This window comes from Budorcas taxicolor, chromosome 15 (assembly GCF_023091745.1).
Source record: "Budorcas taxicolor isolate Tak-1 chromosome 15, Takin1.1, whole genome shotgun sequence".
NCBI classification, from domain to species: domain Eukaryota; kingdom Metazoa; phylum Chordata; class Mammalia; order Artiodactyla; family Bovidae; genus Budorcas; species Budorcas taxicolor.
The window spans coordinates 24,540,810-24,684,988 of record NC_068924.1 but is presented as its reverse complement, the minus strand read 5'-3'; the positions used below and the strand labels follow the sequence as shown (position 1 = coordinate 24,684,988).

At 39.8% G+C, this 144,179-nt stretch overlaps 2 protein-coding genes and 1 non-coding gene across 3 annotated transcripts; 2 read left to right on the top strand and 1 right to left on the bottom strand.

Annotated features, from left to right (window-relative positions):
• Nucleotides 1–24,074: 24,074 nt before the first annotated feature.
• On the bottom strand, nt 24,075–59,592 carry LOC128060851 (NXPE family member 2-like). The gene is made up of 6 exons (XM_052653216.1): nt 59,567–59,592; nt 58,456–58,561; nt 30,980–31,713; nt 27,634–27,695; nt 24,989–25,204; nt 24,075–24,610 (listed from the first exon to the last, which is right to left on the bottom strand). Exons 1-6 carry the CDS (start codon nt 59,590–59,592, stop codon nt 24,075–24,077), a joined length of 1,680 nt encoding a protein of 559 aa, XP_052509176.1.
• A 2,379-nt stretch (nt 59,593–61,971) lies between these two features.
• Nucleotides 61,972–122,448, top strand: NXPE4 (neurexophilin and PC-esterase domain family member 4). The gene is made up of 7 exons (XM_052652858.1): nt 61,972–61,998; nt 108,149–108,244; nt 109,186–109,291; nt 115,293–116,023; nt 116,542–116,603; nt 118,601–118,810; nt 121,658–122,448. The coding sequence occupies exons 3-7, from the start codon at nt 109,196–109,198 to the stop codon at nt 122,191–122,193; spliced, it is 1,635 nt and encodes a 544-aa protein (XP_052508818.1). The 5' UTR covers nt 61,972–61,998; nt 108,149–108,244; nt 109,186–109,195; the 3' UTR covers nt 122,194–122,448.
• On the top strand, nt 120,880–120,951 carry TRNAC-GCA (transfer RNA cysteine (anticodon GCA)). Its single transcript has one exon. It is a non-coding gene; the product is annotated as a tRNA-Cys (tRNA).
• Nucleotides 122,449–144,179: the final 21,731 nt, after the last annotated feature.

Sequence of the window (144,179 nt, the reverse complement as noted above, 5' to 3'; positions counted from 1 at the left end):
TGCTTTACAGAATTTTTCTGTTTTCTTCCAAGGAGGTTTTAAGGAGTCTTACAGTAATGGTTCAGGGAGCAGTTTTGCTGATAAGGATCAGGGCACACGCAAGGCAAGACCTGCATTCTTTTCATCTAGAAATCAACTGGAGACCAGCAGTGCTGGCACCAGGTGGTCTTGTGATGGGCTTCTGTGGTTCTGGAGGCTACTGAACTAGGATCTCTCAGGAATGAAGAATACTTACAAAGAAGGGTGTGTAAAAGGGAGAGTTCTTAAAAGAGAAAAATTCCAGGTATGGATATGCAACTAAGCAAAAAGCTCTGTGAAAAGCAAGTCAGAGTGAAAGTATACTAACACATATATATGGAATTTAGAAAGATGGCAATGATGACCCTATTGCAAGACAGCAAAAAAGACACAGATGTGTATAGCAGACTTTTGGACTCAGAGGGAGAGGGAGAGGGTGGGATGATTTAGGAGAATGGCATTGAAACATGTATACTATCATGTAAGAATCGAATCGCCAGTCTATGTCTGATGCAGGATACAGCATGCTTGGGGCTGGTGCACGGGGATGACCCAGAGGGAGGTTGTGGGGAGGGAGGGTGGGAGAGGGGTTCATGTTTGGGATCGCATGTACACCCGTGGTGGATTCATGTCAATGTATGGCAAAACCAATACAGTATTGTAAGGTAAAATAAAGTAAAAATAAAAATTTAAAAAAAAATGAAATAAATAAAAAAAAAATAAAATAAAAGAGATCAGAGCATGATGGGGGCTGTTTCAACTAAACTTTATAAATTCATCTGGAACAAAATGTGTAACGTTCATGAAGACATCAGCACAATCACCATAATAAACATATCTACTGCTGCTGCTAAGTCATTTCAGTCGTGTCCGACTCTGTGCGACCCCATAGACGGCAGCCCACCAGGCTCCCCCGTCCCTGGGATTCTCCAGGCAAGAACACTGGAGTGGGTTGCCATTTCTTTCTCCAGTGCATGAAAGTGAAAAGTGAGAGTGAAGTTGCTCAGTTGTGTCGGACTCTTAGAGACCCCATGGACTGCAGCCTACCAGGCTCCTCTATCTATGGGATTTTCCAGGCAAGAGTACTGGAGTGAATAAACATATCTAATCACTTCTAAAAGTTTCCTTGTACAACTTGGCTATTTTTGTTTAGTTTGTGCGTGTGCTAACATGAGATCTGCTCTCTCAATTTTTTTTAACTGTACGTTGTAGCATTAGCTATAGGCATGATATTGTACAGAAGTTCTCTGGAATTCATCTAGTATAATTGAAACTTTATACCCACTGAAGAGCTCCATGTTGCTGCTGACAACCACCATTCTACTTCATAAATCTCTTTCAGTCTGGAACAGTCATCTCACAACTCCCTTTGTTTTTTTGACATTGACTTGTTGAAAATTGAGACAGTTGTTCTACAGAATAACCCATCTTTTGAATGTTCTTTTTGTTTCCTCAATATGTTAGTTATTTTGTTCTATTACCCTTCTAGAAATAGATCTGAAGGCTCCATTAGATTCTAGTTCAACATTTTGGACAAAAACAGTTCAGATTGAATCACCTCAGAAGGCATGTAGTTGCTGACTCTCCCACTTGTAGTGATTCTGAGTGGGTTCAGATGGTGGTAGTCTGACTTCCCCACTATGTAGCTGCACTTTCCTCTTACATCCAGGAGGTAATCTGTAGGGCAATGTTTGAACACTTTGTGAATATCTGTAATTATATTAGCATCTATTAATGATTATTATCTAGATAGACAAATTCACTAGGAGTGTTAAAACTGGTAATTTTTTTCTAATTATTTCCACACTTATTTTCTGAAACACTTCTGCTAAGAAGAGGTTTCCTTCATCAGTTCAAGCTGTTTGATTTCCCTGAATATAATTCACACAGGACAAGAAAGGTGAATGCAAATTCTTTAACTTTAATTATCAACATTTAGAGTAACGTGTTTCTGCACTTCTGCCTCCAATAATGATAAATGAGATTTCTTTTCTCTCTCACTCCCTTGCCTTCTCTCCCATAAGTTTAGAGACTTTTATGTATTCAACATGTTTCAAACAATTGCAGTCTTTTTTTCAGTGTTCACATTGCCCCATATTTGACCAGTAAGAGCACCTTTGAGTTTCTTTTCACACCCCTAAAAGGAAGGGGATCTCAGTTTACATTCCACAATTTCAGTTTATAAAAAAAGTTAAGTATTACATGTGAAATTTTATCCATGGCTGCTAGAAGCCTGAAAAAAAAAAAAAAAAAACTACCAGGACACAAGTGAATTCAGAATTACCTTCCACTGTAAAAAGAAAAGTATGTGATATAGAGTGTAGGGGTCTCGGGGAAAAAATGTTAAGACATTTCAGACATTGCAGGGATGGAAAAGTATTAGATGTAAGTAAATAAAAAAGCAACCACAAATAGCCTCTGGACCATTTTCAGATTGCAGATGAAATTTTGATGCAGTTATTCTTAAGCTACATTTTGCTATTTACATATCCCTGTCCACCAAAAGGGAGCAGAGAGTCAGAGAGATGGAGAGAGACAAAGAAAGGGAAAAGGGAGGGAGGGAAAAATGGGGAGGGAGAAAGAGTAACAGAGGCAGACTAGCTTGGTTCTTCCAAAAGCTTTTCGATATGAGTAAAATTGCCACCAAGTCCATCCATCACCTTTACCCCAGCTACAAGTCCCGCCTCTGCAAGTTACTTTGTCTTTATTTTATTCCATGTCTGACTCTTAATTCCTTTGTTTTGAAAAGGCCTTTGATTTTTTAAAATGTTTTTTTCTACCAATGACATCAGCAAGGATTATTTCTTCTATTTGCAAGGATAAAAATTTGAAGGATTATGACACATTCCCCAAATATTGTCTACCATTTTACTAATGGAGCAAGACAATTATCCCAAGGCAAAGTGATTCAAAGGGCTTCTCTGGTGACTCAGTCAGTAAAGAATCCATCTGCAATGCAGGGGATCTGGGTTTGATCCCTGAGTCAGGAAGATATCCTGGAGAAGGGAATGGCAACCCAGTCCAGTATTCTAGCCTTGAGAATCCCATAAGCAAAGGAGGGATTTGAAGGAGCCTGGAAGGCTACAGTCCGTGGGGTCACAAGAGTCAGACACGACTTAGCAACTAAACCGCAACAGCCCAAAAGTGATTCAAGACACAGGGTATTTTAATGTTGATTGTTGTTACATAAGGTACAGCTCAACTCAAAAGCAAGAAAGCCAAAAATTTAAGCCCCAATCTAAATCTGGCTACTTAATTTGAAACCAAAGATTAGTTGAAGGATTTAACAGCAAGTTGTCCACAATAAAGTTGATACTAGTAAAATATTTGGACTACAGGTCAGGAATGAGATTATTTCCAGGGGTGGGGCAAGGCTGGCCATCATGGGAGAAGATTCATTTTTCACATTAGTTACTTACTAAAAAAAAATAATAATAAAGGCTAAAAAGTGAATGCTACCCATACCACTGCTTCCACAAAGCATCATTACAGGAAAACATTCAATTTCTTAACTGTCATCACCCCTATACCTTATCCAAGGTATAAAATCTAAGAATTAGCCATAGCGACATAGATGAGATAGGAGTGGACATTTCTGTGAGGCAGAGAACATTTCAGAGGCAAGAGGGAACAATAGTACTTAACATCTTTTGCTGATGTAATTTAGACTTGTTTTGATTTCATTGCAGCATTTGCTTCTTTAATCTGATGAGCATGGGAGACCTAAAGAACAGAAATATTCGGCTATGATAAATTTGGTTTATTAAAACCAAGCATCTTATGAATGGAGAGAGTAACGTGGAAGCATATACACTACCATATGTAAAATAGATAGCAAGTGGGAATTTGCTGTATGGCTCAAGGAGCTCAAACCAAGGCTCTGTGACAACCTAGAGGGGTGGAATGGAGTGGGAAGGAGCTTCAAGAGGGAGGGGATCTGTGTATACCTATGGCTGATGCATGTTGATGTATGGCAGACACTAGCACAATATTGTAAAGCAATTATCCTTCAATTAAAAATAAGTCCATTAAAAAAATAAAACATTACACAAGTATAAAAAATTTTTTAAAAATAAAATTAAGCATCTTGCCATATTAGAGTGGTACTATTGTATTTTGACTTCCTTTCCTTGAGATGTTACGCCACTAATATCTTAAAACAACAGCATGAGGCATAGTTGGTATCAGTGAGTGTTAGTTGTTAACAATGATTTTGATGAAAAATATAATAGGTATTAATAATAAATAAAAATAACAAATAAAAAACATTGTTGCATACTTATATTGTTCCAGACTTATTTTACTAAATACTTTAATAAATCAGTCCTAGAAAGTAGATCAGTTCAGTTCAGTTCAGTTGCTCAGTCGTGTCCGATTCTCTGTGACCCCATGAACTGCAGCACGCCAGGCCTCCCTGTCTATCACCAACTCCCAGAGTTCACTCAGATTCACATCCATCGAGTCAGTGATGCCATCCAGCTATCTCATCCTCTGTCTTCCCCTTCTCCTCCTGCCCCCAATACCTCCCAGCATCAGAGTCTTTTCCAATGAGTCAACTCTTCACATGAGGTGGCCAAAGTACTGGAGTTTCAGCTTTAGCATCATTCCTTCCGAAGAAATCTCAGGGTTGATCTCCTTCAGAGTGGACTGGTTGGATCTCCTTGCAGTCCAAGGGACTCTCAAGAGTCTTCTCCAACACCGCAGTTCAAAAGCATTAATTCTTTGGTGCTCAGCTTTCTTCACAGTCCAACTCTCACATCCATACATGACCACTGGAAAAACCATAGCCTTGACTAGATGGACATTTGTTGCCAAAGTAATGTCTCTGCTTTTCAACATGGTATCTAGGTTGGTCATAACTTTTCTCCCAAGGAGTAAGCATCTTTTAATTTCATGGCTGCAATCACCGTCTGCAGTGATTTTGGAGCCCCCAAAAATAAAGTCTGACACTGTTTCCACTGTTTCCCCATCTATTTCCCAAGAAGTAATGGGACCAGATGCCATGATCTTCATTTTCTGAATGTTGAGCTTTAAGCCAACTTTTTTCACTCTCCTCTTTCACTTTCATCATGAGGCTTTTTAGTTCTTCTTCACTTTCTGCCATAAGGGTGGTGTCATCTGCATATCTGAGGTTATTGATATTTCTCCCAGCAATCTTGATTCCAGCTTGTGCTTCTTCCAGCCCAGTGTTTCTCATGATGTACTCTGCATACAAGTTAAATAAGCAGGGTGCAATATACAGCCTTAACGTACTTCTTTTCCTATTTGGAACCAGTCTGTTGTTCCATGTCCAGTTCTAACTGTTGCTTCCTGACCTGCATATAGGTTTCTCAAGAGGTAGGTCAGGTGGTCTGGTATTCCCATCTCTTCAAGAATTTTCCACAGTTTCTTGTGATCCACACAGTCAAAGGCTTTGGCATAGTCAATAAAGCAGAAATAGATGTTTTTTTTGGAACTCTCTTGCTTTTTCCATGATCCAGTGATATTGGCAATTTGATCTCTGGTTCCTCTGCCTTTTCTAAAACCAGCTTGAACATCTGGAAGTTCACAGTTCACATATTGCTGAAGCCTGGCTTGGAGAATTTTGAGCATTACTTTACCAGCATGTGGGATGTATGCTATTGTGCAGTAGTTCGAGCATTCTTTGGCATTGCCTTTGGAATTGGAATGAAAACGGACCTTTTCCAGTCCTGTGGCCACTGCTGAGTTTTCCAAATTTGCTGGCATATTGAATGCAGAACTTTCACAGCATCATCTTTCAGGATTTTAAATACTCAACTGGGATTCCATCACCTCCACTAGCTTTGTTCGTAGTGATGCTTTCTAAGGCCCACTTGACTTCACATTCCAGGATGTCTGGCTCTAGGTGAGTGAGCACACCATCGTGATTATCTGGGTCGTGAAGATCTTTTTTGTACAGTTCTTCTGTGTATTCTTGCCACTTCTTCTTAATATCTTCTGTTTCCGTTAGGTCCATACAATTCCTTTCCTTTATCAAGCACATCTTTCCATGAAATGTTCCCTCAGTAACTCTAACTTTCTTGAAGAGATCTCTAGTCTTTCCCATTCTGTTGTTTTCCTCTATTTGTTTGCGCTGATTGCTAAGGAAGGCTTTCTTATCTCTCCTTGCTATTCTTTGGAACTCTGCATTCAGATGCTTATATCTTTCCTTTTCTTCTTTGCTTTTTGCTTCTCTTCTTTTCACAGCTATTTGTAAGGACTCCTCAGACAGCCATTTTGCTTTTTTGCATTTCTTTTCTATGGGGATGGTCTTGATCCCTGTCTCCTGTACAATGTCACAAAACTCCATCCATAGTTCATCAGGCACTCTATCAGATCTAGTCCCTTAAATCTATTTCTCACTTCCACTGTATAATCATAAGGGATTTGATTTGGGTCATACCTGAATGGTCTAGTGGTTTTAGCTACTTTCTTCAATTAAAGTCTGAATTTGGTAATAAGGAGTTCATGATCTGAGCCACAGTCAGCTCCCAGTCTTGTTTTTGCTGACTGTATAGAGCTTCTCCATCTTTGGCTGCAAAGAATATAATCAATCTGATTTTGGTGTTGACCATCTAGTGATGTCCACGTGTAGAGTCTCCACTTGTGTTGTTGGAAAAGGGTGTTTGCTATGACCAGTGTGTTTTCTTGGCAAAACTCTATTAGCCTTTGCCCTGCTTCATTCCATATTCCAAGGCCAAATTTGCCTGCTACCCCTGGTGCTTCTTGACTTCCTACTTTTGCATTCCAGTCGCCTATAATGAAAAGAACATCTTTTTTGGGTGTGAGTTCTAAAAGGTCTTAGAGGTCTTCTACTATTATCTATTTCACATACTATGAAACTGAAGTCCAAAGAGGTTAAGTAAGTTATTCAAAGACATAGAGCTGATAAGGGACAAAGCTGGGATTCAAATTCTTAATCAATATTTGATCACAATTGCATCCATTTATAGATAGATACAATCATCATTCATTCACTCATCCAGCAATTATACACCGAATGGCTCCTATTTCCATACAATTGTGTCAGGCATAGTAGATACAGAGCAAAATAAGACCAGAACTCAGTTCTTAAACTGGAATCCAGTGACTATCTTCTCCTTTGACAAACATCCTCAGAGAAACCCACCCCAAGTTCTGTGTTTGTCCTGCTTGTAAGATCCCAGCCAACTCTCTCAGACCTCAGGCTTTTCCTGAGGTCCAAATACCTCAAACAGACCCAGAAGGTGGATCCCCTGGACTCCAGTCCTGACTTAAGCAGAGAGGGCAGCAGGGAAGATGGAGGAGAAAAGAGGAAGCCTGCACCCTGCCTGCCATAGGGCCAGCAGAGAAAAAGTAGGGAAGGGGTGTCCTAAGCACTGTGTGGTTTGTTTGCTTCTACCTGATCTCAGTCTTCCCAGATCCTTTTCTTGAGATAATCAGTTCAGTCGCTCAGTTGTGTCTGACTCTTTGCGATCCCATGAACCGCAGCACACCAGGCCTCCCTGTCCATCACCAACTCCTGGTGTTCACCCAAACCCACGTCCATCGAGTCGTTGCTGCCATCCAACCATTTCATTCTCTGTCATCCCCTTCTCCTCCTGCCCCCAATCCCTCCCAGTATCAGGGTCTTTTCAAATGTATCAGCTCTTCACATCAGGTGGCCAAAATATTGGAGTTTCAGTTTCAGCATCAGTCCTTCCAATGAACACCCAGGACTGATCTCCTTTAGGATGGACTGGTTGGATCTCCTTGCAGTCCAAGGGACTCTCAAGAGTCCTCTCCAACACCACAGTTCAAAAGCATCAATTCTTTGGCCCTCAGCTTTCTTTATAGTCCAACTCTCACATCCATACAGGACCGAGGAATATTGAGATAATAATGTAGCATTATTTCAAGTTTATACATGAAAAACCAAGATCATTGACATTAAGTGCTGCATTCAATATGCTAGCAAATTTGGAAAATCCAGCAGTGGCCCCAGGACTGGAAAAGGTCAGTTTTCATTCTAATCCCAAAGAAGGGTAATGTCAAAGAATGTTCAAACTACTGAACAATTGCACTCATTTCACATGCTAGCAAGGTAATGCTCAAAATTCTTAAAGCTATGCTTCAACAGTACATGAACCAAGAACTTCTGGATGTATAAGCTGGAGTTAGAAGAGGCAGAGGAACCAGAGATCAAATTGCCAACATCCATTGGATCATAGAAAAAGCAAGGGAATTCCAGAAAAATATCTATGTTTGCTTCACTGATTATGCTAAAGCCTTTGACTATGTGGATCACAACAAACTGGGGAAATTTTTAAAGAGATAGAATACCAAACATGGAACAATGGACTGGTTCCAAATTGGGAAAGGAGTACATCAAGGCTGTACATTGACACTCTGCTTATTTCACTTACATGACTTATTTCACTTATTTCGAAGAGTACATCATGTGAAGTGCCAGGCTGGATGAAGTTCAAGCTGGAATCAAGACTGCTGGGAAATATATCAATAACCTCAGATATGCAGATGATACCACCCTAATGGCATAAAGTGAAGAGGAACCAAAGAGCTTCTTGATGAAAGTGAAAGAGGAGAGTGAGAAAGTTGGCTTAAAACTCAACATTCAAAAAACTAATCATGGCATCCAGTCCCATCACTTCCTGCCAAATAGATGGGGAAAAAAATGGAAACAGTGACAGATTTTATTTTCTTGAACTCCAAAATCACTGTGGACAATGGCTACAGTGCTGAAATTAAAAGAAACTTTCTCCTTGAAAGAAAACCTATGATAAACATAAACAGCATATTAAAAAGGAGAGACATCACTTTGCCAACAAAGGTCCATATAGTCAAAGCTATGGTTTTTCCAGTAGTCATGTACAAACATGAGAGTTGGACCATAAAGAAGGCTGAGCACTGAAGAATTGGTGCTTTGGAACTGTGATGCTGGAGAAGACTCTTGAGAGTCCCTTGAACAGCAAGGAGATCAGACCAGTCAATCCTAAAGGAAATCAACCCTAAATATTTATTGGAAGAACTGATACTGAAGCTGAAGGTCCAATACTTCGGCCATGTGATGTAAAGAGCTGGCTCATTAGAAAAGACCTTGATGCTGAGAAAGATTGAGGGCAGGAGGAGAAGGGGGTGATAGTGGATGAGATGGTTGGATGGCATCATAGACTCAATAGACGTGAGTTTGGGCCAACTCCATGGGATAGTGAAGGACAGGGAAGCCTGCAGTCCATGGGGTCACAAAGAGTCAGACATGACTGAGTGACTGTACAACAGCAACATCCTAAGAAGTAATGATTTAATTTGAATTTAAGAATATTTAACCAGAGAATGATTCTCTTTCCACTATGCCAGCTGCCTCACACTTCTCAAGATTGGGCAGTGGTTGCAGGAGTTAACTCCTACCATCTAGCAAGATCTGATTGTGTGCATTGCTCCCCAATTTTGTGTTCAGTAACATCATTGTTACAGCTTGAAATTGTTGGCAGCTTGAAATCAGCTGTGGAGGGGAGTATTTACACCACAGAAATTGGCAAATGCTACAAATCAGGGCTCTTTTGTTCCAATTGCTGGTTGTTGAACACTTCAGTTCAGTTCAGTCGCTCAGTCACGTCTGACTCTTTGCGACCCCATGAATCACAGCACACCAGGCCTCCCTGTCCATCACCAACTCCCGGAGTTCACTCAGACTCACGTCCATCGAGTCCGTGATGCCATCCAGCCATCTCATCCTCTGTCATCCCCTTCTCCTCCTGCCCCCACTCCCTCCCAGCATCAGAGTCTTTTCCAATGAGTCAACTCTTCACATGAGGTGCCAAAGTACTGGAGTTTCAGCTTCAGCATCATTCCCTCCAAAGAAATCCCAGGGCTGATCTCCTTCAGAATGGACTGGTTGGATCTCCTTGCAGTCCAAGGGACTCTCAAGAGTCTTCTCCAACACCACACTTACCCAAACACACATGGGACTGGGTGAACTGAGGACAGGTACATGAACTCAGTCAGAAAAAACCCTTAGTTGGTCTTCATGATGCAGCCAGAAAGAGTATAATTATGAGGAGAGCCAGACAGGAAGTTACCAGGTACACGAATCTAAAAGGACTCTAAGCCAAATATCAGCAAAGTTTTCTGTAAAAGGCCAGATGGTAACTATCTTAGGTTTGCTGGTCACATATTCTTCTTTGTTTTGTTTTTACAAACCTAAAAAGGCGAAAACCATACTTAGGCCCCACCCCTCAGGCTGTATGAAGGCAGGCTGCAGTCTGGGTGTGGCTGGTAGCCATTCATTTGTTGACTCCTAAACTAGCAACAGATCTGCACAAAAGCAGAATCTGTTTATTTATTTCCAGTCTCCTTACAGAAAGTGCTCTTTGCAAGTGGAATGAATACCTTCACCAACTGCTTCAAGTATGGAATACCGAAACACCACCTGCCTCCTCCCTACAGTGTATAACTAAGTGACAATGGCCTGATACCAAATAACTTTCTGAGTAGGGAAGGCCTTTTCAATCACAGAGTTCTCATTTGGCTCAGTGGGATATGCAGCTTGGGGATCAGAGCTGAATTACTCAAGACAATGTAAGCAGCACTGATCATTCACTGCTTTGCCCTCAGCTTGCATCTCAATATATGCTGGCCAAATCCTTAAAAAGAGCCACACACTTATTTCTCTGCCCAGGTCATAGTTTGCAGGAAGAACATATTGTGTAATACATCCAAGACCCAGATAATGGAGACAGAAATAAATAGAGACAAGAAACATACCAACGTGCATTTCAGAGCGTTTTTATTTCATCCCTTATCATGCCTCCCCTATTCCTAGGGTAACTTCTATGCCATAAGTGGAGTGACCTTCCTTGAGCACTGGAATTCCTTTTTTCATGAAGTAGAGTAGAAGTAGAGATGTAGACACTGAGCTTTATTGGACCCAGAGCAGGTGAGGATAGAGACAAACTGCCTGGTAATCAGGTCCCATGAAGGCTGCTTTTCCTTGCCCTACCTGCTGATGAAACTTCCACAGGGATTATGAGTTACCTGTCTTGGGAGCTGCTTCCCATAGTATCTGGTGGTGAGGACTCAGCCATGTGATAGGTTTAGATGAGAACTGCTGCTGCTGCTGCTGCTGCTGCTGCTGCTGCTGCTGCTGCTAAGTCGCTTCAGTTGTGTCCAACTCTGTGCGACCCCATAGACGGCAGCCCACCAGGCTCTCCCGTCCCTGGGATTCTCCAGGCAAGAACATTGAAGTGGGTTGCCATTTCCTTCTCCAATGCATGAAAGTGAAAAGTGAAAGTGAAGTCATTCAGTCATGTCCAACTCTTAGCGACCCCATAGACCGCAGCCTACCAGGCTCCTCTGCCCATGGGATCTTCCAGGCAAGAGTACTGGAGTGGGGTGCCATTGCCTTCTCCGATGAGAACTGAGGAGGGATATAAACAGGGAAAATGGACAAGTGTAAGATGCTTGACCTCAGGAAATAGAGTAGAGAGAGAATACTGTAGAATATGATTCCTAAATTGATCTTATTGCAAGATGCCAGGATGGGTATGTTAGAGGTACACTGGAAGACCATTTAAAATAGATTTCTGAGCATCACACAGGGAAGGTCTTATCTGGCTGGCCAGAAGTTGGACATGTCAGTCAATGTCTTTTATAAGCTTCAGAAGTAACTGTGGTAGCCAGTCTCTTAGAGGAGCTGACTTTGAAAATACTCTTGCAGACACAGAGAATGGACTTGTGGAAATAACTGGGGAGCGAGAGGATGGGACAAACTGGGAGTAGCATGGAAACATATACCTTACCATGTGGAAAACAGACAGCCAGTGGGGATTTGCTGGATGACTCAGGGAGTTCAAACTGGTTGGTATTGTTCAGTTGCTCAGCCGTGTCCAACTCTTTGAAACCCCATAGACTGCAGTGTGCCAGCCTTCCCTGTCCTTCACTATCTCTCAGAGTTTGCTCAGACTCAGGCCCATTGAATCGGTGATGCCATCCAACCATCTCATCCTCTGTTGTCTGTTTCTCGTTTTGTCCTCAATCTTTCTCAGCATCAGGGTCTTTTCTAATGAGTCAGCTCTTTGCATCAGGTGGCCAAAGTATTGGAGCTTCAGTTTCAGCATCAGTTATTCCAGTAAATATTCAGGGTTGATTTCCTTTAGGACTGATTGGTTTGATGTCCTTGCTGTTCAAGGGACTCTCAAGAGTCTTCTCCAGCACCACAATTTGAAAGCATCAGTTCTTTGGCACTCAACCTTCTTATGGTCCAACTCTCACATCTGTACATGACTACTGAAAAAAGACCATAGCTATGACAATATAGACCTTTGTTGGCAAAGTGACGTCTCTGCTTTTCAATATGCTGTCTAGGTTTGTTATAGCTTTTCTTCCAAGAAGCAAGCATCTTTTAATTGCAAGGCTACAGTCACTGTCCGCAATGATTTTGGAGCCCAAGAAAATAAAATCTGTCACTGTTTTCATTTTTTCCTCATCTATTTGAAGTGAAGTGAAGGGACCAGATGCCATGACCTTAGTTTTTTGAATGTTGAGATGATGTTAAGCCAGCTTTGTCACTCTTCTCTTTCACTTTCATCAAGAGGCTCTTTAGTTCCTCATCACTTCCTGCCATTAGGGTGGTGTCATCTGCATATCTGAGGTTATTGATATTTGTCCCAGCAATCTTGATTCCAGCTTGAACTTCATCCAGCCTGGCATTTTGCATGATGTACTCTGCATATAAGTGAAATAAGTGGGGTGATGATATACAGCCTTGATGTACTCCTTTGCCAGTTTGGAACCAGTTCATTGTTCCTTATCTGGTTCTAACTGTTGCTTCTTGACCTGCATACAGAAGGTCTGGTATTCACATCTCTTTAAGAATTTTCCACAGTTTGTTATGATCCACACAGTCAAAGGCTTTAGCATACTCAATGAAGCAGAAGTAGATGTTTTTTTCTGGAATTCTCTTGCTTTTTCTATCATCCAACAGATGTTGGCAATTTGATCTCTGGTTCCTCTGCCTCTTCTTGCTCCAGCTTGTAAGTCTGGAAGTTCTTGGTTCACATACTGTTGAAGACTAGCTTAAAGGATTTTGAATATTACCCTGCTAGCATGTGACATGAGTGCAATTGTGTGGTAATTTGAACATTCTTTGACATTGCTTGTCTTTGGGATTGGAATGGAAACTGACATTTTCCAGTCCTGTGGTCTGGAAAACAAGTACTCTGTGACAGCCTAGGGGAATGGAATGGAGTTGGAGGTGGGAGGGAGGATTAGGAGGGAAAGGACATATGTATACCTATGACTGATTCATGTTGATGTGTGGCAGAAGCTATCACAATACTGTAAAGAAATCATCCTCCAATTAAAAATAAATAAATTTTTTACTTTTTTTTTTTTTTAAAGAAAATACCCTTTTAGGAGAAAGCACTAACCCTCAGAGTGTGGCCTACAATAGTTTATCAAGGAGTCAGGAGGTATTTGGGTAGTTCTCAAAGAAAAACACGTAAATATTTTGTACTTATATTTCATAGAGTTGAAATGTATTTCATCGTACCCCTTCTTAGGTTAGTTTGATGTTGATTTCTATCACCTGCTAAAAACAGTCTCATCTAATACGGAGGACTACAGCCATCAAAGATTTTATGTAATTGTCAGAGAAAGCACAGTAACCTCTCTGCTAGAGCAATCTACTCTTTTTTCAGAGCAGGAACGAAAGATTTCCTTCTAGTACAAGCTTGATGAGTTCTATCAGTAAAGTCAAAAGAAAGATTAGAATTACTACGGTATCACTCAGCATTGCACTCCTGATAATGAAAAAAGGTACATGTCAAACCACAAAGCCAAACACAAGTTAATGACAAATATGGTTACTGCTAAATCAGAAGGAACTGTTGGTAAAATTCCTTTATCAGATGACACTGTTGTGCAAACACAACGTCAATAACATGGAACGTGACCTGAAAGGTGCGTGTTAGACTACACTTCGCTTTAGAGTAGGTTGAAGTGATTGATATGTAGGGTATAAATAAGCTCTTCGCATCTGCGCAGCATTTATAAGAAGCTGAAGCACTTGATTTTTTGCTTCTGGTTGTCACTGAAAACTCATGCTGTAGAGGAAGAGTTTTCATATAAGTTACCTTGTGTGCTATGGTGTAGAATGGAAAGGAGTGCTGGGATTACTCCCATTAGGACAGCAGCTATGTGTGCAGCAAGATTTATACCTGAAGCCAATTCACATGCTGCTTACTAACAGAGGACAGTTAGGGTTTTTAAACAACAACAACAACAATATGCCTCCTAATGCTGACTCATTATGAAAGAAAATTAAGAATTCAAGACACTAACAGCTACTGGGCAACTGAGGCTGTTTCATTTTAACATGCTGAGCAAAAAAATGAACTGCTTTGGATTTCAACACTGATGTTTATTTGCCATAATATGGAAAGAACACACATCATGTAAAAAACACATAATATTAAATTTACCACCTTAACTACTTTTAATGCTCATTTCAGTAGCATTAAGTATATTCACATTGCTCTCCAACAGATCTCTAGAACTTTTGTCTTGCAATATCGAAACTCTACACCCACTAAATACTTGTTACCCTTCCCCCACATTGATAACCACGTTTGTACTTCTTGTTTCTATGATTTTAACTACTTTAGATATTTCATATTAGTGGAATCATAACACTGTTTGTCCTTTTGTGACTGACTTATTTTGCTTAGCATAATTTCCTTGAGGTTCATCATGTTATAACATGTGACAGGATATCCTTTTTTCCCTAAGACTTCCATTGTGTTCCATTACATGTATATACCACATGTTCTTCATTTATTCATTTTTCAGTGGGCATTTGGGTTGTTTCGATATCTTGGTTATTGTGAATCATGCTGCAATGAACAGGGGAGTGCACATAACTCTTTGAGATTCTGATTTTAGTTCTGAATATACCTAGAAGCAGAATCAGTGGGTTACATGGTAATGTTATTTTTAACTTTTTGAGTAACCTCCATACTTTTTTCCACAATAATGGCACCATTTTACATTCCCACTAACAGTGCACAGGCGTTCCAACTTCTCTGCACTCTCACCAACATTGTTTTGATTGTGGCCCTTCTGCTAGGCATGAAGTGATGCCTTATTTTGGTTTTGATTTACTTTTCCCTAATGATCAGTGATGATGAACATCTTTTCATGTGCTTATTGGCCATTTGTGTATGTTCTTTGGAGAGAATCTAAGCAATTCCTTCGCTCAGTTTTTCCTCTGTTGCATGTCACTAGCCTGGTGACTGGCTACACCACAGCCAGTGAATAAGGTCAGCAGTTACTCTTCAAGGACGCTAGCACGCTAAATCAATAGCTGATATCCAGGTGGCTCAGATGGTAAAGAATCTACCTGCAAGGCAAGAGACCTGGGTTTGACCCGTGGGTCAGGGGAGAAGGGAATGGCTACCCACTCCAGCATTCTTGCCTTGAGAATTCCACTAAAACTGACTCTAGCCTCAATCCTTTGCCCATTTTTTCAATCAGGTTGTTGTGTTATTGTTGTTGAGTTGTAGCTTTTCCTTATATATTGTGGATATTAAGCTTTACCAGATGTACAATTTACAATTATTTTATCCCATTCTGTAGGCTGTCTTTTCGTGCATTTTCCCCTTTGACATGCAAAAGTTTTTGAGTTCATGGTATAGTCCCATTTGTGTTTATTTTGTTACTTGTGCTTTTGGTGTCATATCAAAGAAGTCATTGACAAATCTATTGTCTTAAAGACTTTGCCCTATGTTTTCTTCTAGAAGTTTAGCAGTTTTAGGTCTTTTGTTTAGTTATTTCATAAATTTTGAGTGAGTTTTTATATACGTATAAGGTAAGGGTCCAACTTCATTGTGTTGTATGTGCAAACCCAGTTTTCCTGACACCATTTGTTGAAAAGACTGTTCTTTCCCCATTGATTAGGCTTAGCACCCTTGTTAAAAAATCATTTGACCATATATGCAAGGGGTTATTTCTATACTCATTATCCTGTTCCATTGGCTTATATATCTGTCTTTATGCCTGTACCATATCACATTAATTGGGCTTCCTAGGTGGCTCAGTGATAAAGAATCCACCTGCCAATGCAGGAAACATAGGAGATGCAGGAAATGTGGGTTCAATCCCTGGGTAGCGAAGATCCCCTGGAGAAGGAAATGGCAACACATTCCAGTATTCTTGGCTGGAAAATCCCATGGGCAGAGGAGCCTGGCAGGTGACAGTCCACGGGGTTGCAAAGAGCTGCAGACAACTGCCTGACTAAACAATGAGACCACTGCCTTAATTACTGTTACTTTGTAGTATCATTTTGAAATTAGAAGTCTGACCCTTCCAATTTTGTTCTTTTTCAAGATTGTTTTGGATATTCAGGTTCCCTTGAGAGTTCATATGAATTTTAGAATTTTTTTCTATTTTCACACACACACAAAAAAAAACCACTGGAATTTTTATAAGTATCGCATTGAGTCCATAGATTGCTTTATTTGGTATGTATGAACATTCTGATAATATTAAGTCTTCCAGTCTACAAGTATGTGAATGTCTTTCCATTTATTTGTAACCTCTTTGATTTTAAAAGCATTTTTTATATCATTTAGTGTTCAAGTTTATAATCTACTTCATTAAGCTTATTCCAAAATATTTTATCCTTTTTGAGGCATAGTAAATAGGACTGCCTTCTTAATTTCTTTTTCAGGTTGGTCATTGTAAGTGTATAAAAATGCAACTGAATTTTTTTAAATCAAAGTACAGTTGATGTACAATACAGTGTAAGTTTCACATGTGTAGTATAGTGATTCAGTTATTTTTTTCTTATTATATTCCCTATAGTTTATTATAAGATGTAGAATATAATTCTCTGTGCTATACAATAAAGTCTTGTGGCCTACCTATTTATGTATAGTGGTTTTTATCTGTTAATCCCACACTCCTAATTTTTCCCTTCTTCCCTTCCTCCCTCTCCCCTTTGGTAACCATAAGTTTGTTTTCTGTCTGTTTCTGTTTTGTATACAAATTTATTTGTATTATATTTTAGATTCCACATTTAAGTGAAATCACAGAGTATTTCTCTTTCTCTGTCTGACTTACTTCAGTAAGTATAGTATTCTCTAGGATTATCAATGCTATTGCAAATGGTGTTATTTCATTCCGTTTTTACTGCTGACTAATAGTCCATTGTATATGTAACCACATCTTCTTAATGCAATTATCTGTTGTTCCATGCCTTGGCCACTATAAACAATGTGGCTATAGACTTTGGGAGGCATGTATCTGTTTGAATTAGAAGCTTTTTTGCTGAGTGTATATCTAGGAGTGGGGTTGCCAGATCATACAGGAGGTCTATTTTTAGTTTTTTAAGGAAAGAAACTAAACATGTTTTCCATGGTAGCAGAACCAATTTTCATACCTATCAGCAGTGTACAAAGGTTCCCATTTCTCCACACCCACGGAAGCATTTATTATATGTAGATTTTTTTTAATAATAGCCATTCTGACCATTGTGAGGTGACACCTCATTGTGTTTTTTATTTAAAAATGCAACTGATTTTTAAACGTTGATTTTTGTCTTCTGCAAATTTGCTGAATTTATTAGTTCAAACCGGTATTTTTGTAACATCCTTAGGATTTTCTGAATATAAGATCATGTCATCTGGAAACGGAAATAATTTTATTTCTTCTTTTTCAATTTCCATGCCTTTTGTTAATTTTTCTTATCTAATTGCATTGGCTAGAATATTTAGTACTATGTTGAATCTTTGCCTTGTTCCTGATTCTAGAAGCTAAGTTTTTAGTCTTTCTATGCTGACTAAAATGTTAGCTGTGGGCTTTTCAAATGGAAGTAAGTATTGTACTGTCAGCACAGTGCCTCTAGCAACATGTGGCCTCTGAACACAAAATGTGATTAGTGCAACCAAGTCAATGATTTTTATTTTAATTTAATTTTAAGTTAAACAGTGACATGTGACTGCTACTGCTACTGCTAAGCCACTTCAGTCGTGTCCGACTGTGCGACCCCATACGGCAGCCCACCAGGCTCTCCCGTCCCTGGGATTCTCCAGGCAAGAGCACTGGAGTGGGTTGCCATTTCCTTCTCCAATGCATGCAAGTGAAAAGTGAAAGTGAAGTCACTCAGTAGTGTCCGACTCTTAGCGACCACATGGACTATAGCCTACCAGACTCCTCCATCTGTGGGATTTTCCAGGCAAGAGTACTGGAGTGGGGTGCCATTGCCTTCTCCAGACATGTGACTAACAGCTATAATACTTACAGTGCAGCTTTAGAACAAGTGAACAGATCCTTATTATTCACTGCTGATTAATCACATTTAATTTAGAGCATTGACTTTGTTGAAGTGAGAGATGGGGTAGCACACATATTGTAGAATGACACAGACACAGTTCAGTGCAATCCGAGAAGGGTAATCATAATAAAAGTGCAAACTCTATCACCTAAGAATTAGGTTAAAGGGACTTAAGATAACTATGATTGGTAGGACAATGATAACTCATATAAGCATTTAAGAGTGCAGTGATTGGAAGAACAGATAGATTTATTTTGAAAGCTTTCTATGTGAAGATTTAGAACCAAAGGAAAAGACTTCTAATATGTTTCTCTTATTTAGAGAAGCCTGATTCTAAGCTGTATGGATTGACATTCATACTGATGTTACAGCACTATAATTTCACTTCCTCTCCCTAAGAAACATAGTACAAAAAAGAAATCACCCTGGAGTAACAACATTTCCACTCTTGTAACTTCAAGTGGTCTTCATAGAACCATTCGATTCGTTTCTTCAGCATTACTGGTTGGGGCATAGACTTGGATTACTGTGATATTGAATGGTTTGCCTTGGGAATGAACAGAGATCATTCTGTCATTTTTGAGATTGCACCCAAATACTGCAGTTTGTACTCTTTTGTTGACTATGAGGGCTACTCCATTTATTCTAAGGGATTCTTGCCCACAGGAGTAGATATAATGGTCATCTGAATTAAATCCGCCCATTCCAGTCCATTTTAGTTCACTGATTCCTAAAATGTCAGTGTTCACTCTTGCCATCTCCTGTTTGACCACTTCTAATTTACCTTCATTCATGGACCTAACATTCTGGGTTCCTAAGCAATATTGCTCTTTACAACATCGGACTTTACTTCCATCACCTGTCACATCCACACCTGGGTGTTGTTTTTGCTTTGGCTCCATCTCTTCATTCCTTCTGGAGTTATTTCTCCAATCTTTTCCAGTAGCCTATTGGGCAACTACCAGCCTGGGGAATTCATCTTTCAGTGTCCTTTTTGATTTTTCATACTCTTCATGGGATTCTCAAAGCAAGACTACTGAAGTGTTTTGCCATTCCCTTCTCCAGTGGACCACGTTTTGTCAGAACTCTCCACCATGACCCGTCCATCTTGGGTGGCCCTACATGGCATGGCTCATGGTTTCATTGAGCTAGACAAGGCTGTGGTCCATGTGATCAGTTTGGTTAGTTTTCTATTATTGTGGTTTTCATTCTGTCTTCCCTCTGAAGGATAAGGATAAGAGGCTTATGGAAGCTTCCTGATGGGAGAGACTGACTGTGGGGGAAACTGGGTCTTGTTCTGATGGGTGGGGCCATGCTCAGTAACTCTTTAATCCAATTTTCTGTTGATGGGCAGGGCTGTGTTCCCTCCCTGTTGTTTGACCTGAGACCAAACTATGGCAGAGGTAATGAAGATAATGGTGACCTCCTTCAGAAGGTCCCATGCATGCACTGCTGCATTCATTGCCCTCGACCCTGCAGCAGGCCACCACTGGCCCATGCCTCTGCTGGAGACTCCTGGACACTCACAGGCAAATCTGGGTCAGTCTCTTGTGGGGGTCACAGCTCCTTTCCCCTTGGTCCCAGTGCACGCAAGGTTTTGTTTGTGCCCTGCAAGAGTCTGTTTCCCCAGTCCTGTGTAAGTTCTGTAATCAAATCCCACTGGCCTCCAAAGTTAAATACCCTGGGGGTTCTCAGTCCCTTTGCCAGATCCTAAGGTTGGTAAATCTGTTGTGGGTCCTAGAACTTTCTTAACAGTGCAATGATTTCTTTGGTATAATTGTTCTGCAGTTTGTGGGTCATCAGCTCTGCAGCTGTGTGGTGGGGTTAATGGCGACCTCCAAGAGGGATTATGCCACAGGCTGTGTGACCAGGTAGCTGAACCCAGAGCCCCTGCCCCTGTGGCAGGCCACTGCTGACCCATACCTCCACAGGAGACTCAAACACAGGTCTGACTCAGTCTTTTGTGAATGATGTCCTTTTCATCATAGAGGAATAAAATGCAAAAGTAGGAAGTCAAGAGACATCTGGAGTAACAGGCAAATTTGGCCTTGGAGTACAAAATGAAGCAGGGCAAAGTCTAATAGAGTTTTCCTAAGAGAGAACACACTGGTCATAGAAACACCCTCTTCCAACAACACAAGAGAAGACTCTACACATGGACATCACCAGATAGTCAACACCAAAATCAGATTGATTATATTCTTTGCAGTCAAAGATGGAGAAGTTCTATACAGTCAGCAAAAACAAGACCAGGAGCTGACTGTGGCTCAGATCATGAACTTGTTATTGCCAAATTCAGACTTAAATTGAAGAAAGTAGGGAAAACCACTAGGCCATTCAGGTATGACCTAAGTCAAATCCCTTATGATTATACAATGGCGGTGACAAATAGACTCAAGGGATTAAATCTGATAGACAGAGTGCCTGAAGAACTATGGATGGAGGTTCGTGACATTGTACAGGAGACAGGGATCAAGACAATCCCCAAGAAAAAGAAATGCAAAAAGGCAAAATGGTTGTCTGACAAAGCCTTACAAATAGCTGAGAAAAGAAGAGATGCTAAAGGCAAAGGAGAAAAGGAAAGATATACCCATTTGAATGCAGAGTTCCAAAGAATAGCAAGCAGAGATAAGAAAGCCTTCCTCAGTGGTCAATGAAAGAAATAGAGGATAACAGTAGAATGGGAAAGACTAGAGATCTCTTCAAGAAAATTAGATTAAAGGGAACGTTTCATGCAAAGATCAACACGATAAAGGACAGAAATGGCATAGACCTAACAGAAGAGGAACATATTAAGACGAGGTGGCAAGAATACACAGAAGAACTGTACAAAAAAGATCTTCACAACCCAGATAATCACGATGATGTGATCACCAACCTAGAGGCAGACATCCTGGAATGTGAAGTCAAGTGGGCCTTAGAAAGCATCACTACGAACAAAGCTAGTAGAGGTAATGGAATTTCAGTTGAGCTATTTCAAATCCTAAAAGATGATGCTATGAAAGTGTTGCACTCAATATACCAGCAAGCCTGGAAAACTCAGCAGTGGTCACAGGACTGGAAAAGTCAATTTTCACTCCAATCCCAAAGAAGGACAATGCCAAAGAATGTTAAAACTACTGCACAATTACATTCATTTCACATGCTCGCGAAGTAATGCTCAAAATTCTCCAAGCCAGGCTTCAACAGTATGTGAACCAAGAACTTCCAGACATTGAAGCTGGTTTTAGAAAAGGCAGAGGAACCAGAGATCAAATTGCCGATGTCTGTTGGATCATCAAAAAAGCAAGAGAGTTCCAGAAAAATATCTACTTCTGCTTTGTTGATTACACCAAAGGCTTTGACTGTGTAGATCACAACAAACTGTGGAAAATTCTTAAAGAGATGGGAATACCAGACCATCTTACCTGCTTCCTGAGAAATCTGTATTCAGGTCAAGAAGCAACAGTTAGAACCAGACATGGAACAACAGACTGGCTTAAAATCAGGAAAGGAGTATGTCAAGGCTCTATATTGTCAATCTGCTTATTTAACTTCTATGCAGAGTACATCATGCAAAATGCCAGGTTGGATGAAGTTCAAGCTGAAATCAAGACTGCTGGGAGAAATATCAATAACCTCAGATATGCAGATGACACCACCCCTACAGCAGAAAGTGTAGAACTAAAGAGCCTTTTGATGAAAGTGAGAGAGGAGCGTGAAAAAGTTGGCTTAAAATTCAACATTAAAATAATTAAGATCATGTCATCTGGTCCCATCACTCCATGACAAGTAGATGGAGAAAGACTGGAAACAGTGACAGACTTCATTTTCTTGGGCCCCAAAATCACTGCAGATGTTGACTGCAGCCATGAAATTAAAAGATCCCTGCTCCTTGGAAGAAAAGCTGTGACCAACCTAGACAGCATATTAAAAGCAGAGACACTACTTTGCTGACAAAGGTCCATCTAGTCAAAGCTATGATTTTTCCAGTAGTCATATATGGATGTGAGTGCTGGACCATAAAGAAAGCTGAGTGCTGAAGAATTGATGCTTTTGAACTGTGGTGTTGCAGAAGACTCTTGAGAGTCCCTTGGACTACAAGGAGATCCCACCAGTTCATCCTAAAGAAAATCAGTCCTGAATATTCATTGGAAGGACTGAAGTTGAGACTCCAATACATTGGCCACCTGATGCAAAGAACTGACACCTCATTGGAAAAGACCCTGATGCTGGGAAAGATTGAAGGCAGGAGGAGAAGGGGATGACAGAGGATGAGATGGTGGGATGACAGAGGATGAGATGTTCAGATGGCATCACTGACTCTAAGAATGTGAGTTTGAGTAAACTCCAGGAGTTGGTGATGGATGGGAGGCCTGGTGTGCTGCAGTCCATGGGGTCCACTCAGTCCACAACTGAGTGATTGAACTGACTGAACCTCAAGTATATTAATAGAAAGGGAGGATAATTTTATTTTGAGAGGATAATCTGGAGAAAATCTTATAAAGTCATTTGAAGTCGTCTCAAGGAGACCTCCTCTCATGCTTTTATGATCAGCAAGAACCAGGATTGTAGGGTCTGTACATTGACATAATAATAGTAGCTGGTTTTCTCAACATGTTTGCAGGTTTGGGCTGATTCCTGACTCTTCCTGAAATCTAGAGAACAACCGGTTAACAAATTTCAAATAATTATCTTAAGTACAAAGACTGCTATTACGATTCCACTAGGTTTTCTTCTATATTTCACATTTTCTCTAAACTTCTCTAAACTTTAATCATTTGGACTGCTCATTTCCAGGCCTTATATTTCCTAAAATTAAACTATGAATGATGACCTTTTGCTGTTCTGTCATCACACTCAGCACTAGAAACAATCCTTTAAATTTTATTTCCTCTTCACAGCAGAATTATTCACAATATCCAAAAGATGGAAACAACCCAAATATCCCCACCAACAGATGCCTGGAAAGACAAAATGTGTATTGACATAATACAATGGAATTTTTCATATGCAAAAATGGAAGGAAATTCTGACACATGCTACAACATGTATGAAACTCAAAAAACATTATACTAAAAGAAATAAGCTAGTACAATGGAAAAATACTATATAATTCCACTTATATGAGTTACCTGCTGCTGCTAAGTTACTTCAGTCGTGTCCGACTCTGTGTGACCCCATAACCAGCAGCCCACCAGGCTCCCCCGTCCCTGGGATTCTCCAGGCAAGAACACCGGAGTGGGTTGCCATTTCCTTCTCCAGTGCATGAAAGTGAAAAGTGAAAGTGAAGTCGCTCAGTCATGTTGGACTCTTAGCGACCCCATGGACTGCAGCCTACCAGGCTCCTCCACCCATGGGATTTTCCAGGCAAGAGTATTGGAGTGGGGTGCCATTTCCTTCTCTGATATGCACTACCTAGAATGGTTTAATTCATAGAGACAGAAAGTAGAATGATTGTTATCTGGGGGTAAGAGCAGTTGGGGAATTATTAATCAATAGATACAAAGTTTCTGTTTGGGGTGATAAAAAATATCTGGGGATCATGATGGTGGTTGCACAATATTGTGAATGTAATTAATGCCATGGAATTGTACACATAAAATGGCTTAGGTTGTAAATTTTATGTTATGTTTATTTTAACAGTAACTTTTCAATTTTGTTTTCTCCTACCTTGGATTGTATTAAACTACCCTTGCAGTATAAGTGAGGTCATCTATATAGAATGGCTACAACTGGGTATTTTTGTTATTGCTCTATTTTTCCTCTAGCAAATGTAGTTTAAGAACATGTTAATCTGATTTTCAATCACATAATCAGGTGGATGGATATTATTGGTGCTATCAGCAATAGTCATGTCCCAGGCATCAATAATACCCACATTGAGATCCATGAAAATGTCCCTCATGATAAGATTCTGAATATAACCGTGAAAATCACTAAACATCTCTGCATTATCAAACAGCCTCCTAGTGTTTTCAGTTTTCAGGATCACCTTGGTTTCTGGGCTTCGCAAGAATAGTCGTTCTATGGCCTTTTGAACATTGATGGCCCTACGGATAAAAATTTTTATGGGGAAGGGTCTCAAGTGCTGACCAAGAGTGATAACAATGGCAGTGTCCTTGTCTCCAGCTATCCGGTCAATTTCCCGTGGGATATAATTATCATCCTTTACCGAGAACAGACTTTGGGTAATAAATGGATGACCATGCTTTTTCCACTGAATCAAAGTATGTCTTTCAGCATCCAGAAGCACATGTGTTTTAAAGGGCCCAACTCCATGAAGATCAAAATATTTTAAGGCTGATGGGGGAAAAAAAATCAATAACTCTTTTAACAAAAGGAAAATAATGATATAATTTTTAGATGCACTTATTTATAATCTGACCAAGATCACTTCTAACTATAAAAACATTGCTGCCTATGGGAAGAAGAGAACTTTACCAAATGCATTAAAATCTTAACAAAATTGTGAAATTATTACCACCATAGAGAAAGAGAAAGAAAATGTTAATATTTGAGAGTGAAAAGATAAAATTTAACTTTTGATTCAAAGCCCAAATCCAAATATTTGACACATTTTATAAAATAATTAACATCAGAAAAGGAAAATGAAGACTTCTATTATAAAAATAGCCTCTGAAGGCAACTATAATTTCAAAATAAAAATAAGACACATACTTTTTACCATTTTTGGTAAATATTGAATCCACTGACGCAGTGTTGAATCTCCCATTAGATAAATAAGTTTTCTCTTCAAGCAGTCATTTATAGTTTTCATTTCATTTAATTCTATCTGTTTACAAAATGCTGCAATCCACTTTCTTTTCACAGTATAACCACTGGGGAAAGGACTCTTCATGCCGAGCCGACATTTGGTTTCTATGTTCTTATTCTCTGGTGATAAAAATTCCCACAATTAGCAATTTTTATTATCACAAATTATTTCAAAGACAGTTTCCTCATTTTCTTCCTCTTTTTCCCCTTTTCCCTCCACCCTTCTCTATTGCTTTGTCTTCTTCCCAAATATTGACTAAACAAGATCATGTTAAAGGGATGACTTAAAACTTATCACTTTTGAATAATCTCAGTAATGAATGGTATTCCCTAGAATGGGGTTGAGGTTTCCCAGGTAGCTTAGTGGTAAAGAATCTGCCTGCAAGTGCAGGAGATACTAGAGATGCAGGTTTGACCCCTGGGTTGGGAAGATCCTCTTGAGTAGAAAATGGCAATCCACTCCAATATTCTTGCCTGGAAAATCCCATGGAGAGAAGCCTTGAGGGCTACAATCCATAGGGTTGCAAACAGTTAGACACGACTGGATGACTGAGCGTGCAGATACACAGAGTGAGGTTAGATTTTTCCCTTGTGAATTTTCATTGTTTCCCAGGGCTTCATGTTGTTCCTAAGGCCATGCAGTTGTGAGACAGCTAGCCAAAACTGAGGGAGAAACACGTGGTGGTTAAAAGCAGGAATCAGTAGCCCAGCTGAATATCATTTCCATGACCCTGGCCAGGCAGGACTGGACATCTCTTCATGGAGAAAGTTTGAACACATTTACGAAATGATTACTGCTTGTTATTCTATATATACCAGAACCATGTTTTCTAGTTCACAGGAAAACTCCTTCCATGTTTCTTCCTTGTGCCCAGAACTGAACTTAATATTCTGTGTGGTCTGATTAGTGCAGAAAAAGAGAAGAACAATATCTGCTTTTTCTGAATATTCCGCTTTGCAGTGCTTAGTCACTCAGTCATGTTCGACTCTGTCCTGTGTCAGGCTCCTCTGTCCATGGACGTTTTCCAGGCAAGGATACTGGTGTGGGTTGCCATGCCCTCCTCCAGGGGATCTTCCCAACCCAGAGACTGAACCCAGGTCTCCTGCATTGCTGGTGGATTCTTTATCATCTGAGCCACCAGAGAAGCCCGAATATTCCACTTAAAAAGTGGCCTAAGCTGAACTCACTGACTCATATCAAAATCTTTCCATCCATGAGTAACTGAGCCATTTTTATCTTTTGCTGCTTTAAAACCAATCTTGGCATACATCAACATGAATCAGCCGAATCACAATATTGTAATTATCCTCCAACTAAAATAAATAAATAAGTTACAAAAAAAAATCTTCTCTGGTGGTACAGTAGTTAAGAATCCACCTGCCAATGCAGGTGAAAGTAGTTCAGTCTCTGGCCTGAGAAGATGCCACATGCCATGGAGCACTAAGCCCAAGAGCCACAGCTACTGATTTCTTGGGCCTGTAGACTGTACTCTACAACAAGAGCAGCCACCGCAGTGAGAAGCCCACACACTACAAGGAAGAGTAGCTCCTGTTCACCACAGCTAGAGAAAGCCCACGCGCAGCAATGCAGACCCAGTGCAGCCAATAAATAAAGAAATACACAATCTTTTTAAAGCCACATCTTTTAGTTATCTACCTACATTGCTCGGATTTGGGATATATGTTTAGGAACACACCATCTCATAAGACTTTACTAGAAATTACTATCTAGGCAAGAGGGAAACCAAACAGGGGTGTGACAAATTAATTGGCCTCAAGAGTCAAAGAACTTTCATTGATGTAAAAGTTATGTATGGATGATGGTTGCCGTGGGAGGGAAGCAATCTATCTTTCACCCATAGCCCGTGAGCTTTAGATCTGGGTTTCTTGTTTATTTATATCCCCACAGGGTTTAGCAAAGTTCCTTGCCTATAGTAGGTCCTCAATAAACATTTTCTGAATACATGAGAAAAGGGCAGTAGATAGATGTATACCCTATTGACTGTTAAAATGGAAGTAATTTGCTTCTTTGAAGTTCACTTTAATTTCAGTATAGCAGAAACATCACTTTGATAACTGAGATGGCTTTGAATTGACCACCGAAGTTTATGTGATAAAACTGAAAGAAATCCACAGGAATTTTCATTTATAGAACTTTAACTGAGATGGTTTGGCTGAAAGAGAGATTAGAAACCATCAGAGAAATTTCCAAGCTCTGTAGTTCATTTGAGACATTTTCACCAGTACCCAATTATTGGTTTTTCAGGAACAAATCCCAAGTTGAAATACAAATACAAATAACCTGTACATTTTGAGAGAAGGCAGCTGAAATGAAGGGTTGCCTAGCCTTTTATAGCTGACTCAAGATGAAAATTGGTTTAAATTTATATGAAAATAATTTCCAAGAATAAAACACCTTCTGCAAAGCCCAAGATGATTAATACTATTTACCCCAGGAAATGAAAGATTGAAATGGTCAATGTTTAATAAGTATCTCTTACAGTAAGGATGTCCATTAAATGGATAAATTTTGAACACAATAGACTTACTGCCACATGCTGAGACCTTGATGGAGGCAAAATTCTTCATTATTTCAACCCCCACGTTGGACCTTCAAGAAACGAGAAAATAAATTAGCCTGATAACTGTTGAGACATTAAAGAAAGAACGAATCATGGGGGACTTAGAACGATCAAACCACTCTCAACTCTCTGTAAATACATTTTTTCTTTATTTTGATATACATTTAGATATTATACAGAAAGGAAACAGGCCAGGATTCTGTAAAACTGTTCTTCTGCTAATGATAGGAATCCAGAGATCCAGAGAGTCACTCACCTTGTATGTGCAATTAATCAAGTATAAATCTCTTCGATTTCACCATCCAAATTATTTTTGACCACATTCTACCACATTTAGCACGCATAGTAATTTAGTCCTTCATGGATATATATTTTCCTAGGCGAGTACTTCTCTAATACGAGTTTGCATCAGAATCATCTAGAGTGCTTGTTATAACTCAGATCACTGGGCTTCATCTTCAGAGCTTCTGATATAAGAGTTCTGCAAACTTGAAGAGATATCTGTAGTTCTGTGGTCATAGCAGCATTATTGGCAATAGCCATGATATGGGAACAACCTAAGTGTCTATCAATGGGTAAATAGATAAAGAAAAATATGCTTTATATGTACAGTGGAATATTGCTCAGCCTTAAGAAAGTCCTGCCATTTGCAACAATATGGATGACTCTAGAGACCAGTTTGCCAAATAAACTAAGCCAGATATGGAGAAGGAAATGGCAGCCCACTCCAGTATTCTTGCCTGGGAAATCTCATGGACAGAGGAGCCTGGTGGGCTATAGTCTATGGGGTCGCACAGAGTTGGACATGACTGAAGGGACTTAGCAGCAGCAGCATGAACTCAGCTACACCTGTGAGCAGATTCATATCTCTACTTCCATGCATTGATGGGCAGGGGAGCGGGGAGGGGTGTGGGGTGAGGGAGGAAGGGATAAATGGTTTGAATAGAGCAGGGTATGGAGGAAATAAATGTGTCTTTTGGGGAGTAAAATGGAGTCAGGGAGATTATTGCATGAACATAGCTCACTTGAGAAGTATGATTAGACCCAAAATACAGATCTGCAGACCTGCCAGACCCAGAACTTAGCATTCCTGAGAGCAGACAGGAGAATGTGCAAGGAGAGCTCCTCCATCCCAAACTGCAAGGAGGACCATTTTCTCAAGAGGGAGCAGATGTAGCGAGTGGGAAATATGGAATCAGTACAGGTAATCTTTGTGCATAGAGTTGAGATGCGGTTTTGAGACCTTCAAGACAGGAAGGTCTCTATGCTTTTGTGATTATTTAGGCCTTTATGTCTCCATGATTTTGTATCCTTTAGTTATTAGCAAGATATTTATTTGAAAAATCCAGCCTTTTTTGGCTGAGCTATAAGATCAATGGATTTTTTTCACACCTTGACCAGGAAAACAAAAAGAAGTAAAGGCGGCCTAAGTGTGGAAGGGAAATCTTATAGCCAGGTAGGGTCTGTTGTATCCTGCCCCTCCCCTTGTGTCATCATAATATTTGAATTGGATTTGAAGTTGAATTTCCAGGATATTATGCTATCCAACTTGCTTTTCTGAACATGTTTCAGAAAACCAAGGCCATTCTGCAGCAGCATTTACTATAGAACCACAACCCCTTAAAATAATCCATTAAATAGGTGGTCTGTAGTCAAATAATTTTGGGAAGTGTTTTGTGTTCTATCTGGCTTGAAGGAATAGATACTAAAGTTAATAGATATTCCAAGGCTCCACCTACTTGCTGGAACTCCTTTTTCCTTCATTCACTGCATTCCAGCCTCAATGGTCCCCTTCATGTTCCTGGAAGATTCCAGCACGCTGTTGCTTCAGGTTCTAGTCCCCTTCTTGAAACAGTGTTCCCCTTAAACACACGTGGCTCACTTCCTCACTTCATTCAGGTTGCTGTTCAAGTAACCCATTCTCAGGTTGCTGCTCAAGATACTTACCTGACCATACTTTTAAAATAACATTCACTATCACATTCAGATCTTATTCTGATGATTTTATGTTACAAATATCTTTGTTGTCTTTCTACCCCAGCTCAGAATGTTAAATTCTCAACACCTAGAGCTATGTCTGGAGTATAGAAAGTGAGAACTATTTACAAGTTGAATGAATGAATGTTGAAAAAAATTTGATTGGCCAAAAGGTTAGTTTGGGTTTTTCCATACGATGTTACAGAAAAACCCAAATGAACGTTTTAGCCAACCCAATAGTCACAGTTATTGGGTCACAGAGCTTACAGCTTGGCAGAGGATATAAAATGTTAATCTGAAATTTAATAGTGTAATGAGTATTTTGATTGGGGGAGAATAGAATACAATGGAAGAATATGGGACTAGCAGTTTACCCAAACAAAGTGAAAATGATGTTTAGATGCAGGCTTGTGAAATGCCAGAGCTGAGAGAGAGCAGCCCACCAGGCTCCTCCATCCATGCGATTTTCCAGGCAGGAGTACTGGAGTAGGGTGCCACTGCTTCTCCATTTGTATAATTAAAGGAGCTCAATTTGAGTGACAGAGAGCAAGGTAGCTGAAAGGTGAGATAAGGGGCTTCAGAGAGAGACAAGCCCTTGTAAACATACTAAAGAGGTAAGATTTAGTCCTTCAAGGAATGGGATCATATTAAGGATTTTAGGCAAGGAAAAGTAAAACACTGGTCTGAATGCAGTATGGATAGGAAGGAAAGCAGGCTGTGAGCAAGGAAACATCTCTGCAGATCATTGCAATAATCTGGGGGCAGGATGATAGTTTATACAAGGACAGAGGGAACAGCAATGGAATGAAATGGCTGGGTTCAGGGACTATTTGGAAGGTACAATTCATGGGATTTCGTGATTCATTTGATGTAAAGGGTGAGATAGACCAAATAATGATAACATTCACTCCCTGTGGGTTTTTTGTTGGTTTGTTTGGGGTGTTTTTTTGGTCATTGTTGTTCTATTTTTGGTTTTGCATAGCATCTATTAACACTCTGTAGGATTGGCATCCCACGGAATACATTATAGAAAATGCTGGTCTCCAGAAAATTACTGAATCTAAAAGTGTGACAAGACATGGAGAACTATAGACCTATAGAAATTGTTTCATGGGTTATACTCATTTTACAAATAGTCAGGATGACTAAAAGCACAGTTGAGAAGGTGACCTGTATGGGGCTCTGCTAATATATTACCATGCCAACTGACTCTGATTATAACCTAGTCAACATTATTGACTTAAGGGAGCTTGATAATGAAAAGTTATTAAGCAGAGCTGGTCTGAACCTAAGTCTCCCTCTTTGTATCAATAATAGTATTTGAAGGCCTATTTACCTGTGGAAAAGGGCCCATTCTTTCTGTCTAATATAGGAAATGTCTGCATTCCTGGTAGTCACGTGGGTCAGCGCCTCACAGGGAACACGGGGAGGCTTCAAGCAGTAGAAGGCTTCCTGGTCGCGATAGTCCAGGTACTCGCACAGTTCAGCAGTGGTGTGAAGGGTCAGGCCACATTTAGAGAAGACTGGGGAGGTGCCATTAGCAAACTGGCCTGTGAAGTTCACCCTGTCGTAGCCTTGGTTCCTGGCCCTCCAGAGAGCCGACACCCCTTCACTGGGGTGGATGAGCAGGACAGACAGGGACACCTGGCCCTCCCAGAACAGGGTGAAGCTCACAAGGTAGGTGCCATTGTTGAAGTCTGTCACCTTTCCAGAAGCACCTGCTTTCAGGGCTGGGGAAAATATCCTGGCCCTGAGGAAATCTCCGCCATATTCCTTCCTGCGTCCGAGGTGGTCTCTCATCTCCAGCAGGACATCCAGCTGGTCCCCCGTGCAGTATGTGTCTCGAGGGCGGAGGAGGGTGGCTCTGCTGTGTGTGGCACTGGTGGTGGAGCTCACGTTGGTGAAGGGTCTGGGTGGGATCAGCTGGTCTAGTTTCTCCATGATGCTCTCTATCCTCAGCTCAGTCTCAGTTGGTGAAATTTCTGGATTTGGTGGGGCTTCCAGGTAGGTGGAATTTCTGAATGTGTTCCAATGATTCAGAGAAATAGAATTTCTCAAGCTGAACAAGAACTAAAGTATTGAGAGAAAAAGGATATATTATCAGCAAATAATATGGCTTACTTTTCAAAATAAACTATTATGGGTTAGTTAAGGCAATGGCACCCCACTCCAGTACTCTTACCTGGAAAACCCCATGGACGGAGGAGCCTGGTGGGCTGCAGTCCATGGAGTTGCTGGGAATCGGACACGACTGAGTGACTTCCCTTTCACTTTTCACTTTCATGCATTGGAGAAGGAAATGGCAACCCACTCCAGTGTTCTTGCCTGGAGAATCCCAGGGACAGGGCAGCCTGTTGGGCTGCTGTCTATGGGGTCACATAGAGTCGGACACGACTGAAGTGACTTAGCAGCAGCAGCAGTAGCAGTTATATACATTTCAATTGATATAATCACACAGATAAAAAATGTATTCTAACTAGTTTTCAGTTTTGGAATTGCAGGACTAATTTCCATGAAATGTGACTTCCTTAGCTACCAGCTTATGATTTCTGTTAGAAGTCATTGGCTTAAAAATTAAATATATGAAATAATTTTACACTACCAAATGACTGGCTGTTTAAGTGTTTCCCTTCATCAGTCCTTCTCTTGGCCTACTTTTCTTTATGAAAATCTTATAGCCAGATTATAGGCAATATGGAAAACACCATGTTTTTAAAAATATGATCTGGCCTACTTTTCTTTACGAAAATCATATAGCCAGATTATAGGCAATATGGAAAACACCATGTTTTTAAAAATATAATCTGGCCTACTTTGCTTTATGAAAATCATATAGCCATATATATTATAGGCAATATGGAAAACACCATGTTTTTAAAAATATGATCTTACCTAAGCTTCGCTCTTTATGGTGATTTTGAGTTATTATGTCCACCTTTCCTTTTCCTTCCATGCATATAATTCATTTAGTAGTTATCATACTAAATATAGAGTACTAACACATATTTGCAGATAAGACCATTCAGGTATGATCTAAATCAAATCCCTTATGATTATACAGTGGAAGTGAGAAATAGATTTAAGGGCCTATATCTGATAGATAGAGTGCCTGATGAACTATGGAATGAGGTTCATGACATTGTACAGGAGACAGGGATCAAGACCCTCCCCATGGAAAAGAAATGCAAAAAAGCAACATGGCTGTCTGGGGAGGCCTTACAAATAGCTGTGAAAAGAAGAGAGGCAAAAAGCAAAGAAGAAAAGGAAAGATATAAGCATCTGAATGCAGAGTTCCGAAGAATAGCAACAAGAGGTAAGAAAGCCTTCTTCAGCGATCAATGCAAAGAAATAGAGGAAAACAACAGAATGGGAAAGACTAGAGATCTCTTCAAGAAAATTAGAGATCCCAAGGGAACATTTCATGCAAAGATGGGCTCGATAAAGGGCAGAAATGGTATGGACCTAATAGAAGCAGAAGATATTAAGAAGAGGTGGCAAGAATACATGGAAGAACTGTACAAAAAAGATCTTCACGACCCAGATAATCATGATGATGTGATCACTAATCTAGAGCCAGACATCTTGGACTGTGAAGTCAAGTGGGCCTTAGAAAGCATCACTACAAACAAAGCTAGTGGAGGTGATGGAATTCCAGTGGAACTGTTTCAAATCCTGAAAGATGATTCTGTGAAAGTGCTGCACGCAATATGCCAGCAAATTTGGAAAACTCAGCAGTGGCCACAGGACTGGAAAAGGTCCGTTTTCATTCCAATCCCAAAGAAAGGCAATGCCAAAGAATGCTCAAACTACTGCACAATTGCACTCATCTCACATGCTAGTAAAGTAATGCTCAAAATTCTCCAAGCCAGGCTTCAGCAATACGTGAACCGTGAACTCCCTGATGTTCAAGCTGGTTTTAGAAAAGGCAGAGGAACCAGAGATCAAATTGCCAACATCACTGGATCATGGAAAAAGCAAGAGAGTTCCAGAAAAACATCTATTTCTGCTTTATTGACTATGCCAAAGCCTTTGACTGTGTGATCACAAGAAACTGTGGAAAATTCTGAAAGAGATGGGAATACCAGACCACCTGACCTGCCTCATGAGAAATCTGTATGCAGGTCAGGAAGCATCAGTTAGAATTGGACGTGGAACAAAAGACTGGTTCCAAATAGGAAAAGGAGTATGTCAAGGCTGTATATTGTCACCCTGCTTATTTAACTTCTATGCAGAGTACATCATGAGAAATGCTGGACTGGAAGAAACACAAGCTGGAATCAAGATTGCCAGGAGAAATATCAGTAACCTCAGATATGCAGATGACACCACCCTTATGGCAGAAAGTGAAGAGGAGCTAAAGAGCCTCTTGATGAAAGTGAAAGAGGAGAGCGAAAAAGTTGGCTTAAAGCTCAACATTCAGAAAATGAAGATCATGGCATCTGGTCCCATCACTTCATGGGAAATACATGTGGAAACAGTAGAAACAGTGTCAGACTTTATTTGGGGGGGCTCCAAAATCACTGCAGATGGTGACTGCAGCCATGAAATTAAAAGACGCTTACTCCTTGGAAGAAAAGTTATGACCAACCTAGATAATATATTGAAAAGCAGAGACATTACTTTGCCGACTAAGGTCCATCTAGTCAAGGCTATGGTTTTTCCTGTGGTCATGTATGGATGTGAGAGTTGGACTGTGAAGAAGGCTGAGCACCGAAAAATTGATGCTTTTGAACTGTGGTGTTGGAGACGACTCTTGAGAGTCCCTTGGACTGCAAGGAAACCCAGCCAGTCCATTCTGAAGGAGATCCGCCCTGGGAGTTCTTTGGAAGGAATGATGCTAAAGCTGAAGCTCCAGTACTTTGGCCATTTCATGTGAAGAGTTGACTCATTGGAAAAGACTCTGATGCTGGGAGGGATTGGGGGCAGGAGGAGAAGGGGACCACCAAGGATGAGATGGCTGGATGGCATCATGGACTCGATGGACGTGAGTCTGAGTGAACTCCAGGAGATGGTGATGGGCAGGGAGGCCTGGCGTACTGCGATTCATGGGGTCGCAAAGAGTCAGACACGACTGAGCGACTGAACTGAAACTGAACTGAACTGACCATGGGTTATAAACATTTTAATATTGTTAGATAATTTTCATGATCAATTTTAGTGGTTGCATGATACTCTGTCAAGAGGATGCAAAATAAATTCTGTGGCCAGTGACACTAGACAATTGGATTATAGCTATTCACTTCCATTTGATATTACATTTGGATAGTTTCCAACTTTTCAAACATAGGATACTTCTTTGAAGGATTCCTAGGAATGGGCATATCAGATCATATATTATTGAATTATCTGTCAACCAAAGAATATAAACATTTCTATTCTTAACTGTCAAATATATATCCTCAAGATTCAAGAGTTTTCATTGCTACAGCAATATGTCAGACTAGCTGGCATGCCACATTGCAGCAAAGTATGAGTTAAGTACAATGCTCCATTACAAGAGTACTGAAAGACATATTTAATCAGATCAGAAGTTTGTTTGGCTGACAATGAATGCATGGTTTCTGCGGGACAATGAGGTAATTGGAGGAAATCACCACCAGTTTAAAGTCTGTTCAGGTCCCAGGAATCTCTGAGGCCTCAAGGAAGTATATTTAGCTGTAGCCTAAAACAACATGGGTAAAGCCAGGGTTGAAAACAACTCCTGTTTGTTTCTTAACTGGCTTGTTTGTGTTTTGTTTTACGTTGTTTTGCTTTTTAAGTCAACCGCTGTTTAATATTTATACAAAAAGGCTTGAAGCTCAGATGTCTTATTTCCTCTGTCATAAAGATGCAATGCAGGATATGCAAGAGACGCAGGTTCGATTGTGGGGTCAGAAAACCCCCCTGGAGTAAGAAATGGCAACCTGCTCCAGTATTCTTGCTTGGAAAATTCCACAGAGGATCCTGTCAGGCTACAGTCCATGGGGCTGCAAAGAATCAGACACGATTGAGTGACTAAGCAGCACTGCAACTATAGTCAAAGATTTTTCTGGAACAAGATATTTAGTTATGCCAAAACAATATATAACATCACATGTATCATACTCTGCCTCCCAGGTGGCGCTAGTGGTAAAGAACCTGCCTGCCCATGCAGGAGGCATAAGAGATGTGGGTTTAATCCCTGGGTTGGGAAGAACTCCTAAATGAGGGGCATGGCAACTCCATTCTCCTGGCAAGAATACTGGAGAATCCCATGGACAAAGGAGTCTGGTGGGCTATAGCCCATGGGGTTACAAAAAGTCAGATACGAATGAAGCAGCTTAGCATGCATGCATGCATTTCATATTCTAATAATTGGATTGTGGACTGAATAAAAGAGTCATACAAAATCTATCTTCTGACTGAGGAGTTTGGACAGCTGTCTGCTCACCAAGAGAAAGGAATTGGATATCTCAGTTAATTAAGTTTCCCTTACAAAACCCATCAATTTAAATATTGTTGGTGAAATTATAAAACGTTGTCATTAAAACTATTTCAAAGTTGACAGGTGAAAATGGAAACTTACTATTGTTTTAAATTAAATTTATTTTAATACTAGTGTGTTTCAACTTTATTTTCTCTCAAATATTGTATAAAAAATAAAGTGTTCTCTTCCATATAGTTTATTTCCTTTGTTCAATTTTTTATTTTGATTTCATTGATTTCAATGTTTTTTAATTTCCTGGTACATCAATTCTTTATATAACAAACATTTTAACATTTAGTCTCTCAGTTTTGCAGAAAAAAGTTTTTATCTGCAAATGTCACTTCTTGACATTTTTAGAAGTATTTAGTGTTTACTGTAAAAGCACTGAAAAATTCCTTTGTGATATACTTCTATTGCTTCTAATCTTAGACTGTTCTCCACACTTCCATTTTCTAAATATTCAATTCTATTTTTTAAACAAAATAAAATTTTTATTTAGTGAATAAAAATACCTGCTCAGCAGAGAGCAAAATCTTGAAAAAGTATTTGTTCTACAGGAATTAGCACTATTGGAAAATCATGAAAAATATGTCATTTCAAATTACAAACAAGTACCTTTGTACTAGGTCTATCAGGTACTAAGTCAAAGAAAAAGATCAACTATTTTGTTAAGGAAAAACCTAGTTAGCCGAACTAGATCACTTAGACTACCCATAATCATTCTAATTAGATTTAGTTAAATTAGCAGGATTATTACCTGTTTTGAATTTATTTTACATTTTACTGCCTTTTTTTCATCCTTTTTATTACCATATATGATCATAATTTTACTATCTGGTAAATAATCACTCCCCCCAATTTTTAATCTTAAATTGGATAACAACTTTATTGCTTCTTATTAAGATTATAGCATTTTAAAATATTTATTTTGTTTATTTATTTATTTGGCTACCTTGGATCTTATTTGCAGCACACAGGATCTAGTTTCCTGGCCAGGGATTGAACTCATGTCCCCTGCATTGGGAGCTGTAGTCTTAGCCACTGGACCACCAAGGGAGTCTCAATTATAGCACATTTTAAAAAAAGAAATTTTTTTATTTTGTACTGGGGTCTAGTCAATTAATGTTGTGATAGTTTCGGTGAACAGCGAAGGAACTCAGCCATACATAAACATGTATCCATTCTCCCCCAAACAGCCCTCCTATCCAAGCTGCCATGTAACAAATAGCACCTTCAAATCAACAAATTTAACACCTAATGGCTTGGTCAATATCTACCCATGGAAGAAAAATTTTTAATAGCTGGGTTGCCAATGTCTTTGATGAACTGAGTGACTTCAGGGCTGATGAAGTAGATGTGGTCAGAGCAGTCATGAAATTGGCTGTTGACAAAGTGGTCAAAGGCAGACCAAGTAATGTGATCATTGAGCCAGCTTGGAGGATCCAGTAGTGAGACATCTGACAGCCTCAGTAGACTGTACATATAACTCAAGACTATTGGAACTATCTTGTACTGACTAGAGCCACTCAGAAATTCTAGAAGCTGCCTTGGGCCTCACCACCCCTCACCTCTACCAACCTGAAAGCTGAAGATGGGTCTCAAGGTAAATAAGTCTAAAAGCTAAACTTCAAATTAGCCTGTGTACATGAATTTATGCTTCATTCTGTGTTTTCCCTCATACCTTTCAGTGTATATGTATAAACCAAATGGGTTAAATGCTTTAAAATATTTGGATACATTTTTTAGTTTTTGGAGGACAATTGCTCTACAATATTGCATTGGCCTCTGCCACACATCAACATAAATGAGTCACAGGTGAAAACAGATCTATAATGTATTCAAACAACTGTGATTATATATATATATATCAAAAGTATTAAATAAATAGATTTAGATGAAGAACAATCAAGTTACCTGTGAGATTATTAAGAGAGTTTTACTCTAAATCATGAAACCATGCTGTATTATTATTGGTTTTCTACTCCTGACTAAACATTCTCACTTCTTTTACTCCTTATTTTCTCTCCTTTCCTCTCTTCTCCCACCTCTCTTCTCTCCTCTCCTCCCCTCCTCCTTTTCCCTCCTTCCCTTTCTCCCTACTTCATTTCTCTTTTTTCCTTCCCTCCCCTTCCTTCTTCCATAAAATACGTAGTGAGTCCATGCCATGCACCAACCCTATGTTAACCATGGAGACATGTGGAAACATAAGCAAGACGCACCTGATCTCCCCTGAATTTTTAAGTTGGAAGACTTAGATGGAAAATTAGAAAACAAAGTGAGAAATTACAACAGTATTAAATAACATTAATAATAATAATAAGCAAATGTCTTCTGTGTGTTGATGTTGTTCTAATTGTTTTAATTGGATTTTCTAATTTAGCCTCATGACAGTACTTTGAAGCTAGTAGAACTGCTTCCCCTCTTCTACAGAAAGTGAAACTGAGGCCCTGAGAAAGTTAGATAACTTGGCCAGAGATGCAGAGCTTGTAAGTGATGGGAAGTATGATTCAAATGCAGGAAGGCAGACTCTAGAACCTGTAGTCCTAACCACTAAATTGTACTACACGCTGGAGAAATTCTTTGGTTGACAAGAAGGGAATAAATTAAAAAGCTTAGTTGGTTTATTTTTTACCATAAGGTCTTTTTTTAATATATATGTATTTTGTGCTTTTATAAACAATTTTGACCTACTTTAGCGGTGAACATTTCAACTTGATGTGGTTACTGCGAGTTGTCTTACTAAGCTTTAGTTCACATTTATCTTTTAGGGTATAGAATCTGGTTCTGCTTGAAAATATGCTCCAAATTTTGATTACAGGACTAGGAGATATTTTGGCTACAAACTAAATTGATCAAATAAATGTTCCAAATAAATGGCTTTTCAAATGGGTTTGGCAAAGGATATGTGTGTAGTGAAGATAAATTTCATGTTTAAGCAATGGTAGTGTTCCCCTTAGGAAAAGATGTTTAATATTGCACAACTAGCATTTCCTGTGGCAATTTTGAGATAAATAAGAGGATCTTTCAGTTTGGAAACTGATGTGCTATCTACAGCTACAGCTCTTTCTAAGGTTCATATTTCAAATTCTAAAGATGATGCTTCAGTTACTCTGTGTGTGTATTATATGTTTCAAGTGGTTTCTAGTTTTTTTCACATGTAAATGTCCCAAATAATCCTAGAGGGGAAAAAAGGATTCTTTGTGTATATGGATAACATTTATTTATCAGATGTGTCTTATGCAAATATTTTCTCTGCAGCTTGTCTTCTCACTCTCTTGCCTTTCATAGGGCACAAGTTTACTTTTAAAGAAGTTCAGTTTATGAATTATTTCCTTTATAGATTGTGCCTTTGGTATGATATCTGAAACATCACCTCCATACCCAAAGTCAGTATCATTTTCTCCTGTTATCTCTTGAAATTTTATAGTTTTACATTTTACATTTAGGTCACTGATTCATTTTTAGAAAAGTTGTCTAGGTTTTTTGTTTTTTTTTTTTAACATGTTCCAGTACCATTTATTGAAAAGACTGTCTTTACTCCATTGTCAACTGTTAGTTGACTTTATTTATGTAGCTCTGTTTTTGGAGTCTCTACTCTTTTCCACTGATTTGTTCATCATTCTTTCACTAATATCATTCTGTCTTGATCACCGTACTATTTATAGTAAGTATAGTAAGCTTTATAGGAAGTATTAAGGTCAGGTAGTGTCAGTCTTCTGACTCTGTTCTTTACTCTTGATTTGGCTACCCTGGGGGTTTTGCCTCTTCCACACAAACTTTAGAATCAGTTTTTTCATATTTTGTATGACTGGATTTTTAAATTCTTTTGTCTATCTAGAATTCAAATAAGTGGATAGAAAGATCTACTCCACTGGCTCTTTTTTCAATTGGAAGATAATTTCTTTACAATATTGTGTTGATTTCTGTCTACTGGTTCTTATGGTGTAGATATTCTTTGCCTTTATTGATCTTAATAATAATAATTTTAATTTAAGTTATTTCTAATTATGAGAGGATATGATTCTGAAGGAGATCAGCCCTGGGATTTCTTTGGAAGGAATGATGCTAAAGCTGAAACTCCAGTACTTTGGCCACCTCATGCAAGAAGTTGACTCATTGGAAAAGACTCTGATGCTGGGAGGGATTGGGGGCAGGAGGAGAAGGGGATGACAGAGGATGAGATGGCTGGATGGCATCACTGACTTGATAGACATGAGTCTGAGTGAACTCCAGGAGTTGGTGATAGACAGGGAGGCCTGGCGTGCTGTGATGCATGGGGTCGCAAAGAGTTGGACACGACTGAGCAACTGAACTGAACCGAACTGAACTGATGATTGTATATCCAGAAAAACCGACCTACTGAAAAGAATGAATATATAAACTTATTATTACAAAAGAATAATTTGAAAGACATGTAAATAGAGCTGCAAGGGCATTTCAGAGATTGTTGCAAACTTGGCCCCAGACTGTTAAAAATGGCTTCCTGTCTTGATGACTGTGGCTTTGTAGTAGAGCCTGAAGTCAGGCAGGTTAATTCCTCCAGTTCCATTCTTCTTTCTCAAGATTGCTTTGGCTATTCGAGGTTTTTTGTATTTCCATACAAATTGTGAAATTATTTGTTCTAGCTCTGTGAAAAATACCGCTGGTAGCTTGATAGGGATTGCATTAAATCTGTAGATTGCTTTGGGTAGTATACTCATTTTCACTATATTGATTCTTCTGATCCATGTACATGGTATATTTCTCCATCTATTAGTGTCTTCTTTGATTTCTTTCATCAGTGTTTTATAGTTTTCTATATATAGGTCTTTAGTATCTTTAGGTCAATATATTTCTAAATATTTTATTCTTTTCGTTGCAATGCTGAATGGAATTGTTTCCTTAATTTCTTTTTCTACTTTCTCATTATTAGTGTATAGGAATGCAAAGGATAAGCCACAGTCATCAAGACAGTATGGTACTGGCACAAAGACAGAAATATAGATCAATGGAACAAAATAGAAAGCCCAGAGATAAATCCACACACCTATGGACACCTTATCTTCGACAAAGGAGGCAAGAATATACAATGGATTAAAGACAATCTCTTTAACAAGTGGTGCTGGGAAAACTGGTCAACCACTTGTAAAAGAATGAAACTAGAACAATTTCTAACACCATTCACAAAAATAAACTCAAAATGGATTAAAGATCTAAACATAAGACCAGAAACTATAAAACTCCTAGAGGAGAACATAGGCAAAATACTCTCTGACATAAATCACAGCAGGATCCTCTATGATCCACCTCCCAGAATACTGGAGATAAAAGCACAAATAAACAAATGGGATCTAATTAAAATTAAAAGCTTGTGTACAACAAAGGAAACTATAAGCAAGGTGAAAAGACAGCCTTCAGAATGGGAGAAAATAATAGCAAATGAAGCAACTGACAAACAACTAATCTCAAAAATATACAAGCAACTTATGCATCTCAATTCCAGAAAAATAAATGACCCAATCAAAAAATGGGCCAAAGAACTAAATAGACATTTTTCCAAAGAAGACATATGGATGGCTAACAAACACATGAAAAGATGCTCAACATCACTCATTATCAGAGAAATGCAAATCAAGACCACAATGAGGTACCATTTCACACCAGTCAGAATGGCTGCGATCCAAAAGTCTACAAGCAATAAGTGCTGGAGAGGGTGTGGAGAAAAGGGAACCCTCTTACATTGTTGGTGGGAATGCAAACTAGTACAGTCACTATGGAGAACAATGTGGAGATTCCTTAAAAAACTGGAAATAGAACTGCCTTATGACCCAGCAATCCCACTGCTGGACATACACACTGAGGAAACCAGAACTGAAAGAGACATGTGTACCCCAGTGTTCATCGCAGCACTGTTTATAATAGCCAGGACATGGAAGCAACCTAGATGTCCATCAGCAGATGAATGGATAAGAAAGCTGTGGTACATATATACAATGGAGTATTACTCAGCCATTAAAAAGAGTACATTTGAATCAGTTCTAATGAGGTGGATGAAACTGGAGCTGATTATACAGAGTGAAGCAAGCCAGAAAGAAAAACACCAATACAGTATACTAACACATATATATGGAATTTAGAAAGATGGTAATGATAACCCTGTATGCGAGACAGCAAAAGAGACACAGATGTATAGAACAGACTTTTGGACTCTGTGGGAGAGGGAGAGGGTGGGATGATTTGGGAGAATGGCATTGAAACATGTATACTATCATGTAAGAAACGATAGGTTCGATACAGGATGCAGGATGCTTGGGGCTGGTGCACTGGGATGACCCAGAGAGATGATATGGGGAGGGTGGTGGGAGGAGGGTTCAGGATTGGGAACTCATGTACACCCGTGGTGGATTCATGTCAATGTAAGGCAAAACCAATACAGTATTGTAAAGTAAAAAAAATAAATAAATAAAGAGCAAAAATAAAAAAGGCTTCCTGCAGGGGAAATGGGAATTGGGGTTTAGTGGTCACAGAGTTTCTATTTGGAGCAATAAAAATGTTTTAGAAATAGACAGTGGTGATGGTTGCATAATATTATAAATGTTATTAATGCCATCGTGTTATACACATTAAAATTGTTAAAATGTTAAATTGTTAAAGTTTCATGTTATATTTGATCACAGTTTTTACAATTAATAATTTTAAAACCAATTGTAACCCCAAATCATTGAATTATCTATTTTAAATGAGTGAGTAGTATGTTATATGAGTTATACCCCAATAAAAATTTTCCCCCTTGAAGAATGAATGGCTTCACAGAGCTGATGACATATAGTTCTCAAAAGATAAGAGGAGGATTACCAGATAGAGAGGAGAAAAAAAGGCTTTTTAGGGAGAGCTCTTTCTTGCACTGAGATTTTTATCTTTGCAGAAAAGGACTATCTTTACTACATATCTAAACTGTGGCCATAGGTCCAGAACCATTAACCTTTCATCAAGAACAATCCTTTGAGTCAAGAAGGCAATTAGTGTCAAAAAAGAAAAGAAAAAAGAACAAAAAGTCTAACCTAAACATTTAAAGGACTTGGAGGAGCTCTGCTGCTAAGTCGCTTCAGTCGTGTTCGAATCTGTGCGATTCCATGACGGCAGCCCACCAGGCTCCCCCATCCCTGGGATTCTCTAGGCAAGAATACTGGAGTGGGTTGCCATTTCCTTCTCCAGTGCATGAAAGTGAAAAGTCAAAGTGAAAAGTCGTGTCCGACTCTTCGCAACCCCATGGACTGCAGCCTACCAGGCTCCTCCATCCATGGGATTTTCCAGGCAAGAGTACTGGAGTGGGGTGCCATTGCCCTCTCCGGAGGAGCTCAGGGGAACAAACTAATAAGGAGAATCAGCCATCTTGGTTTCCTTCTTTCTGACAATGGTCTTCATTAATTTTAACTATTCAATCATGCTTCCTGATTTCTTTACAAAAACAAATATCCAATAGTTCTTATGATATAAAGATCCCATAACAACTAAATAAAAGAAGAGTCTAGGCTAATAAATGATAAAGGTATTGTGGAAGATTTTGAAGAATTGGAACTAACTCTTCTTGGGACTTCCAGAGTGGACTTTCTATTGATTACTCAGGGTCAAAGTGTGTTTATTCACGGTTTTATTGGTGATGGCCTTTCTGATCAGTGTGGGGTAATAACTCATTGTAGTTCTGATTTGCATTTCTCAGATAATTAGTGATGTTGATCATCTTTTCCATGGTGCTTTTCTGAATGTCTCTGAGGGACACTGTCACAACTGAAGCAGTGTTGGGGGGTAGGGAGGCTGAAAAGTTGCTGCTAACATCTAGTGGGTAGAGGTCAAGGTGTATTATCTGACAATGCACAGGACAGCCCCCAACAACAAATAATTACTGGCCCAGTTGAGAGTTCTACAATTGAGAGACCTGCCCCACAGAAAAATACCTAAGAGTAGGAATTATAAAGGTGTATGGTAAATGCCTCTTTAACTTTACCAGAAACAACCAAATTATTTTCTAGAACATATGTATTTTTTGACATTCTCACCAGCAATGAAAGTTCCATGTCTTTACCAGCAATTGAAATTGCAGGGTTTTCTTTTTTTGTATTTTTTTGCTAGTAGCTACATTCTAGTAGCTACATAGGGTCAGCTTATCAGAGTTTTAATTTGGATTTCTTTAGTGGCAAATCACATGAATTATATATTTTAATTTTGTTTAGTTGCCATCCATTTTATCTTTTTGGTGAAGGATCTATTCAAGTTTGGGGGCCTAATTTTTAGTTGAATTATTTGCTTTCTTACTGTTGAATTTTTTTAGAGTTTTTTTAATACAATTGTCCCATGGACAATGTGGAGGTTGAGGGACCAACCCTCCACACAGTCAAAAATCCGAGTATAACTTATAGTCAGCTATACTTATACTATGTGTCAGTTATGCTAGAAGGATAACTCATGGTCATTTCCAAACAGTAAATGCAACTCTTCCATACACTTGATTCCACATCCATGGATTCAGTCAGCGGCAGATCCTGTAGAACTGGCATGTTTATTGTTGAAAACAATCCACACATAAGTGGACCTGTGCTGTTCAAACTCATGTTATTCAAGTGTTCACCGTATTTTATAGACCCAAGTGCTGTGTTGAATGTATAATTTGCAAATATTTTCTCCCATTCTGTTCCTTGTCATTTCATTCTCTCAACAGTGTCTTTCACAAAGAAAAATGTTTTAACTTTGATGAAGTCCCATATTATTATTTTTTTAATTTTGTGGATCATGATTTTAGCATTATATCTAAGAAATCTGACTAACCACAGGAGGTTAAGATAATTTGCTTCCTTAAAACTGTTATGGGTTTATATTTAGATCTATGATCCACTTGAGTTAATTTTTGTATAATTTGTGGGGTTTAGGTTGATATTCATTTTATTACCATACAGATGGCTGATGATTCTAACCACATTATAAAACTATCATTTTTCCATTGAACTTCCTTTCTACATTCCTCGAAAGTCAAGTCACCTTATTTGTATGGCTACATTCCTGGACTTTCTATTCTGTTTTACTCACCTTTGTGTCTATTCCTTCATTAATTCTGTACTGTGTCAACTACTGTATCTTTATAATGAGTCTTAAATTATTTTAGTGTGGCCTCCAACTCTATTCTTCTTTTTAAAACTTGCTTTGTCTGTGCCAATTCCTTTGCTTTTCCATGTAAATTTTAGAATTATCTTATTATCTAGATCAACAAAAATTCCTGTGAAGATTTTGTTTCAAATCGTGTTAAATCTATAGTTTGATGACAGTTATATTGAGTCTTCCAATCCATGAACACTGTATGTGTTCAACACTGTACGTGTTCAACACTGTATGAACATTTTTATGTATGTAATCTTTTCTCAGCATTTTAAAGTTTTCAGACTATAGATTCTGCCCTATTTTGTTAGAATTTTATCTCAGGATTTCATTTTTTAATCTCTTGTAAATGGCATTATGTGGATTGATGCTTTTGAACTGTGATGTTGGAGAAGACTCTTGAGAGTCCCTTGGACTACAAGGAGATCCAACCAGTCCTAAAGGATATCAGTCCTGAATATTCATTGGAGGGACTGATGCTGAAGCTGAAACTCTAATACTTTGGCCACCTGATGCAAAGAGCTGACTCATTTGAATAGATCCTGATGCTGGGAAAGATTGAAGGCAGGAGGAGAAGGGGACGACAGAGGATGAGATGCTTGGATGGCATCCCAACTCAATGGACATGGGTTTGGGTGGACTCCAGGAGTTGGTGATGGACAGGGAGGCCTGGCATGCTGCAGTTCATGGGGTTGCAAAGAGTCAGACATAACTGAGTGACTGAACTGAACTGAAATAGCATTATGTGGGTTTTTATATCTGATTTTTCATTGCTAAAATTATGGTATATAGAAAAAAACCTGAATTTTGTGTTACCCTTATAGCCTATGACCTTGATAAAATTACATAATAGTTCTGGGAGCATTTTTGTCAGTTCTTCAGGATTTTCTATGTGGACAATCAAGTCACCTGGGACAAATAGGGCAAATAGGTTCAGTTTTACCTCCTCATTTCCAATGTATATGTGCTTTACTTCCTTTTCCTTCTCTTGCTACAATGGTTAGCCCTTCCAGTATGATGTTAAACATAAGTGGTGAAAATGGACATCCTTGCCTTCTTTACGATCTCAGGGATTAAGAATCCCTTTCACCATTAGGAATTATGTTAGCTCTATATTTGCTACAGATGTACTTTAATGGGATAAAGAGGTTCTCTTTCATTTCTAGCTTGCTAAAAGTTTTGTCATAAATGACATGTGAATTTTGTCAAATTTTTTCTGTATAAATTGACATGATCAAATATTTTTTTCTTCTGTAGCCTGTTGACATAGTTGAATATTTTAATTGATTTTTTAAAACAGTAAACCAGCAATTGTATTCCTGGGATAAAATCCAGTTGGTTATGGTATATTATCCTTTTTGTATATTGCTAGATTTAATTTGTTAATATTTTGTTGAGGATATTTGCACCTGCGTTCATAAAGTATATTGGTCTATTATTTTATTTCCTTATACTCTTTGGTTTGGGCATTGGTGTAATGTTGGCCTAATAACATAACTTTGTAGTTTTCCTTTCTCTTCTATCTTTTGGAAAAAGAGACTGTGTAAAATTAGTGTTATTTATTTTTTAAGTATGTGATAGAATTTTACCATGTAAAATGACTATCTGGGCCTAGATATTTCTTTTTCAGAAGAGTTTTAACTATTCAGAACATCTATTTATTCTTGAGTGACTTTTGGTAGTTTATGGTCTTTAAGGTATTCATCCATTTTATCTAAGCTGTCAAATTTACATTCATAGAGTAGCTTGTGGTTTTCCATTATTATCTTTAATGTCTGTAATTTCCTTAATAATGTCCCTTTTGCCAATTCTGGTATTGGTTAGTTATGCCTACTCTTTCTTTTTTCAATATCAGTTTGGCTAAAGTTTGATCAATTCTATTAATCATTTTAAAGAACCAACTTTTGTTCTATTGATTTTCTCCATTGTATTTGTTTCCAATTTTAATGATTTCTATTGTAATATTTATTATTTCCTTATTTCTGCTTTCTTTTTCTTGTTCTTTAAGGTGGAAATTAGATTATTGATTTGGTACCTTTCTTCTTTTTTAAAATAACCACTTTATTTATAAATAAGTTATACATGAAAGAAAAAAAGGACAAATTCAAAAGTATAGTTGTTGAGTCCTGCATTGCTCTTTTTTCATTTATAAATTTCACTCTAAGTACTGCCTTAGCTGTACTAGAAACACAACAAATATTAATGTTATATTGCCATTTTTGTTTAGTTCAAAATGTTCTCTCATGTCCCTTGAAGCTTATTCTTTGATTCATGGATTATGCAGAATTGTGTCACTTAATTTCCAAATGCTGAGAGATTTACCAGTTATTGTTCTGTTACTGATCTCCAGTATAATGTCATTATGGTCAGAGAACAAACTTTGTGTAATTTCAGTCACTTTAAAGTCTATTAAGATTTGTTTTATGACTTTAGATATGTTCTATTCAGTTAATTGTATTCTTTAGTTCTTCTATATTTTTGCTGTTTTAGATTCCTAGGGCTGCCATTACAAATTGTCACTAATTTGGTGGCTTAAAACAACATAAATTTATTCTCTCACAATTAAGGAGGCCAGAATTCTAAAATCAAGATGTCAACAGATATGATTCCTTCTGGGGTTTCTGAAGGAGAGTATACTCCATGCCTCTCTCCTAGCTTCTGGTGGATGCTAGCTGTCCTTGGCATTCTTGGCTTGCAGAAGCATCACTGCCATCTCTGCCATCAGATTCATTTCACCTTCCCCTTGTGCATCCTCTACCTTCTTCTCTTTTAAAAAGACACTTGTCATGGACTTTAGGGTCCACCCTAACCCAGGATGATTGCATCTCAAGATTAAAATCAAAAACACAATTATAGTTGCTAATCAGCTGACCTTAAAATAGGGAATACTGAATTATATTGAATTATCTAGGTGGGCCAAATGTAACAAGGGTCCTCAAAAGTAAAACAGGGAAAAAAAATAAAGGAGGAAGGCAAAGGAGGGAGGACCAGACAGCTGGCTAAGAAGAACTTGGCCCAACGTTGCTGGCTTTCACTGATGAAGGAGCCAAGAAAAGCAGACAAATTCTAGAAGCTAGAAAAGGCAAGGGCATGTACTCTCCCACAGAGTGTCCAGAAAGGTGTACATACTGCCAACACCTTGATTTTAGCCCAGTTGAACCTCATTCTGGAATTTTGACCTCAAGAAACATAACATAAAATACATTTGTATCGTGTAAGCCACCAAGTTGGTGATAATATTTCACAACAGCAGTAGAAAACTAATACAATTATAACTACTGTCTTTAAGTTTTGATAACTTCAACAGCTATGTGTCTGAGTTAGTAACTTTGCTTATTCTCCTGAAAGTTATAGTTTTCCTGGTTCCTCATATGCTAAATTGTTTTGGCTCATATACTGGATATTTTAACTATTGTGCTATGAGATTCGGGTCTTGCTTAAACCTTAAAGATAATGTTGTTGTTTTTTTTAACCAGGCAATCAAACCTAGTTAGGTTAAAGCCATAAGTTCCAACCCACCTTTTACAAGCCCTAGTTTCAAGGTCTGTTCAGTTCTCTGAGCCTGTACTGTTTGAATCTGTCCCATGCTTCTAACATCCAGCAGCCACCCTGGGACCTGGGCAATGGTCCAGCCTGTAGTTCAATTCCCCCAAGCCTTTAGCATGCTGTTTAGGGTAACACTGACATGGGCTAACCTCCACTTTGGGGGATAATCCTTTTGAGCTTTGTCTTCTCTGCCCACTCTATGGAATCCCTACTTTTGGCCCTTCAGCCAGACAAATGGGGCAAGAAGAAGGTTTCTTAGCCTGCATGAGAAACTTAACATGTTTCCCTATAACTCCTGTAGCACCTGAATGAGGCAAGAACATTTGAACAAGGCCCGGGTGGCTCAGTAGTAAAGAATCTGCCTGACAGGCAGGAGACGTGGGTTCGATCCCCGAGTCTGGCAGATCTCCCGGAGTAGGAAAATGACACTCCATCATTTTTGCCTGGGAAATCCCATGGACAAAGGAGCCTTGGGGGGCTACCATCCACGGACTCACAAAGAACTGGGCACATCTTAGCTACTAAACAACAACAACAACTGATAAAGGCAATCTAAGTACCACATGAGGATATACAGTTTGGGCAAGATTCGGTTTGTAATGAGATGTTTAATTTGAACAGTAGTATAGCAGTGAGGGAACAAAAACTATTTTTAGACAACTGTAAATTCACACATATATAATAATAACAATAGAATAAAGTAAATAAAAATACAATAGAATAAAATAAATAAAAAAAATAAGAATAACAGAGAGACCTCATGTATCCTTTTCCCAGTTTCAACAATAGCACCTTGTAAAACTGTAGTAAAATATCACAACCAGCATACATCTTGAATACAATCAAGATGGGGATCCCCTGGTGGCTCAGATATTAAAGAATCTGCCTGCAATACAGGAGACCTAGGTTGGATCCCAGGTCAGGAAATCCCCTGGAGAAGGGAATGGCTAACAACTCCAGTATTCTTGCCTGGAGAATTGATGGACAGAGGAGCCTGGCAGGCTACAGTCATGGGTCACAAAGAGTAGGACATGACTGAGAGACTAACACTCAGATAATCAAGATACAGAATATTTCCATCACCATCTGCCGCCTTCATATAGCCCTTTACAGTTACACATTGTTCCTCCCATTCCCACCCCTTCTTAATCCATTATCCTCTGTTCTCCCTTCTTCCATTGTTTGAAGAATATTATGTAGTGAAATCACATAATATATGAGCCATAAATATGAGCTAGGGAAAACAATTTTGTGCCTGACCCTTAAAATGAGTCATAGAAAGGGAAATGTCTCTTTAAGGTAGTAGTAGTAGGGCGGGGATCAGAATTCAGTGCTCAATTTCTCCTACCCAGTTGCCTCATTCCTTTAAGAACCTGTTTCAAAGATACTTATTTCAAATATAAATATTAGGGATATATATTTTTTTCAAGTATATATTAGAGATAAATACAGAGTAAATACAAATGCATATTAAATATAAATACTTAGTTTAAATGCATTTATATCTCCCATATATAAGCCCTAATACATACTGTATTTTTTGGAGTATGTCTTAGAGTCTTCTAAGACATATCTAACCAAATTTTACTAATGTCACTACATAATCCTCTTATCATCCATCATGTTCTAATAATTGGTAGCTTCTATTCAACTCATTGACTGAAAATTTTGAAGGAAATTGGCTTATAGTCTTCATCATTAAAAATCCTGATAACCTCCAAGCAGCCCTCAACATCCAGGAGGCAACTCCTCCAATAACTGAATTTTTTTCCCCTAAACTTTAAAAATCTAAAAAAGTCATCAGGGACTTCCTGGTGGTCCAGTGGCTAAGACTCCTTTCTCCCAGTGCAGGGGCGTGGATTCGATCCCTGGTCAGGGAACTAAATCCAAGATCCTGCATGCCACAACGAAGACCCGGTACAGCCAAATAAATAAATAAATAAATTTTTAAAAATTCTTATTTAAAGAAAAGATCCAGGGCTTCCCTGGTGGTTCAGTAGTAAAGAATCCACCCACCAATGCAGGAGACACGGGTTTGATCCCTGTTCCAGGAAGATCCCACATGCCGCAGGGCAACTTAGCCTGTGCGCCACAACTAAGCCTGTGCCCTAGAGCCCAGGGAGCTGCAGCTACTGAGCCCTCACACCACAGCTCCTGAAATCCACACATCCCAGAGCCCATGCTCAGCAAGAAGAGAAGCCACCACAATGAGAAGCCCATGTACTGCAACTGGAGTGCAGCCCCCACTCACCTCAGCTAGAGAAAAGCCCACACAGTAACAAAAACCCAGTGCAGCCAAAAATAAATACATTAATTAATTAAAAAAATTTTAATCCAAATAAATTTTTTTAAAGTAGTCATATAGCAATTCAACTTTCTGTTACCCTTCCCTATTTAATTGGACCCACATTTTTTTCCTCTACTTCCTATTTACTTCTGTTAACTTCTTTACATAAGAATTTAAATGTATTCACGTATCTCCCATATTATACAAAGAACTGCTATACGAAAACTTTTGCTTATTCCCTAAACCTACCCAGTTAAACTTCTTGGGAGTTCTTATCAGTCTCTTTCTCTCTTCCCACTCACTTCACAGACCAGTGCTTGTTTTGTTCCTTAGGGCAATAGCTTTAGCAACATTTTTTTTTTCTTTTCTTAAATTTTTATTGGGGTATAGTAGATTTACATTGTGTTAGTTTCAGGTGTACAGCAAACTGAATCAGTTATACATAGACATATATCCAGAGCTGACTCATTTGAAAAGACCCTGATGCTGGGAAAGATTGAGGGCGGGAGGAGAAGGGGACGACAGAGGATGAAATGGTTGGATGGTATCATGGACATGAGTTTGGGTAAACTCCGAGAGTTGGTGATGGACATGGAGGCCTGGAGTGCTGCGGTTCATGGGGTCACAAAGAGTCGGGCATGACTGAGCGACTGAACTGAACTGAACTCTTTCTTAGATTCTTTTCCCATATAGGCCATTACAGAGTATTGAGTAGAGTTCCTTGTGCTGTATAGTAGGTCCTTTCTCTTTCACTCTGTAGCTCACCCAAGGAATTGTCACCCACATCAATAGGCTAAGCTGCCATTTATATTCTGATGATTCTTAAATCCATTTTTCTAAACCACACCTTTCTTAGCTTCAGATTTGTATATTCAAGTCTACTGAAGCAACATCTCCATTTAGATGACCTAAAAGCACCTCCAACATAGACTGTTCCTATCTAAACTTGTCATTTTTCTTCCAAAACTATTTCTCTTACTCTATTCTATACTTCAATGAATGGCATCATGAGCCAGGCAGTTGTACATATCTGGAATAATTCCTACTTAATTCCACATCCTCACCCCTGCTCCACAGTAAATTTATTCCTGTCAATTCTAACTCAAATTTCTTGACTTTTTTCCATCCTAATTGTTATACCTTATTTCAGGTCACCATTATACCTCACCAAGACCACTGAGCAGTCCTTATTTTGTAATTTAAAGAAATTTATTTGTTAAGCACCTACTATGTGCCAACCACTGTTCTGGGCACTTGGGATATACCAACAAATAAATAATGATAAAAATCCTTCTCTTATGGAGGTCACCTTACAGCAGGCCAAGAGAGACAATAATCAATGAACAGAGTAAATAAGTAAATTATATAGTATTTTAGAAAGTCAAAAGTATTATCATTATTTTTTAAAGTCAGAGTAAGGGAAATGCTAAGTGGTGGGGTAGGGGCCGTTTCTAGTGCTAAATAAAGATGACATTTGAGCAAAGACCTAAAGGCAGAGCATTAGCTACATGAAAACTTGGAGGAAGAATGAGCAGAGGAATCAACCAGTGCAAGAATACCTTGGCCCAGGTTTTCTAAATCCTTTCATAAGACCACCTGACTAAGACACTGAGCCAGGAAATCTGAACCCCACCATGTTTCCCCTGAAGTTGGGAGCATGGCATTTTTCTTTTAGAAATACAATCTCAGGATCTTGAACACAAAGATTATGTCCTATATTTCTGTATCCCTAATACCCAGTTCAGCCCTGACACACAATCTATACCCAACAAAGGTTTGTTGAATGAATGATTGGATCAGGCTGAGACCAGAGGCAGGGAAATTAATGAGAGGACTATTTGAACACCATAGATGAGAAATGACAAAGGACTTGACTAAATCAAGACTCTGGGGATGGAGATAGAAGGATAGATATGAAAGAAACAGGAGGTAGAGTTTAGGAGATTAGTGACTGATCGCTTGTGGAGAGAGAATTGGTTTAGTTGACTAATGGGCTGAGGCAACATAGGAGACATAGGAGAAACGCAGAGAATTTGTTTCCATATGATTCTGTTTTGCCAAGAAGGGAGGCGAGGAAGAAGATAACCCCTGCATGCTTTTCTCTGTATTGGTAACACTAGTGAAACTGAGGTGGAGATAACCGAGGAATGAATTCAAGAGTGAGGCACAGAAAAGATCTCAGATCTGGAAATACGAAGGCAGTGATTCTAAAAACTTCAGTGAGTGTGAGACTCATCTGGGGGGCTTGTTGAAACTTTATCATTTTGTTCATTTTATTGGGGTACAGTTGATTTACAATGTTGTATTTGTTTTCTGGTATAAAGTAAAGTGATTCAGTTATTTACATACATGTATATATATTCTTTTTCAGATTCTTTTTCATTATAGGTTATTACAAAATATTGAGTAAAGTTCCCTGTTCTATACAGTAGGTCCTGTTGTTTTTCTATTTTTTTTGGGGGGGGGGGGGCGCTGTGCTGCACAGCATGTGGTATCTTTAGCTCCCCAAGCAGAAATCAGTTCCCCTGCTGTGGAATCAGAGTCTGAACCACCGGATCACCAAGGTCCCTCTATTTTATATACAGTAGTGTGTATCTGTTAATCCTAAACTCCTAATTTACCCCTCCCCCATCCCTACTTTCCCTTTAGTAACAATGAGATTGTTTTCTATGTTTGTGAGTCTACTTCTGTTCTGAAGATAACTTCACTCGTATCATTTATTATATTCCACAAATAAGTGATATACAACATTTGTCTTTCTCTGACTTGCTGAAGTGAACTTAGTATGATCAGCTCTAGGTCCATCCATGTTGCTGCAAATGGCATTATTTCATTCTTTTCTATGGCTGAGTAATATCCCACTGAATATGTATTCCACATCTTCTTTATCTGTTCCTCTGTTGATGGACACTTACATTGCTTCCATGTCTTGGCTGTTGTAAATAGTGCTGTTATGAATATTGGTGTACTTGTATCTTTTCTGATTAGATTTTTCAAAACTTCATTTTAGGCTCAAGTCCAGAGATTTGTTTTTAGCAGCTTTGGAGTAGGGCTCAGGGATCTGCATTTTACACACACATGCACAAACATGGGCATTTCAGTGCAGATTGTCCAGGCCTCACTTAGAGACACAAATATTTGTGGATGGCACCTGACCATATGAATTAAAGGGTACAAGCATGAACAAGAAGAAGATTGATGGAAGAAATCTAGAAAACACATATTTACAGAAAGGGCTCACAGAGAGGAAGTTTCTGAGCTGTGGTTTGAGAACTCTACAGTTTACCAGTTTCCATCATTGTCCAAATGTCCTAGATTTGTGGTCCCTCTTATTTGGAGGTGAGGGTCTGTATTAGACAAAGGTGGAATAGATACTTTGAAAAGAACCTGGGCTCAAATTTAGAAGAAGCATGAATGGTTAAGGAGTTGATCTCTTCAGCACTGCCCTCTGAAAGTTTTTGATCAGGACAAGAAGATGATGAAAACAGAATTTTTGAAAGATCAGATTTGTACTGAATGGTTGAAAAGAGGAAAATGTAAAGCAAAATCAGTTTTTAAAAAAGACTGAGGAAAAAGAAAATCAAGAAATATGAACTGAACTGTGTAAAGAATTGCGACGGACCGTGCAGAAGTGCTGCCGAGAGGAGCTACCTCACGCCCAAGGTCAGGTACAGCGACCGAGAGCGCGAGGCTGCGCCAGTGCATGAGGGCCGAGAGGAGCTATTCCACGTTCAAAGTCAGGAGGGGCGACCTCGTCCAAGGTAAGGAGCAACTGTAAAGAGATACCCTACATCCAAGGTAAGAGAAATCCAAGTAAGACAGTAGTTGTTGCAAGAGGGCATCAGAGGGCAGACACACTGAAACAATAATCACAGAAAACTAGCCAATCTGATCACATGGACCACAGCCTTGTCTAACTCAATGAAACTAAGCCATGCCATGTGGGGCCACCCAAGACAGGTGGGTCATGGTGGAGAGGTCTGACAGAATGTGGTCCACTGGAGAAGGGAATGGCAAACCACTTCAAAAATTCTTGCCTTGAGAACCTCATGAACAGTGTGAAAAGGCAAAATGATAGGATACTGAAAGAGGAACTCCCCAGGTTGGTAGGTGCCCAATATGCTACTGGAGATCAGTGGAGAAATAATTCCAGAAAGAATGAAGGGATGGAGCCAAAGCAAAAACAATACCCAGTTGTGGATGGGACTGATGATAGAAGCAAGCTCCAATGCTGTAAAGAGCAATATTGCATAGGAACCTGGAATGTTAGGTCCATGAATCAAGGCAAATTGGAAGTGGTCAAACAGGAGATGGCAAGAGTGAACGTCGACATTCTAGGAATCAGTGACAAAAAATGGACTGGAATGGGTGAATTTAACTCAGATGACCATTATATCTACTACTGCGGGCAGGAATCCCTCAGAAGAAATGGAGTGGCCATCATGATCAACAAGAGTCTGAAATGCAGTATTTGGATGCAATCTCAAAAATGACAGAATGATCTCTGTTCATTTCCAAGGCAAACCATTCAATACCATGGTGATCCAAGCCTATGCCCCAACCAGTAATGCTGAAGAAGCTGAAGTTGAATGGTTCTATGAAGACCTACAAGACCTTTCAGAACTAACACCCAAAAAAGATGTCCTTTTCATTATAGGGGACTGGAATGCAAAAGTAGGAAATCAAGAAACACCTGGAGTAACAGGCAAATTTGGCCTTGGAGTACAGAATGAAGCAGGGCAAAGGCTAATAGAGTTCTGCCAAGAGAACGCACTGGTCATAGCAAACACCCTCTTCCAACAACACAAGAGAAGACTCTACACATGGACATCACCAGATGGTCAACACCAAAATCAGATTGATTATATTCTTTGCATCCAAAGATGGAGAAGCTCTACACAGTCAGCAAAAACAAGACTGGGAGCTGACTGTGGCTCAGATCATGAACTCCTTATTACCAAATTCAGACTTAAATTGAAGAAAGTAGGGAAAACCAATAGACCATTCAGGTATGACCTAAATCAAACCCCTTATGATTATGCAGTGGAAGTGAGAAATAGATTTAAGGGACTAGATCTGATAGAGTACCTGAAGAACTATGGATGGAGGTTTGTGACATTGTATAGGAGACAGGGATCAAAACCATCCCCAAGAAAAAGAAATGTAAAAAAACCAAATGGCTGCCTGAGGAGGCCTTACAAGTAGCTGTGAAAAGAAGAGAAGTGAAAAGCAAAGGAGAAAAGGAAAGATATAAGCATCTGAATGCAGAGTTCCAAAGAATAGCAACAAGAGATAAGAAAGCCTTCCTCAGCAATCAATGCAAAGAAATAGAGGAAAACAACAGAATGGGAAAGACTAGAGATCTCTTCAAGAAAACTAGAGATACCAAGGGAACATTTCATGCAAAGATGGGCTCGACAAAGGACAGAAATGGTATGGACCTAATAGAAGCAGAAGATATTAAGAAGAGGTGGCAAGAATACACAGAAGAACTATACAAAAAACGATCTTCAAGACCAAGATAATCACAATGGTGTGATCACTCACCTGGAGCCAGACATCCCGGAATGTGAAGTCAAGTGGGCCTTAGAAAGCATCACTACAAACAAAGCTAGTGGAGGTGTTGGAATTCCGGTAGAGCTATTTCAAATCCTGAAAGATGATGTTGTGAAAGTGCTGCACTTAATATGCCAGCAAATTTGGAAAACTTAGCAGTGGCCACCGGACTGGAAAAGATCAGTTTTCATTCCAATCCCAAAGAAAGGCAATGCCAAAGAATGCTCAAACTACAACACAATTGCACTCATCTCACACGCTAGTAATGCTCAAAATTCTCCAAGCCAGGCTTCAGCAATATGTGAACCGTGAATTTCCAGATGTTCAAGCTAGATTTAGAAAAGGCAGAGGAACCAGAGATCAAATTGCCAACATCTGCTGGATCATGGAAAAACCAAAAGAGTTCCAGAAAAACTTCTATTTCTGCTTTATTGACTATGCCAAAGCCTTTGACTGTATGGATCACAATAAACTGTGGAAAATTCTGAAAGAGATGGGAATACCAGACCACCTGACCTGCCTCTTGAGAAACCTATATGCAGGTCAGGAAGCAACAGTTAGAACTGGACATGGAACAACAGACTGGTTTCAAATAGGAAAAGGAATATGTCAAGGCTGTATATTGTCACCCTGCATATTACATTATATGCAGAGTACATCATGAGAAACACAGGGCTGGAAGAAGCACAAGCTGGAATCAAGATTGCCGGGAGAAATATCAATAACCTCAGATATGCAGATGACATCACCCTTGTGGTAGAAAGTGAAGAAGAACTAAAAAGCCTCTTGACGAAAGTGAAAGAGAAGAGTGAAAAAGTTGGCTTAAAGCTCAACATTCAGAAAACAAAGATCATGGCATCTGGTCCCATCTCTTCACGGGAAATAGATGGGGAAACAGTGGAAACGATGTCAGACTTTATTTTTTTGGGCTCCAAAATCACTGCAGATAGTGATTGCAGCCATGAAATTAAAAGACACTTACTCCTTGGAAGGAAAGTTATAACCAACCTAGATAGTATATTCAAAAGCAGAGGCATTACTTTGCCAACAAAGGTCCATCTAGGCAAGGCTATGGTTTTTCCAGCGGTCATGTTTGGATGTGAGAGTTGGACTGTGAAGAAAGCTGAATGCCAAAGAATTGATGCTTTTGAACTGTGGTGTTGGAGAAGACTCTTGAGAGTCCTTTGGACTGCAAGGAGATCTAACCAGTCCATCCTAAAGGAGACCAGTCCTGGGTGTTCATTGCAAGGAATGACACTGAGGCTGAAACTCCAGTGCTTTCGCCACCTGATGCGAAGAGTTGACTAATTAGAATAGACCCTGATGCTGTAAGGGATTGGGGGCAGGAGAAGAAGGGGACGACAGAGGATGAGATGGCTGGATGGCATCACTGACTCAATGCACATGAGTTTCAATGAACTCTGGGTGTTGGTGATGGACATGGAGGCCTGATGTGCTGTGATTCATAGGGTCGGAAACGTCGGACACAACTGAGTGACTGAACTGAACTGATGTAAAGAATTTAAAAAAATAAAACTGAAAAAGGGAAGGGCTGACACGGAGATTTAATTGGATTGGAGGCTCAGAGGCCAAGGTTGGCGAAAATGCTTAGGCAGGATGGTTAGTAGTGCCAAACACCACATAGAGGCTGCAATCTACCTGTCGCTCAAAAAATAATGATAATTATAGAATGCATATTGTCAAAGGAATTACTGATGAACAAAGGATCCTTTCAGCCACATCTATTGCTAAGATTACATGCTTTTCACATTTAATTCTTGCGTTAATCACAGTGAACATTCCAGGTCATTGTGACCTTTTCTGAAATTCTGAAAAAGGAAACAGTACCTACCTTTGTGTGGTCTTTGAGAGAGAAGTAAATGACCCAGGAAGCTAATATAAACATCCACATCAGCAGTAATTTATGAGCTATGGCCTTTGGAAACAAAGTAAAGAGCCTGTAAGAGAGGACAGGAAAAATAATCGCATGTTGAATCAAATAAACATGACATTGCTCTGCATATAGCTTCCTCCTCAGTACTTTTTCAGAACAGGTTATGTCTAGACAGCTGCCCTCTTCTGGGTTTCCAGGATGTTCCATCATAGGTTCTATTAGAAATCAGAAACAGTTGTCCTCCCCAAAGTAAAGAACTGAACTGGGTGAAGCAGGAAAGAACTCCTGGTTCCTAACTCTCAGATGAACTTTTTCATTTGAGTCATATCAGGGCTGTCGCATTAACGGCTCAGCAGGTGTAGCAAGGTTTTATAGCTGTTTACCCTAAAAAACAAGGGTTTTTTTCTGGTGCCCTCTAATGAATTCTGGTCTCTAAATCTCTCTCAGACACACACACACACACACACACACACACACACACACGCACACACACGCACGCACACACACACATATATGCATTATCTGGTATCCTCTCTTGGAGGCTTCCTTCTAAATCTCCCCTTTGCTTTCTTAGGCAGCTTATTTCCAGCTCAGGTTTTTAATTGCCTCATGTTGAAGTAGTTGAGAAACATTGCCATAAAGGGCAAGAGTATATTCTTTAGAGAAGGTTACTGTTGAGTGGCCAGAATTTTAGTTTGTTTGTCAAACACAGAATACCAAAAGTATGTGGCAAAGAGCTAAATTATGGCAGCATTTCCCAAACTTCTTTTGCCTGAGACACACAGTAAGATCATATCAAATTTCATTTCAGGGCACACACACATGCATACACATCACAACACAAGTTTCATAAACAATCCTTATTCTTACTGCATGCAGTATACTATGGTATTTTCTAGTTATTATATTTAATTCTATGTGACTATTTCAATTTTAAAGTATTTTTTCATGCCTCAATAAAACTCATTTTTATCCCCTATGGGGTTGCACCATTGGAAAATCACTGACGGGTCTATGGTTCTCCCTCCTGTTTCTGCCATTAAACCTACAAATAAGAGTTGGACGGTACCTATGAATGAATGTCTTCTCCATCATATTCTCATATTCTCTCACAGGAATTACAGCTGTCCAGACTTTCTTCGGATAAAGCAGTCTTTGCATTTATTTCGGGACTGGTGTTTGCCTATAAGCTTCATTGATCACAAGCTGAAATGCCATTGGTGGCTCAAGTGTGCCTTGTAGGATCACAGCCCTGCCCCTGCTCACTTCACAGAGCCAGAGAAAGAAGCCAGGAGGAGGAGGAAATTCATTTTAGAAAACAGACACATCTAGTCCCAGCCCATGGTCACCTTTTATTGTAGTCTTACACTTTCTACATATTTACATACTTACATAGTGAATTTCCCTTGCTTATGCCCTCATTTCCCTGTCACGTGGAATTAGTTACTTCCACGATAGCAGAAGTATCTGAAAAACTGGAAAGAAGGCAAACAGCCTTTGACCACAGTTGCTGAATGACTAAGATTTTATTTGACTGGTTCTTCTCAATATTCAGGTTGTATTCTTTGTAAACTCCTCCCCTCGCTCTAAGCAACTACATCGATTGAGCACTCCAACAATGATGATCTAAATTAAATCTCAGGCCATAAAAGAAGGAGGCATAGGTCTAAATCCCACCGCACCCTGTGTCTGTAACAGGATAGGAGAGCATCCAAAAGAGAAAATCCTATGGGCAAAGTCCACAGAATGGACTCCATGCTAAAATTCTATTGGCAGAGTCAGACACGTCTGAGCGACTGAGTATGCATGCACACTTGCATGAAGATAACTGTAGAGATGTATATCTAGGTAGAGATGTGTATATAGTTGTTCCTTAGGCACTAAGTCGTGTCTGACTCTGCAACCGTATGACTGTAGCCCACCAGGCTCCTCTGTCCATGGGATTTCCTGGGCAAGAATACTGGAGTGGATTGCCATTTCCTTCTCCAGGAGATCTTCCCAAGCCAGGGGTTGAACCCAGGTCTCCTGCACTTGCAGGTGGATTCTTTACCATTGAACCACCATGGAAGCCCATATATAGATAGACATATGTTTATTTCACACACATACTATAATGTGCACATAACATTTGTGTGTTTGCATCTGTATTAATCTATACATATAACTGTATGGATATCAGGACTGTGGTCACAGCATGTAGGAGATTGGCACAGAGATTGAGTAGATAATTTCTAAAGGCATATGTTGAAAGAAGAGAGATCTAGACCCTGCCAATCCTTCCCTGCCCCTTCTAAGGCATATTTCTGTTTATTGCCTTGTACTACTCAAATTGTGACAGTGATAATAGTGGGTCCAGGACTCTTAAAGTAAACCCTAACAGCCTTCTCTCATGTAGAAATAAGTGAAAACACTTGGCTTCCTAAATTTTTGATGATAAATGTATGCTCTGAGCCACAGCATAATTACCACAGTCCCTTAGATAATAGTATAGTAAACGGACAAATGCTTTGTACCTCTAAAATATGTAATTAACTCATTTTGTTTATATAAGAGTTGCTGAGCTAGTTGGGACAGTTACTACCACCCTGAGACACAGAGAGGAGCTACAAAACTGGCCTGAGGTCACCGCGTCAGCAACTGAGCTGAAGTTAGAGCTGAGGCCAAGCTAGCTGAGGCTAGCCTCTGAGCTAAGGCTAGAGCTCCCAGCCCTTGACTTGTGTAAGCCCACAGTCCACAGGAATGGGTGTGGTGGGATCAGGGTGTGTCTCCACATCACAGAGACCAATTTGAAAGGAAATAACTGTAATGAAGGAGAACTATTTTTGGTTGAAATAACAAAGTCGTGGCTTTTGCTTCTCAAATTAAAATTACTTTGCCCAATGGCAGGGATAGTATGAAGCCACATTCGAGGGGAAGAGGGTACTTATATACTTCAAAAGTACACTTTTCCTATAGTGTTAATTTTACTCAATGATTTGGTGGGTGAGGGGGGATTAAAAATGTTTAATTGGAAAATAACTTAGACAATTTTGTCAATTTAAACTTTAGCATACCCCAAGGGAAATGCAACATTAGCATAAAAAGAAAAGATGGCCAAGGAATCTTAGCCCCTTAGTGGGGTCTTTTTTAGTCACATCCAGAAGCCCCAGAAGCTTAAAGTCCCTTCTAGTCTGCTTTTGGAATACATTCACAGAGAAATTTGAGCTAAACGCAGAAAAACTCACCTGGCAAACACTCAGGAAACTATGACAATGTGTCAGCGTGTTGCCAGCACCCTTGTGGGAGGGGCGGCCTTGACCTCATAAACATAAATATCCAGCCTGGCAACAGTGGGAGAAGGGGGTGAACATTTGCCCTCAGCAGAACATTAAGAACCCATTCCTGACATTTCCATCCATTTGGACAGACCTTAATGATTTTTAATAGAAAGGTACCCAGTCTCCTCAACTTCTTCCTGTTCGAGAAGGCCTGGCTTGGTGTGGTGTTGCCTAGACGATGTAGGTAAGCTTCTCTGATTCTGGGGTTCAGTATTAGAAAGGCCACTTATATAAGCCACCTTCTCCAATTCCAGCTTTCTTATAAGTAACAGTGAATTTGGGGGTGGGGCAATGTTTTCCATTTGCTTTTTTCTAATTCCTCAACTCAACTGTGTGCCATCAATTACATGATGCTGATACACCTTCTCATTTAATACTTTTTAAAATATTTATTTATTTCCTTGGCTGTACAGAGTTTTCACTGAAGCACACCAGATCTTTCATCTTTGTTGTGGTACATGAGATCTTTTTTAGTTGCAGTATGTGGGATCTTTAGTTGTGGCATGTGAACTCTCAGTTGAGGCATGTGGGATCTAGTTCCCTGATCAGAGATCAAACTGAGATCCCCTGAACTGGGAGTATGGAGTCTTAGTCACTGCACCACCAGGAAAGTTCCTTCATTTCATTCTTATAAACTTGGGAGAGTTAGAAAGCATCATCCCCAATACATAGACAGAGAAACAAGGCTCAGAAAAATTAAATAACTTGCATTTCCTTGCATAAGCCCATGTCTGGGTCTGAGTCTGACTCAAGGGAGGAGTATAAACTGTGGTCATGGATCATATCTGATCTGTGGCCTGTTTTTGTAAGTAAAGTGTTCCCTGGAAGATAGCCATTCCTATTTGCTTACATATTGTCTAGGACTGCTTTTCCCCTGAAACAGCAGATTTGAATAATTGTGATAGAGAGCATGTGACCCAAAAGGCTAAAATTTTTGCTATCTGGCCATTGACAGGAAAATTTGCCTTTGATCTTGGGTCTAAGCAGTCTAATAACTTATTAGATTAGTAAGAGTGAAAAATCCAGGAGGCTACAGGAAGAAAAGGAGGATGTACTCACTAAGAGGAGTGGTGAGGTGGCAGAGAAATTACAGCTAATGACAAGCTGTAATGTATGCCCATGGGTCTGATTCTCTAAAGTGGTGAAAAGGGGAAGAAGATCACTGGATTGAAAAGGCAAGAAAGTATGAGGGTTTAGATGTCAGATGTGTCATCCAGATGACTATTGAAAACACGTGGAATGAAAGCAAAATTTAGGGTGGAAAGAAGGTCATGAACTCAGTACTAAACTCAATTACAATGTAAGGGAAAGATTGATAGATGTCAAATAAAGGAGGGTGTGATGGGTATTAGCAGAAGAGAATGATCCTCAAAAATGAGGGGGAATTCTACAGAAGAAAATGGAGATTTAATTGTTTGAGCAGCTCTGTTGATGGCAACCCTCGCTTTCTACTGGCTCCTTGCCACTTACACTGAAATACCTAGTACCCATTAGTCACCTAAGGCCATCACAGGTCATAGTGATCTACTGGCTGAAGTGCCCTTTTGTATCACTAACAAATTTCTGTATGTGTGTGTGTGTGTGTGTGTGTAGTCACTCAGTTGTATCCAACTCTGCAATCCTCTGGACTGCAGACCACCAAACTCTTTTGTCCTTCGGATTCTCCAGGCAAGAATACTGGAGTGGGTTGCCATGACCTCCTCCAGGGGATCTTCCTGATTCAGGAATCGAACCCATGTCTCCTGTGTCTCCTGCATTGCAGGTGGACTCTTTACCTGCTGAGCCATCAGGGAAGCCCTATAAATTTCTAGGCGTTTTTATTTGAATTGCTGTTAAAGGCTGCTTGCGTATCTTGGCTATTGTAAATAGTGCTATAATTTTGAAGCGGCATCTACAGGAAGATTCTTTACCACTGAGCCACCAGGGAAGCCCCACAGTGGAATATTACTCAGCCATGAATAATGAATAAACAGTCACATGGATAGACCTAGATATTATCTAACTAAGAGAAGTAAAGCAGAAAAAGACAAATATCTAATTATATCACTCATATGTGGAATATAATTTTTAAAATGATACAAATGAACTTATTTACAAAACAGAACCAGACTTACAGATGTAAAAAACAAGCTTATGGCTCCTAAGGGGAAACAGGTGGGTGAGAGATAAATCAGGAGCTTAGGATGAATATACACACTACTATCTACAACATTCAGAAAACTAAGATCATGGCCTCTGGTCCCATCACTTCATGGGAAATAGATGGGGAAACAGTGTTGACTTTATTTTGGGGGGCTCTAAAATCACTGCAGATGGTGATTGCAGCCATGAAATTAAAAGACGCTTACTCCTTGGAAGGAAAGTTATGACCAACCTAGATAGCATATTCAAAAGCAGAGACATTACCTTGCCAACAAAGGTCTGTCTAGTCAAGACTATGGTTTTTCCAGTGGTCATGTATGGATGTGAGAGTTGGACTGTGTAGAAAGCTGAGCACCAAAGTATTGATGCTTTTGAACTGTGGTGTTGGAGAAGACTCTTGAGAGTCCCTTGGACTGCAAGGGATCCAACCAGTCCATTCTAAAGGAGATCAGCCCCGGGATGTCTTTGGAAGGACTGATACTAAAGCTGAAACTCCAGTACTTTGGCCACCTCATGTGAAGAGTTGACTCATTGGAAAAGACTCTGATGCTGGGAGGGATTGGGGGCAGGAGGAGAAGGGGACGACAGAGAATGAGATGGCTGGATGGCATCACCGACCCGATGGACGTGAGTTTGAGTGAACTCCAGGAATTGGTGATGGACAGGGAGGCCTGGCGTACTGCGATTCATGGGGTCGCAAAGAGTTGGACACGACTGAGCGACTGAACTGAACTGAACTGGTATACAAGATGGATAACTAACAAGGACATACTGTAAAGCACAGGGAACTCTACCTAATACTGGGTAATGGCCTATATGGGAAAAGAATCTAATAAGGAATGGATATGTGGATACATACAACTGATTCACTTTGCTGTACATTTGAAACACCCAAGATTGCAAACCAACTATAATAAAATTAACATTTTGAAAACAACAACAAAGAGTCATTTACCAAACATCACAGCATCTGCTGCTCCACCTGCACATAATTCAATGAGGATCTGCAGACAAATAAAAATATGTGTAACTAAACAAAAAAACATTGTTGTTAAAGGGACTGTATTAGGAGACCGCCAAGGTGATATTTTAAGAATCTCCCCATTTCAAATACTACTGTCACACTCAACTTTCTACATATAATATTCATATCACACTAGGAGAAAATAACAAAGCAGTGCTGAAAAGCAGATTCTGCTCCCTTGGCTCCTACCACCAGTGTCTATGTGAACTCTTTCTCTACACCAGTCTCATGGTGGACTGGCTTAAACTTTAACCTTAGAAAAGCCACAAGTGGCTGTATTTAGTGGGTTTTGGGGTTGTTCAGGTACAGACAAAACCAAGAATGGTTTCCAATCTATGTTTCATGTTTAGTACCCTCCAACCCAAAACACAGTGATTGATTTTCCCTTAATTTGTTTTTAGTACATGACGCCTTTTGCTCTTTGGACATATATCCCACGTAACTAAATTTTTTGTTTTAACAGCTGTATCAAGCTATAATATCCATTCAATAAAATTACCCACTTTAAGTGCTTAGTTCACTGACTTTTAATAAATGTACCTAATTATCAAACCATTACAAAAATCAATTTTAGACAATCTTTATCACCCCCAAAGACTCCTTGTCTCCATATTCACACCTCCAGCTCCAGGCAACCGCTAATCTGCTTTCAGTCACTTGGCCTTTTCTGGATATTTCATATAAATATTAATTGTTCAATATATGGTATTTTATGCCTGGCTGTTTTTTTCTTAGCATAGGTCTTATTTTTTTAATTGAACTATAATTGATTTACAATATTGTGCTAATTTCTTATGTACAACAAAGTGATTCCTATATAAATATTTCTTTTCAGATTCTTTTCTGTTATATATTTTCTCTTCAAGAGTTTTGTAGATTTGCTGTAACAATGGGACTATAATCCATTTTGAGTTTGTCTTCACATAAGGTATGAGGAAGTGTTTCAACTTTATTTTTGCGTATGAATATGCAGTGGTCTAGCACCATTTGTCAAATAAACTGCAAACTATTCTTTCCCCACTGAATTGTCTTGGCACTCTGGCCAAAAAGAAATTGATTACACTTGTTAGGGTTTATTTCTGAACTTTGAATCCATTCCATTATCTGAGTTTACTCCTATGCCTTCACTACACAGGCTGGATCACTGTTACTTTGTAGAAGGATTCAAATTGGGAAGTGTGGATTATCTGAAATTGCTCTTTTTCAAGGTCCTTTTGGCTATTCTGGGTCCCTTGCATTTCCATATGAATTTCAGGATCAGTTTGTTAACTTCTGCAAAAAAACAAAGCTAGCTACATGTTTGATAGCAATTGTGCTGAATCTGTAGATCAGTTTGGAAAGAACTGTCATTCTAACAATATTAAGTCCTCAGATCCATGAACATGGTCTATCTATAAGAATTTCATCTATTTTATTAAATTCATTCACATTTTTTATGTTACTTTAACTAGAATTGAAGGAGGGAAGGGGGCAGGGCACAACTTTTGAAAAAAAAAAATGACATAGCCTGAGGACACAAAAAAGCAACAAGTGTCATATCTTTTTGCCATCCATGGGGTCACAAAGAGTCAGACATGATGACTGAGCGACTGAACTGAACTGAACAGAAGACACAATGTAAACTGATTAGAATCAAATGGGTCCAAAACGGCAGACAAGTTTGATTAGACCTTGATTCTCAATCAGCAAGCTAAATGACACACCCAGAGGCACCATGACAGTTCCAAGGCACCATCAAAAGACCAAAAAGGGGGCAATGGCCCAATTCCTGGAAATCTCCACCCATTCACAAAATAGCTGGAATAATCCTCCTACTCGTTGTCGTTGTTTAGTCGCTCAGTCATGACCAACTCTGCAACCCCATGAACCACAGCACGCCAGGCTTCCCTGATCACCATCTCCTGGAGTTTGCTCAAACTCATGTCCTTTGAGTCAGTGACACTATCCAACCATATCATCCTCTGTCATCCCTTTGTACTCCTGTCTTCAATCTTTCCCAGCATCAGGGTCTTTTCTAATCAGTTGGCTCTTTGCATCAGATGGCCAATGTGTTGAAGCTTCAGCTTCAACATCAGGCCTTCCAATAAACATTCAGGATTGATTTCCTTTAGGATTGACTGGTTTGATCTCCTTGCAGTCAAAGGGACTCTCAAGAGTTTCTTCCAACACCACAGTTCAAAAGCATCAATTCTTTGGTGCTCAGCTTTATCTATGGTCCAATTCTTACATTCATACGTGACTATTGGAAAAACCATAGCTTTGACTAGACAGACCTTTGTCAGCAAAATAATGTCTCTCTTCTTTAATATGCTGTCTAGGTTGGTCATAGTTTTTCTTCCAAGGAGCAGGCATCTTTTAATTTCATGGCTACAGTCACCATATTTTTGTAACCCAAGAAAATAAAGTCTCTCACTGTTTCCATTATTTCTCCATCTATTTGCCAGGAAGTGATGGGACCGGATGGCATGATCTTAGTTTTTGGAATTCTGAGTTTTAAGCCAACATTTTCACTCTCCTTTTTCACTTTCATCAAGAGGCTCTTTAGTTCCTCTTCACTTTTTGCCATGAGGGTGGTTTTCATCTACATATCTGAGGTTATTGTTATTTCTCCTGGCAAACTTGATTCCAGCTTGTGCTTCATCCAGCCCAGCATTTCACATGAATATAAGTTAAATAAGCAGCATGACCTTCTATAGCCTTGACATACTTCTTTCCCAATTTTGAACCAGTCTGTTGTTCCATGTCCAGTTCTAACTATTGCTGCTTCTTGACCTGCATGCAGTTTTGCAGGAGGCAGGTAAGGTGTTCTGGTATTCCCATCTCTTTAAGAATTTTCTACAGTTCATTGTGATCCACATGGTCATTAACCTATGAAATTACCCAGCCCATAAAAACTAACCATGCCACATTTAAAGGCTGTTGCACTTGCCCTTTGTGATGGCCCACCTCTGTCTGTGGAGTATGTTTCTGTCTTAATAAATATACTTCTTACATATCATTTTGTCTTTCACTGAATTCTTTCTGTGATGAGACATTAAGAACCTGAGTTTCATTAGGTCCTAAAACCAAGTCTGTGGTCTCAGTTGGAAGACCATGGGTTTGGGCTAGATTTGAGTCCCAGCCATGTGGGTTAGAGTCCCAAGCAGGATTTTGACTGGGTTCAAGCCCCAGCCATGTGGGTTCAAGTCCCAAACTGGGTTTTGGCTGGGTTCAAGTCCCAACACATGGGTTCAAGTCCCAATCTGAGGTAAACAGTTTCATAATTTCTTATTAATTTCATTTTCAGATTTTTCATCGGTAATTTATAGAAATATTATTGGTTTTGGTATATTGATCTTATACTCTGTAGCTTTGCTGAACTTATTTTTCTAATAGTCTGGAAGTGGTTTGCTTTATACTATCCTAGTTGGAGTTGGCTGAGCTTCTTCGATGTGCAGATTAGTGTTTTTCATTAAATTTGAGAAAGTTTCAAGTTATTTCTTCTAATAGTTTTCCTATTTTTTTCTTTCCCCTCTGCTGTGGTTTGCCTATGATGTGTATGTTCATGTACTTAAAATTGTGCCACATATCTATGAGAACATATCTATTTTTCTCATGATCTTTCTCTCTAGTCCTCTATAATCTCTATCAGTTTATCTACAAATATAATTTTCCAATTCAAATATACTATTGAGCTTTTCATCTCAAGTCAACTAGTGTACTTTTCTGGAGAAGGAAATGGCTCCCCACTCCAGTACTCTTGCCTGGGAAATCCTATGGATGGAGGAGCCTGATAGGCTATAGTCCATGGGGTCGCTAAGAGTCGGACACAACTGAGCGACTTCACTTTCACTTTTCACTTTCATGCACTGGAGAAGGAAATGGCAACCCACTCCAGTATTCTTCCCTGGAGAATCCCAGGGACAGAGGAGCATGGTAGGGTGTCATCTGTGGGGTCACACAGAGTTAGACACGACTAACGTGACTTAGCAGCAGCAGCAGTGCACTTTTCAACTCTAAAATTTGTATTTTGCTATTTAAAAAATAATTTTTCTTTACTGATGATCTCTTTGATGAGATATTGTCATAATATCTTTCTTTAATGTCTTTTGGCAGAATTTCCTTTAGTTCTTTGAACATCAAGGCATACCCCTACTAAATCTGATAACTTGGCCCTATCTAGGGCAGTTTCTGTTGCTTGCCCTTTTTCTTCTTTCCTGTTTTAGGGTCATACTTTCCTCTTTCTTTGCACGTCTCTTTTTGTTGCTGTTGTTGTTTCTGTTGAAAACTGAGCGTTTGAGGTAATATACTGTAGTAACTCTATACACTGGTCCCCCCGTGGAGCTGGATGTTGATGCTGTTTGCTTGTTTGTTTACTTGTTGACTTGACTGTTTTAGTAAAGACTATTTCTCCTGGAGAATGCCGCTTTTGCTCCTCAGAAGGTGTAACCCTGGGCATGCACACAATCACCCTGAATTGACGGTGATTTTATGAAAATTTCTTGGCTCTTTGACTATCTCGTATCCTGATCTGTTAAGCTGTCTGCATCTACTGACACAGCATCCTAACAGCTCGAGTAACTACTGACTGATTACTTCATTATTTTTGACCAATCAATTAAATGTAGGCCCCTTTGCATGGGCAGTCTTTGAGACTAGTCATTGCAGTTAGTTCCAACTCCAGAGGGCTCTTAGTTTCCTCTTTCTATGGGTTCTCTCTGGTAAACTAGTCAGTCTGTGGTTTAACTTGTTGCTCTCATGTAACTACCAGCCTCTTCCTATTTGCCTACCACCGGTATCCACTGTTTTTGAGAGTGTCTTTAGCCTTGAACTTCCCGAATAAACTCAGTTTTCTCAGGGAGAACTTTGGAGCACTCTGTTCTATGTTCTGCCTTTCTGAAACCTCTGCAATTGCTCCAGATCTGAGGACAGGGGCAGTGGCCTACTTTCCCCAGAGTGACGTGCTAGCTTTGCACACAGATTTTCTCAGCTTGTCTCTCCCAACAAGGAAGTTGGATGGGAATGATATTTGGGCCAAGGATTATTAGTCTACCACACCTGGAATACAAATTCATGCCCTACAAGTAGAGGCTAGGAGGAGGAAGGGAGTCTTCAATTTCTCAGTCATTCTGCCTGGAATAGAACTTCTGCAACATGGAGCTGGAGATGGTGAGAAATGCTGGTGTTTGGCCCTTCTGGGGAAGATACCTTCTACTGGAAGCTGGGGAAAGGGAAGCCCTGTGTTCTTGGTTGTGCCCACCAGAACAGAGTTTCCATCATTCTCATCTGGCGAGGGGGCAGGTATGGGGGAGTGGGTGTGGAGAAAAGCAGCATTTCATGTTTCAAATGTGATGAACTCTTGCTGTTCTAACCAAGATTCAGCATTTTCTTTTTTAAATGTTTATTCCTTTACTGTACTCCCTTAGGATAACTTCCAGAGACATTAAATCTGTGTTTTATAATTTTCACCAGTTACAGTTGTTTCACTGGGAAGAAGGTCCACACATTGCCCCTCAAACCACTGTTTCAGAAGTTGTCTCTGGATTGTTCTGTTTTCAAAATCATCCCTGATGGTAGAGCTTTTCTGTGAATCTTGAAATCAGCTTACCCCTGTCCAGCTGCCATATCTCATGGCTACTGCTCCATGGTGCTGGGAGTGGAATGAGCATCTCTGAATTAAAATGTCAGAGATTCCACTCTTCTTATCAAGATCCAGTTGTTTTTCTCAAATAAATGCTTCTCTATTTGTTGTATGCATTTGGTTAACTTCTGAGTTCAGAAATAGTTGTTTTTTAATAATTTTGTCCAGTTGGTTTTGGAGGGGAAGGATTTTCCGAGGTTCCAAGTTCCACTAATCCATCAGTCATGTCCCAGTAGTCTCATTTTATACCTGTAGTGTCCATTAAAAGATTGACAAACTACTGATATTTTGTAAAGAAAATATAAAAACAAGTCACAACCCCTATCCTCTCCCATTATCTTCCTATGTTGTTCCTTTCCGCACTTGTCTGCCCAGGTTCTAAATTACCTTGTGCACACTCACGCCTTCATAGCCTTGTTCTTTCTCTTCCTTCTGTCTGGGATACACTTCACTCTTTCACCTGGTTATTCCCTACCTGTATCAATCTGGGACCATTCAAGAAAACAGAAACCAAACACTAGGTATTTCAACAGAAAGAAGTTAAATTAGAGAAAAAGTTAAACAAATATTGGTGGATTAAAAAAAAAACCCAAGGGGAGGAACAGTGAGGTACATGAGACAGTAACTGCGGGGGGCTCTCCGCAGAGAGAGAAAGGCAGTGGAACTTCCCTCAGCAAAGCCGAGGGGTCCCGAGGAGAGGTGAGCCTGCTGTCTGCCAACCCACCCCCTCGGCGAGCGAGAGACAATCAGATGAGACACGGGTTCCGTCTAAGCAGTTCCGCTTTACTGCCACAAACTCTTGGTTTATATAGGCAAGCAAGGGGGGTTTGCGAGGGACTTTCCATAGTTGCACAAATCACGTTAAAGGTCAAATCGTAATATGCCATAGTTGCACCAATCACGTTAAAGGTCAAATGGTCATGCGCCTTCATTGTAACAGGAGTCTATGGTGATCATGCGCTGTCCACGTGCACGGAAATCAAGAGAGCCAAGCAATAACTGTAACATAGACCACGCCCCTATCTCTTGCGCCAGGCGCCATCTTAGTCTCCGACCACAAAGCTAACCCATCTTTTTTAAGGTTTCCCATTTAGGGCCCCACAGTAACTGCAGAAAGCAGTCATCACGCTAGGACTGGGGGAGCCTAGGAAAGAGGTGGGATTATCAAACCCCATAAGCGTCACAGAGGGTCCCAGTGAAGTAGGGCTCAAGAGACTAAAGGGGGAATTCCTTTATGGAATGTTGAAAGTTAGAGAAGAGGGCAATAAGAGTAGTTCCTTTTTTAAAGATTGTATTATTTTTATTGGAGGATAATTGCTTTACAATATTGTGTTGGTTTCTGCTATACAGCATAGTGACTCAGCCATATATATATATATATATATATATATATATATATTCCCTGTTTTCTGGATTTCTTTCCCATTTAGGTCACCACAGAGCACTGAGTAGAGTTCCCTGGTCTATACAGTAGGTTCTCATTAGTTATCTATTCTATACACTACTATGTAAGACCAGAAGCAGACAACGAGTCCATTCATTGCTTCCCTCCGCCACCAAAAGCCTTCACTTGGCAAAAGAGTAGCAGTAATAACAATTAAAAAACAAAAAACAATAGGCTAATGGCCTTGGAACACTTCAATTAGCTTTAGCAGAAGAGAAATGGAGGAACAATAGAGCATTAAAGGATGAATTCAGGAAGACCCGAGACCATGGAGAATTTGCCTGCTCTCTACACTATTTTCCAAGGAGAGCTTACAGGATCATAATTCCCTGACAAGGGATTGAACCTGAGCCCTTGGGAATGAAAGCCTAGAGTCCTAACCACTGGACCACCAGGAAATTGCCCAGAATGTCATTTTAAAAACAGATTGGGGAGAAGGAAATGGCAACCCACTCCAGTGTTCTTGCCTGGAGAATCCCAGGGACGGGGGAGCCTGGTGGGCTGCCGTGTATGGGGTCACACAGAGTCGGACATGACTGAAGTGACTTAGCATGTATTTTTTTTAAAAGCCTTGCCTTTTTAGAGGAAACAGTATCAAATAATTTGTAGACATACTTTAAATCTAGCTTCTGCCTAATATGGTGACTGACGTATAGGGTATAGCGTGTTTTCTTTTAATTGACGAATGAATGGCCTCCCACTGAATAAACACTTAGAAGTCTGTTGCTTCAGAGTGTCCCTTCAAATCAGTGTTTTAAGAGAGACTTGCCTAGTTGCTGATTATAATTAGGTTAATAAAGAAGCACTTTCTCCTTTTATCTTCACTCTGCTACCCTGTTTCTCAAGTATTCTGACTTGTAAACTGAGGGGGAAAAAAGAATTAGAAAGTCCAGACATATTCCTTTAAGTTCTAGAAGAACATAACCAGCTCAATTGCTCTCTGTTGATCAGAATCTTGATCTTCATAAAAATACCTGTGGATACTAAGATAACTCACTGGCCCATATGACTCTCCTAACACAGTAGAACAGCACCCAGCATGTAGTAGATGGTTAATAAAATTTTGTTGAATAAATGAAAGAATGACCATTTTTATGGACTGAATGTGTGTGTTCCCTCCTTTCAAATTTACATGTTGAAATTCTAACCCTCAATGTGAGGGTATTAGTAGATGGGGCCTTTGCGAGTAGATAAGGTCATGAAAGTAGAATCCTTATGATGGAATGACTACCCTCATGAAAGGGACTCCAGAGAGCTCTCTGGCCTTCTTTCTGCCACATGAGGACTCAGCGAAAAGTCAGTCTATAGCCCAACTGAGGGCTCTCACCAGAACCCAACCATGCTGGCACCCTGATAGCAGACTCCCAGCCCTCCAGAACTGAAAAAATACATTTATGTATTTTTAATAAATACATTAAAAAATGTATGTTTAAAGCCTTCCCAGTCTATGGTAATTTGTTATAACAACTCAAATGAACTAAGGAAAGTAGGTACATAAGTTTAGAAGTGGAGAGCTTAGGTGTTCTTCAATGTTTGTCAGTTGAAAAAAAAGCACAGTATGAGAGTTGTGAGTTAAGTTTTATTTGGGGGAAAATATGAGGACTATAGCCTGGGAGACAGACTACCAGATAACTGTGAGGAACTGCTCCAAAGAGGTAGGGGAGTGTCAATATACATATGATTTTGGTGAAGGGGTACAAGCAGTCAAGCACACAACTCCATAGAAGGTTCCTGCTAGTCAAGAGAAGCAGATGTGTCTGTTAATGATTGTAGTACTTTTCTAGTTATAAGAAGATAAAATAAAATAAAATCTTTTGCTGAAAAATATCTAACTTTCTTAAAGCCTCTTCTGCCAGTTTCTCCCAGAGCATAGAGTGCCACATTCCTGATCTGTGCCCTAAACTCCTTTTAGGATGTATTGAAGGTCAGCACTTGCAATGGCTACTGAATTTATCCTTGCAGAGGCAGATGGTGAGTGACAATTTCTAGTTGCCACTTTCAATGCTGCATTTGTGTGTCTGAGGCATGTACATATAGGGTGTTTTCTGTGCCTCTCTCTGCCCATCAATAACCAATGTTGTAGACAAGCCCTTGTGGTTCTTACTGTGAACGCAAGTCACCCTTCAGCAATAACCATCAGGAAACTTTAGAAAAATAAAGGTTTATTACTTACAGGACCTGGAAATTTCACAGCACACCTGCAGTTAGGGGTCATAGGCAGAGAGTATGGTCCTGGAGTTCTGCTTTTATTGAGGTCAAGGGTGGGGGCCTAGTGTCTTGCAGGCTCCCTCTTTATTATGAAATTTAAAACATAAAAGTGGTAATTTAAAATGTGAGAAGAGAAAAATAACAAAAAGACCCAAATGGTCAGTTTTCATTATCAACCAAGATCTTTAAAACAAAGGGGCCTATGTTGGGGGAGGTGGCCTGGTTCTTTATCTGGCTTTGTGCTGGCAACGTGTTTATTCAAGACTCCATCTTTAAAGAGGATACCTCTGCAAGTAAAACTGGATGTGTGTAGGCATGAGTTTTATGCATGTTTTCTATAGAGGTGTGTCTATTCTAAATGAGGTGTTTGTTTTTCCTTTGGTCATTTTGTCCATCATGATGGAACAAGAATTCTGTTCAAACAGAGGCTATAAATACAAAGAAAACACAATTACATGAAGAGAACATTCCAAGACAAGCTGTCTACTAGCTCATAAAAGTTTATCACATGCATGCTTTGGCAATCTAGAGTGAGGCTGGGGTCTCTAAGACCTATTTAGAAACTGTTTGGCAAAACCATACCTGATTTTTCAGATGAAGAAGCCAAAGTTCAAATCAAGTATATGATTTACTCAAGGCCATATAGCTGTTTCAACAATGGATTTCAGATAGAACAAGTCTCTTAATTACCAGTTCATCAACACAGCTGAGCAGGCAAGCATTCACACAGTGGATTTCAGTTATACTATGTTACCATTTCTGGAAAGAAACAAAACAAAGCCTGTCTTCTGTTTGAGAGTTCAGAGAAAACATTTTAAAACAAATCAGAACTGATCTGGGGATGTACCCTTTAAATCTTGATAATAATCAAATTGGATTTTTTTAGGGGGAAGATTTTCCCCCATCCTTTGATTAAGGATAATTATGATGCTATGAGGTTTTCACTGTGAAGAAGACCTTGACATTGGCTCCAGGCTAGCAAGAAATGTTATAAAACTGAAAATGGTGATGCTTAAAATGAGAAAGGTGATCTAAGTAAAAACAACAAAAAAAGTATGAACCTTCTACAGGACAGAAAAGGTGTGTTCCTTTCAAAAAAGCAAAGAATAGGAGCCTGTGAGACAAGGCCTGGGTTGGGAGTAGTCCTCTCCGATGTCTAGAAGGTGCCATAAATCACAAAGAAAGGAGATAGTAGCAGTGGAAAGAGTGGCTTGATTGTTCGGAGATGTGGAAAGAGACTTCACAAATCTGGAAAATGTGTGGTAGGGCAGTTCCTTGTAAGATGCAGGATAGTGTGGAACATCAAGTAGGGTAGGGACGTTGGAATCAAAAAGATATTCCTGACTTTGCTACAAGCGCAGTCTCTTATCCTGTAAAATGAGAATGATAATAACGGCACACAGGTTTGTCATGAAGATTATTAATGTTTCAGTGCAAGAAAAGGTCCTAATGCAGTATCCGTGTTCAAAAATAGTAGCTTTACTTAGAATGAGGTGGCGTAGGAAGGGGAAGTCCAAGGAGGCGCTTCAAATTTTGATCGTCAGCCCTTCTCTGAATCCCTAGATCCTGAGCTTGACTGTGCCACCTACACACTCAGCCTTTCTAATTCCAAATTATAAATTCTTTCTAACGTGCCAAACTATTTCCCACCTACACTGACTCAGCAATGGGTTCTTGCTGTCCGTGGCCAGCCCAGTAACTCTCAATGTTAACTACGTGGGCTTCAGAGAAGATGCTGAAGTATTTTAAAAGCTACAAGTCTCTTTGCATTCTTTGAAATCTTCAGACTTTACAAACCCTTATATTTTTAGAATTAGCATATTAAGTTCTACCATGGGTGCATGCTCAGTCGTGTCTGACTCTTTGTGACCCCATGGACTATAGTCTGCCAGGCTCCTCTGTCCAAGGGATTTGCCAGGCAAGAATACTGGAGTGGGTTACTATTTCCCCCTCCAGGGGATCTTCCTGACCCAGGGATCAAACCCACATCTCCTGCACTGGCAAGTGGATTCTTCATCATTGAGCCACCTGGAAACCCAAATACTACCATAATCCCCAGTAAATTATGACTACCAAAGGGACCAAAATCACATACTATGCCCATAAAATTTTCAAACTTTGAACAAGTTCAGGCCATACATTTTTTTGTTAACAAAAATGTGATACACTGACAGCATTCTAACTGGAGAGCTTGTTGGAGGGAAAAAAAAAAAATCAACATTTCAAATTAGTTGTCGTATAACTGATAAGAAAACCTTTTTGATCTAATCTTAAATAGATATGCTGTGTTTTACCAGGATAATAGCATTATCATGAAGAAAATGAGAATGACATTACATATTTATAATGAAACTCTATGTTTTCATTGGAAAATAAAAGCTAACAAATAAGATAAAATAGTATATGATATCATGTATCTGTGTACAAAATTATATGCCTGTCCCTTTAAAGAATATGTACCTTCAAGGAGCCCCTTTCTTCATGGTATGCAAAACAGTCTGACAGGATCAAATGTCGAAAACAACACTCCCATCCAGATTTTTTCAATTCAATTTATTGAGATATAATTTATACACGGTAAAATTCACCAATTTTAGTATGCAGTTCTGTGAGTTTTGACAGTAATATGGCCATGACCACAATCAAGACATGGAACAATTCCATTACCCAAAACATTATCTCATGTCCCTTTGTGGCCAATCCTTGCTCCAATCCCTGGTGGTGGTGGTGGTTTAGTCACTAAGTAGTGTCTGACTCTTGCAACCCCATGGACTATAGCCCACCAGGCTCCTCTATCCGTATGATTTTCCAGGCAAGAATACTGGAGTGGGTTGCCATTTCCTTCTGCAGGGAATCTTCCTGGCTTAAGGATCGAACTCTGGTCTCCTGAACTGCACACCCCTAATCTATTTTCTATTCCTATCATTTTCCAGAATATCCTATAAGCCTTTTTAGTCTAGGTTCTTTTTCCTAGCATAGTACATTTTAGATTCATACACTGTGTATCTCTCAGAAGTTTGTTCCTTTTTCCCGTTGAGTAGTATGCTGTGAAAGAGCTGCAGTCAATATGCCAGCAAATTTGGAAAACTCAGCAGTGGCCACAGGACTGGAAAAGGTCCGTTTTCATTCCAATCCCAAAGAAAGGCAATGCCAAAGAATGCTCAAACTACCACACAATTGCACTCATCTCACACGCTAGCAAAGTAATGCTCAAAATTCTCCAAGCCAGGCTTCAAAATATGTGAACCATGAACTTCCTGATGTTCAAGCTGGTTTTAGAAAAGGCAGAGGAACCAGAGATCAAGTTGCCAACATCTGCTGGATCATGGAAAAAGCAAGAGAATTCCAGTAAAACATCTATTTCTGCTTTATTGACTATGCCAAAGCCTTTGACTGTGTGGATCACAATAAACTGTGGAAAATTCTGAAACAGATGGGAATACCAGACCACCTGACCTGCCTCTTGAGAAATCTGTATGCAGGTCAGGAAGCAACAGTTACAACTGGACATGGAACAACAGACTGGTTTCAAATAGGAAAAGGAGTGCGTCAAGGCTGTATATTGTCACCCTGCTTATTTAACTTATATGCAGAGTACAGCATGAGAAACGCTGGACTGGAAGAAACACAAGCTGGAGTCAAGATTGCCGGGAGAAATATCAATAACCTCAGATATGCAGATGACATCGCCCTTGTGGCAGAAAGTGAAGAGTAACTAAAAAGCCTCTTAATGAAAGTGAAAGAGGAGAGTGAAAAAGTTGGCTTAAAGCTCAACATTCAGAAAACGAAGATCATGGCATCTGGTCCCATCACTTCATGGGAAATAGATGGGGAAACAGTGGAAACAGTGTCAGACTATTTTTTTGGGCTCCAAAATCATTGCAGATGGTGATTGGAGCCATGAAATTAAAAGACGCTTACTCCTTGGAAGAAAAGTTATGACCAACCTAGATAGTATATTCAAAAGCAGAGACATTACTTTGTCAACTAAGGTCCCTCTAGTCAAGACTATGGTTTTTCCTGTGGTCATGTATGGATGTGAGAGTTGGACTGTGAAGAAGGCTGAGCGCCAAAGAATTGATGCTTTTGAACTGTGGTATTGGAGAAGACTCTTGAGAGTCCCTTGGACTGCAAGGAGATCCAACCAGTCCATTCTGAAGGAGATCAACCCTGGGAGATCTTTGGAAGGACTGATGCTAAAGCTGAAACTCCAGTACTTTGGCCACCTCATGTGAAGAGTTGACTCACTGGAAAAGACTTTGATGCTGGGAGGGATTGGGGGCAGGAGGAGAAGGGGACGACCAAGGATGAGATGGCTGGATGGCATCACTGACTCAATGGCTGTGAGTCTGAGTGAACTCTGGGAGTTGGTGATGGACAGGGAGGCCTAGCGTGCTGCAATTCATGGGGTCCCAAAGAGTCGGACATGACTGAGTGACTGAACTGAACTGAAATAAACCTTCTATATACATTCACATACAGGTTTTTGTGTGGGCATCAGTTTTCATTTCTCTTGGCCAGTGGTCATTCTGAGTAATATGAGAGGTCTATGTTAACATTAGAAGACATTTCCAAACTGCTTTTCACAGTGTCTTCACCATTTTTTCATACCCTGTTAGCAATGTATGAAAGTTTCTGCTGCTCCACATTCTTGTCAGCACTTGGTACTCTCAGGGTGTTTTTTAGACATTCTAATAGATGTATAGTCATATACCATTATACTGGGATTGGCCAAAAAGTTTGTTTGGGTTTCCCATAAGAGGGTATAGAAAAACCTGAGTGAACTTTTTGGCCAACCCAAATTTTAATTTTCACTTCCTAATATTTGGTGATGCTGAGCATCTTTTTATATGTTCATTTATTTTCTGTGTATGTTTTTGGTGAAATGTTTAAACTTTTGCCAATTTTTAATTGAGTTGTTTATATTCTTGTCATTGAGTTTTGGGAGATATATATATATGCGTGTATATATATATATGTGTGTGTGTGTGCGCGTGTGTGTGTGTCTATATATATATATATATATATAAGTTCTGGTCCAAGTCCAAAGGCTGGAGAACAAGAAGCACTGATGTCCAGGGGTAGGAAAATATAGGTATCCTGTCTAAATTAGAAAGACTAAATTCACCGTCCCTTCATTTTTTTATTCTCTTCCAGCCCTCGGTGGATTAGATGATGCCTACCAACATTGGTTAGGGATGAGGGCAATCTTCTTTACTCAGCCTGCCTTGAATCAGTAATGTCTTCTGGAAAAATCCTCACAAAATACATCCAGAAATAATGTTTTACCAGTTATCTGGGCATCCTTTCAGTTCAGTTCAGTCACTCAGTCATGTCTGACTCTTTGTGACCCCGTGGATTACAGCATGCCAGGCCTCCCTGTCCATCACCAACTCCCGGAGCCTACTCAAACTCATGTCCATTGAGTCGGTGATGCCATCCAACCATCTCATCCTCTGTCATCCCCTTCTCCTCCCACTTTCAGTCTTTCCTAGCATCAGGGTCCCTTCAAATGAGTCCGTTCTTTGCAACAGATGGACAAAGTATTGGAGCTCCAGCTTCATCATCAGTCCTTCCAATGAATATTCAGGACTGGTTTCCTTTGCTTAGTCAAATTAACACAAAATTAACCATCACAGCCGTCAAAGACATACTTCATCTCTGTAACTACCCCTGTCATTTAACTTCAATATCTGGGTTATCTCTGAATCTGATTCTGTTGATTGCTTTGCTCTTTACCATGGATTATTTGTTCTCACTTTTTCTGTATTTCCCTCATAGTTTATTCATTGTCATAAACAACATTTAGAAGAGTATAGACTGAGACAAGTAGTATTTGTGCATAGAAATGATACAACTCTTCTAGGCCCTAAGGGTGTGTTGGAGGCCAGGGTTGGGTTAGGTTTAGTCAGTAGTTGAGCTGAGTTTTGGCTTTTTGTTGCTGTGATGACCTTGAGTTTACCATCAGCTTCAAATTTCCCTGGAAAGTTAGGGTTGTGGATATCATTTATTTTATTTTTTTTACTCAATTAAACATTATGACTTTAATTAATTTTTATTGGAACATGATTGCTTTGCAATGTTGTGTTATCTTCTGCTGTACAGCAAAGCAAATCAGCTGTACATATGCATATATCCAGTCATTTTGGATTTCCTTCCCGTTTAGGTCACCACAGAGCACTGATTAGTGTTTCTTGAGCTATATGCGCATGCTCAGTCACTCAGTTGTGTCCAGCTCTTTGAGACTCCATGGACTGTGCCCCACCAGGGTCTTCTGTTCATGGGATTAGCTGAGCAAGAATACTGGAAGGGGTTGCTATTTTCTCTTCTAAGGTATCTTCTTGACTCAGGGAAGGAACCTGTTCAACCCATGGCTGCTGCATTGCTGGCTGATTCTTTACTGTTGAGCCACCAGGGAAGCCCCCCTGAGCTATACAGTAGGTTCTCATTATTTATCTATGTTATACACAGTACAGTGTATATATGTCAATCCCAATCTCCCAGTTCATGGTGGGATGAACTGGGTGTTGCTTAAACAGAGGACTTTTCTTGGTGTCCCTATTTCACTCTTAGCTTCGCCCTTCCCTTTGCACCTGTGTCTCCAAGCCACACTCTTCACCTGGCCCCTTCTCCTGTGGCCCACTGTGGTTGCCTCTCAGTTGGCCCTGCCCACCCTGGTGGGGAGAAGAAATGGCACTTTCTGTTGATCTGGCTCAGCCTCTATCTTAGGCAGGCCCTGTGCTCCTGAATTTGTCCAGGGGTTGGAGGGCACCATTCTCAGTGATCCTGGCCCCTCCCCACAGCATCCCTTGCATGTATGCTAAGCCACTTCAGTTGTGTCCGACTCTGTGTGACCCTATGGACTCTAGCCTGCCAGGTTCCTCTGTCCATGGGACTCTCCAGGCAAGAATACTGGAGCGGGTTGCCATTCCCTTCTCCATGAGATCTTCCCAACCCAACGATCGAACCCATGTCTCTTATGTCTCTTGCATTGGCAGGCAGGTTCTTTACCACTAGTGCCACCTGGGAAGATCACAGCATTAGGAAATCCCTCCACACTCCCGACAGGAGTCTACAGTTTTCTTTCTTCTCCACTTCCCCAGCCAGAGTCAGCCTTCACACATGCTCTGGGAAGGGTTCACTGTCCACCCCTAAGGGCACAGGCTTTTGTCGTAGGAGAGGAGGATGCAGGGGAGACTTGGTGCCTTTCCTATCAAGGGGCTGCCTTTTCCTCCAGGCCTGCACCACCAAGAGAGACTTCATCCAGCCTCCTGCCCTGACTCTCATCTTTCTCCAGGCCTGCACCACCAAGAGAGACTTCATCCAGCCTCCTGCCCTGACTCTCATCTTTCTCATTAGTGCTTGGTGGAGGCCCACAGAGAAAAGCTGGCAGGGAGGGACAAACTCTCATGTGTCTTCAACCCCAGAAGTTCTCTACCCTTACACTAGCTCATACTCAGCTTTCAACAATTTGTTTAAAAATAATTTTTAATTCTTACCCATCCTTCTCCCCACCACCTAACCACCAAATGTGAATCACTGTTTGTGTCCCTTCTGTTCTTGGACTACTTTGCTTTTCTTAGATTTTTAAGTTGAGATAACTGGCCTGTGGCCCTGGTTTCTGAGAGTTATGCAAAAGTCATCTTTCTGTAGATGATCTGGAATTTCCTATCGTTGTGGGAGTGATGATGTTCCTGGTGGCCAACTCCACTGTAAGCTGATGTTGTAAGTCTTCTGGGATTTATTTCAAAGGAAAAAATGGCTTTAGGAAGACAAAGATCCTTGGACCAGAGAAGAAAACCTTAATTTAATGAAAGCTCATGTTCAGTGTGTGATTGGACATTAACTTTCTACAACTAAAAGTAATCGTGTTATATTCCCTTTTGATTGAGAAAGATGATATTGAGACTAAGAAGTTTTGCCCAGAATGCAAATTTGAGATGGTATTTTAACTGAAAATAGTATATTTATCTAAGTGTGAGTCACTCAGTCATGTCCAACTGTTTGTGACCCTATGGACTGTGGCCTGCCAAACTTCTTAATCCATGGAATTTTCCAGGCAAGAATACTAGAGTGCATTGCCATTCTCTTCTCCAGGGGATCTTCCCAACCTGGGGATTAAAGCTAGTCTCCTGCATTGCAGGCAGATTCTTCACCATTTGAGCCACCAGGGAGCCCCATATTTATCTAAATTAGTGGGAAAATATACTATAGAAAGTATAAGGACAGGTGTTCTTAAGCTTATTTTTTTAATGCCATAGAAAGCTTTTATAATCTATGAACCTTTTCTCAAACTAATGTTAAGTGCATGAATTAAAATATACAGGATTAAAAAGAAATTAATTACACTGAATTTTAGTGTTCAGAGCATTTTAAAATATGATACAGAAATTTATGCCCTTCAAAGTTACCACTATTAAACAACAATAGTTTATAATAATTTAAAAGTAGTAGTGTGAGTAAATGGCTGTTTTGTGAAATCTGCAACAACTGGGACATGATATGAAATATTTGTGACTTTTAATGGCTTCAATATCAGATATTACTCATACTATTGAGCTTGATTATCTCCATATAAAATTCTTTAAATGCGGACTTTCAGTGAGATGTTAGTGAAAATAAAGATGTAACTGATTCCCATCTAAATTCACAGATGCCTCTGATTTCCATTTATAGATCCCCCAAGGGGACTCTTGGATTAAGAAACATCTGTGCTGGAAACAGAAACCCATCAAAAACAATCAGAGATAGAGAGAGAAAAGTCAGAGAAGGCTTTTGGGAAACTCCAGGTAGAGATCACAGTATCTTCAAAAACATGTAGATGAGGATAAATGTAGTACATTCAGAGAACTGAAGTAAGTCAGTATTTTGGGACACAACCCTATTACTCCTGGTTACCACTTACTGAAGACTCTTTAGGCGCCAAATACATCCTGTATTAGGTATGTTATAAACACTTTTCATGTAATTAGGTCCTCAAAACATCTCTTTGAGATAAACATACTTAATTTTCCTTTTAGAGGTGAGGAACTTTGGGTCCAGAGATTTTAAACAACTTTCTAAAGATCAAGTAGCTTGTATATTGCAAAGCATGTATATAAACCCAGATCTATTTTATTCAAAGCTCATGAGGGGCTTTGGATGTGCCTTCATCTGTGTGAGAGGGAAGCATTTCAGTCCGCAAATTCTCCGGGGTAAAAAAGTCTTGAATGCCAAACTAAGGAGAGTGACTGTACCCTCAAAGCCAGTGGGGCTGAAGAGTCACCTCTTCTTTCAAGCCTCATCTTCTGCCTCTTCACATGCACCTTAGTCCCCTTGTCCCACCACCATGCCCGAACATAATTAACCTTCCCATCTTTTTGCTTTGTCTGTGCTTTCCCCTCTGCCTGGTATGCCCTCTTTCCGGCTATACCTTTGTCTCCTGGATAACTAGGACTCATCTTTCAAGACTTCATGGGGATTTCCTCTCTAGTACACAGACATAGATGTGAGCTTTAAGAAAGCTAGAATCATAAGCTTTCTAGAGACAGGTGGAAAGGGAACCAGATAAGAGAATGCAATACGGTGTCATGAGCAGCAAAGGGTAAAACATGTTTAAAGATACTTTCTAGGTCAGAAAAAAAAAAATGTGACATCAAATGAAGAATCAAGAGGAAAATTAGATGGTTTATTGCCTGTGTAAAAAGATTGTTGAGCTTACAGGGACATAAAAGTAGCATATGCTGACTGAAGAGAAAACCATTTCTTTGCACAACCCTGCCTGGAGTCAGCCCTACCTAACATGTTTATAATGTTTGCTTAAGATTCCTTTTGCATCTCTAATCTTTAAATGTTAAGTCTTGAGCAGCAGTGCTGTATTTTAGCATCCATTTCTCTCAACTGTTTTATAAATTCAAAATTTATAAGACCAGGAAGTATTGGTATACATGCTTTCTAGAATTTTATCAAAAATGCATTCATTTCACCAGCACTTAATGAGAACCTAAAAATATGCAGGGCACTCATGGGACAGGCTTGATGAGTTCTACAACAGAGGAACCTCTGAGATCCTGCACAGAAGTTGCAAATTTGTACCTTATGGTGATGCTTTATTTGCTCTAGATTTTTAAGGATATAAAAATTCAGAGGATTTCACGTAATCATCTGGATTTCTGGCTTCAGCTGAGAAATTGGTGAATTGACACTGCTAGGCTTGCAGTCCTAAATGGAAGAGGCTGGAGCTGAATGGTCCACCTTTTACAGACGAGGCTCATGGTTTACAGTGTACCACGGGCACGACCATACTGCAAGCCTTGAGAGTCTCAAAATGGAGCACCATTCTTGACATTGCCCTCTCTCTCATCCACCACATTTAATGAGGAAACAAGTAAATTCAGTCTCTACAATATCCTCTGCTTCCAGTCTTCCTTTTCATTCTAACATCAAGGACTTTATTACCCACCTGATGAGAATTATAATAATAATAGCTAACAAACCTAGATAGCATATTAAAAAGCAGAAATATTACTTTGCCTACAAAGGTCCATATAGTCAAATCTATGGCTTTTCTAGGAGTCATGTAGGAAGAATTGATGCCTTCAAATTGTGGTGCTTGAGAAGACTTTACAAATACTGTAAACCATGAAAATAGCTTCAAGCTTGGGTACAAAACATCCTGGTACCTTGAAGCCTTTCCAAGATGTAGAAAGAAACAGAATGCTTTAAAGGGATCATTTGCTATTCCAGATCCTCAAATGCCATTAATATTCTTTCCTAAAATAGGTCTCCTTGGAATACAAGCTATGACCAACCTAGACAGTATATTAAAAAGCAGAGACATTACTTTGCCAATAAAGGTCCATCTAGTCAAAGTTTTGGTTTTTCCAGTAGTCTTGTATGGACGTGAGAGTTGGACTATAAAGAAAGCTGAGCACCGAAGAATTGATGCTTTTGAACTGTGGTGTTGGAGAAAACTCTTGTGAGTCCTTTGGACTGCAAGATCAAACCAGTCAATCCTAAAGGAAATCAGTCCTAAATATTCATTAGAAGGACTGATGCTGAAGCTGAAATTCCAATACTTTGGCCACCTGATGCAAAGAACTGACTCATTTGAAAAAACCCTGATGCTGGGAAAGATTGAAGGCAGCAGGAGACGGGGACGACAGAGGATGAGATGGTTGGATGGCATCACCAACTTGGTGGACACTGAATTTGAGCAACCTCCAGAAGTTGGTGAAACACAGGGAAGCCTGGCATGCTGCAATTCATGGGGTCACAAAGAGTCAGACACAACCGAGTGACTGAAGCTGAACTGAACTGAAAATGGGTCTGCCTGGTAACTCAAGTGATTTCTCAGCATTCCCCTTGACCCTCACCTTTCTCTCACTGACTATCCCTCACCCATCCTCAATCTTATGAGGGTGCATGGCCCCAGAGTATAAAACACTCCAGAAAGTAAACAAAAGGACAATTTGAAATATTGGTATAGGTGCTGGGAAGAGTCAACAGCCTTTTCAGCTGAGTAACAAACATTTTGAGGCCCAACCCAGTTCCAAGTTCCATTCCAACCGACAGAAAGATGGAGTGCCATTGCTGCCTGACAACACCCTAATAACTTTTCCTTACTGTTGTAATTAATCTGCAGTGTACCACAGGCTTCAGATTCTTTGTTGCCCTATGCTTAAGCTGAGATGCAAGAGCGTGTTTCCTCAGTGTCCCTTCCGCCCTCTCTGCTATTAGCAATCTCTGAGACCAGGGTGACCGTGCTCCCCCTCCACTGCCTGTAGATGCTGCTGTGCCCTTGCTCCTGGGAACTAAGCCTGGGTGGACTAAGCACAGGAAAGAGTCTCTTTTTTCCTGCTCTGGCCTCTGTCTTAGGCAGGTCCTCTGTGCCTGGGTCTTTGAGAGAGCCTTTCTCAGAGTTCCAGTAGCAACCACTCTCTGCCTTGTAACCATGATTGGTCTCACAGGGGTTCCTTCCCTGTTCTGGGTGGTAGCAGACTTCTGCCTACTGTCAGTATAAATCCTGAGTCCGTGATGGTTTCCTTTATCTTCCCTAGATGTAGGGGTCTTATTCTCCTATCTCCCGTCTTTGTACGATTTGATCTTTGCTTGTGTTCTGCGAATGTGTACGTTACATTTTCTACTCTTAAGGCAGAACAGTTTGAATTTCTAACCTGTTTGCAGCTTCTCTTCAAGTGATTGAAATTTTGCTGAAGAGCCTAGGAAAGTCTTCAGGGCTTAATGCCAATCCCTTAGCGACTGCCAATCCCTTCCTTCATGCCTGCACCAAGTAAGGGTACTCTCTCAATCTCCTGCCTTGCCCCTAGTCGTCCTCATGAGCACTAGTGATGAGCCACAAGGAATAGTTTATAGGTGACTGTCCCCACTGTTTTCTGGAATGCTCATCTATTTCAAACCAGTACATAAGCCCCCACTTTCGTGTGGTCAGTCGCTCAGTCACTGACTCTTGGCAACCCTATGGACTATCCTGCCCAGTCTCCTCTGTCCATGGAGTTTTCCAGGCAAGAGTACTGGAGCAGGTTGCCAATTCCTCGTCCAGGCGATCTTCCCAACTCAGGGGTCGAACCCACCTCTCCTGTATCTCCTGCATTGGCAGGCAGATTCTTTAGCACTGAGCCACCTGGGAAGCCCAAACTCACACTTGACCTGTAACATTTCATTGACTTTTTTTGCTGGTGTCTTCTTTCCTTTTACTAATGCTCTCTTCTCTTTTTCCTGTTTGAAACCAAATATGAAATGGTTTGTGTATCTCATCTCTTCTTGAAGGAGATTGCCCCTCCTTGGAAGTTGGATCATTTGGTTGTTTTGCTTCTTGAGTTCTCTGATGTACTCAAGGAAATTACACTTTTGTAGATTATCTGACCTTTTCCTATTGTGAGGATAAGAGTGTGTCTTTTTGCAGCTTGCAATATTTTCTGTAGAAACAGATGTTTTTGTTGACTTTTAAAAATAGTATTTTATTGAGACATAAAAACATTACACATAATATAGTTCACTCATTTCGAGTGTACAGTTGAATCCTCTTTCCAAATGCACACGCCCATTCACTGCCCCACCTCAATTGCTGTAACTGAGACAGTGTTATAACCCGCAGGAGTGTGTGAGAACATGGACATGACTTGGTAAATATTAGCCAGAGACAAAGGTGTTGTGTGCACCTGGATTCACCTCTCCCTTCAGTCAGTTCAGTCACTCAGTCATGTTCAACTCTTTGTGACCCCAAGGACTACAGCATGCCAGGCTTCCGTGTCCATCACCAACTCCCGGAGCTTGCTCAAACTCACATCCATTGAGTCAGTGATGCCATCCAACCATCTCATCCTTAGTCATTCCCTTCTCCTCCTGCCTTCAATTTTTCCCAGCATCAGGGTCTTTTCCAATGAGTCAGTTCTTTGCATCAGGTAACCAAAGTATTGGAGCTTCAGGTTCAGCATCAGTCCTTCCAATGAAAATTCAGGACTGATTTCCTTTAGGATTGACTGATTTGATCTCCTTGCAGTCCAAGGGACTCTCAAGAGTCTTCTCCAACACCATAGTTCAAAAGCATCAGTTCTTCGGTGCTCAACTTTCCTTTTAGTCCAAATCTCACATCCATGCATGACTACTGGAAAAACCATAGCTTGACTAGATGGACTTTTGTTGGCTAAGTAATGTCTCTTCTTTTTAATATACTGTCTATGTTGGTCATAGCTTTTCTTCCAAGGAGCAAGCATCTTTTAATTTCATGGCTGCAGTCACCATCTGCTGTGATTTTGGAGCCTCCCAAAAATAAAGTCTGTCACTGTTTCCATTGTTTCTCCATCTATTTGCCATGAAGTGATGGGACTGGATGCCATGATCTTAGTTTTCTGAATGTTGAGTTTTAAGCCAACTTTTTCACTCTCCTCTTTCACCTTCATCAAGAGGCTCTTTAGTTCTTCTTTGCTTTACTTTGTCCCTCTCTTGGGATCCTCTAATTGTTTCCTCCTTGCTGCTTCCCTGCCTCTATTTCAACCTATTTTGCAGTTCATAGCTGTGTGCAACCATCATCATAAATCAGTTTTAGAACATGTTCATCAGCCCAAGATGGGCTTTCCTGGTGGCTCAGCTGGTTAAGTATCCGCCTGCAATGCAGGAGATCCCTGTTCAATTCCTGGGTTGGGAAGATCCGCTGGAGGAGGGATAGGCTCCCCACTCCAGTATTCTTGGGCTTCCCTGGTGGCTCAGCTGGTAAAGAATCTGCCTGCAATGCGGGAGACCTGGGTTTGATCCCTAGATTGGGAAGATCCTCTGGAGAAGGGAAAGGCTACCCACTCCGGTATTCTAGCCTGGAGAATTCCACAGACTATAGTCCATGGGGGTCACAAAGTGTCGGACATGACTGAGCGACTTTCACACATCATCCCAAGATGATCCTTCATGCCAATGTACTCCCTACTTTTGTCTCATCTTCATCCCAACCCCGAGCAACTATGGATCTAGTTTCTGTCTCTACAGCCTTGCCTTTTTTGAACATTTCAAATTTTATATTGCAGATAGAATCATGAAATATGTGGTCTCTTGTGTCTGAGTCTTTTATTGAGCATACTAGTTTTAAGGTTCATGTGGATCCTGGCACGTATTAATAGTTAATTCCTTTTTACTGCTAAATTCTGTTTCATTGTATAGCTATACCTCACTTTGTCTATATCATATTCACCAGTTAAAAGATATTCAGGTGTTTTCAATTTGGAAGCCACTATGAATATTTAAGTGCAAATCTCTGTGTAGTTCATTGAATTCTTTAGCTATACCTCTTCATTTTATTATCAGTGATTGTTCAGCTCTAGTAAGCTGTGGTTGGGCCCCAAATGATCCACAGCTTGTAATTTCTAAACAAAATTTTTTGGAACACAGGCCTTCATAGGTTTACATGTGGTTTATGGCCAGTTTTACATTGCACAACAGCAGAGTTGAGTACCTTTGACAAGGACACTCTGGCCTACAAAGCCTTAAATATTTACCATATGGCCCTCGGTTGGAAAAAAAAAAAAATTGCTCAACCTGCTCTCGAGTTTATAATGTACATGTTTAACTTATGATTCAAATAATATACTACTCCAAAACTAATATAGGAACCATACAACAGTATAATTCTACTTACTCTCTGCTACCCTTTGTACTCTTGTTAACTTATAGTCTTAGCTCCATCTCTGCTAAAAACTCAGCGCTGTATAATAGATATACAACCTCTAGGTTATGTTCCTCTGGAGAATCTTGACTAACACATCTTTTATGTCAAGTGTCTGTTTGTTGAGTTTCTTACAAGAATTCTCATCTTTGATTCTTGTCAGTTTAATCAAGACATGAATAGCTGAGGAAGTCTGTTTTATTGCATTAGGGATTCATTAAGCTTCTTTAATCTGTGAGCTGATATCTTTCCTCAGTTTGGGAATGATTAGTCATTAACTCTTCAGATATATCTACTACCCCATTATCTCTCTTTTCCTTTTGGGTCTCTAGTTCTTATATATTGGTCCAGTTGATATCGTCTCACATATTATAGATATTCTGGTCTTGGACTTTTGCCTTTTGTCTTTTGGTTCTTCATTCCATACAATGTTATTGGCCTGTTTTCCAGTTTATTGTTCCCTTCTTCTTCTGAGTCCAAGTCTGTCATAATACAAATAAATTTTTCAGTTCTGCATTATTCTTTTTTCATTTTTAACATTTTCATCTTTAACTCCATCAAAAGAGCTCTTTGAGTTTTTAAATAATTTTTATCTCTGGTAAAATTCCTCTATTACATTGTCCAGTTTTTCCACTAGAGCCTTTAATATGTTTGCCAAAGTTATGTTAAAGTCTCTACCTAATAACTCCAACAACAGGACCATCTTTGAGTCTTCCTTATGTGACTTACGATTTTTGACTCTGTGTCAGACATTCCATATAAACTAGTAGATATCGAAGGAAATATTACCCTCCCCTAAGAGGGCATACTCCTTCTTTCAAGATACTAGAATGCAGGACTGAGTCAACTTAATCTCTCACTGAGATGTGTCTGAACTATGTACAGTTTTAGCTTGATTCAGTTCATCACTGGCTTTAAAAATTTTGAAGGCAGATTTGCAGCAACATGGATGAACCTGGCGATGTAGCAGAGAAAGACAAATATCATGACCATTTATATGCAGAATCAAAAAATATGATACAAATGAACTTATTTACAAAACAGAAATAGACTCACAGACTTAGAGAACGAAATTATGGTTACTGGGGGTAACGGTAGAGGGAGGGATAAATTGGGTGATTGGGATTGATATATACACATTGCTATATTTAAAATAGATAACCAACAAGGACTTACTGTATAACACAGGGAACACTGCTCAATATTCTGTAATAACTCAGATGGGGAAAGAAGTCGAAAAAGAGCAGATACGTGTATAGAATTGAATCACTTTGTAGTGCACCTGAAACTAACACAGCACCATCAATCAACTATGTGCTAGGTCGCTTCAGTCATGACCCCATGTTCCTCTGTCCATGGGATTCTCCAGGCAAGAGTACTGAAGTGGGTTGCCATGCCCTCCTCCATGGGATCTTCCCAACCCAGGGATCGAACTCACATCTCTTATGTCTCCTGCCTTGGTAGGCAGGCTCTTTACCACTAGCACCACCTGGGAAGCCCGAATCAACTATGTTCCAATATTAAATAAAAACTTAAAAAAAAATTTTGGAAGGCAAGATCAGAGATTCCCTCCGGTAAAGCTTAAGTCTGAGCAAACATAACACTCCGTAGATCCTTTTAAGCTTAAGAGGCCAGGCACCAGCTTTCCAACTTATGATGATAGCTTCTTTGGGCCTTGAGGGATTTCTCTTTGCTCTCCAGTCTCACTTTCCACCTCAATAGATCCTTTGTCTCTAACCTTTGGAAACTGATGCAGTACACCAGATGAAGGCAGCCCAAAGTGCTTTGGAAAGATTTCTCTTAGGTCTCCCCTGTTTTCTCCCCTCTGGCTGTCCACTTCAATACATGGTGAAAGCTCAGACTGCTTCAGAGTCATGTGGCATAGCTCTCCTACCCCATTCCCAGCTTCAGCTGTACACTGCCTTTCATCTGAAAGACACTGCTTATCTCAAGAGAATTCTCTTAGCCTTACTCTGAAACCTCAAGTGTAATGTAAGTAAGTATGATAAGAACAGATATCCTTGACTTGCTCCTGATCTTAGAGTGAATGCATTCTATCTTCTCCATTAAGTATGGTGTTAATATTGCTTAGTATAGTCAGACAGAGAAGGAGAAATATCATATGACACCCCTTATGTGTGAAATCCAAAAATAAATAATACAAATGAACTTACTTACAAAACAGAAACAGACTCACAGACTTACAGAATGAAATTATGGTTGCCGGGGGAAGGATGAGGGGAAGGGATAGTTAGGGAGTTTGGGATGGACATGTACACACTCCTATACTTAAAATGAATAACCAACAAGGCCCTGCTGTACTACACATGGAACTCTACTCAATGTAATGTGGCAGCCTGGATGGGAGGGATGTTTGGGGGAGAATGGATACATATTTATATATGGCTGAGTCCCTTTGCTGTTCACCTGAAACTATAACAACACTGTTAAGTGGCTATATTCCAATATGAAATAAAAAGTTTAAAAAAATATTGCTTAGTATAGATGACAGCAACCTTATTACATGTCAAAATTTGTAACATACATCTTAACAGAACTTGGGAAGAAATTCACTTTTGAATGCATTTATTAAAACAATAAAGTTTTAATTAGGTAACTCTTGATCTTAAGAAACCAAAAGGGACTATCTCAACAAACAAATCAACAAAAGAATCAAAATTTTTGAGAATAAAACGGCAATAGGAAGTGTGTGGTTTCTTCCTGACACCAAACATATGTCATTTCTCCACATACCAATCTATTCTCCAACACCGACTAGTTGTCCAACAATTCAGTTCAATTCTATCATTAATTGTCCAGAGGCAGCACAGACTCCTCAGGTTAAAAGTTCAGTCTCACAAGACAGCCCCCATCTCACACACTAGTTGAAAGTCCCAGGGGCCACTTGTACTTCTGATCAACCAGCTAGAAAGATGGATTCCCACAACCCTTTCTTCAGGCTTGACCACTTACTAGAATGACTCACAGAATGCAGGAGAGTGTTTTATTTAGTATTGCCTGTTTATTATAAAGGATGCATCTAAGAAACAGTCAAATGATAGAGATGCATAGGACAAGATATGGGTAGGGGGAGGCACAGGGCTTCCGTGTCTGTTCTGGGCACATCATCCTCCCAGCACCCTGTTGTGTTCACCAGCCCAGAAGGTCTTCAGATCTTGTTGGCAAATCTTCAGCCACACTTGCCTCCCCAGGGGTTGGGAGATAGATAGGGCTAGAAGTTCCCACCTTTTAATCATGTGCTTGGTCTTTCTGGTGACCAGACCCCAGGCAAATCAAGTCACCTCATTAGCTTAAACTCAGCTGTGGTCTAAAGGGGCTCATTATGAATAACAAAAAACACTCTTATCACTCAAAAGTCATGTAAGAGTTTTAAGAGCTTTGTGTCAAAACCCAGGGACAAAAGCCAAATATGCTTTTTATTATACCACAAGGAGTATTGACACAACAAAATTCTATTCTTTGAAAAGACTAAAAAGAAAGACAAGTCTCTTAAAGACTGATTGAGAGAATCTTAATGAACAAAATAGAAAATGAAAATAAGTATATATACTCCAGAAGCTAACAGAAAGAATGATATAAAGCTGATGAACCAACAAATTCAAAAACTAAAAGAAATGAAGCATTTCTGAAAAAATAAAGTGCCAAATTAGTTTAATAAGAAAAAGGAAACTCAGAGTGGTAAGCATTAAGGAAATAGAAATGGTCATTAAAGATGTCTCCTTGAAATAAGCACTGGATTTAGATGGTTTTACAAGAGTCGGTGGTTGAACTTTTATGGAAGAGATACCCTAAGTTATATAAGTTTTTCCAGAAAATAAAGGGATAGCCTGCAATTCATTCTATGAAATCTTATGCCAAAGCTGATAAAGATAACACAATCAGAAGAAATTACAGGCCATTTAACTCAGGAATATAGATATGAAAGTCCTAAGTGGAACAGTTACCTACGTCTAACCGTGTATAGGGTAAATAAAACGCCCATCTCGGTGACCAGTAACCATCTGGATTAAGAGAATCCAATTAAAGTAAGAGTTTATTTAATATCAGCACTTCAACTTACATGGCCTCGTGTTTGTTTTATAAGGGTCATTTTTGACTTAGGGCGCCTTGCCAGCTGCTGCGTCACTTCAGTGGTGTCCGACTCTGTGTGACCCCAGAGACGGCAGCCCACCAGGCTCCCCCGTCCCAGGGACCCTCCAGGCAAGAACACTGGAGTGGGTTGCCATTTTCTTCTCCAATGCGTGAAAGTGAAAGTGAAGTCGCTCAGTTGTGTCCGACTCCTAGCGACCCCATGGACTGCAGCCTACCAGGCCCCTCTGTCCATGGGATTTTCCAGGCAAGAGTACTGGAGTGGGGTGCCATTGCCTTCTCCGCCTTGCCAGCAGGCGTGCCCTATGAAATGAGACCCGCCATATAGCCTGCCTTTGCAGGAGTGCTATGCTGCCTTTCCTCTCAGGGAACATGAGCGGGTTTACAACACTAATAATGTGAGATTTCACGCCCCCCTTTTTTTTTAATCAATTATTGCAATGAGTGTGGTATAAATTTGCTTTGTTTCCGTCAAGTTCTTTTGCTCTATTTTTTTCTTCCTGAATTTTGTTCTCTCTACCCTAAAGACTGAATCACACAAGTATCATATATAACACATCTTTGTGAGCATAGTCTTAGAGTAAGATGTGTCATTGCTTAAAAAGAAAACTCCTTAATAAGAGAAGATAAGACTTATCATACAATGTGATTAACAAAGAAAAATGCTTTGGCAGGTTGTGTTCTCAAAAATCATTTTAAAGTAATTGTGTTTGAAGTAATTGTGCTTATTTTAATGGTATTTGGGGTTGTTATAATAGAAATGATGTTATTTTGATGTGGAGATTACTTAAAATATTTTCTTATTGCAATTAATAGTAATCATATTTGACTTCATAAGAATTCACTTTTATAACTCAGGTTTTTCAAAAACAGGTATATTCCTCTCATAAAGTGAAGTAATCTTATCCTCATGACCAAATTAGATTTATCTCAGGAATGCCATTATCTTTTAAAAATAGAAAATCTGTAAATGTAATTAATGAAATCCCATTAAGAAGAAAAATTAATGTTTATTTCCATAGGTGCACAAAAGTATTTGATAAAGTTATTTAGGTTCATTTATAATAGATATTTATTTATAAAAATCCAAAAAATGAGGAATAGAAGGGAGTATTCACTTTTAAAAAATTGTATTGGAGTATAGTTGATTTACAATATTGTGTTAGTTTCAGGTGTATAGCAAAGTAAATCAGTTATACGTATATATATATCCACTAATTTTTAGATTCTTTTCCCATGTAGGCCATTACAGAGTACTGAATAGTTTCGTATGCTATATTGCCTGTTCTTATGTGTATGTCAATCCCAATCTCCCTATTTATCCCTCCCCCTCACATCCCCTGGTAACCATTAGATTGTTTAAATGGTTATCTGGAATCTGCACAATGTAGGGTAGGAAACATATTTTATAACAAATTCTTTCGTTTTTAGGACAAGAAGTTGTTCATTAAATTGTATATCAAGTTCATCAACTTTTAATGACAACTCTGCTATTTATCACGGTTTCTTAGCAGGTTGATTTCTGGGCTTTTTATTCTATCTCAGTTATCAATATGTTTCAGTTCACTTCAGTCGCTCAGTCGTGTCCAACTCTTTGCGACCCCATGAATTGCAGCACGCCAGGCCTCCCTGTCCATCACCAACTCCCGGAGTTCACTCAGACTCATGTCCATCGAGTCAGTGACGCCCTCCAGCCATCTCATCCTCTGTCATCCCGTTCTCCTCCTGCGCCCAATCCCTCCCAGCATCAGGGTCTTTTCCAATGAGTCACCTCTTCGCATGAGGTGGCCAAAGTACTGGAGCTTCAGCTTTAGCATCATTCCTTCCAAAGAACTCCCAGGCCTGATCTCCTTCAGAATGGACTGGTTGGATCTCCTTGCAGTCCAAGGGACTCTCAAGAGTCTTCTCCAACACCACAGTTCAAAAGCATCAATTCTTCGGCACTCAGCCTTCTTCACAGTCCAACTCTCACATCCATACATGACCACTGGAAAAACCATAGCCTTGACTAGACAGACCTTTGTTGGCAAAGTAATGTTTCTGCTTTTGAATATGCTATCTAGGTTGGTCATAACTTTTCTTCCAAGGAGTAAGCGTCTTTTAATTTCATGGCTGCAGTCACCATCTGCAGTGATTTTGGAGCCCCCCAAAATAAAGTCTGATACTGTTCCCACTGTTTCCCCATCTATTTCCCATGAAGTGATGGAACTGGATGTCATGATCTTCATTTTCTGAATGTTGAGCTTTAAGCCAACTTTTTCACTCTCCACTTATAGATGTGCAAATAACAGTTCAGCTCAGTTCAGTTCAGTCTCTCAGTTGTGTCCAACTCTTTGCACCCCCATGAACTGCATCATGCCAGGCCTCCCTGTCCATCACCAACTCCCGGAGCCTACCCAAACTCAAGTCCATTGAGTCAGTGATACCATCCAGCCATCTCATCCTCTGTCATCCCCTTCTTCTCCTGCCTTCAATTTTTCCCAGAATCAGGGTCTTTTCCAATGACTCAGACTTCTCATCAGGTGGCCAAAGTATTCGAGTTTCAGCTTCAACATCAGTCCTTCCAATGAACACCCAGGACTGATCTCCTTTAGGATGGACTGGTTGGATCTCCCTACAGTGCAAGGGACTCTCAAGAATCTTCTCCAACACTGCAGTTCAAAAGCATCAATTCTTCAGCACTCAGCTTTCTTTATAGTCCAACTCTCACATCCATACATGACTACTGGAAAAACCATAGCCTTGACTAGACAGAACTTTGTTGACAAACTAATGTCTCTGCTTTTGAATATGCTATCCAGGTTGGTCATAACTTTTCTTCCAAGGAGTAAGCATCTTTTAATTTCGTGGCTGCAGTCACCATCTGCAGTGATTTTGGAGCCCCCCCAAAATAAAGTCTGACACTGTTTCCACTGTTTCCGCATCTAATTGCCATGAAGTGATGGGACTGGATGCCATGATCTTAGTTTTCTGAATGTTAAGCTTTAAGCCAACTTTTTCAATCTCCTGTTTCACTTTCATCAAGAGGCTCTTTAGTTCTTCACTTTCTGCCGTAAGGGAGGTGTCATCTGCATATCTGAGGTTATTGATATTTCTCCCAGCAATCTTGACTCCAGCTTGTGCTTCATCCAGCCTGGCGTTTCTCATGATGTACTCTGCATATAAATTAAATAAGCAGGGTGACAACATACAGCCTTGATGTACTCCTTTTCCTTCTTGAAACCAGTCTGTTGTTCCATGTCCAGTTCTAACTGTTGCTTCCTGACCTGCATACAGGTTGCTCAAGAGGCAGGTCAGGTGGTCTGGTATTCCCATCTCTTGAAGAATTTTCCACAGTTTATTGTGATCCACACAGTCAAAGGCTTTGGCACAGTCAATAAAGTAGAAATAGATGTTTTTCTGGAACTCTCTTGCTTTTTCCATGATCCAGCAGATGTTGGCAATTTGATCTCTGGTTCCTCTGCCTTTTCTAAAACCAGCTTGAAAATCAGGAAGTTCACGGTTCACATATTGTGGAAGCCTGGCTTGGGGAATTTTGAGCATTACTTTACTAGCATGTGAGATGAGTGCAATTGTGCAATAGTTTGAGCGTTCTTTGGCATTGCCTTTCTTTGGGATTGGAATGAAAACGGACCTTTTCCAGTCCTGTGGCCACTGCTGAGTTTTCCAAATTTGCTGGCATATTAAGTGCAGCACTTTCACAGCATCATCTTTTAGGATTTGAAATAGCTCTACTGTAATTCCATCACCTCCACTAGCTTTGCTCATAGTGATGCTTCCTAAGGCCCACTTGACTCCACATTCCAGGATGTCTGGCTCTAGGTGAGCGATCACACTATCGTGATTTTCTAGGTCATAAAGATCTTTTTTGTACAGTTCTTCTGTGTATTCTTGCCATCTCTTCTTAATATCTTCTGCTTCTGTTAGGTCTATACCATTTCTGTCCTTTATCGAGCCCATCTTTCCATGAAATGTTCCCTTGGTATCTCTATTTTCTTGAAGAGATCTCTGTTCTTTCCCATTCTATTGTTTTCCTCTATATCTTTGCATTGATGACTGAGGAAGGCTTTCTTATCTCTCCTTGCTATTCTTTGGAACTCTGCATTCAGATGCTTATATCTTTCCTTTTCTCCTTTGCTTTTCGCTTCTCTTCTTTTCACAGCTATTTGTAAGGCCTCCGCAGACAGCCATTTTGCTTTTTTGCATTTCTTTTTCTTGGGGTGGTCTTGATCCCTGCCTCCAGTACGATGTCACAAACCTCTGTCCATAGTTCTTCAGGCACTCTGTCTATCAGATCTAATCCTTTGAGTCTATTTCTCACTTCCACTGTATAGTCATAAGGGATTTGATTTAGGTCATACCTGAATGGTTTAGTGGTTTTCCTCACTCTCTTCATTTTAAGTCTGAATTTGGCAATAAAGAGTTCACAATCTGAGCCACAGTCCGCTCACAGTCTTGTTTTTGCTGACTGTATAGCGCTTCTCCATCTTTAGATGCAAAGAATATAATGAATCTGATTTCGGTGTTGGCCATCTGGTGCAAATACCAGACTATCTTTATTTCAATTGCTTTTTAATAAACTGACATCTGGTAGGGTAGGCCCTTTATTTTGAGCTGCTTCTTCAGATTTGGTGACTTACTTTTGGGCTGTTGCTCTTCCATATAATAATTAGAGTCAGCTGAGAGAGATCTGACAGAACTTGGGGGAGAGTAGCAGTTGACATGATATTAAACCTTTGTATTGATAAACATGACATACATTTCATTTATTCAGATATTCTTTGACGTATTTTATAATGTTTTTATAATGTTAGCATAATTTATATATGGTAATATTATATATACAATGTTACCAGTATTTTATAACGTTACCATAAAAATGTTTTATGTCCCATGTTAAGTTTAGATGTTACTGCAAATAGAAATTTTTATTATTATATATTTAACTGGTCATTATTACTGCTTAGAGAGAAATGGACTTTTTCTGCTGATGAGTTTCCTACGGGCTGCCATAACAAAGTGTGATAAACTATATGGCCAAAACCACATCCATTTATTCTGTCACAGAGGCAGGCATCTGAAATCAGGTGTCAGCACAGTGACACCCCCTCTGAAGACTCCAGGAGAGACTCCTGGCTGGCCTGTCTCAGTTCCTAGTGAGCCCAGGCACTGCTTGGCTTGTGCCAGCATAACTGCAGTCTCTGCCTCCGTCTCCACCTGGCATTTTTGCCTCTGTGTCCTCTTCATTTTCACAAGGACATCAGTCACTGAATTTAGGGTCTAACCTAAACTGAGAAAGACTCCATCTTGAGATGCTTATGTAGTTATATCTACAGACTCTCCTTCCAGATAAGGTTGCAATCTGAGGTGCCAGGTGGACTTCAATTTTGGATGGGCACTATGCAACTCACAATCTTATATCAAACATCTTGATCAAACTCTTATTATCTCCAATAGTTCGCAGCTTGTCTATGTGGTCTTGTATGTCATCAAACAGAACATGTTCTCATCTTCTCTCTTCTGTCATTCCCCCACCGAATACCCGCCCCCACTTCAGGTCTTCTTACTATCATTACAACTCCAGGACAATAGGGAACAAAAGTTGTAATGACAAGCAACTTTAATTTGTTCCTGACTTTAGTATGAATTCCTCTAAGATTTCACAGATGAGTGTACTGTACTTGATGCAGAGCTTTAATAAATATCCTGTGTTACACTAATTGTTTCCTTCAATCCTAGTTCGCTGAGAAGTTGCTTTTATATTGTTTTAAGTTATGAATGAGTGCTGCATTTTGCCGGCTTTTCTCTTTAACCTCAGTTGAAACGATCACATTCCTTTTATCTAAATATTAATGTGGTTGTCAGGAAGGAAAAAATTGTTCCTCTGCCCTATGTTCAGTAGCTGGAGAGTCCTACGTAGTTTATCTCTTTCTCTTGATCAAATTTACTAGAAAGTGGCTTGTTTTAACTTTTGTTCTAAGAATTGGCTTTTTATTCTGTTGATTATTTCTATCATCTCTTTGTTTCATTTCCTATAGTATCTGCTTCTACATTTATGATTTCCTTACTTCTACTTTTTTCAGGTTTACTATGTTCTTTTTTTCTGTTCTTAACTTGGACCTCTAACTCATTTAGTGTTAATTTTTATTGCTATTTAATAGCTGCATCTTCAGTTAGATATTTCCCCCTTAATACAACTTGGAGGCTTTCTATAATGTTTGATATAAAGCATCTTCATCATTATTCACTGTCAAATATTTTGTGATTTCATTGTGCTTTATATATAAATGATGAATTTAAACATTATTGAGATTTCCCTTGTGACCAGTAATTCTGATTTTCATATGTACTTAAAAATAAGGTAGCGTCTCTATTTCCTTAGTTTTTACCCTACCTTTCTGGGATTCTTATCAAATATGGATATTGACATTTTTGTTTCTTTGCTCCATATCTTTCAACTTGTCTTTCACATTTTTTTCAACTCCTTCTTGATGATTTCTGGAGAGTTATTCAACCTGATCTTCAAACTGATCTGCAAGGTTACTAATTTGATTTTTTTATACATTCTGCTCTTTCACTCAATTATTATTTATTTTGGTTATTATATATTTTAATAAAAATGTCAATATATTTTAGATCAAGACTCCTCCACTCGTTCTTCTTAATAACTACTCATTTCTGCTTTACAGTCAGGCTACTGGTATCTCTTCTTTCTCTCTCTCTCAGGTGATATTTATTATGCTTTAATCTAATTCTTGGTCTATGTGGCCCATTACTTTTCTCCTGGTTTATATAGGAATTGTGCTCTTCAGATGTCTCATTATTTTTTCCTGTGAGGTCACATTTCCCTGGGGTTACTGGTATCAACAATCATGTCTTCCCAGGAGAATAAACCAAATTCCATGCCTTAACTTGTGCCATTGGCAGAGAATTTGCAGGGCTTCTTAGAAGGGTGCTTTAGTGCTAAGAGCTTGTTTTGATCTGTCCTCAGCAATGTCCCTTTCTGTTACTCACACATCCAACCCTCAGTGGCCTTTCTGTAACTCCACCCAAGTGCTGCTTTCCCAAGCACTGTAATCGTCTTGTGATCTAGTCAGGTATTTGGAAACATGTGAGGGAAATTCAGGAGTTGCTCTAATGACACTTGTTACCACAGGTATTTAAGGCAAGGGACTGGGGATACTAAGCATGCATTATTATAATATATAGGAAAATCCCATACAATGAAGTACTACCTGAAACAAATGACAGGCGTGCCCCCATAGCAACGGGAAGAGGTTAAAGTTCAGGACTAGCTCACAAGCTAGTTTCATTTGCACAAGCAGGTTTCACCTCTCTGCAGACCTCAGGGCCCCCTAGTGGTGCAGGATGTTACTACACTGCCTCCCCATTAGGTGCTGGGAGAAGTTGCTATTACTCTGCCCTACAGTAACAGGACGGCAATCTATGTTCTAAGCAGGGCCTTGTAAGGAAGTTAAAAGGAGTCAGAACCCTCGCCTGAATCTTTACCCTGCCCATAGCTTCCAGCCTTTTTCTGCCCTAGGTTTGCTTCGTCTCCTTAGACCTTCACCTCCATCAGGCACATCAGAACTCAAATCCTAGGGATATCTCAGTTTTCATTAATATCTGAAATAGACCAGCTCCTCTTACTTCTATGGCATCTCCAGTGCCGAATCAAGTGAGAGACTCAACGTTCTCTGTTAGTATCCCATCTTCCTAACTCCCAGGAACACTGATTATTAACAATGTGGGGGCGGAGGGGAGGAGCACCTAGAAACCTAATTTTGAAAAATCAGAGCAACAAAAGGAGAGTTATCCCAGCAGATAAGATGTATGTATCTTTATATTTGTATAGAGCCATGTTTTTCTACAAGAAAAAAAAAAGCAAAATAAGCCCTCAAAGAATAACATTTACAGATGAAAAATAGACCAAACAGGATGAAAAGCCCCAAAATATACCAGGTATAGGTGGCAATGTGAAATGATGGAAGTGGCAGCAACAATCTGTGTGAACATGATAGACAGACTATTTGGTAAGTCATTTAGTAGATGACACGGGAGAGAATGAACCATTTCATGGAAGAATATATCATTTTCTCCACCTTGAAAAAGTTTTTAAACTTTTAATTTTGAAATAATTTTCTAATTACAGAAAAGTTTAAAAATAATACAGAGAGTTCTCATATACCCCTCAGCCAGCTTCTCTCAATGATAACATCTAGTATAATCACTATAAAATGTTCAAAATCAAGAAATTAACATTGGTACATGAGTGGCTAAACTAGGCACTTTATTTGAATTTCACCAGTGTTTCCAGAAAAGTCCTTTTTCTGTTTCAGAACCCAATTTAAGAATTCCACATGGCGTTCAGTCATCATGTTTCCTTAGTGTCTTCCAATCTCTGAAAGCTGCTTAATTTCACATTATTTTTCCTGATCATGACATTTCTGAAGAGTATTTGTGAGTTATTTTGTCAATTGTCTCTCCATTTTATGCTATCCAATATTTTCTCATAATTAGATCAGGGTCGTGCATTTTTCTCGAGAATAATACAGAAGTGGTATGTCCTTCTCAGTACAATATCATGAAAGAAGATTCGTCTTATTACTGCTGATGTTAATCTTGACCACGTGCATAAGCCAGTGTCTGCTGGTTTTCAACACAAAGTTACTATTTTTCACTTTGAAATTAATAAATGTATTGATGGAAAGCTATTCTTGTTTCTCCTCAAACTTCCACCCAGTGATTTTAGGATTCATCAGCAAATCTTGACTAGTGCAATTATTACTACAGTGTTCTCACACAGAGAAATGACTTGTCTTAACAATGGACCTATTTATTGTGTGTGTGCGCACACTCAGTCCTTCAGTCGTGTCCGACTCTTTTGCACCCCCATGGACTGTAGCCCACCAGGCTCCTCTGTCCATGGAATTTCCCAGGCAAGAATACTGGAGTGGGCTGCCATCTCCTACTTCAGGAAATCTTCCTGACCCTGGGATTGAACCCATGTCTCTTGCATCTCCTTCACTGGCAGATGGATCCTTTACCACTGCACCACCTGGGAAGCCCTATTTATAGTAGAAAATTGAGTACTTTTCATTCTGAAATGTGTGTCTAAGTCACTCTACTTCATTCACATTCTCATAAGAAAAAATACATACACTTGTTTTACAATCATAACTAAAAAAAGGTCTTGGGTTCCAGTCAACCCTGAAGGGCAAGACTGCATGTAGATTTTTAAAACAAGTTCCTCTTCATTCTGTCTTGGAGTTAAGATGTCAACCAGGCAAACCTGTTATTCAACATTTGGTCCAAAACTGACTAGATGGCCAGATACCCATATCCTCCTGTTCCGGCTATGCAGATCCATCCAAGTTTTTCCGGAAACTGGTCACATCACTCTTTGAACAAGCACATTCATTTAGTCATCTACAAAAACCCCTGGACACATGTTGCTAGGATCATCAATACTATCAGAGTCGAGGGCATTTGAAAAAGATATTCATGGTTTTCTTGTGCTTTATTTTTTCATCTTCATGAAAAACATGCTTTCTGTTGCCAGTGAATAAGAAGCTAACAACTTACATTCGCAATATGGGTAGCTGGTTTCATGTAATTTGGACAGTTTCTCACATTTCAGAATTGAATCCTCTCTGAGAATCTGGAAAGTGAGATGAAAGTCTTCTGCCCAGCCTCCCAACACACTCCAGTCCTCACAGGGATGGAAAGCATTACTGAGGACCTACCTGGAAGGACCTTCAGGACAGTGGTCCCCAACCTTTTTAGCACCAGGGACCGGTTTAATGGAAGACAGTGTTTCCATGGACCAAGGGAACAGGGGAGAGGGAGGAGAGTTTGGGGCTGATTCAAGCACATTACATGTATTGTGCACAATTTTTTATTTCTATTTATTATTTTTCTATTATTTATTTATTATTCTTTACTTCTATTATCACTGCATTAGCTCCTCCTCAGGTCATCAGGCACTGGATCCTGGATGCTGGTGACCCTGCTTCAGGACACACTGCGGGCCCTAGGAGTGGGCTGGGAGCAGCCTCACTAGCAGGAACAGGGTCTCCTTGTGCGGCATCAAGTAGTGACTTTCTGTCTCTGCTTTTCTTGCTGCTGTGAACATCTAGCTCCTCTCTACTTTCTCTCTGCTGCATGGATTCTGCTGTCTCATGTCTTCTATTTCATGACTGTTGGCGGGACCTTGGAGTGAATAAAAAATGCAGCTCTGGTGATCTGGCTTCATGGCCTGCCCCTTCCATATACTGATTTTGTGATCTTAGCTAATGTTTAAGCATCCTGTGCCCCAGTGTCCTCATCTGAAAATGATGATGTCTTCATAGTGAAACTCTGAGAGTTAAATGGATTAGTGCATAAAGACAGGTTTCCCCAACGGCTCAGCAGGTAAAGAATCTTCTTGCAATGCGGTTTGATTCCTGAGTCAGGAAGAATCCCCTGCAGGAGGAAATGGCAACCCACTCCAGTTTCTTGCCTGGAAAATCCCATTGCATAGAGGAGTCTAGTGGGTTAAACCCATGGGAACACAAGGAACCAGACAGGACTGAGCACACAGGCATGCTAGTGCATAAGGAGCACTGGAAAAGGGCCTGGTAGCTAACAATTCTTCAGATAAATGTTAGCCCTTATCTGATCCATGCATCTCTCAAAGCAAACCCACCTACTGCTTCCTTCCCCACATATATGTGTCTCTTTCAAACTGCAGCAAATAGGAGATCTGAATCCAGGCAGTGACCATCAAAAGGGAGCACTCATATTTGGCAGGGTTCTCATGCCAGGAGCTCAACCTGCTGCCTTTGAAACAAGTACCCATCTATGATACAAGTGGCCAGGTAGCAATGACTTAGGCATAATGAAACAGCTTGATGCCACTATTTCACCACCTTTTTGGAGAAGGAAATGGCAACCCACTCCAGGATCCTTGCCTGGGGAATCACATGGGCAGAGGAACCTGGCAGGCTACAGTCCACGGGGTCACAGAGTCAGACACAACTGAGTGACTGAGCACGCATGCACGCACCACCTTTTTAACATTTTTTTTAATTTTTATACAATTTTTAATGGATACTTTCCATTTACAGTTCTTCCAAAATATTTGTTGTGTTGTATAATACATCCTTGAGCCTATCTTATACCCAAGAGTGTGTACCTCCCACTCTTTTACCCCTATATTGCCCCTCCCCACCTCTGGTAACCAATCACTTGTTCTCTGTATCTGTAAGTTCACTTCTTTTATGTTACGTTCACTAGTTTAATTGTATTTTTTAGATTCCATATATAAGTGATATCATACAGTGTTTCTCTTTGTCTGATTTATTATACTTAGCATAATGTCCTCTAGGTCCATCCATCCCATCCATGTGGCAGCAAATGGCAAAATTTTGTTTTTTATGGTTGAGCAGTATTCCATTGTGTGTACGTATGGGTGTGTGTTTGTGTGTGTATATATATATATATAATTTACATACAATTATACCAATTTACATCCCTACCAACCATGTAGGAAGCTTCCCTTTTTTCCACATTCTCACCAACATTTATAATTTGAGGACTTTTTGATGATAGCCGTTCTGCCAAGTTGGAGGTGATATTGTGATTCTGATTTACATTTCCCTAGTGATTAGTAATGTTAAGTATCTTTTCATGTACTCATTGGTCATCTGCATTTCCTCTTTGGAAAAATATTTATTCAGTTCTTCTGTCCATTTTTTAAGAGAGTTGTTTGTTTTCTTTGATGTTGCGTTCCATGAGCTGCTTATATATGTTGGATATTAATCACTTATTGGTCATATCAATTGCAAATATTTTCTCCCATTCAGTAGGTTGCCTTCTCATTTAATCAATGGTTTTCTTTGCTGTGCAAAAGCCTTTAAGTTTAATTAGATCCCATTTGTTTATTTGTGCTTTTATTTCCTTTATTTTAGGGGAAGGAGCCACAAAAAAAAAAAAAAAAAAAACATTGCTTTATGTCAAGAGTGTTCTGTCTGTGTTTTCCTCTAGTAGTTTTATAGTATCTGGTCTTATATTTAGGTCTTTAATCTATTTTGAGTTTATTTTTGTATATGGTATTAGAGAATCTTCTAATTTAATTTTTTTACATGTAACTGTTCAGTTTTCCCAGCACCACTCATTGAAGAGACTGTCTTTTCTCCACTATATATTCTTACCTCCTTTGTCACAGATTAATTGGCTATAGCATGTGGATTTATTTCTGGGCTGTCTATCCTATCCTACTGATCCATGTCTGTTTTGTGCTGGTACCATACTGTTTTGATTACTATAGCTTTGCAGTGTCATCTGAAGTCAGGGAGTCACCACTTTTGTCAAAGAGTGTTAGGTGCATAGCAGTCACTCTGAACTTCAGATAATTTTCCACAATACCTGAAAATGGAAGAGAGTTCTGTTCCCAAATGGAAGACCATCTGTTACTAGTTAATCTGGGGTTGCGGTGAACGGCCTACCCCTATATCTTCCTCAGCGTCAACCTTTCCCCTCTGTCAGCATGGCTGAGCTGCAGTCTGTGCCCTCCACCATTACACTGTGACGTGGAGTCCGACGTCAAGCTCTCACTTCCGGAACCTTGAGACTTCTTGATATTGCATCTTCTATCCTCCTTCCAGGCGCAAGGACTCTCCCTCTGTACTTGGGTCCCATGGACATGAGACTTCCCACCTTTCAGTGTGGGCTCCTCAGCAGTGAGGTGCATCTTGTTTGATTTCCGAGGCCACGGCAGCCACTTCTCTAGCTTCTGGCTCAGTAGTCATGACATGTTCCCTGGACATCTGCTCTTTGCTTTGCATAATCCTGGACTGTCTACCCAGTTTGCTTGGGCTCCTTTAGACCCCGGGCAAGGTAAAACTACTCTTACCCTACTCACTCCTCCCAACAAACTGACGCTTTCCTGGGCTATGCTTTATTGTATGAACTCATGGCTCCATGTTCCTACCTCTGACCAAGTTCTCATATTCTGACTCCTCATTTAGACCCTTAAATGCAGGGGAAAGGAAACTATTCAAAGATGATGAGGAAACTACATACTCACTGCAAAAAGAGCAATATATTGTGCTCACACCAGGTTTTTGAGCAAATTAAAAGGTGGTACAAAAAAAAAAAAAGAGAGACATTTCTTTGAAGCATAATGGAAAATAGACATATGAACCCCAGGATCTACCTGAACTTTGTTCTACTGTATGTGTTGGAGACCTGATGAGTATTGGAAAGGGCTCTGAATCAGAGGTTAATGTGGCAGGAATCCTGGCCTCAGCTCTGTTTCAAAGCTCGTTAGATGACCTAGACAAATCACTTAGACTCTCCTGACTGAGCTTCCCTCAGGTCAAACATATCTATTATACCAACCTCAGGTTAACATTAAATATCAATATTGATGTGACTAAAACAAATTAAAATCCATACATCTACATGTCTCAGAGAAAGCTGGGAACGTGGATGGTTACTGGCACCAGGCTCCTATGGAGAAGCCAAATCAGATTGTCTGTAAATATTTATCTCTTATTAAAGGCTTTATCTCTAGGAAAGAAGTGAGCAACCTGGACCCAGTCACACAAGGTTAAAACAATGTTTTCAAGTCATTATGCAAAGACATAAGAAGTATTGTTAAGGCCAGTTTCACAGAGTGGGATCAAGGATGTTGGGAGGATTATCAAAATCCTGAAGATCCTTGTGAAACAGGTCTTGATTTCTTGTTTATACATATAACTGAAAGGATAGAGTAGATTTTTAAAGAGGTTTAACTTCCTGGGTGTGACAGCATAAATGAAAGGGTAGAGGGGTCCACAGTGTGATCGGCTACTGCTTCTATGAGCACCGGTGCATTTGTCCTGGGCACCTGCTCCTTCTGACACCATTTCTATCGGTTCAAGAATACAAATCCCAGGGACTTCCCTGGTGGTCCAGTGGCTAAGACTCTGCGCTCCCAATGCAGGGGCTCAGGTTCAGTCTTTGGTCAGTGAACTAGATCCCACCATGCAACGAAGAGTTTGCATGCCACAACTGAAAGGTCCTGTGTGCTGCAACTAAGACGCAACACAGCCGAACAAGTAAGTAAATATTAGATTTTAAAAAGGAATACAAATCCCAGATGGATTCAAACCCATGACTGTAAGCTGTCACTCTGTTGGTCTGAGAGTGAGTCAGTATCATTGTCTTGCCTGTGTTGTGTGTGAGGTTCTTTCAAATTTATTCAGCAAATTTTATTGAGTACCTATTCTGTACTAGATAATATACACTTGAATCCTGGCAGCTGGATCTTGATGACAAGGCTCAGATGCAGACTAGGTGGTTCAGCTTTCCAGGGATGACTATTCATTCAAACTTCCAGACTCATTCACATTTTTTGTTGGATATTTATTGTACACTTACTAAGATTAGACTAATCAAGTCTAAGAACATGAAAACTGTCTCATCTAAGCATACTGAGAATTTCATTGCTCCTCCCCACCTCTGAGTGAACTGAGAACTGTAGTTGCGCTCCACATACTTCCTTAAGGTGGAGCTGGCAAATCACTTTACCTGAACCGAGAAGAGGGCTACGGATCTAAGCTCAAAGCATGCAGACTGCAACGTATACCTGTGATTTGTCTTGGCACAGAGGAGAGGTACCCCAGTAATACACCGGTGGCTTCAGAACAAAGCTTTACAACAGTAGTTCCTGTGTATGGAGTTATGCAAAGTCTTCAAATTGAAGGTATGAAAATATTTGCAAAATTGGGGAGGTGAGGGAAAGGGGCAACATTTATTCTTGGGTGCAGAAACTTCTAACCTCTGTGTTTTAACTGGGTATTAGGGTAGGAGTTGCTTCAAGGGGAGAAAAAATTTTGAGACAAGGAAAATTTTCAAAGGGCAGTGTTTAAGCCAAGTGATATGAAAAGACAACTTGAAATTCCAGGGCAAAGACAGAAATGAAGATGTAACCATAGGAAAACACTGAGAAAGCCTAAAACATTTCAGAGAGAAATCTGAATTTTACAATAGATCTTCTCAAGCTTGAGGGGTGCTAAAAAGGCTAGTAAGACAAGAAAGGGGGAACCTACTAGCACATTAGTAAAAAGGAAGCTAGAAAAAATCAAGTACTTTAAAATGGCCACAAAATAACGCGATTATCAGTCAGTATTTATTGGGATGTTTTTGGTTTTTTTTAAACTTTTTATTTTTACTTTATTTTACTTTACAATACTGTATTGGTTTTGCCATACATTGACATGAATCCACCACGGGTGTGCATGCTATCCCAAACATGAACCCCCCTCCCACCTCCCTCCCCATAACATCCCTCTGGGTCATGTTTTATGTCTGTTCTTTGTTCTTACGGGAAGAGAACAGGAAGCCTGTTAGATGACATATAGCCTGGAAACGCCCCCTAACAATGAGCACACTTGCGGCCATCAAATTCTTAGTTCCTCAATTTTTAGACTCCAAGATGGGCTCCGTTCTCAGAATAGTGCTTCTCTGGAAGGTACAAGCTGATAAACAAAGGAAGCAGGGACACAGCAAGAGCAGCGGGAGGACCAAGTTTCCATTCTGGATGTAACGTCTGAGGAAAAAAGAATCAGGAGAACTTTTCCAGTATTTCTGCATTTCTTTTCTGGTGCTGTGTATTTGGGCCTGTTTTTGCCTTGTCTCTTTCAGGATCCTGATCATGACAATGAGAATAGCCAATCACAAGTCACTGTTGATATTGGTGTTTATCTTAGCCTCTTGGATCACTTTTGCAGTTATCCAAAACTCCACGAAGGTAGGAATTGCTTTCTTTGTATGTTTCACAAAACTATATTTCTATGTGACACTTCACTCGTTCTAGAAAAGTCCAAACAAGCAGACCTTTAGAGTCTAGAAGAGGAGTTTCAACTTTTAAGAACTACTTGATAATCATCATGCAATATGGGAGAGGATAATGTTGTGTGTGTGTGTGTGTGTGTGTGTGTGTGTGTGTGTGTGTGTGATCTACACTCACACTCTTCATCCCTTATATCTGCGTTGCAACTGTCTCCTCCTAAGATTTAGCTTGTCTTTACCCCTTCTCTAAGGAAATTCTGTGGAGCAGAAAATGGCAACCCACTTCAGTATTCTTGCCTGGAAAATTCCATGGAGAGAGGAGCCTAGTGGGCTACAGTCCACCAGGTTGCAAAGAGCTGGACACAACTGAGCGTACATGCACAAGGAACTTCTGAACAACAGAATATTTTCAGGTGTATATATTAAAATTTATTTGTTTTTTTCACTGTTAATGCTTTTTAAGTACTAATAAACCTTTCCCTATACCTGTGTCAAATTGTTAATCTAAATATTCTACTTACAGTTTTAAAGGTTGCTTTATTTAGACACTGAACCCTTAATGTACCTGGATTTTTTTGGCTGATTCTGCTTTTATTTCTGTATGGATAACCACTTTTTCCAGCTTTTTCCATTTTGTAATCCTTTCTTTCCAAGCTGATATATCAGGTCATTTTTATTGTATATCAAAAATTTTAATAAGTACAGGTCCCTCTGTGGGTTCTTTGTTTTATTCCATTGATCAGTTTGGCTTTCCTGTATCAATAACGCATGGCTGTAATTAACAGAGCTTCATAATTAGTTTTGAAAACTTGGAGGTCAAGTTATCCTTGCTTAACCTACTTTAGGAGGTTTTCAGCCGGTCTTGGCCTTCCCTCTTACATGTTTTGGAATCAGTCTGTCAAATTTAGTGAAAAATTCTACTTAAATTATATGTGCATTACATTAGCCATATAGATCAAATTGAGAAAACTGACATGTTTATAATACTATTGTGCTATTTATTAACATGTCATGTCTCTCCACCTACATAGATCTTCTTCAACATCTTTCACTAAATTTTATAACTTTTGCATTCAGGTCTTAAGCATCTTTGGTTAGATTGACACCTTGGTACGTCATTAATTATTTTCTTGCTATTGTAATGACTGTTCTTTTAAACACATTGTCTAATTGCTTGCTGCTGGAATAAAGGAATCCTACTGATTTTGCATAAGGAACAGTAGGGTCTTACTTTCCAAGATCTCAAAAGACTTACTAATTCGTAGATCCAATATCATCTAAATCTCTCTGAGGCCAGAAAGTATGCTTGTTCTAAAGCTTTGTTTTTATTTTTGTATTAATTCTGTTCCTTCCCTTGGATGTCTTCCCTTTGCTGAAGTTGACAATACCTCTCTCTCAGAGTTGCTTTTATTTTTTGACCAAGCTGTCAGTTCCACAACCAGGAACTTGGAACCTGCGCCCCCTGCAGTTAAAGTGCAGAGTTTTAACCACTGGACAGCCAGGGAATTCCCTCTCATGAATTACCTTTGATGAAAGTTTTTGCTGATTCTCGGTTGTGTGCATTCTTACACCTGAAGCTCTGCGGTGGCCAGTCCGGACTGCCATTATCTGTTTCCTCCAGCATGTGTGTGGCATAAGTGCTCCCTGTTTGTCTAAAGTGTTGCCAGGCACACTGGGTCCCACTGACCTCCCCAACTTAAATATCTATAGTTTTTATTCTCATGAGAGTACAGAATTCCCTGTTTCTAGCTGCCTGGCCCAGCACAGCTGGGGAAATAGGAAGGTATCAACCTGTGTGGTTTGTCCTCCTATGGGCCTCCCCTCAACCCCTCCTACTGCAGTTACCAACCTTCTCCATGCTGGCAATGTCCCTGGAGAGACTTCCTTCTTTACAGAAGCCTCACCTATATGCACTGGCAGCCATGGGCTCTTCCTTGATCTAATCTCATCTGCCTTTCAGTTTTCAGGAGATTGCTTGTAAGTTCTGGTCCATATAAGGTTATTTCTTCCTATTTCCCAGAATAGTTAGAAAATTGTTAAGTTCTTTTCTGCCATTTATATGATCTTATGGTGGGAAAGCAAGGCTAGGAAAGAAAGGTAAAGTGTTAGTCACTCAGTCGTATCTGACTCTTTGCGACCCTGTGGACTGTAGCCCACTAGGCTCCTCTGTCCATGGGATTCTCCAGCCAAGGATACTGGAGTGGGTTACTATATCCTTCTCCAGGGGGTCTTCCCAACCCAGGTATTGAACCCAGTCTCTGACATTGCAGGCAGATTCTTACCATCTGAGCCACCAGGAAGCCCAGTCAAGGTTATAACATGTGCTTATTCCTTCCCCTTGAATCAGAATTTTCCTGTTGTTTTTCTACCAAAAGAGTTTGCGCAGAGAATATTATTTTACTCCACTGAAATCACTTACGATTTTCACATGAAGTTGTAGCAATTTAAAAATGTCTGGTAATGTGCTGTGATAGTTAAAAAATGTTACCATAATAATGTTCTTCAGATCCTCTAGGTACTTGGTCATTTTTTAATTTTGTTCCTATAGCATCTGCTGAGAGAGATTTGTCTAATTGTTAATTATAATTGTGGCTTTTTCTACTTTTCCCTTTAGTTCTGACAGGTTTTGTTTCCCATATAAACACATGTCGATGTAGGCATGTGCACGTTTAAGGTTGTTATGGTTTTGGACAAACTGACCCTCTTATCTCTCTAGAATGTCCATCCTTATGCCTGGTGATACGCTTTGCCTTGAAGTCTACTTTACCATTACTAGCAGCTTTTTTATGCTTTAATGACACACTGTGTTTTTCTTATCCTTTCACTTTCAGCCTATAGGCATCTTAATACTTAACCTACATTCCTCATAGATAGCAAGTAGTTGGGTCTTGCTGTTTTATCTCTGCATTTAAAAAAAAAATTTAACACTCCATTTATTAGAAATCATTCTAGTAAAACTGTTTTTCTAGAATGCATTACTAATCACATAGCTGGAACTATAACAGCTGCACCATTTTATAAATGAATTATCTCAAATACTGAAACATTGATCACAAATTTACTAAACAAAAATTCTTCCAAAATTTGATAATACCATAAATTTTAATGCCAAACTATAACTTTTAATACCAAAATATTTTAAATATTTCAAAATACATACAAACGAATGCATTGATAACAAAACATTATTTTATGCATACATACTGTCTTTTAAAAATCTGTAAACTCTACTATATTCCAAAGCAGTATGATTATCTCTGCCCTTTAATGAAGTGTTCAGTATACCTACTTTTAATGAAATGATTAATATGAGTGGATTTAGGTCCACCATTTTGCTACTTATTTTCTGTTTGGCCATTCTGATTTTTATTCCTCTGTTCCCCATTTCCTTCCTTCCTTTGGATTGATTTTTTTTTTTTTAGTATGTCCTTTTAGTTTCTCTATTATTTTTATAGCTCTAAGTTTTTTTTAAGTGGTTTCTCTAGAAATTACAATGCATATTCTTAAGTTTTAGAGTTAATATTGCGCTACTTCACATAATCTGTAATAACTTTTTAATAATTTATTCCCATTTACTCCCCAACTCATTCATTATGCTATAGTTGTTATAATATTACAAAATTGTAGTTTTTAAATAATTATATGCATTTTAAAGAAATTAGAAGAGAAACACATAGTATTTTATGTTAACCCATGTATTTACCATTTCTGGGGCTTTTCATTCCTACCTGAAGACCTATGTGTCACTTTTGGTATAATTTCACTTCATGGTGAAGAAACTCAGTTGGCACTTTTTTATTATGCAAATTCAGCGTAGCTCCTTCTTTCGCATTTCAGCTCTCCTCTGGCGTCTGTCAGTTTGTGGTCACTCTCCAATGCTCTTAAAAGAGATTTGCAGTGGGGGGGCGGAGGGGAGTATCTAGAATTTATCATTGTTACCTACAGGAAAGTTAGTCCAATACAAGCTGCTGCTGCTGCTGCTAAGTCGCTTCAGTCGTGTCCAACTCTGTGCGACCCCATAGACGGCAGCCCACTGGGCTCCCCCGTCCCTGGGATTCTCCAGGCAAGAACACTGGAGTGCCAATACAAGCTACTCTGCCTTTATTGGAAATTCAGAGGTATTACTATGATTCACTGAGTTCTCAGAAGTAGAATTATTGGTAAATGCAGTGAACATTGTTAAAGGTCTTACTATATGCTATAGACCTGTTTTCCAGACATGTGGTGCCAATTTGCACCTAAACCAGCAGTGAAAGAGAATTCTAGCCTTACTGCATATTCACAACACTGGGCAGCTCAGATGTATGTAGGCATGTGTATATATATATATATATACATATATATAATTTTTCTCATTTATTTAGTCGGCTGTGCTGGGTCTTAGTTGCAGTGTGTGAGATCTTTTAGTTGCAGAATGTGAACTCCTTAGTTGTGGCATGTGGGATCTAGTTCCCTGACCGGGGATTGAACCCAGGCCCTCTGCACTGGGAGCATGGAATCTTGGCCAGTAGACCACCAGAGAAGTCCCTGGGTAGCTCATTTACAGAGATACTTGCCTGGGATTAAAATTCGACTCTCTTGTTGACTAACTGTGCAGGTTTGGCTAAATTTCTTAACTTTTAGGTGAACCAGTTTCATCATCTGAAAATTGGGTCATAAAAATAAATACCTCACATATTATTGTGAGGATTAATGAGCTAGCAAGTGAAAAGCATTTAGAATGGTACCTGGCACATCCTGGTTACTAATACCATCTCTGTAATTTAAGAAATAAAAATGTTTTTATTTCTAAAAAATCAGAACATGTCAAATAATAAAAAGTAAAAATGTTAACCACAGTAACCTAGTCCAACACAAGATACTCTGCCTTTATTGGAAATTCAGAGCTATTACTGGGAAGATTTATACCAAACAGTGTCCTTTACAGAATTATAAGTAACAGAGAAAAGCTGAATACAATAAATATCTAAAAATATAGGAATAGGTGAAATATTAAACTATGTCCATAGGCTGGAATATTATTTGGACATAAGGTGGAAAGGTTTTAATGACACTATTTTTAATCAAAATTAATTGGTAAATATTCAGTGTGTTCACAATCACGTGAAATGGTTATACAGGATGAGAGGAAAACCACCAAAATGATTAAGAGTGGTTTCTGTAATCATGACTGATTTTTATTTTCTATCGAGTTGTGGCATTCTCTCACTTTTAATAATGTCAGTGTTATTTTATGATGAGAAAATAAATATAGAAAGTAGCCTATGTCTCTTATGTCCTGTTAGCTAAAACAGTAATCTGAGAATTACTAGTAAATACCACAGACTGTTTAATCAAAGTATAAAAAGTGAAATAGAAAAAAACAGATAATTGTATATTACATAAAATCTCCACGCTTCTTGAAGATTTTCTTAAAGATTTATTTAAATGACTGAACTCTAATTTTAAGATAAAAATAAAAGAACAATAAACATCTGTTCTCTGCTATGCAGTTTAAAAGCATTTTCTCATTTGGTCTTCACAATTGCCCAATGAAAGTATATTTTATGATCATCACTTTAAGAAAGAAGATCCTTTGCAGTAGAATGGCTCACCCAAAATAGATTAGCCAGTGATGGAAATTCCCTGGCAGTCCAGTGGTTAGGACCTGGTGCTTTCACTGACAAAAGCCCAGGAGTTCAATCCCAGGTTGGGGAACAATCTCACAAGCTGTGTGGTGTAACAAAACAACAACAAAAACAGCACTTTCAACAGCCAGTGAAAAGTGAAGTTTCACCACCAGCTTTAAGGAAAATCATTTTTCTTATGAAACATGGGTGATAATGTAATCTCAATATCATTTTATTTTTAATTTTTCTACCACTCATCATTTGATAAAAGAGACGTTGACTAACCTACCATAATTATCACATTAAATAGGCACACTTTCCGTGTTCTCTATTGTATTCCTTGTCATTCAGTTACGGACTGTGCTCAAGTTGCCCTTTTCCCTCCATCACTGGAATTTCGTCATGAAAACACATCCTGAACCACCACTGAATCCAGCAGTTTCACCAACAGAGACTGAGCTGAGGATAAAGAGGATCGTGGAGAAACTAGACCAGCTGATCCCACCCAGACCCTTCACCAACGTGAGCTCCACCACCAGCGCCACACACAGCAGAGCCACCCTCCTCAGCCCTCGAGACACATACTGCAGGGGGGACCGGCTGGACGTCTTGCTGGAGGCGAGGGACCACCTGGGACGCAGGAAGGAATACGGTGGGGACTTCCTCAGGGCCAGGATGTCCTCCCCAGCCCTGAAAGCGGGTGCTTCTGGAAAGGTGACAGACTTCAACAATGGCACCTACCTTGTGAGCTTCACCCTGTTCTGGGAGGGCCAGGTGTCCCTGTCTGTCCTGCTCATCCACCCCAGTGAAGGGGTGTCGGCTCTCTGGAGGGCCAGGAACCAAGGCTACGACAGGGTGATCTTCACAGGCCAGTTTAACAGAGGCACCTCCCAAGTCAGTACTGACTGTGCCCTGGTTTTAAATTCAAGTGCTGAACTGTGTGAATACCTGGACACCCGAGACCGAGAAGCCTTCTACTGCTTGAAGCCTCCAAACGTTCCCTGTGCTGCACTCACCCACATGCACTCCAAAAATAAGGACGTGTCTTATCTTAGCAAACAAGAAAGAAGTCTCTTTGAAAGGTAAATAATTATTTCTGGAGACTATCTGGGTAAATACAGTAATGATTTGGCCTATCTGTTGATCCAAAGGAAATAGCTATTAATTAATTGTGTATTAATATATCAACTTTGGGACTCTATGAAGAGCCATTTTAGAAAAGATATGTGAATTCATCTGGGGACAGTGCCCACTCTCCAGTCATCCCTAAATATTTTGGATATTTAACCCTTATCATTGAAACAACGACAAAAAAAATGACTAGAATAAAAATTAAAAGAGAAGAAATATACATGTGTGAATATGCCTAGGTGCTAATATATTCTTTCTGAATCACAAAATTTACCTTGTACACCTTCTGGGGATCTGTACTCCCTGAATTAATAGGCCAAGAAATGGAAATTTAATAAATGGCCTGGAACTGTGGCCAAAATAGTCAGTTATTATCATAAGAAATAACTGAAACAATGGGTAATGTGACTTCTTATGTTTCCTGATCTTGGGCCACTTGCCAATTAATTTTTATATTTGTCTCTTTAAGGTCAAATGTGGGTGTAGAGATGATGGCAAAGTTCGATGCCATTACTGTCTCCAAATGTAACTGTAAGTCCTCCCTTTGTGTGACTGATGGCTGGGGCTTCCCAAGTGGCTCAGCAGTAAAGAATCCACCTGCCAATGCAGGAGACACGGGTTCGATCCCTGGGTCAGGAAGATCCCCTGGAGTAGGAAATGGCAACCCACTCCAGTATTCTTGCCTGGAGAGTTCCATGAACAGAGGAACCTGGTGGGCTACAGTCCATGGGGTCACACAGAGACGGACACTACTGTGCGATTGAGCACACACACACTTAGCACTCATCCCATTTAAAGGGTTTTTCCTTCCTCAGAACTTGTTCACTACTACCAATCATATGTTACTCTGCTCATCAGGCTTGTCTGTGGTGGGCCAAGACACCAATCACCTAAGTGAATAAATGACTGGAATCCTAAACCTGATTTATAACCCTCATCATCAACCTCATCAGTATCTATCAGGCAACGGATTACTTGCCCATCAGATGCAACAACATTCAAATGTCAAAACTCTCTCCCAGTTTGCACCTAGGTCTTACCTCCCCCAACCACCACCATTAGCACTTCCCGCATCACTACAAGCACAATAATCACCATCTAGAAGGCAATGGCACCCCACTCCAGTACTCTTGCCTGGAAAATCCCATGGACAGAGGAGCCTGGTGGGCTTCGGTCCATGGGGTTGCTAAGAGTTGGACACGACTGAATGACTTCACATTGACTTTTCACTTTCCTGCATTGGAGAAGGAAATGGCAACCCACTCCAGTGTTCTTGCCTGGAGAATCCCAAGGATGGGGGAGCCTGGTGGGCTGCCGTCTATGGGGTTGCACAGAGTCGGACACGACTGAAGCGACTTAGCAGCAGCAGCAGCAGCAGCAGCAGAGGTTTCTAACCTGCCATCTATAATTCAGTTCATTCCTATTTCCCCCTCCTGGTCTTTGCCATCTTTCAAACCGTTTGAACATATAAAATAGCTCTTCCACACTTTTATTAATTTCTCTTCAATTTCTTTGGCTCAAAGTGTTAGTTGCTCAGTTGAGTCCGACTTTTTGCAACCCCATGGGCTGTAGCCCACCAGGTTCCTCTGTCCTTAGAATTCCCCAGGCAAGAATGCTAGAGTGAGTTGCTATTTCCTACTCTAGGAGATCTTCTTGACCAAGGGATCAAACTCGGGTCCCCTGTATTGCAGGCAGATTCTTTTATGATCTAGCCACTAGGGAACATCGAAATCCCTATCGAAAATGATTTAATGCAGGAACTTTTGTGTCCCTTAAGTTCAGTATCAACAGCTTGCTAATTGCTACTAAACTCATTGACGCTGAAGTGTGTTTATGTATCTACAGATGGAAATGGCATTTTTCACCCAGGATACACAAGTTACTTATGCCAGTTATTAAAATATTAAACCACTTCCTTTGGGTGGTGAATAATCACAGCCCCAAGACTGCCAAGGATAAACACTTCAGTCCGTCATATTCCCAGATTCTTCAGAAACCTGGGACTAATGGTCAATACCCAGCCTATCCCGGATTCCCACGAGTCTGCTCCAGCCTACAGCCATATCCATGTGGACTGTCCAGGACTCAAACCAAATTAATTGTTAGTTTTTTTATATCTCCTTGCACTTAGAGCATTAACAGTTTGATGGTGGCGTTTAAGACACTGTGACAGTGTGTGATAAACTTTGAGGTAAATTGGGCTAAATGACAAGATAATTGAGTTTTCACTACTAAGAAAGAATTGATGTCTTTTCTTTCATAAGAAGGCAAACAAATACTTAAATTTTACCCAGAAGGCCTTTTTCTCTGGGAGAAAACATGTTATCTATAATGAACATTAATGAGTTATCACTTATAAAATTCTTATCAGAGAAAATTTTTTTCTGAAAACTAACTATTCCGTCAAGAGAATGATGCTTCAATAAGGTTTTTCCTCCACTCTCACACCTAAAAAAGACAGTTGGTTCTTATTAAATACTCATGGATAAAGTGATACTTTAGAAGACTCTATCTTGTTGATTCTTTAGCAGAAAAGACAGTTCCAGTGAAAGGGCAATGCAAGTTTGGAATGGCATCCACAATTCCCAGTGGACATGTCTGGAAAGACACGTGGAATCCTGTCTCCTGTAGTTTGGCTGCAATTGAAATGAAAGAATGCCTGAGAGGAAAATTTATATATCTATTGGGAGATTCCACGATCCGCCAGTGGATGGAATACTTCAAAAGCAGGATCAACAGTATGTCTCTGTCTGAGCTTTTACTCACATCCCTTTCAGAAACTTCTTTTTCATTTCAAGGGGAGAAAGGAATATGGAGAATGCCTCTTTCATATTTCTTAATCACAGCACATCAACACTTTTCACAAGGTATTATCTTCTCTTTATAAGAATCCATTTATTGACTAGAAAGGAGCCAGGATAGAAAAACGTTTACTTCATTCCTATTTCTGCAGAATTCACACTTCAGTATTTACCCAGGATACTCAGAAAATCACGCACAAAGCTGACAATAAGAAGATAGTATACTACCCACCTTCTACAGACGGCATGATGATTATGGGTGTGGCTTCTACATCCAGATGTCCTGGGATCAAAATAGGGCCTCTACTGTCCTATCTGATAGCCTTGGGCAGGTTACATCACTAGGATTTTGTCCTTAGTTTCCTCATCTGTAAAATGGAGATGAAAACAGTACCCACTTGGTAAAAATGAAGTACTATACACAACATATTTAGAATACGGCTGGCTACATAGTTAGCTCTCTTTGGTGTGAGCTGTCATCAAGATGACTGTTTCACAGAAGGACAGATGCTACAGTTGAGGTAATAGCTTCATATCAGGTAGGCATAATAGTTAAACACAGGGGCTTAGGAGCTTAACAAACCTAGACTATGACCCTGGACATACAGCTTATTTTCCACATCAGTGAACTAAAAATAGCAACAGCATCTGGTGATGGTTATGAAGATTAAATGAAGTAATGGTTATAAAATATTTAACACATAGTGAGGCACATAGCAAGGCACTTAGTAAGTGCCCAGAAAACAATAGCTCTTGCCCTATTATCATTGTTCATATTAGAATTGGGGCTAGAAGCCTAGTCCAGTTGCTCCTTTAACTAAACAAAGAATGCATCAATAATTCAGAATCCACTAGTAGATCTTAGCACTGTTATCTGGAAAACTGTCACTGCCAGCCCTCTGTATTCTGGGCCCTAGCTCTTACCACTGGGGACAGTGTAGCTTTAGCGTGGCTCCCCACTGGCCTTCCTAACATGAGGCCACTCTTGTGATCTCCAACTCAGAGAGTAAGCTGATTCATTCAGTAAAAAGGGAACATCAGTAGGACCTTGAACCCCCTGCAACACAAGGGGAGAGTTTTTTCTTTTTATTGGAGAATACTAGCGTTACAATATTGTGTTATTTTCTGCTGTGCAGCAAAGTGAATCAGCTGTATACGTATCCCCTCTTTTTTGGATTTGCTTCCCACTTAGTCCACCACACAGCACTGAGTTCTATAGGAACCATAGGATAGTTCCCTGTACTATACATTAGGCTCTCATTAGTTATCTGTTTTATATATCGCAGTGTATGTATGTCAATTCCAGTCTCAAAGGGGAGAGTTTTAAGCTGTGACCCCTGGTAAATGACAAATCTCCTCCAGATCTCAGTTTCCTCATCTATAAAATTTAGGATCTAGTGACAACTTCTAGCAGCACATTCTGCAATGGTGGGGTCAGGGTGGGCTCTTAGATTTTGACAGTATTGAATTATTGACTTACCTACTTTCTTGACTGACCTTTGAAGCTCTGATAACAAAACATCTGTTACATGTATTGTCAAAAGTTAAATTGTGTGGTTATTGTGTGCTTTAGAAAATGAAATTGAAATATGTTAGAAACAGAATGAAGAAAAAATTCTGCCATTTTCTTCCACCCAACCCTCCAGCATCACCATTTTCAAACCTCACTGGGTTAAGACTTTAAGTGTAGCCCTTTACTTCTAAGTTGGTACATATTACAAAGCATTAATAATCATTTCCCACACATTTTCCTCAGATGTTCTAGCTACAAAGAAACTGGCCTTGATAGTCTAATTAATATAGTGAAAAACAAAGCGACTTCATTTTCTTCCATTCATATTATACTTTTAAAAAGTTTTAAGACTGGGTAGATTACTTTCATAAGAATTAGGAGGAAGTTCAAGTTTAAGGTACAGAGTCTGTTACTTACTAGTTGTACAATCTTGGCAGGTCATTTCATCTTTTGGTTTTCTTTTCCAGAAGATGGCAATTATATATATAGGGTTTCCCTGGTAGCTCAGTTGGTAAAGAATCTGCCTGCAATGCAGGAGACCCAGGTTCAATCCCTGGGTGGGGAAGATTCCCTGGAGAAGGAAATGGCAACCCATTCTTGCCTGGAAAATCCCATGGACAGAGCAGCCTGGCAGGCTACAGTCCATGGGGTAGCCAAGAGTCAGACAGGACTTACCAACTAAATCACCGCCACCATGCATATATACGGAGCTTTGAAGTAAATAAACATATCAGTCCTAATAAATGTTTTGTAAATTATTAAGTCCTTCACGAATGAATAGCAGTAATATTGTTATAGATGATGTATTCAATACCACTTCACGCTTATGTAAAAGAAACACAGAAGTATAGAATACAATTCCAGTCTTAAGTGAACTTACAAAGAACTTGGGGAAGTAGGTTTACTTGTATTTTGAAATTTATAGACATCAACTGGCACCTTTCTCTATCTTCAAAGGAGCTTAGTCTATAGTTAACAAAGTGTCAAAACTAATATCCATGAAAGTGACTCCATCATTTTCCACTGAAGTGACATCGATGCTCGCTATCAGCAGTCCATTTGGTTCTACATGGCTCTACAGAGGGGCAGATATAATTTATTTGTATAACACTTTTTGTTGCTCAATAATTTTCAAACTGGTCTCTCATTTAAGCCTATAATAAATTAGTCAGGATTAACATTTAATTATAAACATCATAATTTTTCTTCTATTTTTATGAACTTCATAACTTTATTCTGCTTTTATTTTGGGATTTCCCATTTGTCATCAGCCCTGAAGTCAGTGGATCTGCACGAATCTGGAAAATTTCAAAAGCAACTTGCTGTGGACTTGAACAAGAATATCAATATCCAGTGGCAAAAACATGGTTATCCCTTGATTGGATCATTGACCTATTCAGTCAAAGAGATTGAGTACCTCGCCCAGGTTATTGACAGAATTGGAGGAGAAAGAAATACTATCATTGTTATTTCTCTGGGCCAACACTTCAGACCCTTTCCCATTGACGTTTTTATCCGAAGGGCCCTCAACGTCCATGATGCACTTCAACGCCTTCTTCTGAGAAGTCCAGACACTGTGGTTATCATCAAGGAAGAGAACATCAGGGAGATGAATGCTGATGTGGAGAGATTTAGTGACTTTCACGGTTATATCCAGTATCTTGCCTTGAAGGATATTTTCCAGGATCTCAATGTGGGCATTATTGATGCTTGGGATATCACAATTGCATATGGCACAAATAACGTCCACCCACCCCAGTCTGTAGTCAGAAATCAGATTAATATACTGTTAAACTTTATTTGCTAGATAACACATATCTCTGAAATTTATTCAGTTAACTAAAAACATCTATTAAGTGTTTGCTATCATGCCAGATGCTGTTGGCTCTGAACTCTCAATTAGCAAGAGAAAATCTGCACTATGGCTGATTTATTAACCGGCAATTCAGCCAAATCTGTTATTTCTCATTTGGGCTTCTACTTACAAATAAACACAAAAACACTTACGAAAAGGAGCTACCCTTCTTGATCAGAGTCAGACCACTTTTCACAAACAGGAAGTCAAGACGCCTAACAGTTAAAAGCTCTCTCTGATTAATGGAAATTCCAGCAATAAAGTTATTATAAGATAAATATTTGGAGAAAGCAGTCTCATTTCCTTATCCCTCATAGCTCAGTTGGTAAAGAATCTGTCTGCAGTGCAGGAGAACAAGGTTCAATCCCTGGGGCGGGAAGATTCCCTGGAGAAGGAAATGGCAACCCACTCCAGTATTCTTGCCTGGAAAATCCCATGGGCAGAGGAGCCTGGCAGGTTACAGTCCATGGGGTCACAAGAGTTGGACACGACTTAGCGACTAAACCACCACCATCACCAAAACAAGTTCAAGATGATTTCCGGGACTTCCTTGGCAGTCCAGTGGTTAAGACTCTGCATTTCCAATGCAGGGGACATGGGTTCAGTTCCTGGTTGGGGAACTAAGATCCCACAAGCCGTGAGGCATGGCAAAAAAAAAAAAAAAAAGGATGACTTCCAAGAAGAAGGGCGATTTCTTTGGTGGCTCAGTAGTAAAGAATCCACCTGCCAATGCAGGAGACACTGGAGACACAGGTTCAAGCCCTGGGTCAGGAAGATCCCCTGGAGAAGGAGGTGACAACTTCTCCAATATTCTTGCCTGGGAAATCCCATGGACAGAGAAGTCTGGCAGGCTGCAGTCTATGGGGTCAAAAAGGAGTCAGACAGGACTTAGTGACTAAATAGCAATGAGCAGAAGAGCAGTCTTATGAGGCCATGTTCCAGAGGAACAGAGGAACTGCACATTTTGAAGTAAAGTCTCTGACTTTTCTCTCCCTAGAGGGACTCCCCTGCTAGGAATTAACCTATCCTATAGAATCTATCCTTCAGAAATACAGGATAAAACAGTCAAAGGCACAGTGCTCTAGGATTCAGGGAGCTGGGCTTCAGGCCTTTCACTGACAATACGTTTATAACTTTGGATAAGTCACTTCAGCACCCTGGGCTCAGTTTCTCAAATGAAGGGATTAATATGAGATTTGTGATGTTCAAACCTTTCTCTGTACAGCTCTGGGAACCATAGGTGGTCTTCAGGTGCTACCTGGAAGGACAGGCTTTAGGAGAAGTGCTTGGTGAGCAGGGTACCAGCTTCTCCATGCCACTTCCATTGGAGCATCAGCCATTTTTACCAAGCTCTGTATTGGGCTTCTGGGTGGCCTTTGGTTTGAAAAAATTCCACTGCTTAAAATATGTTAGGAAACCATTATGGAGATAATCAACAACACTGACTTCTCTCACCTGTACATATAGGTTACTATTTCAATCACTCTCACCTGCATTTTAATAGGCCTTCCCAAAATTTGACCCAAGAAGAATGATACTGAATTCGGCTGGATAGAATTCAGAGAATTTCAGTTGAATAGGGCAATAAAATTACGACAAAGCAACTTGGTATTATATTCTTCCTTAATTTTTCCCTCTTAACCATGCCCCAGCCATCACTGGGCCCCTGACCTACTCTTGCTGCATCTAGGAAAAGACAATTATAATAGGAACATCTTAAATCCATTTATTCAGTTTCCTCCAGGAAAGGGATGATAATTTTTTTACTTGTTTGCCCATGAGCCACAATTCACAGCTCAGTGCACAGTAAACAGATGGTCAGAAATATTAAGTCTCTTATCATGTGCCAGGAACTATTCTAATCTTTAGGGATACACTAGCCAAAAGGCATGTGAATTCTCTGACATCAAAGAATCCTTATTGTAATAAAGGAAAAGATAAACAAAAAAAGATATTAAAAAATCCATAATACCATAGGAGTATGAACAAAGTATATGGTATACTACAAAGAAGTATAACAAAGTATATAACAGGGCAATATGACAGACAGTGACAGCGTGCTGGTGACGGAGACAACTAGTTAGAGCAGTTAGAAGAGGCAAGTCAGAGGAGAAGGCATTTCAAAATAATGCAAAGGAATGGAAACAGTGGTCTTTAAGGAAGAATGGCAAGTGCCAAAGCCTTGAAACATGATAGAGCTTGGCTTATTAGAAGACCATCATGTCTGGAGTATTGTCAGTGGAGGGAAAAGAAGTAAGAGAGGAAGGCACAGGCCAGGTCACATGTGGCCTCTGTAGCCTATGGCAAAGAGTTCAAATTCTATCCTAATTACAGTGGGCTTCCCAGGCAGTCCTAGTGGTAAAGAATCTACTGCCCATGCAGGAGATTCAAGAGATGCAGGTTCAATCCCTGGGTTGGGTTGGGAAGATCCCATAGAGTAGGAGATGGCACCCCACTCGAGTATTCTTGCCTGAAAAATTCCATGGGCAGAGGAGCGTGGAGGGCTACAGTCCACGGGGCCACAAAGAGTCAGACGTGACTGAGCGCTCCTAATTATAACGGGAAGGCAGTTGACGGGGGGAGAAAAGGAAGGAAGGAAAATAAGAGAGAGGGTGGGAAAGAGAGGAGGAAGAAAGGAACAAAGAGACGGAAAGAAGCAACGGGAGGGAAGGAGCGGGAAAGCAAGAGATACGGGGAGAGAGGGAAGAAAGAAAGAAAGGAAGGGAGGGAGGGAGTGCGGGACTGGCAACGCAACTCAGGCATCGCCACAGACTGCTGTAGTTGCCAAGGTCAGGATGAACAAGAGTTATGAAACTATGGAACTTTGGAACAGCATCTGTTTTCTTCTATTAATAAAATGACTTTCCATTACCACTCTCCAACTGGGTAAGGCTGGATAAGGGTCATTGAAGGTCTTGCTAAAAGGGCAGATTTTTTTAAAAAAGAACACAGAGTACTATCATTTTAGAAGAAGGACAAAAATAAGAAGGTGAACCACAGATTTTTTTTTTTTTTTTGAGAAAATAAAAAGGAGGAATATACGTTGTAATGTGTGAACCCTAAGAAGAAGTGTGAGCTCAGGATAAAGCGTTTGGAATGACACCTCTCAGAAGTTGGCACTTTCTGGGGAAATCCATGAAGGGTGAGCAGTTCTTGCCAAAATGAATCATTATAAACACAGAAGTAACTATTGCCATGTCTGCTTGATGTGTGACGGTCATTTCCTGTCTGAGATGATCACCCAGTCTGTTTATAGCACATGTTGATCTTCCAACAGAAGAAACAAGTAGAAATGACTGGCACACAGCCTCTTGGACAGAATGGACTCTTAGACAAGATAGATAAATATTCCTAAAGGAAACAAAGAGGTAAATATTTTCAAGGGAAATTATTATCATGAAGCAAGGATGTTAAAGAGCAGACTGAGAAGAAACTGAGACGATTAAGAATTACATGTATGAGGGTCTTTACAAGGAGGAGGTTTCAAAAAGTGGTATATTCCAAGTATCCACGGGTGCTGAATTCTTGAAGTTATAATCTCTCATGTCATTGTATCCTATGGATTCAGATAGGACATAGAAACCACACAGTGGGCTAAGCAGAGAAAATCTGATATAAAAAATTAATACACTCAGATAAACAAGTGACTAAGATAGAAGGAATTTTTTTCTGGTTCCTTTAGGGAAGAAGAAGGGTATCCAACGAAGGAGCAACTTGGAAGGGGCTCTCCCCAAGGCTGAAGGAGAAACTTCGAAGGGGCTTTTCCTGAGGCTGGAGTTCAGACCTTGCTGGGGAAGATGTAGTTCTGTCCAACAGGCAGCAGAAGATGACTGGTTTGTCCAGGTCACAGATCGTCTGCAATTTCTGGGCAAGCAGAATTGACCCTCTGTGGTGTGAGTGGGGTACAGGTGACCAGCAAGCAGGGGTGTGGACATGCAGAGCAGGACCAAGACAGCCAAGCGGCCCAGTGACCTGCAGAGGGAACCAGTGCCTGTGCAAGCAGGAAACTTCCACCAACAGGAAGCCACAAGGTATCATTCTCTACGTAGCAAAGGCCAGGGAAGGTTATCGCAGGGCCAGGACAAGCCTACAAGGTCACCAAGAAATGGTCTGGTTCTAGGAACAAGACAGGAAGCGCTCTACCGGAAGTCTCCACATCTACAACACACACACTCTGCACGGCCACCGAAAGAGGATAGCACCCTCCTCCCGCAGTGTCCCTCCAGTGCCCTCTACTGACAAAACTCGACAATGTGCTCACTGTTAGGAGAGATGCTTAGAAGAATTCTATCATCGCAATACACTATCATGCGGGCCTCCCTGGTGGCTCAGAGGGTAAAGCATCTGCCTACAATGCAGGAGACCTGGATTAGATCCCTGGGTCGGGAAGATCCTCTAGAGAAGGAAATGGCAACCCACTCCAGTACTCTTGCCTGGAAAGTCCCATGGAAGGAGGATCCTTGTAGACTACAGTCCATGGAGTCGCAAAGAGTCTGACATGACTCAGTGACTTGACTTCACTTCATCATGTGTTACATAGATAGCTAGTGGGAAGCTGCTGTATAGTACAGTGAGCTCAGATGGGGCCTGGAAGAGGCTCTCCCCAAGGCTGAAGGAGGAACTTGGAAGGGGCTCTCCCCAAGGCTGAGATGACCTAGAGGGGTGGGGTGGGGTGGGGTGGGGTGGGGTGGGGGTAACGGTGGGACAGAGGATCAAGAGGGAGGGGATATATGTACACATGTAGCTAGTTGACTTTATTGTACAGCAGAAATGAACACAACATTGTAAAGAAATTATACACCAATAAAAAATATATATTGAGGGGTGAATTTGGACCTGAGAGGCAATACATTGCTAACTGTCACAGTCATCAACCCACTCCTTTTTATTGGGCCATTTCCTTAGGAAACAAACACGTCCATGCTCTAGTAATAGCTATACTAGTTTGCATCTTAAAAAAAAATAGAAATTATACACATCTTCTGATATTACTTATCTCTTCAGAGATTGACACATATATCCTCTTCTCTTTCCATAAAACCTTCTTGAAAATGTCCTCAATAGCTCTTCTTCTCTGTTACAACACATCTGAGTTGGGCCCGTGTCTGACACTGCTAACCTATTTAGAATTAGGAAGATATGTAAAATGACATGGGCTTCCCCAGTGGCTCAGCAGTAAAGCATCCACTTGCAATGCAGGAGACATAAGAGATGTGGGTTCCACCCCTGGGTCCGAAAGGTCCCCTGGAGATGGGAATGGCAATCCGCTCCAGTATTCTTGCCTGGAACATGCCGTGGACAGAGGAGCTGGCAGGCTACAGCCCATGGAGTCACAGAAGGGGCAGACACGACGTAGCTACTAAATAACCACATAAATGATATGGCATGTGAGAGAGACATGTTTTCTTTTAGGACAAAGTAGCCATGATATGACAGAGAGCCTCCAGGATTCATCATATCTGCCCAAGTCCACAAGATTAGCACATCACAAAATATCTTGATGCTCTGACACAGAAATGAAGAATTTAGGGACCAAGATTGTATTTTTCATCTTTATCTACTGATGACTTCAGCTTTAAAAGAGAATACGGACATATCAGTTGTACTCTGTGTGTTGCCAGAGAAGATTTGCTCCTTTGGAACATAAGTGAAGTGAAGTCACTCAGTCGTGTCCGACTCTTTGGGACCCCCATGGACTGTAGCCTACCGGGCTCCTCAGTCCATGGGATTTTCCAGGCAAGAATACTGGAGTGGGGTGCCATTTTCTTCTCCAGGGGATCTTCCTGACCCAGGGATCAAACCCAGGTCTCCCACATTGTAGACAGACGCTTTACCGTCTGAACGTAAACAATGATATTAATACAAGAGTTTCCCGTAAAAGGCTTAACACACTTAGAGAAACAGGAAAGAATAAGATTTGATCCCTGACCAGAAAGAACTCGTAATAGAACTAACTTACAAATGAGATCAGGGTCTGCCAGCATAGCCTAACCTTCCATATCTCACAGTAAATCAAGCTCTAAAAGCAGCCCTTTTTCATGGGTTTCCCACTTCCAGAACCACATAAGGATCATATTGACTGTAATATATATTCCTGCCTTCACTTCATTGTGCAAACTATTGCTTTTAATGGAAAGAACAGCTTTCATAGCTTTCTCCAGTAAAGAAATCTCAGTCATCTTTCAAGTCCCAGATCCGTAGAGTTACACTCAGTCATTCCCTCTTCTGTACTCATAGCACCATTCTTACAGGGCTACCATGTTAGATTGTGTTAGAAATAATTCTGTATGTGTCTAATAACATACTGAAACTAAATCGTATATTTTCAATTCAGACCATACTGAAACGAAATCGTATATTTTATGAGGGCAGGGAATAATATCTTTATCACCTACGAACAATCCCAGATCTTCAGAGCTGACAGACTATATGTGGACTCCCAGTTATTTCCAAGTTTGCTACTGCAGACATGTCATACATAAGTGGGGCTAAATAAATAAACAAATGAGTGAATAAATAAGCACCCTATTTGACTCATTTGGGGAGAAGGCAATTTTTCAGGTAAATCTTTCATCAAGATAGAGAGAAGATGGATAAATGACAGAAAACATGATTCCCTCTCTTTTTGCCTTCATCCGTGTTATCTCTTGTACTGAAAATCTGCTATTTCTGTCCTGAACAATACTCCTCATAACAGAGCCCCTCTTTTCCAGGAGAATTGCAGCTTCCCACTTTATATCTTATGAGTGAAACTGTCAACCACATGATTCTGCCCCTCTGGACCGTACTCATCCAAAGGACTCTTCACCCTGCTAAGTGACTGGTCCTAGTAGAGTCTAAGACTTGTTGTTTTTGGTGTGACTTAATATAAATTTTGAAGAGATATGGGTGTCTCTCTCATTGTGAGAGCTTGAACACTGAAGATCATGTGTGGCTTAAGCCTCTTGGAAACACTTTGGAAAGGATCGGTCTGAGAACAGATCCAAGAAAAGAGAACAGTAGAGCCTAGAGGCTTAGAGAGCTTGATTACCCTTATTTGAACCCCTAGATGAGTCATTAAATGTTTTTCTTCCTTGAGTTGGCATGGAAACAACTAGCATGAACTGGAAACTACAACTGGAAGAGTCTTGGATAATGCGTTTCTGTGAAGTCAACTTGCCCGTGGAGATAATAAATATGAGTGATCACAGATGCAGTTGTGAGTCATCACAACATAGGAAATTAGCAGAATTAAACAGTCCCAGGATTCATGTTTGACACCGAAGAGAACTTTCTGCATACCCTGACGGGAACTAATTGAAATGAGAGTGTTTGTATCTTTTGCTATGAATCTTACAGAAATGAGTGAAGATGGACGCAGAGTTTATAAGGAGACTGAGTGATTTTATTTCACAGATTTCTTCTGACAGAAAGTTAACAAAACAGATTAAAGGAACTACTAAGCACCTGCATATATGTTTTTACATTTAATCCTCCCAAGCCCTAAAAAGTTTGTACTATTAAAACATCCACTTTATAGGTAAGTAAATTCTGCATTGGTCTTCCCGGGTGGTTCAGTGGTAAAGAACCCGCCTGCCAATTCAGGAGATGCAGAAGACGCAGGTTCAATCCCTAGATCTGGAAGATCCCCTGGAGAAGGAAAGGGCAACCCTCTCCAGTACTCTTGCCTGGAAAATCCCATGGACAGAGGAGCCTGGAGGGCTACAGTCCATGGGTTCCCAAAGAGCTGGACACGACTGACTTGTTGACATGCACAGGCAAGTTCCACTTTAGAAAGTTAAGATCTTGTCTGAGATTCTAAAGCCAATGTATTGAGAATGTTGTTTATCAGCCATTGAGTAATAATATGAAAGAGACTCTAGTAATAAAAGAGAAATAAGTGATTAACAGTACAAAGAGATAACAAGAGATTAACAGTACAAAGTAGAAAGTTGGGGGGGGGATGGAATGGAATTTATTCAAAACTGTAGAGCCTCACCTCTCATTTAAGCCCACAGAAATTTCTGGAAGGAGACTGATAAAACTTCATTACAGTGCTAAAGGAGAAGAACTTCCTTCACCAGAGCAGAGAATGTGCTTGCGTGCTCAGTCATGTCCGACTCTTGCGACACCATAGATTATAGCCCACCAGGTTCGTCTGTCCATGGGATTTCCCAGGCAAGAATACTGCAGTGGCTTGCCATTTCCTACTCCAGGAGATCTTCCTGCCCCAGGGATCAAACCCGCATCTCTTTCACCCACTGCCTTGGCAAATGTATTATTTACCACTGTGTCACCTGGGAAACCCACAGAGAATGGGAGAAAATCTTAACAGACTGAAATTAGAAGAGATTAAAGCATGCAGTTACAGTACAAGATGAATTCAGGACTGGACTGCCACAGAAATTTCATACACCAGGGTCAGGAGGATGACTGAGAAGCAAAGAAGTCTGACCCCGCTTCACATCTCATACAAAAGCACTGAGGGTATGTGCTTGAGTAGAAAGACAAAGGAGCATCATGCATGACATCTAAGAAGAAAAGGCAGCCTGGACTCTGAAAGATGAGGTGTTAGCACACAGCATCCCAGAAACAAACTGCAGTAAACAGAACATTGACAGGGAGGCTAGCAGGGGACCTCAACTTCAAAGATGAACACATAACCAAAAATGAAGAACCATTTGAAAATGGCTAATACTTGAAAGAAAAGCATTAAGCACAACAATCAGAAGAAATTTATACACCTAGGAAACAAAGCAAGTCAAATAGCAATTTAAAATAAATATAATTAATTTCCAGCGTGACATGAGAAGGCATTGCAGCTATACTTAGAGTTAACCAGATGTTTGTTAAACTAAACGTGGGATGGATGAAAGAAGGAAAAACTTGAGGGACACACTGAAAATCAAAATGAGAACAATAAAGTGGTGAGATGAAATAATAACTCAAGATTTCCTCCAGAATATAGAATGAAACAGAAATGAAATCAAAACTATGAAAAAAAGTTCACAGATATTAGATCTCAGCTTTAAAGGGTCATGAGTCCTTAAAAGCATCAGGCAAGGTGAAGATAAAAAGATCTACCTACATTTTGTAAGATCAAGGATACAGAGAAAACCCTAGAGAGTTCCAGAATGATGTTAACTTTGATATCTAATATTTTATCAGCCACTTTAGATGCAAGAAGAAACTGGAACATTGTCTTCAAAGCTAGGAGAAAAATATTTTTCACATTAGAATTCTATACCATGTAAACTTAACTATTTGTGGGGACAAAGCAAAACTATAGTCAGTCTATAGTGTCCGTTTCTGAAAGAATTACTAAAGAATTGACAAGATGAGAAATGAATCCAGTATGTAGGAGTGGATTTTAGAAGCAATATAGGTTAAAGAAACCAGGAAAACAAAGAATATTGCTATAGTTGTGAGTGAAGGAATATGTGACACTTACTCTTAACTCTATATAGTCGTAGTATGAGTGGTGAATGTAGTAGGTGGTGATAACTGCTGAGCTTAAGCGCAAGACACTGTTCTAAATGTGTTAATCCTTATAACAACCCTATGAGCAATTGGAAATTGATGAGGCTAAAGCATAGAGACGTTGAGCAATGTGTCACAGAGCTAGTAGGTGGGACAGCCAATATGTGAAACTATAAATAGCACATCTATAAATAGAAACTCCAGATAATATTAGCATGTATTATGGACTCAACTGTATCCCCCCAAAACTCATATGTTGAAGTCCCACCTCCCAGGACTTTAGAATGCAGTACTTGGAAGTGAAGTGAAGTGAAGTCGCTCAGTCATGTCTGACTCTTTGCGACCCCATGGACTGTAGCCTACAAGGCTCCTCTGTCCACGGAATTTTCCAGGCAAGAGTACTGGAGTGGGTTGCCATTACCTTCTCCAAGGGATCTTCCCGACCCCGGGATCGAACCCAGGTCTCCCACATTGCGGGCAGACACTTTTACTGTCTGAGCCACCAGGGAAGCCCCAAATAGAACTTTAAAGAGGTGATTAAGTTGAAATGAGACCCTCTGGGTGGGGCCGTAATCCTACAGAACTGCTGTCTTTCTAAGAACGGAAGAGACGTCAGGAATGCGGACACAGAAGAATGCCCTGGGAGGAAATGATGAGGAGGTGGGTACCCACAAGCCAAGGAGAGAGAGAAACCAAGCCTGCTGAGATTTTGCTCTTGGACTTCCAGCCTCCAGAAATGTGAGAAAATATATTTCTGTTGTTTACACCACTTAGTCTATAGCATTTTGTAATGGAAGTTCTAGCAAAATAATACAGATTTGAGTGATGACAGTGTAGCAACAGGAAAAGTGTACATGCTATTAAGTTCTGTTGTTATTGTTCAGTCACTCCATTGTGTCTGACTCTTTGTAACCCCAGGGACTACAGCACGCCAGGATTCCCTGTGTTTTACCATCTCTTGGAGTTTGCTCAAACTCATATCCATTGGGTCGGTGATGCCATCCAACCATCTCATCCCCCTTTCCTCCTGCCTTCAATCTTTCCCAGCATCAGGGTCTTTTCCAATGAGTCAACTCTTCAGGTCTTTTACACCAGGTAGCTGAAGTATTGGAGCTTCAGCTTCAACATCAGTCCTTCCAATGTATATTCAGGGTTGATTTGCTTTAGGATTGACTGGTTGGATCTCCTTGCAGTCCAAGGGACTCTCAAGAGTCTTCTCCAACACCACAGTTCAAAAGCATCAATTCTTCGGTGCTCAGCTTTCTTTATGGTCCAACTGTCACATCCATACATGACTACTGGAAAAACCATAGCTTTGACTATTTGGACCTTTGTCAGCAACGTAATGTCTCTGCTTTTTAATACACTGTCTAGGTTGGTCATAGCTTTTCTTCCAAGGAGCAAGCGTTTTTTAATTTCATGGCTGCAGTCACCATCTGCAGTGATTTCGGAACCCAAGAAAATACAGTCTGTCATTGTTTCCAGTGTTTTCCCATCTATTTGCCATGAAATGATGGGCCCAGATGCCATGATCTTCATTTTTTTGAATGTTGAGTTTTAAGCTAGCTTTTTCACTTTTCTCTTTTACCTTCATCAAGAGGTGGTTTAAGTTCTTCTCTGCTTTCTGTGATAAGGGTGGTGTCATCTGTACTGAATGGCATGTGGTATCTTAGTTCTCTGACCAGGGATTGACACCTGTATCTCTTGCAGTGGAAGTGCAGAGTCTTAACAGACCACCAGGGAAGTCCTATTAAGTTTTAGGTGTACCTTTTAAGGGAGAAGGCAATGGCATCCCACTCCAGTACTCTTGCCTGGAAAATCCCATGGACAGAGGAGCCTGGTAGGCTGCAGTCCATGGGGCTAAGAGTCGGACACAACTGGGCGACTTCACTTTCACTTTTCACTTTCATGCATTGGAAAAGGAAATGGCAACCCACTCCAGTGTTCTTGCCTAGAGAATCCCAGGGACGGGGGAGCCTGGTGGGCTGCCGTCTATGGGGTCACAGAGTCAGACACGACCGAAGCAACTTAGCAGCAGCAGTACCTTTTAAATTATAAGTTTAAACACACTGCTCTAAAAGAAATTAAGAGCAGCCTATAAAGAAATATTTAATTTTAAAACAAAAAAAAATGTAACAAAGAAAACACAATTAATTTTTTAAATGGGAAGAAACTAAGACTTGCAAAGTAAGATGGTAGAAGTAAGTTTGTACATATCAGTGATCATACTATAAATTTTTCCTCTAAAGAGAGAGCATTTAAAATATAAAACTAAGCATGTACTTACTAAGCAACCCAATAACTGCCCTCCTGAGCATTTACCCCCAAGAAAGGAAATTTTATGTTTGCACAAAAACCTGTATATGATTGCTCTTAGCAGCTTTATTTGAAACACCCTAAAACTGGAAAGAACCAAAACGATCCTCAATAGATGAATGGTTATACTATAGTACATCCATACAGCAGAATGCTACTCAGCAATGCAAAGGAGCAAACTACTGATATATATGACAGCTTGGATAGATCTCAAGGACAGTGTGTTGAGTGAAAAAGTCAATCTCCTAACAGCATATAGCATACGATTCCATTTATATATAGCAAGTTTGGAATGACAAAATTACAGGGATGGCAAACAGAGTTGTGATCAGCAGAGGTGAGGGATGGTGGGAGGATGAGTGGGACCATAAAGGAGTAGCACAAGGGAGATCTCTGTGGTGATGGAGCAGTTCTGTGTATCTTGGTTGTAGAGGTAGTTACACAAAGCTACACGTGATAAAATGACTTAGCGCTATACATCTGTACACTCAGTGTACTGATGTCAGGTTACTAGTTTTGATATTGTTATGTAAGCTGTAATTATTATGTAACAGTTACGTAAGCTGTAACTATTAGGGGAAACTGGATGAAAGACATAGAGGACCTCTCTGTACTATTTTTACAACTTCCTATGAATCAGAGCTTAAACTAAGTGCAAGGCATTGTTCTATATATTGTACGTGTATTAATTCATTTAGCAACCCTAAGAGTTATATAACTGGAAACTATTGATGAAAGTGAAAGAGGAGAGTGAAAAAGTTGGCTTAAAGCTCAACATTCAGAAAACGAAGATCATGGCATCTGGTCCCATCACTTCTTGGCAAATAGATGGGGAAACAGTGGAAACACTATCAGACTTTATTTTTTTGGACTCCAGAATAACTGCAGGTGGTGATTGCAGCCATGAAATTAAAAGACTCTTACTCCTTGGAAGGAAAATTATGAGCAACCTAGGTAGTATATTCAAAAGCAGAGATACTACTTTGCCAGCAAAGGTCTGTCTAGTCAAGGCTATAGTTTTTCCTGTGGTCATATATGGATGTGAGAGTTGGACTGTGAGGAAAGCTGAGCACTAAAGAATTGATGATTTTGAACAGTGGTGTTGGAGAAGACTCTTGAGGGTCCCTTGGACTGCAAGGAGATCCAACCACTCCATCTTAAAGGAGATCAGTCCTGGCTGTTCATTGGAAGGACTGATGCTAAAGCTGAAACTCCAGCACTTTGGCCACCTTATGCAAAGAGTTGAGTCATTGGAAAAGACTCTGATGCTGGGAGGGATTGAGGGCAGGAGGAGAAGGGGATGACCGAGGATGAGATGGCTGGATGGCATCACCGACTCAATGGACATGAGTTTGAGTGAACTCTGGGAGTTGCTGATGGACAGGGAACCCTGGTGTGCTGCGATTCATGGAGTCGCAAAGAGTCAGACACGACTGAGCGACTGAACTAACTGAACTGAATGACACTAGGACACAAAGAAATTGTTTTCACACATGTGTGAATAATGCCTGGCACTTGGTAAGTCTGTAAAAAAGATTTGATTAATGAAATGAAGTCAGAAAATTATAATAATAGTGAATAATTAGGAGACTTTAAAACAAAGTTAAGTAAATACTACAGATAAATAATAAAATGCAATATATATAAAATGGGAGCTAAGTGGTTTTTTAGATCAAAGAAAGAGCAAATTTTATGTTATGTTAAAATTTAAGATACAGATTTTAAGTTTTGTTAAATATGGATAGTACATTTCAAAATTCCATTAACTATATATGTAAAATAAATATATATTATATTCCATTAATGGTATATGTATATAATAAATATATATAATATATAATAAATATATATAAAATAAAAACCTCTAAAACTATGAAGAAGATAAAAGGACAATGAAAACATAATCATCAAGAGAATAAGAAGATAAGCCACAGACTGAGAGAAAATATTTGCAAAAGACATATCTGATAAAAGATTATTACCCAAAATATACAAATGATTCTTAAAGTTTAACAATAAGAAAAATACTCCTATTTTAAAAATGGATCAAAAACCCTGAACATACACCTCACTAACATATGAAAAGATGCTCAACATGGTATGTTATCAGGAAATTGAAAATTAAAGAAATAATGAAACACTACAATATACGTATTAGAATGGCCAAAATGCCAAACATTGACAACATCAAATGCTAAGGAAAATGTGGAATAACATGAACTCTCATTCATTGCTGGTAGAAATAAAAAGTGGTATAGCCACTATGGAAAAGTTTAGTAGTTTCCTGAAAAACTAAACATACTCTTACCATACGATCCAGCAATTATGCTCCTTGCTATTTACCCAAATTATCTGACAACATATGTCCATACAAAAATCTCCACATGGATGTTTATAGCAGTTTTATTCATAATTGCTCAAATCTGAAAGCAACCAAGATGTCCACCAGTAGGTGAATGGATAAATAAACTGTGGTGCATTCAGACAATAGAATATTATTCAGAGTTGAAAAGAAATGAGTTATGACAAGACATGGAGGAAACTTAAATGCAAATTACTCAGTGTAAGAAGCCAATCTGAAAAGACTATATGATTTCAACTATGTGACATTCTGAAAAGGCTCAACTAGGGAGACAGTAAATGTATATATATATATTGGAGAAGTGGGTAATGGACAGTTGGAAAGGATTTTAGGGCAGTGAAGCTATTTTGTGTGATATCATAAGGATGGATATATGCCATTATATATTTGTCAAAACCCAGAGAATACACTATACCCTGATGAAAACTAATGTAAACTATGGGCTTTGGGTGATAATGATGTGGCAGTGCAGGCTTATCATTTGTAACAATGTACACTCGGGTGCATGATGTTGATAGTAGAGGAGGCTATGCACACAAGTAGATAGGAGGCATGTGGAAAATCTCTGTACTTTCTGCTCAGTTTTGTGAATATAAAACTGCTCTACTTTTTCAATCATTCCAGTAGGGCAGAAAAGAAGAGGAAAAAAGAGTAAAGTAAATATTTTTTATTTATTTTTATTGGTGGAAATAAATTCAAATAAAACAAAATCATAACTTTAAACGGACCAAATTTCTCATGCTAAATGTCAGTGGTTTATAAATTAGAATTAAAAAAAGAAAATTCTTTTCTAAGATGTTCAAAAGATACATCAGAAACGTCATGACACAAAGGCAGAAAGCCAAGAAGTGGAAAACTAGTAAACAAGAGCAATGCTGAATATCTATTTCAACGTGAGACGAAATCTTGGGAGAACATAATGACTCATTAATTTTGCTGTCCTCTAACAGTGTCTTCTACTCAGACTATAATCCTGGATCAAGGACCAAGACTAGAACATTTGCCTTTCTGGATCTGGCGTCTGCAAGATGAATCACCAAAAGGTACATTGTCCTGGGGAAATACAGGGCCTGGAGGCAGGTGAGGCTCTGGGTAAGATGGGATGTCCTAAGACAAGCTTGTGAATACTGTAAAGATTACAACCTTGGGGTCATCACTAGACTATGAGATTCTTAAGAGCAACAATAGTGTTTCACACACTTATGGTTGCCAGGGTGAAAAGATGGGGGCACATGACAATTAGGGAGCTTGGGATGGACATGTACACACTGCTATATTTAAAACAGATAACCAACAAAATCCTACTGCACAGCACAGGGAACCCTGCTCAATGTTATATGGCAGCCTAGATGGGAAAGGAGTTTGGGGGAGAATGAATACATGTATATGTATGGCTGAGTTCCTTTGCTGTCCACCTGAAACTATCACAACATCGTCACTCCAATATAAAATAAAAAGTTTTAATAAAAATATAAGAAAAAAGAATAGTGTTTTATTATTCATGCTTGAATCACTAGCACCTAAAACATCATAGGTACTTAGTAAATGTTGGATGAATAAATGAGTGAATTGATTCAGCACATAGTACAGTGTAATATTTTAACTCTTGATTATCATTATAAAATTCATCAATACAAAAATATTGCTGTGTTCTCTCTATACCAAAGGCCTGTGACTGGCAAAGGAATAGAAGGTTATCAGAGCACCCAGATAAGCGCGGCCCTGGCTTCTCATGTCCGCACTTGTTCATACTTCCCATTTATCTACTGTCGTCCCTTTCCGGAAATGTATTTCTACTTCCTCTTTTCTTACATAGCCTTTTCTCTACAGCAGTGCTTCTCAAAGGATATTCTACCAACATACATACGCAGACCGTGTGCCAGAGCATGGCCTACTTTCTACCACTCCTCAAGATACATACAGAAGTTAAGAGTAAGCATTTGAAACTTTCTAGACTGTTTCACATTGCCGTAACATCCATGCAGGTTTTTATTGTGTTTTTAAGAGTCATGGAAGGGACTTCCCTGGTGGTCCAGTGGTTGAGTCTGCCTTGCAATGTGAGGGATGTGAGTTTGATCTCTGGTTGGAGAACTAAGATCCCACATGCTTCAAAGCAACTAAGCCTGTGGACCACAACTGGAACCCACATCCCACAGCCACTGAATCCACACAGTCTGGAGCCCACGAGCCACAAGTAAAGAGTCCACATGCCCCAATGGCAAGCTCCTGCAGGATGCAACGAAGATGCTACCTGCCACAACTAAGACGCAACACAGCCTGATCAATTAATTATAAACAAATAAATCTTTTTTTTAAAGTCATGGTCGATGACAGTTTGGAAATAAACAAATAATTTGTCCTTCACCACAGGTAGTTTGAGAGGATTTACACATAGGCTGTTTGCTAAATAAATGCCACTTGTGATCTTTGAAACCAAATCTTAGAAATTGGCTCGTGGTTTAGGCACCCAGGCATAGAAAGAGAGTTGAAGTAATAGTCTCATGACAAAACTCAAGGTGCTAAGGTAGGAAGGGCCTACTTAGCAGAAAAGTGAACCACACTACCCCCCTTCACTAACCTACAGAGCACATAACCCTTCCCCTTTTATTCGGTCCTTCTCAAACTGGTAGAGATATCTCAACCATCCATCAGCTTTCTGCATGGTGTCGACAGACAGCATGTCCTCTTATTTGGGGTTGTTTTAAGACTCAGGTTTTCAGGGGACTTCCCTAGCAGTCCAGTGCTTAAGACCCCACACTTCCACTGCAGGGACAGAGGTTCAATCCCTGGTTGGGGAACTAAGCTCCTACACGCTGCGGCGCAGCCAAAGGAAAAAACACACCGCAGGTTTTCAGAGGAAAGTCTACTTATACAGTAGACCCACTGGGAGTATTTTTACACTATGACCACAAGGACCTTAGCTGTCTTAGAACTAAGAGATTTCCATTCTCAAGGGTGTCTGGTCACGTATGAGCAGAGAAACAGGAATCTCAAAGAATTTCTGGGAAAACACCCAGTTAGCAGAGCCTGTGGAATTATACTGCCATCTATGTGTGACAGTGTCTGGGTGGAAAACATAAGATTATGCCACAGAAATTCAGAATATGGGAGAGATCAATGGGGGTCTCAGGTTATTCTGGAAAGGTTTTTGTGGAGATGGGTCTTAAGTTGGGACTGTGTGACTATAGAGTTTAGATGGGTGCAGGACAAGCCATCCCAGGTGGGAAGCTGGATACGTCATAAACCAAGTCAGAAAAGCAGGAAGATTTTTTTTATTGTCTTTGAATATGCATGTATCCTTACAAAGCATTTTGTGTGTATGTTTGTCCTTTATATAAATAGTTTTGTAATAAATATTTGTAATATTTCTATTTTATTCACTTGGCACTGATTTTAAAAGACCCCATCTAATTTTGTAAAACTACACATACAGATACACAAGCAACTGAAAAAACTTCTGTGCGTGATTCTTTGTAGACCTAAGAAGTCCTCTGCAATGTGCCCAAACTGAACTGATTGAATTTAGGACACGGGATACGTAATCTCAAACAGAAACAAAAACCACTGTCATGTTGCCTTCAAAAATGATTCTGTGCATTTATATTTTCATCAGCAGTATAATAGAGTTACATATAAAAATGCAATATATATTATGACCTAGCTGGGTGTAGCCAGCAAGGTAGTGTGGTTTAGCTTTAAAAATATTTAAAGAGGAAGGAGAAAAATTATATAACCTCAATAAATCATAGAAAGCCTTTGACAATTACTCAACTTCTATTAATGACAAAAAAAAAAAAAAACACTTAGCAAACTGATTTTTAGGAGAGCTTCCTTAATCTAATAGAATACATTAAAAAAAACAGCAAATATTAAACATCATACATTCAATTAGCACAGTGAAATACTAAAATTAACAATGGGAACAAATCAAAGCTGCCCAATATGGTCACTTCTAATTGTCTTTGTTCTCAATAGAGTGCTGAAACAAAAACACTAGAAAAATAATAAAGCGCAGTAGGTGGCAGGGAGGGGAACAGGTTGCCTGGGAAATGGCACTAGGTTCTATTCCTTACAATTACGCAGGAAGCCAGGCACCCATCATGGAAGCTCTGTCATGCTCTGCCTGTGTTCATAACGTGGGGTTGATGGACCCTCACATGGACCTCTGGACAGAAATTAGGAAGTCTGTGAACTTGAATGGCAAAAAAGTTACACCCTTATGTTCACTAGCTCCTACATGAGGTTTAGTCATAGTGACAACAAATCCCAGTAGCATTAACACTACCTGTGGCTCAACAGTCAACTGAAATCATGAATTTTCATATCACAATAGAGTCGTTACAGAATCTGGAAATATCACTCATACTTAACATCACTTAAAATTATTATCAAATATTAGACCTGGCTGCTGAGCAACTGAATAACAACAACGAAAGACCAACTTAAAGAAAAACCATAGAATAAATTGTTGTTGCTTAGTGGCTAAGTCATGTCCAAACCTGCCAGGCTCCTCAGTTCATGGGATTTCCCCAGCAAGTACACCAGAGTGGGTTGTCATTTCCTTCTCCAGGGGGTCTTTGTGACCCAGGGATTGAACCCCCGTCTCCTGCATTGGTAGGCAGATTCTTTACCACTTCACCACCTGGGAAGCCCCACAAAACAAATTAGGTTATTTCAAATATTGATAACTACACTTTGACATAATTATTTTTTTGTTTTAAATCTATATAAACTTAATTACATTTTCAGCTCTGCCAGAAATGAACTCTTAAACCAGTCAATCAGGAATCACCTGATTGAGCACTAGTTAGGTAACATGCTTGGTAGACCCTGCCATCCCTAAAGAAAAGTAACCTTGCAATAACCAACCTAACTTTTTTGGCCTAGTATAACTTCCCCTGTTCTCACTCCCTTCTGTCTGAAAATTTCATTCAGTACAGCTCCTCAGAATTCCTACCTGCTAGACTGGATGTTGTTCAACTCGCAATTATTGCTCAAATAAAATCTTAAGGTTTGTAACATGCCTCCTTTATCTTTCAACAGTTCTAGTGTCAGAAGAGGGAACCAAAGGAGACGCCTGATGGCCTCCAAGCACAAGAAGCAGCTAGGGAAAGGCAAAGGTACACATTGAGACCCTGGGGTTCATTACCTTCCTGCTGCCTCTGGAAGTGGAGGGTAACATAGCAAAAATTAGCATCCTAGCTCCCTGGCTTCTGTGTGATGAACTTTTAGACTTTTGAGCATTTCCTCTTCCAGAAGGGGTTTGGAAACTGACAAGAGTTAGACTAGGTCTGATTTAAAAACTGGACTAGGTATGGGGTCAGATTGGGTTCAATTTAAACTAGATTGAGCCCTGTGTGAAGCCTCAGGTGAATAATATTTTGTTTTAAGGCTGATCAGGTTAACCCTACCAGGGATAATCTTGAATTACAGTGGCAACCATGGAAAACTTTTAATCTAAATAAGTTTATTTATCAGGTACCCTAGATAAAAGGGGTCTCAGACAAGCAATAAGCATAAAAAGGTTGAGGTGAAAATAGTTTTCCTCCTCCACAGTTTCCGATGGCCAGGATGAGACCTGCTGGAACACCCCACTCACTCCAGAGCCTGCAGATGGGATCCTAGGAAAACTGGCAGAAGTCAGCAGAGGATGAGAATTCTTCCCAAAGTCAGCTCTCCCAGATTTCTATCTGGGGTACCTGGTCAAGAGAAACATAAATTTCCACACTGTTCCTTTCTTTCCAAATTCAGATTGGAGGCAAAAAAACATTTGCAAGACTTAGATCTTTAGGGATTTCCCTTGTGGTTCAGTGGTTAGGACCTTGCCTTCCAACACGGGGGGTTGCAGGTTTGATCCCTCGTCAGGGAGCTAAGACCCCACATGTCTTGCAGCCAAAAAGCCAAAACATAAAAGAGAAGCAATACTATAACAAATTCAATAAAGATTTTTTTTAATCTTAAAAAAAAGAATTAGATCTTTGGATTGTGGCTCATAAATTTAATTTCCTAAAGGAAATCAACCCTGAGTATTCACTGGAAGGACAGTTGCTAAAGCTGAAGCTCCAATACTTTGGCTACCTGATGTGAAGAACTGACTCATTTACAGAGCCAACTGGTAAAGACCCTGATACTGGGGAAAACTGAAGGCCAAAGGAGAAGAGGGAAGCCAAAGATGAAATGGTTAAGACAGCATCACAGACTCAATGGACATAAATCTGAGCAAACTCCAGGAGACAGTGGAAGACAGAGGAGCCAGGCATGCCACAGTCCTTGGGGTCGCAAAGTGTCGGACATGACTAGGCAACTAAACAGTTTGTTCACTGTCTATTCTTTCTCTCCCAGGAACAGCTTGAGCCTTCATATTTGCTTTGTGTCATGAGTACCTGTCCTGCCCCTTGTTTTGTGCCCTGAGAACCTGGCTTAGCAACTGTCTGATGGGGACCCAAAAAATATGGCCACACAGAATTGTGGCTCACACTCCACTGAATGACTGGACAGAAGCATGGATTAGAGCTAGGGACCAACCAACTGCTGCCAGCTCTCAGGGCAGTTGTCTAAGTCTTTCTTTCTCTTGGTTATCTTTGGATATTGGGAAAGTATTATCTTGCACCCTCTTTGGGGACACCTCTTACATTCGAGGAGTTGTTCAGTACTGTCAGGAGTATTTACTACTTGTCCTGACTGAAATCTGACAAGTTATTTGAAATCATTTTTTAAAGTAGCTTTATGGTCAGAAGTTGGCCAAATTAAAGGCTGATATTCAGAACGTAAGAGGAACTTTCTGTTTAGGCCATGCCCCTAAGCTAAAATGAAACTACTTGCCCAGAAAGAAAGAAAAACATTCTGAACCCTTTGTGGGAGGACTTACTGAAATACTCCAAAGACAAACACCTCTAAATCTAAAACACAGGAATCTTTTCACTTCTCTCTTAGCACGCTACTTGCCAAGGATTTTTGCAGAAACTAATCCCTGTAGCTAATGATTTGCTACATAAGTGAATATTGAAATGTTTCTGGTGAATAAGGTTCAGGTAACAAAACGTGTGTTAACATGTCTCTGGTCAATAATGAGTTCATAAAGACCTTCTTTGAGACATAAGGAAGTAAACTGAATATAATGTACTTATATGGGTATGTTACCACCTTGATATCACTCAGTTTTCAACCCAAATCTTTGAGGAATTTAAAACAACTCTCCAACAAATTGAGGACAACTTGTACAACTTGTCCTACAAATTGAGACTTTGCAAGAACAAAAAAGATCACCTATCCTTTTGACCAGTCCCCAAACCTCCGCTACTCATCTCAAAAGGCCTGTAGGTATTGAAAAACCTCTGCTTTTAGGAAACCAAAGTCCTTCTAGGAGGAACTTGTTTTCTTTCTCTGTTCCCTTGAGATATAAATATCCTACTCTGTCTTCTCTAAGAACTGAGGGTCATCACTTTAAAATGCAAACTTCAGGGGGTCATCCTTATCAGAAGGGGGAAAAAAGGCTATTTATAACCTAAGTAAATGAAAAATCTTACAAAATCTTCACTACAAATGTTAGCAAAAAGTCTAAGCCTCTTGAACAAGTAACCTGAATTATTCCATCTGCCAGATACACATTTGGGATCTGTCCTTTTATAAACTAAAGTTTATAAAAATTTTGCATTATCATATCTGTCTCATGGCTAAAATTTTAAAATGAAAGTGATACTATGCAGGGCCCCTTGGGCCTCCTGGGGACAAAGGCTTTCTGTGTCCCCCCATTATAGGAAATAGCCTTCACTCAGCCTCCACGACCTTCCCTGATTTCCAA

Coding starts and splice junctions, on each gene's coding strand:
- LOC128060851 (XM_052653216.1), bottom strand. CDS start 59,592: ATGATGGAGAAGACATTCATTCATAG. Junction 31,714..58,455: donor CTCTCAAAGACCACACAAAG/GTAGGTACTGTT, acceptor TCAATACTTTAG/TTCTTGTTCAGCTTGAGAAA. Junction 25,205..27,633: donor CAAGGTCTCAGCATGTGGCA/GTAAGTCTATTG, acceptor TTTTATCACCAG/AGAATAAGAACATAGAAACC.
- NXPE4 (XM_052652858.1), top strand. CDS start 109,196: ATGACAATGAGAATAGCCAATCACAAGTCACTGTTGATATTGGTGTTT. Junction 116,024..116,541: donor GAAAGAAGTCTCTTTGAAAG/GTAAATAATTAT, acceptor TGTCTCTTTAAG/GTCAAATGTGGGTGTAGAGA. Junction 116,604..118,600: donor TACTGTCTCCAAATGTAACT/GTAAGTCCTCCC, acceptor TTGATTCTTTAG/CAGAAAAGACAGTTCCAGTG.